General features: G+C 40.4%; 1 protein-coding gene across 3 annotated transcripts; it reads left to right on the forward strand.

Annotated features, from left to right (window-relative positions):
* The first annotated feature begins 488 nt into the window (after positions 1-488).
* Cytip (cytohesin 1 interacting protein) lies at positions 489-64,546 on the forward strand. 3 transcript variants are annotated; one of them, XM_075985173.1, is made up of 10 exons: positions 489-553; positions 2,035-2,136; positions 34,572-34,731; positions 42,889-42,938; positions 43,323-43,377; positions 46,844-46,946; positions 47,143-47,236; positions 49,872-49,941; positions 58,618-58,684; positions 63,065-64,546. In XM_075985173.1, exons 3-10 carry the CDS (start codon positions 34,663-34,665, stop codon positions 63,532-63,534), a joined length of 978 nt encoding a protein of 325 aa, XP_075841288.1. In that variant the 5' UTR covers positions 489-553; positions 2,035-2,136; positions 34,572-34,662; the 3' UTR covers positions 63,535-64,546. The 3 variants fall into 3 exon arrangements, with proteins under 3 accessions (XP_075841288.1, XP_075841290.1, XP_075841287.1); XM_075985175.1 differs by lacking the exon at positions 489-553 and adding an exon at positions 1,445-1,551; XM_075985172.1 differs by lacking the exons at positions 489-553; positions 2,035-2,136 and having other exon boundaries at positions 34,492-34,731.
* The last annotated feature ends 46,443 nt before the right edge of the window (positions 64,547-110,989 follow it).

The following is a 110,989-nucleotide window of genomic DNA, read 5'->3' on the forward strand; positions in this document are numbered from 1 at the left end:
CAGACAATTTAAATACTTTTCTCTTGCGCTTGCTCAGCACTCAGCACACTAAGAACATTCTAGAGAATGGAGCACATTTTATTAAATGACTTGACCAAAATAAAATGGAAGTAAGACTAATAAGTTGTCGTATCTTGATCCTTACGGACCCATGCAGACAAGCAAAACAACCAGGAACTATCTGAAAATCCCCAGGTGTCCATTTACCTTCAGTGCCCTGCACACAGTAGGGGCTCAGTAAATATTGTGAAATAAGGAAGCAACAGTGTGGCCCTTTTAACGAGTTGGCTTGTGGTTGCTATCTTAAGGGCGTATTCAAGTAACAGTTACTTCATGACTACTTAGCCTCACGGGTTAATGTTTACAAAGTGCTTTGAACTTCTTGGAAAAAAAAAAAAGAATGTTTTGGTTGGCACCGGACCATACTTGCCAAGGTACACAAATTCCTCCCGTTTCCATCTTCCAGCTGCCGGGACTGTGCCCTCCCTCTATGCAAGGCTAGGCTCTCCCATCAATCCAGTCCTTCCTGCCTCCGTAGACTGCTCCGGCACAGGTAGGTTCGACAGGGTGGGAATGGAGTAAACTTTTCACAGATTCTTTAAAGACTCGGGGGTGGGTGGGAGGAAGTCTGGAGAAGTGGAAATAAGGGTTTTTATTGACACTTCCTAGAGGGATTGGTGTCAAGAGGGGTGCAGGAGCCTGGTCATCCATGGGAGAAGCTACGGGATGCACACTCTTCCATGAGGCAGCATCAAGCTCAGTCCAGCTGGGCAAACAACAGAGGTGTAGAGACAGTATACGCCAAAGTTGCCTCTGTGGGTTGTAAGTGGATTACACACATGCCTTAACAAGTTTCCGCATCTTAGTTCTGTTATAAAGTATTCATAAGCTTGATCCCTTTTATATGGGCAAGACTTCTATCTATTATAATTTCTTTCCCTGCAGTTCTCACTTTTCCTGTTTCATGGCTGCAAACAGCAGTGTGTCAGTCCGCATATGGTCGGCTGAGGTGGCTGTGGCTTCTTACCTGTTTGCCACTGCCTGCAAACACAGTGTCTTAGGTTTAGGAAGGTGACGGTTACTAAGGTGACATGTCCTTTGGTGGGCAAAGCTATGGTTTCTATGGAGAATGCGTGTCCATCGGAGTAAATTCAAACAAAAGAGGTTTTGAGCCTGGAGGTTGCGACAGATTAAGTTGGAGCCAGCGACACACAGTAAAGCTTTCAAAGCGGTGAGCGCAGTTGCGGGCTGCAAATAAATAGAATGGCTCCCCGTGGAAGAGCTTGCTTTAAAGGCAGCAACAACGCCTATTTTCTGCATTGAAGAACTTGTTTTCTACCGCAGACCGTGAGGTTCTCTGTGTGGGTGGAAATTTTCCATAATACATATTTATACCATAACTGCTGTCCATGTGGCACATTTGCTCTCTCGAAACTGTTTCTAGGGACTGGAAATGAATGTCATGTGGGCAAAAACCAACATGGTATTTTGTTAAAGCGACAGACCACCAAAAAAAAAATGACGCTTGTTCTGCTTCAAAGAAAAACTCAGGTAAGTCTGTCTGGCTTTAACTGAATGCTACGAAGTTAACTAGAAGCAGGTCTTTAGGTTTTAAAAAAAATATATATATAGACAGAAACTTCCTTCTAACTGGAACACATTCATTCTATACCTGAAAAACAGAAACACATAGAGTGAAATTTGTACTTAGAGGATAATAAGCAGCTTTGGCATGCTAAAAGCTCCCAGTCCACATGAAAGAAAGCCGCAAGAAAAACATCTGCTTGGGAGGGACCCCAGATAAGAAAGGCTTTCTCTCCCCCATGACTCATCAGTGAGCAGATTCCCCATTTGGACAGGACTGGGGACTCGCATAAGCAGCATTGAATTTTTTATTATTTTCTGTCTATTTGTGATGTTAGTCCCCACTGTGAAAGAATAGATGGACTATCCTTGAAGGAAAATGAGGTGGGTAGAAGGAGCCAGGGCCAGACTCTTTCCTTTTCTCTCTCTAAGTGTCTTGTGGCATTGCAGGGGGCTGTGAATTCCCATGGATGGAGGAGGCCTAGACCTCATTGGTTCCGGCTTTGAGAGCAGAAGGTGATCTCACTGATGTTTGCCCACTACAGTCTTATGGTAAGTTTGAGTGGGAAAAGCGGGGACTGAGTCTCAGCACGCATTGCTCTAGTTGATTTGAGGGAGAGGAGAAATCGAACGTATTTTAATGAAGTATTGCGTATTAAGATAAATAAATTATTGCTGGGATTTTTTTTTCATTTGTGTGCTTAGTGAGCAAGGTGACTTGCTCCTTGGGGTTTCTTTTCTAAATATTTTGGATTTCCACGCTTTGCTTGAAGATCTGTTTATATATTTATGAACGTATATACACATATGTATATATAAAATAGCATATGGCCAGTGGATTTGCTGGTGGGTATATCTTGTGTCAGGGGAAATGCTGAGCTTATGACATATAGATAATATTTTTTTATCACAGTCAGAAAGGTTTAATGAATATGGGATTGTGTCATCACTGCCAGAAGGGCAGCAACGAGAGGCAGGTCTAAAGAGCTGATTAGAAGTCAAGCGGAAACTGACTGCACACTGGAACTCACACATGGTGTTCTGATGATTTAAACAGGCCACTGCAACTAGTGACAATGTACTCTGTGTGCATATGTGTACATGGACATATGGCTGTGTGTGTGCACATGCGTGTGTGTGTGTGTGTGTGTGTGTGTGTGTATCAGCTCTTTTGGTCCTTTCCACCCTTTATCAACTGCAGAGAACAGTCAATTAAACATTTTAATTGACAGGCTATCGCTTTTTTGTGGCCGCTACAAGTACAAGCCAGCAAATTCCTTGCTTTTAGATGCTCTCTGTGAGACGGGCCTGACTGAGGTGCTTAGAGCTCAGCCAGGAACAACTGACAGTTAAGTTACCAGCAAAAAAAGGTTTCCTTTAAGCCAGATACAGGGTTCCCTTAAGCCCTGTTGTGTCTGAGTTACATTTAGGGTTAGACCACCAGGGGTCAGGCCACTGTGTCCAGAGAGCCTTCGTTAAGGACTCTTTCCCGTCTTAGAAGGAAGACACAGCACAATGGATCTCAAACTGATGCATGTAGCCCTCTGGAAAAGTCATGAGGGTCAAAAGCCAATGTTTATGGGTAGATCCTATTCTGGACAGTGGATGCGGATAGCCCTGGGGATATAGCTCAGTGCTAGCATGCTGGCCTGCACACTTGAGGTCCTGGGTTAGATCTACACCATTGCAAGCCATGATCTAAATAAAAGACAGATTTCCTCACCAGCACATGTTTTTTTCCCCCTAAGAATGATAGTGAGCAACCAAGACAGCACCAGTAGCTGCAATTATAATTGATCTGGCAATGGTATTTCCGTCAATAGCTCAATTGATTTTCCTTGGGAAGATCATTGTGTGAGCCACTAAAAGAGAGTGAAGTGAAGAGCTTCCAATTCTGTGATTTGTTCATGTTTACCACTCACTATGTGTGGAGATTGTGTGTGAAGAGAAACATGGTAAGATAAAGGAAGAGTCCTGGGATCAAGTTAAAGAACCTTGCAATGCTGTGCCCAGTGTGTGCGGTCTACCAGCTGGCCAACTCCTATGAGGCTGATTCCACGTTACTCTTGGAATCGCAGCTCCTAGGGTAAAACAAACAGCGCTGATATCTCAAGTGCTTTTCTTAAAGACAAAGATGGAATTGGGGGGACTAGTACAATCGACCACTACCAACAAACTTACACATACAGAACTTGGAAGTCGGCTGGGTACAGTGCCACGTTGTCCCAGCTTCTCCTCATCCAGACTTCAGTTTCCATCTACTCTAGCATGGCAGTACTCAGCATCTTATTTTACATTTTTCCATTGACAGAATAGTTATTGAATACTAGCTAGCTATTTTGAGAAATTTTGTTTGAAATATTAATGGTTTTAGTTTTTTCCGCAAACAAAAATTTTAACTTAAGTATGTAGTTTCCTTCCTTCCTTCTTTTCTTCCTTCTTTCCTTCCTTCCTTCCTTTCTTCCTTTTTTTTCTTTCTTTTTTTTTTTTTTTGCAGTAGGGTTTCTCTGTGTAGCTTTGGAGCCTGTTCTGAAACTAGCTCTTGTAGATCAGGTTGATCTTGAATGCCCAGAGATCCAGAGATCCTCCTGTCTCTGTCTTCTGAGTGCAGGGATTGAAGGCATGTGCCACCACCTCCCGGCAAGTACTCAGTTCTTAGCACATTACCAGTGCTTTTCCATCTCTACGCGTTATTAGTACGTTCTCATTGTCACAATCACTGAAGGTATTTCAGACAAAAGGGCTGACAAAAGTGGCCACCGTTTTCAAACCCCTGTCATCTGCTGGGTTCCATTGTGTTAGAAACCCCACTAGAAGGTATTGCTGTGGTTGCTTCCACATGAATTTGAAGTGAAATACCAAACAGCTGGAAAACATTTCAGCATTTCTACATAAAAAATTTAATGCACCATTAATTTGTTTCAAATTATTTCTAGAGAACTTTCAAATATAATGAAGAGACAGTAAAATAGAAATCCTATCTAGATTTGTCTCTGTATAATTTACAGGGATACCATTTGTTCTCGCCTCAGTTACTTCTTTAGTAAGAACAAGGCTATGTCAATTATGTCATTCTATGTTCTTAGCTTATAATAATGTTCTCGCAGTAGCTTCAAGCTATCACATACGTCTACTCCCTGCATATCTAACCAGACCCCTTACCTAGTAGATACAAAGTTGTGAGGTTCCTAGCTAGCAAATTTCTTCTTGTCACATCCTGCCCAGCAAATTAGAAGCCTGCCACAGGGTTAGATATCATTACGGTTTGCTAGAATCTTTCTGTTATGGGAATCACATTATTGTAGTGATATGAATATACATATATGAATATATGTATGTATGTATAAATTATTCTACTCTACCTCAAATTAGAGTCAAAGTTTGAATCCACAGCTTTCCTTTTCCATAATCTGTTTCCAATTCTATAGTACATTGCAAATGTGCTATTCTGAGCCCCACTGGTAATCCTGCTCAGGTTATTCATTGATTCAAAATTTCTACTTCATCTTATTGCAAATGCAAACTTAATAGCTAAGGGACTGATTCAGTTTTTACTTGTGATCTTTTCAGTGGAAGAGATGGATATTTCATGTTGTTTCTACTTTTATTGAAGAGGTTACTGAATAGTCAACTTCTTAGGAGCTAAGGTGTTGGAACTAATGTTTTCTTTTTCAATTACTTAAATTTTTCCAGATTTCTCATTTCCTTTGGCAGATTCTTGAGGTTTTGTTTTTCTATAAAACACAAAAAACACAAACAATTCAGTATTATGAAAGTTTCAATCTCAGTTCAATTTAAAGATATTTCCTCCACTATTGCTAGTCAAACAGAGGCTTCTGGGCATCCACTCCTTCTGGGATGCAATTTCCCTTTTCATCTCGTGGGTTTCTATAGTGTGAGGTAACTGGACCAAGGATGACAGGGTAATTATTTGTCCCTCTTATCTAATAGTGTAGTTATAGTCTGTCCTTCAGAAAGTATGTCCTGGCGCCCGGGGCCCTCTGAGTAGAAAGAACCTACTTGAGAGTTCTCAGATGTTTCCTTTATATATGGATTGCAGATCGTGCTCCAGTAAGATCTCATTCTTGCTATCATCCCTTGTCATCCTCTTGTTGGGGTCCCTTATGAGCAATCAGCTCTCCTTGGTGAAATTTCCCAAGGTATCACAAGCTTAGCTATTTTCCCGAGTTGCTTGTCTCAAGGACACATGTACATGGGTAGCCCAGGACTGAGCCTTCTCTCTTTTCCAAATCTTTTTCTTTCCTCAGACATGGGGAGGAGGATTGTTCAGGATATTTTAGAGGCAGATGTGAAAGCTAGTGTTGACTCTTCTTTCCTACAGGTTTAAGAATGCTTCTCTTGTTGGCCCATGTACTTGGCTCAGTGCTGAAAGGCAAGACCTCCGGAGTAGATGGAAAAACTTTAGTACCTAAAATAGACCCCACTCAGTCTGCCTTGTTCTTTCCGCTCCCCAGTCTTCTCTTAGATTTGACTAGTAAAGGGGGAGGGGTTGTCACAATGTGGCGTGGAAGTTGAGAGCACATGAGCCTGTCCTTTGGTAAGCTTTGTAGAAGGTGCCTTACTCCAGGTGTTACCAGTTGTCCCTCGTTTTAATCCTGATACTGGGAGTCTATAATTGCCAACTCTGGCAATAGGAAAACTTATACTCAATCATCCATTACATTTATGAACTTTGGGGGATATTGACTGATGTAAAATTGAAGCTTTCGGATCTGTATATAGCCCGGTCGAGAGAACGACAGTGCAGAAAGACATGGCCCTGCTCGTCTGCTCAGTATGTAGAAACAGAGCCAGGAGGATTGAAATGTTGAGCCATACTTGGGCTTCATAGTGAGAACATGCTCCCCCCCAATAAAAACAAAAACAAAAAAGGAGGAAAAGATAAGTTACAAGTTTAAATCTATTCCAAGAACCCATAGGACTCAAAAGAAAGATTAAAACTTGGTGTCTAAGAGGATTGAAAACGTGTTCCCCAATGGGAGATGAGTGGGCAGTAATCAATACCACACAACTGCAGTTAAAACACAGAGATAACAGTGCACCCTGCCACAGTGGTAGACTCCTCTGTCGTTGGTCCATGCTCAGACAGTGAGCTAGAACAACAAAAGCCTTCACTGATTGCTGGTGGCATTGCAGAATGGCACCGTCACTTTGGAAGAGAGACTGGCAGCTTCTTGCAGAGCTAGATAGGGTCTTAGCATAAAATCCAGCAATTGTGTTGCTTGGTGTTTCTCAAATAAGTTGAAAACTATGCTCCGCCCCATGCATGCACACATGCATATATTTAGAGTAATTTTGCTCAGAATTCCCAAAACACAGAAGAAACCACAGCATCCTTCAGCAAGCGAATGGCTAAACAATCGGTGATAGACACAGGCTGGGAAATATTTGAGCTAAAAGCCACATCTCTTGTTTATTGGGGTGTGAAAAACATTGAGACTTAGAGGCACGTTGCTAGATGAAACCAGCCAATTTGAAAAGGTTTCTCTCTCTCTCTCTCTCTCTCTCTCTCTCTCTCTCTCTCTCTCTCACACACACACACACACACACACACACACAATCACAGCAATATGACATTGTGGTGGCAACAAGAGGAGGGCACAGTAAAAGGTCAGGAGTTTACAGGGAACAGAAATCAGTGGGTCTGAATACAGAGGAATTTAGGATAGTGAAACCACTTTGTACAGTGCTACAGTGTTGATTGCTCCTAACTATACATTTGTCAAATGCATAGAATATATATAAAGCAGCGGGCGTGAACGGTAAGGTGAACTATGTTTTGGGTGATGATGCTGTAACCTCTACACCACTGTGATACAGGATGCTGGTGATGGTCGAGGCCGTGAGCCTGTGGTGACTGGACACATGGGACTCTGAACTTCTCATTCAGTTTTGTTGTAATCTTAAGTCTGGCTTATAAAGTAAAATACACTAGAACTTATTTTATATTAATAATACCATGATAGTCACATTTAGTGAGACACGGTGGACTTCATCATTTATACGGGACAGGATGATGTCATATGACTCTACTCCCTGAGCAGAGGTTGTCTATAAAATCATAGGCATAGTTGATCCTCTACCTTCTGCCCCCATTTTATGTTTGTTAGAGACAGGGTCTCAGTGTGTAGACCACGCTGGTTCTGTTCTCACAGAGATCCATCTGCCTCTGCCCCCTGAGTGCTGAAGTAAAAGATGAACAGCACTACACCTGGCTCTGCCTGATTTCATCCTGAGGCAGCTGGGGAGCAGCGCCGTAGGTGCAAAGAGTCCATTCCTTCCCGGAAACCTGGACCTGGACAGTGAGCATATTATATTACGGAGAACCGTACATCGCACTTAACTGTTCTGGGTGACGCAATTCTGCAATGACTATTACTCAGAAAAATAGCAGTCCCTGGAATTCTGTTTTCTTAGAAAACTTCTGTCTTCATATCTTGAGTTGGCTTTTCAAGTAGGTTGGGAGAATCAGAAGAAGCCCAAAATTGAAGCTGGCAAGTTAGACAGAATGGGGGCGTGGCCTTGTGTACTCCGTAAATTGTTTCTAGTAATCGCAGAGATAACCTTGAGAGGCAGGGCTTATTTAAGATAAGGAGACGGAGAGGAAACAGACAGGAGATTCAGATAGAGAAGTGAGGTCAGCTTCACGGGCGGGGTGGGAGGTGCAGCAGCTGACCACACAGCTGAACCCAAGGCAGAGTGGGACTAGTGTTTAGAGTAAATAGGCACCTCAGAACAATTGATCCTATTGGCTAGCTGGTCCAATGCAGGGCAGCGCACAGCCCGACGGCAGCAATGGCCAGTGCTTCTGTGTTGCAGCATGTTGAGAAAAGACAGAGTGCTTCTCAAATGAGTCAGTTCTCAGAGACACTCTTTTTAAAATAGATTACTATTATATTTCCACTTTCTCTCTAAAACATTCTCGATTAGATATTTTCAAAGGGATGAGTCTTGGGGTACAGTCTAGCAAGTTCTCTCTGTTTTCACTTTTGACGGACTTTCTCATCGATGTGAAATTACAAATTAGGGGCAGAGGTAAGCATCTAAAGCTAATGTAATTTGTCCATTTGCTATTGCTTTGCCATCTATAATCTAGATGTTTGGAAGTTTTCAGCTTTATTTTCAGTTGGACTTTCGGAAACATCTTATAGGTATTTATGAATATGTTCTTATTAGAACATGTTCATGGTTAACATACTCAAGTTTCTACTTCATATTTCATCTGTCTTTTCAAATTACTCTGAGACTCTATCCCGCTCATTTATATGAACCTGATCGCAACTGCTCAAAGCACAAAGTCCAACACTAAGTGAATATTTGTGTTGGTCACATGGCAAAGAATGTTGTTTCATTTCTTTTTAGAAGATATCGATGCATTTTTTTAAAAAATTAAAAACATAAACAATTGTGCACACCTAATAATCTTGTACATTAACAGAGTGTTTAAGTACTATTTTCCATTGGGTCATGACTGAATTATTGTTTAGAGAACGTTTGCTTTCCACTCAGTCTCAGAGCCTGTATTGGGTTCCCCACCCAAGATGAGAAGTTGGTTCTTGGATCGTGCAAACAAGCTGTCGTTGATTTCCAGGATATTAATCATCATGGCACACACAAAACTGCTCTGCTTTGCCGCACTGAGCCAGAGAGAGATGATGCATGGGGATTCACACTCCTCCACTCTCGTCTTCTCTCTTCTTTCACCTCCACCTTCTCTCTGAAGGCAGTTTTGGCTGCCACCAAAAAAAAACAAGGCAAATGCCAGATTTTCAAATGCAAATGGTGTTCTTCTTATTTCTGGAAACATCACATCGCTCAGGATGGTCATCAGGGCATATTCCTACTGGTATCAGTGCTGGAATTTCAGTTGCAGTTTTGTAAATATCAGAGGTGCAATCAGAAATACAAAACGCTAATTAAAAGTGGAATATAATCAGGTAGACTCAGGTGTTTCTGGAGTCATTAAGTGTGTTTACAAGCCGGAAGCTGTTTCCACCGCATATATGCTTTTTACCATATTGCATAAGCCCTGTCTTTTCCCTTCTGGGAATCCATGCTGCTGTTAACTTCTGATGTATACACTTCCACCATTGCCTCTAGCTCTAAGCTCATATATTCATTTAGCTGAGAGCCAGAAAGTCAGAGGGTTGGGGAGAACAAGCAACCATTGCTGGGCACTCTGTTTAGGCATTAGAGGCTCAAGAGTAAAAACCAGGAAGGGGATTTTGGACCCTAATGGAATGTAAGACCAGAGGGCCAGCCTTGTATGGCAGGAGAACTTTGGGCTGTGACGGAATATAATATATAAAAAGGACACTGCAGGGGGGACCTTGGAAAGGGTGGTTAGAGGACATTCCTTGGAGCAGTGATGTAGAACCTGAAGGAGAAGGACCTAATGCTGAGAGGCATTCTGTTTCTAGGCCCTTCCCCATAGGAAGTACTGGGACTCCATAAATGCTAGAACCACAGAATTGGTATCCTCTAAAGCAACCAGGGCAGGTTTTGACAAGCAATAGAGAAATGAGCACCTCGATTTTTTTTATCTTGCTGATAATGTGCAGCAACTTCCATCCCCCTGCCTCAGAAAGCTTGCAGGATAAGATGCAGTTAGAGCAGGAATTCTCTCATCATGGGAGTGAAGAGGTATGTGGGAAGCCCTGGTGATCTGGGATACTAAGAACATAGGGGTGTTTAACCACAGTGTAGGCCATTGAGGGTTTATTTCTCGGTTTGCTGAAGTGATGCCACCCCCAGTGGCCTTCCTGCTGAAGCAACCCTTGTACTGATGACTTGTGATTAAAGGGTACTTCAAAGATATCGAAGAAGTTGGCTCTCTGTTGTCTGACATGGTTTCCTTTTCTAAAATGAGAAAAAAAAATGATCGGGAAGACCCGGGCTGACAGTGAATCATACAAATTCTATGAACAATTTATCTACTGGTGAAATTAACTGTATCAGAGAATACTTGTAGGTGATTTTCCCCCTTCAGTGACTTCATATAGGGCTAATTAAGGACTCTTCATGTCCCTATGCAATCATTCCTCTGTGTCATTGAGAGTGTCGAGTGTGTAATTTACAGGGTCCTCTCAGAGTTGATATAATTCCCATACACATTTATTTATATTCACCACACAGAGATGGACCAGGGAGATTTCGTTATTCGTCAGTCTTCATTGATTTCATATCCATTTCATACCAAAGGGAACTGCGTAAGTTAATGAAACACAGAGTACGAATCCTTGACCACACGCCACACAAATGCTCTACTTTTTAGAAAGCTTCCACATTGAAAACATTCATGGTGATGAGAGGGCTTTTTTCTTTTTTTTACAGCTGAGAAATTAGTATCAGCTAAGGAAAGAAGCACAGATGTATTTTTTTTTCCTGAAATGCTCAAAATTTACATGAGGTGAAACACTTGGTTTGCAACACACCAAGTCAAGCTGAGCCACTCTGAAAGGGCCAAAATATTTCGTGTGTTTCTAAGCTACGTGGGTAGGTTAACCAACAGGAAAGACCAGGAGAAGCCCGAGGTATAGAGGAACTGCCCTTTACTCATCTGCGTTTACAAGCAGTGCGATGATGCTCCTGTCCTGAAATAATGAAATTCAACTGGCCTAAAGTGATGCAGTTGCCATGGTTTCACTCTCGTAACGGGGGATGTCCTGAGCAACTCCACTGTTTTTCTCTCGCTTAAACTCCAATGTTTAATACTTCTATTCAGAATTTTTTTTTAAAACACACTTTTAAGAAACAGAAGACATTTTGGGGTAAGAAGATAAATGATTCCACTCACTCCATCTTTTAACTGGCGTTCCCTCCCCTATAGAATTTGACTGGGAAAGCAAAATGAGACAATGGGGGCTCTTTCGACATACTTAAGACGATACCGAGTTTCTTAAAACTTGGGGTAAGATATGTGTTAGGTGCAAAGCTCTCATAAGCAGGAACCTGGGCCTGTGGTTGATCAGTCATCTGTAATGCGCAGACAGCTTGTCACACCCAATGAAAACAACGAAGAAAGGGAAGCAAGCAGGGGAAGTGGGAAGGGGTGTATCACCGTACAGATCTTAGTGGTCTCGGGGCATTTGGAAAATGCAGAAGTTATCATATTGTTTTCAAAACCTTAATTTGCCTCTGGAAGAACCCCCCGCCCCCATTGACATTAGATATTTGAGAAAAAGGATGCCCTTATCCCTAAAGCAAGCCTGTTTCTGTCCACGTCATGCCATACTCAATACCTCTGGGTTCTTTGGGCATTTAAAACTAACATTTACTAAGTGCTACTGTGCCACCCATTTCTCTAATAATTGAATTAAAACAATACCTGGCAAGGTTATTATTTTTATATACCATGAGCATGCACACATATGGTAATAAGACAAAACTACTGCTAGTATCTCTGCTGCATGCTGTCCTTATAGGAAAATTATAGGGAGCTTGTAGCATTAATTAGTCTTTTTCCCTATCTCACCATACACTTTCTGTGTGTCCCAGTGTCCACTTAACACACACATTTACCTTCTGCTTGGAGTTATTTCTTACCATCCTGTGGTCATTTGCATACATATTTATCTCCTTGAATTGACCATCAACTGTTTGACATCTAAGAGATTTCTTTATGCTGTTCTGGTTAGGCACTAAGTAGTAAATGAGCTCAAGGCTTAATGGCTTAAATGATCAACAGCCTCATCTTGTTCACAGATCGGCAGTTTGGGTAGGGCTCAGTGTTGTCTTCCCTCCACTTAGGGTTAGTGAAGGTGGTTCCGAGGCTAAAGGCTGGGGTTGGATCACATATAGCATGTTTGATCCTGTTCTGAACTGGGACCTCAGGAGGGAGATAGCTGGAATATAAATGCTGTCTTTCTCTGAAGTAGCCTGGCTTCCTCAGAACCGAATGACTGGCTTCCCAAGATCCTAGAAGAACTGAGAGGAACCTTTTATTGCTAGCTTGTGAACGTCACAATTCTTCATTTACGTAGGCTTAGCCAGACATCAGTAGAGAGAATGTCTCAAAACCTATAATGTAATGATGCCATGCGGGATGGGATTTAAGAAGGATACCGTCTTTGAAATATGTGTTATAGTCAACTATACTTTCATTTCAGGCTCATCTCTCCGTGCTCTAGACTTTTATTTCTCAGTTTTATCAACAGTACATTTTCAATTAATGACCAGGAAATGTATCTGGTGAATCAAATTTAAGAGGAGCCAGCTTTCTTCACTGAGCTGACCTAACACAGATGCGAGGTGTGTAGCTCTTACAAAAAACCCTGGACAGTATATTGGGTCTCACTCAGGACAGTTGGTGGAGCTTGCTAGGACAGGCACATGTCTTTATCTCCAGGCTTCCTTTTGCTTGGATGGGGGAGGGTAAATTTAGTTTGAGCTTCTAAAGAATGTGCACCTAGTCTCTATGGGAGAAGGTCAGTAGTGGTAGCAGTTCTTCATACTCTACCCTGAGAGGCACCTACGATAAGCAAGACGAACTTTAATGTCAACACTAGCTACCATTCGCATTTGCTGGTCATCTTTTCTACTGAGTTTTCTGTTCCTCCTAATAGGATGTTTTTCAAACATGGAGCACTGTGCACTTTAAGAATACTTCTGTGCTGGGTGGTGGTGGCACATGCCTTTAATCCCAGCACTCGGGAGACAGAGGCAGGCAGATCTCTGTGAGTTCAAGGCCAGCCTGGTCTACAAGAGCTAGTTCCAAGACAGGCTCCAAAGCTACAGCAAAACACTGCCTAGAAAAACAAAAGCAAAAACAAAACAAACAAAAAGAATACTTCTGTAGAAAGGATTATGGATTCCCTCACTGACTGAGATTCCAAAGGTGCACGTTAGATCAGCTCAGTGAAGAAAGCTGCCTCCTGTTAAATTTGATTCAACAAATATATTTTCTGCACATTAATTGAAAATGTACTGTCGATACATACCAGTTGAGGCTTCATGTTAAAGAATACATCTCCTGGCCAACCCTTGCAGGGTCAGTTGAGAATGAGAGACATACACAGGTGCATGGAAGGCCACAGTCACAACCGTGATTCAGAACTCACCAGTCTTGTGACTTTGTCTTTCTTATCCTCCTGTCCTGTTGACTCTGCAAAGTCCTTCATCCTCTGTCCAGTTGGATCTCCCAGCTGATGGCAATTTCCTCTGCTTTCAGGAAATTGATACACTTGCTCATTCCTGGCATTTCTTTACTCCTGCAAGCCTCCCAACTTCACAGGGGTGTGTGTGTGTGTGTGTGTGTGTGTGTGTGTGTGTAAAAAAAATCCTGTCTGTTTTTCCTTTTAGGACATTTAATTTGAGCATGCAAGATCCATAGGCTGTTTTCATGTTTCTAGTCTGGTTTAAGTAGAGTTAAGGCTAACAATCAGTAAGTATCTGTAAAGAGGACTTGGAGTCAGATATAAAACTCAAAAGGGCTTAATGTGCTCATTTTTAACTACATCTGGAAAACATCTATCAGATCAACAAAGACAATACCATTTTCTTACATTCTCTGATTGTGTGTACACCACTCCAGCCAGGAGTCTGTGTCCTGGCTACTTATGGGAGTCGTCTGTCATGCAGTGTATATCAGTTCTTCAGACATATATTTATTCCGAGTATGAGCAGTTTCTTCCTTGAGCTTACGGCATTACCTTTGAACAGATCTTAAAGGCAACTTTCAGCTACCCACCCATCTTTGTTTGCACATTTTCCCCGACTGATAATATTCAGCAGTAGAGTATGACTTCATGGTAGTCACTAGAAGTTTCTACATCCAGGAAGAACAAGCAACTCAAAAGTGAGTTTCATAATATCATGGGAACCTTTGAATATCTGGGTCTGAGTCTCTGATGGAAACTTATCCAAAAGGATGGTTGAATTCTCAATTCTCTAGAGTTCAAGTTGAGTCTTTAAGAATGGTTATTTTTTTGAAAGCTTTGTAGATCATGGTGCTTTTTAATGTCTAATTGCCAATGGCTTTGGTAGAGTAAGAGAGAAAGAAGATTAAATTTCCCAATGTGACAAGGCTTTGTGGCTTCATTTCCAGCTCTTGAAGGTCGAGTACTGTTTTCTGGAGTTCTACTGCAATGCTGGTAATGAAATTAGGGTCAGACACCACTGTAAAATATTCCGACTCACTGCCATCACTGTCACGACAACATCATTCTCCTGGTCCCTCAGAATCCTTGAGTCTATCTCTTATTGCTTCTTAATCCCCAAAGTCACAGAGTCCTAAACTTTTATTGCTTGCTTTTTTGGAGGTGCTTCTTAGTTCTACTTCCTCCATTGCTTTGATTCAAGCACTTATCACTAATTTTCAATATTCTATAGGAAATATTGAACTGTCTTCAGTCCTCCTTCCCATTATAAATGAACCACCAAATCAGTTCCCCAAAAATGAGTTAACTTCTGCCAAAATTTAAAAAAAAAATTCTAATCATAATTTTTACTCTTATGGTAGAATCAAGTCCAAATTATCTACTGTGGTAGATATGGACCCACATCCACAATGCCCAGTGAGGCGCTCCGATGTTATCACGTACACACTTCGCTTGTCCACAAACACCAAGCTGCACTTGTTACTGACCCTTCCACTCTGTGTTCTCCTCTTGACAAGTCCCCTTATCTCACTGACCCTGGTCACTGTTTCTTGCTGTTAAAATTGCCTTTCTTTTTCCAAGGCAACTCTTATCCTCAAGTCAAGGAGCCAGTTACCTCTCTGTTTGGGCCCTTGAAAGAAGTTCTTTCCTTCTCTTGCTCTGCTGCGGGGCACAGTAGAAATGTTTCTCTAAACTGAGTCATGTAGGGCAGAGCTGGAGTTTTCCCATCCTCAGCATCACTTTCTCAGAGTCAGGGGCAAGGACCCGGCCTTGTCTTGATGGAGTTCTTCGGAATTGCAATTTTTCACAGATTTCTTTGAGAAGAGGTTAAGTCAAATACAAATCATCAACTTAATTTTTCTTTTGTATATAGGGTATGTAAAGCAAATGCAATACAAATGTGTGATTGTTTTGGTATCTAATTACTTCAATTAAGTTTTTAAATAAAAAACTCAAAATGTCATCTCATAAAGGATGTTTAAAACATAGTATACTAAGAACTTAGGTCATTGAGCTTCTACAGCAAGTAAGAGCACCTTCTGATGCTGGCCCATACTAATAATTTAAAAATCCAAACCCAGAGTATGTTAATAGCATCCATGACTGGTTATTCAATACATCAGCAATAGGAGTGTTTAAAACTTGTGGAATACCCAACCTTACCTTTATTTCCATAGTCATGTTTAGAACTGAGGTTGCTGTCATATGTTTATGAGAATAGGCACCTACAGTGTTTGTTTCACACTTTGGATACACAACGAAGATCTGTCAGATGAGTAAGATAGCTGAGGGTTAGTGTTATGAAAAAATATTAATTAAAATAATTATTTTTTGAAGGAAAGCTTTTTGTGTGTCTTCTTCTAAATCTTTCTTATTCCAAAGGGTACAGATCTCAGAGCCGGCTCTCCTTGTATCTTACCACAGATTTTCAGTTACCTGCTGTAGGTTCTAATGGTGTATAATTTTCCCATCAGAACCTTTGGGTATTTCATAATGTTTTGGGTAATGCTATTCATAATAGCCCTGCTATTTGGCCTCTACCACACACGCAGCTAATATTTTGGGCCCAGGCCTTCCTTTGAGCTTTGTGCACAGATGAAACATGAAGCAGGGAGGGGTATGTATCTACCCCACTGCTGGACTCTTGCATCACTATGGAAAAAAGTGTTTCACTCTTCTGTAGATAAAAATCTTTCTCTGTCTATTTCCCATATATAACATGAGACTAAATGCTACAGAATAACAGCTCTGCTCACCACATCAATGCAGATAAGTGAATCAAAGGGAGGATAGTGAGGCAGAAACCATGGCCCCAAAACTGATGGATTTTGATACTGTCTTCTAGCATGTTCTTGATGCCAAACACATGGAGACAGATTAAGGCAATTTCTATTATGTCCCCCCCATTTACAGAAGGATAATGGACACTATTGTGCTTTGTCCTCCTGGTCCTTTGCTTGTTAGGACTTGATAGACAGAGGCAGGGGCTCAGTCACATTGCTTAGTTCTTATGTTTGACCACTGGATCAGTTCCAGCCTCCCCCCACCCCCCACACCCCAGATGTCTTGCTTTTACTTTGAGGAATTTCTGATGTTCGTAAATACCCTTGGCAGTCCTTGCCAAAGTGGAACAGGCTTCTCTTTCAGCAAAGTGCCAACTCACCTGGTTGCTTAAGGTCCCTGCTATCTTGTCCTTGTCTAGATTCTGAGGGCTCACCTCCTCTTTCCTCAAGACATTAAAACAATGGGTAGCAGAGGACTTTGTGGTAACCTGACTACTCTGTACCCTGCCATTGAGGGATTGCTTTCTTCACAGTTTCCTTGTCTGAATTCAGATCTCTATGACTAAATTTAGTCAGGGTAAAGGCACTGAAGTTTCCATACTGAAGTTCTGCATGCTCTAAATTTAGTGTGTCAAGTTGGATTTTTCCCACCCAGGTCAGCGCCAGTTGTTCTGTTTAAGAAACGCAATTATCGTTATCTTGTAGGGCCAATTCTGTGACAGCTTTTACTGTTAAGCAGAAAGAACTCTTAGGTTGCCATCAGGCATGGTAGCATACATCAGGAATCTCATCATTCATAGAGCAGAGGCAGGAGACTCACCAGTTCCAGTACAGCCTGGACTCCAGAGCAGCTCTGCCTCAAAACACTAAAAACAAACAAAACAAACAAACAAACAAAATGAGCTCCAAAAATTTCACTTCATATACTCTGCCAAGGACTGATCACTGGGACGTAGACAGTATCATCATTATCATCATCATCATCATCATCATCATCATCATCATCATCACCATCACCATCATCATCATCACCATCATTTATGCCCTGGCAATGCTCAGGCAAGCATGTGCAGCCCATTTATGGTGGTTCTCCAGTTGTTCCTGTCCTAGGCAGTCCTAGATGCTTGTGATATTGTCATACCCAAGGTTCCACAGTCTTCCCTTATGTTGTCTACCCAGCGTTTTGGGGGCCTTCCTCTTCACCTTATCCAGTGCCCTTCTCCAAGCAGTGCTATCTTCTGGTATCTGCCGTCATTCATTCTCATGGCAAGGCTGAAACATAGATAGTAAATGGCTTCTAAATACTCAGTTGTGTTATAATAAGTATGTGATAAATCTGAAAGATTCTTCATAATCAGGAGATTTTTTTTATGGAATGTACTCACGTTTTTTAATTTAGTCACATTTATTTTCTGTGTATTCTTGGCCATATTTTCTTAAAAAGAAAAACAGCTTTTCTCGGCAACACAAATAGGAAGGTTTGTAAAGATTACACTCAGATTCTTCCTTTTCAAAAGGCCAATGTGGGACACAAAGACTGTGTCATTGCCTATTTGTGCTTTTAAAACTTACTACCATTATATCAAAATAACTTTACATTCTTCCACTATAAAAACCAAGAGTTCGGGATTCTTTAGTGTGAAAGAGATTTTTCTTAGCCATGTGGTTCTTTTTATGTAAAAAAAAAGTGTATGTTAGTTCATGTGGGCACATTGATTATGATCAATTTTTCTGCTTTGATGTGTTTGTTATTTTATGTTTAAATGAGAATCTGGCTATTATGATTAAATATATTTTGTGCCGTCCTTCTTAATCATTCCAAATAATTGAGGTAGGAAAAAAACGCTCTAGATTAATTTAATTCCAAAGGACATAAAAAGGGAAAACCTGCCTTCCATTTAGGGCTATTTTCTCTGGGTTCCTTCCATGTACCTGAAGAAGGAAACAGTGTTTCCCTTGATCTTCTATAATTAGAATTTTAACATTGAAGCTCTTTTTTTTTTTTGTCAGAAGAGATGTCAAGTAATTTGGTAGATGTTGTAAAATCAATCAGAGTCTTTAAAAATTTTGTCCTGCCAAGACTGTGAAATACATTTGTACATATTCATTTTTGAATTGATGGATGGGTGTCAGGCGGTAGGCAGCAAGATTGAGCACTAAACGATTCTTGTGTCAGGCTTCAACAATCTTAGCAATCTGATCTGTAGCACATGAAAAGGCATAGGAAAAGAGCAAAACCAGAAATATGTATGAGGATTTGGTCTTAAGTCAGGAAATAGCAGCTAAGAATTATTTTTACTGGGAGATACAGAAAAATAGTAAAGCTAGAAGGCTGGGACTTTTGATGAATAAATGAACCGATTATTTTATGTTTTATTGAAAAGTTACATTATCTTGTGCCGCGTTGAATTCGAGGAGATGAATTGAAAGAGAATAAGAATGAGTGAAGGCTGGGAAGGCTGATTTTATGAGGAAAAATGAAAAAATAGGCCAAGCTCCATCGATGATTATAGTAACATTCTTGGGTGAGGAGAGTAACAGCCTGAGAGACTGTGGGCTGGTCTCAGTCTACCGCTCCTTCCAGTGGCCCACCATATAGTAACACAAGTGGCTACTACTTTGTCGTAGTGGCCATTTCGTTGTACCATTGCACGAAACGAACTTCATGTCATCTCACCTCCTCAGGCAGTCAGAATACAAAACAAGAAGAGGTGTGGAATGCCTGGAGTTCATCTCGTTGGGGAAACATGCCCTTTGTAAAGCCGGGGTTGAGGTGCTCATGGACACTGGGGAGTGTTTCCGCTGCGTACTGCTGGCCTTTGTGTGATGCTCATCACTTCCTCCTTCTCACTGCAGAACCCCTTGCGCCTTTTGTATCCACAATCATGGCTGAACATGCTCTCTGAAAAAGGAAGAATGAAAACAGGAAAATGAATGCAAGCTCAGTTTCTTCTGTGGCATTGACTGGCTCTTTCTCAGTCTGCCCTACTTTTTCTCGAACCTGGCTTGCATAACAATGTGGGGTGTTTCTTTGCGAATCTTGTTAGAGTTGCTGCGAGGAATAACAGGTTGGTTTTTTAAGGGAAAAGATGTACAGCTATAAGCCTGTAGAAAACTCTGAGACTATAGTGCTTAGAGTAAACAACACTGGAGTATATTTCTCTCTACACCCAAGCCCTTCAGGAACCCAGGGAACGAGGAAATAATTAACTGGTTGCTTGGAAAATGGTGCAGAGTGCCTTAGGGTGTGTTGAGCCAGGACTAGATGATCTTCAATGTTCTCTGCCGTCCACAAGTTCCAAAGTATCGTTCCTGCCCTTAGGGAAATCACATTTCAAAACTGGAGGAAGGGGAAGCCTAGATTGAGTCAAGGTGAGGTGTTTCATTGGAAAACAACAGAAGCTGCCCCAACCCCACCCCGCCTGTATGCCCATAAACACTTAAAACATTCATTTCGGACAAAGGGCATTTTATTTTCCACCTGGAGAGATCACCAGTTTAGATGGCTTGGTTTTTCAGGTCTTTGGAACAGAGAGCCACCTTCCAATAGTGAAGCTAATAAGCAAGGTGTGGCAAGTGGCCAGCAAGGGACACGCTGGAGGTTGGAAGAAGTCCAGAATGCAACTCGTGAACTATTTATAGTTTAAAGGGGATGCTGACCTTTTGAAAAAGTCAAATCAGTTACAGAGACAGTGAAATAGAGAAAGAGGAAATTCTGGATATTAGCACAGGCAAGGCGATATCGGGGACAGACTCGTGGCCCTAAGTCCCTCTGGGGTTCAATTAGCTAGGGGAGTATGCTCAGAAAAACCCAGTGCTTCATGCAAATTTGGAAAGGGAACAGTGAGGACTATGTTAATGACCCACAAAAGCTTACTGGGGAATCTCACCTAGGTCTTCCATGCATTTTTTTTTTTAACCTTTTAGGAGCCAGGTTATAGGGGAGGCATGGCACACCCTCAGGCCCCTCTGTTTCTTCCCCGAAATAAACTCTCCAGTTTCCTATCTTTGTGTATCTACAGAAGTCTAAAGAGGCACAGGGGCATGGAACCTTCTGGATCTGTCTTCTGCACTCACATCTGACCCTGTGATAGGATCAGTCGTTACAAAATAAAGTTAAATACGTGACTGGTTGGGGCTACGCCTACATTTGAGAATAGATTCCTAACACAGCTATTCATAACACTAGTAGGCAGACTACCTATGAGAAAAGAGGCGATAGAGAGGCACCCCTGGCGCAAAGAGGAAAGGACACACCCCTCTGTGGTTAGGTGGTTAGGCATTTGGGAGCCTTCTATATATAGAAAGCTTTTTGTTATATGCTATGAGTGAGACAAAATATGGGGCCCGAACACACAGTTTTAAGACCATACAGACAGCCACCATTTAGGGAGACGTACAACGGCACAAGAAACACTGGAGAATATCAGCGAGCCTCTTCCCTGAAACCGAGTGTTGTCTTCCACACAGACTACGGAGTTGAATGCCATATCCCAGAGAGGAGCGACAGATCGATACAATCTGGCTGCTTCTTCATTCAGTTTCTTAGTTCGTGGCTAAGCGCCAGGGATATATTTTGCTGTCTTTGTTCTGCCCTGCACACGTGCTCTGGCAGGCAGCTGCTATGTCTTCCTTTCAGGGCTCAGCCACCATCAGGGTACTTCTGTGAGGTCCTAGCAAGAATTTACATCAGTCCTGGCCAGTAATTACTGTCTCTTTCCAGACACAACTCTTACACATTCTGCATGTTAAATGCTCCAGGGCTGTGGAGCAAGGAGGGTGAGGCTGACATGCTCCCTGTCATAAACCTTGGGGTGATACTGGCAGCAGGGAACAAACAGTACAGCCTCCCAGCCAGGTGCACAGAGCTATAATTCCAGCTTTAAGAGGCAGACGCAGCAGGATCAGGCGTTCAAGGTCAGCCAAGGATATAGAACACCTTGTCTCAAAACACGAAAAAGAAAAGGGTAAAGAGGGCGTCCTTTCTTCACGTAGAATGGTCAAGGGCATCTTTTCATCTTTTCAGATGCTGCTAACGTAAGATGCGCCATTTGGATGATGGTCCCTGTCCTAGTCTGCTATTTACTGATGCCCTAAGTATTTACTAATCACATCTACTTTCCACTTGGTCTGCTCTGTTTAAACACAAGCATTTCTTGGAGACAACGGAGACATTGTCTCCTCGTGTTTCGCTAAACATGCCTAGCATTCCTCTACCAAGGTGCTGAGTGTCCTACCAAAGGGATGTGTGATACAGTTTGAAATAAAATTCTTTGGTGCAGTCTCTTCTATCTGCTCCGTCTCCATCTCCATCTCCCCAGGAACCTCCTTGTGAACTTTAATTACATCAACAATCCCCTTTAAAATAATTTAATTTCTTCATTTGTCATCTCACTATCCAAATTTTACTACATCACTTAAGCCTGTGGAGAGGTGTTACACAAATGTATAACATGAGATTTCTAGCCCTGGATGGTGAGGAGAGTAAATAAGTGGGCATGTATCAGAGGCAGTTGAGTCAGGCAAAGGGTGAATGGACAGGAGTCCAGGAGTCGCAAAGACCCATTATCTGCTGCTGGTGGAGGACGATGCTGCAGAGGAAGGGGCATTTAAGGTGAGCCACTCAGAGACTATGGAATTTACCGATGAGGGAGAAAAGCAGGTGATTGGCAGGGAGCACAGCTAACAGATACTCAGGTATGATTATCCCAGGTGAACTGACAGAAGGAAGGCGATCACATTTTGGAGCAATGAGACGATTTGTCTAGATTAAAATTGATAACTGAAGAATTAGGTTAAAAACTACATGGTAGATGAGTTTGAAAGTAAAGATAGGAAATCACAACATGATTTGACAGATGCAGAGTCACAACATGTCCTGATGCTAACATTAGAAGATGGAAAACTGAGGGCACCAAACAAAGGGAGACAATTTTGTGGTTTTTTTTTTTGTGTGTGTGTGTGTTATGCTGAGGACCACGCCTTGACTTCAAGGGAAGGTGGAGATAGATGAAGCGGTAGGACATTCCAGAGGAGGAAGTGATGAGACATGAGGTCCTACCATATCAGATGAGAAATCAGAGAATGGTCTGGCAGATTGCATCTGCTACACAGCACTGGCCCAGACAGTCTGCTTCTATCTATAGCTTAGTGTATGAACGTTTGTGGCAGGAAGGAAGCTGTAAACTCTACTTCCTGAATTCCGAAGCATCTTTAGATTTGTCATATTAGGATATTTCCCATCACCTTTGAGCATATGCGGGGTGGCATTTTTTCCTTGAACAGGCGTTAGTGAATCAATGGTGCATGTTTTAATCGAGGGTGCCTTATTATCAAGCTGTAACATAAAATATACATAGTTACTATATTTCAGTTTTGCCTTAAAATAGCCATACTCATTGCAATTGAGTCAAACAATCCAGAGTATAAATTACATTTAGATATTGAGAACACCATGAATATCATTCAGCAAGCACGTTCATTGCCCAAAGTAAATAATCAGAGAAAATATATTCACCTCCAGAGCTTTAGGCACAAAATGAATGCATGGATCACTACTTACTGGAACACTCTGATAAATGTGTTTCTCTTTAGTGTTAGCAGGATACAAATAAATGAGACAAAAACAGTAGCTTGGACTGGGGATATATGGGTGGCATCCAGAAGAAGAAAAGGCAGACATTTGAATAAGACAGAATGTAACGAATCAAGGAAGAGAGTCCCATCAGGTGGCTTGGATTGTCTGAATTCCTTGGGGCCTCAGGTGAAGACTGGAGAAAGTTGAGAAATTTAAGGTGAACCTGAGATGATGGGTACTCACCATCATTGATGAAGTGGGTGGATTCAGGCGAACCGTGTGTTGTGAACAAAAGTGAGACATTAGAAAGAACCCATGTCTTCAGGAAAGGAAAGGCTTTGTTTTTGGAAGGAAGGCGTGGATAGCACTAACAACCCTGGGAGACTTGGATCAATTACTATTTATTTGTATGTGATTGTGTCTTCCACATGTTGACACGTCATATCACTCCTCCTATTGTAGAAGCTGAGCTGAGCACAAAGAAGTCCAGGTCAGTTGGGTAGCTTGGTCAAGAAGGTAAGGACCCATGTTTCACCAGCTGATCTGACTCCTTTCCTAAGAAGGCAAGTGAAAAGCTATACAAAACATGGGGACATGTGTCTGGGAAAGGATGCTGGCCAAAGGGCAGGGGACGATTTGCAGGAGATGTGAAGAAATCTAAACTGAATTCTGCCACTGAAGTAATGCACATTCGGGACCTGGGATAATATGTGAACAGTATTAGAGTTGGGATAGTAGAATGGCACCATATGATCTTAATGGTGACAGGGAAACTTAGGTTGTTTATTCTAGGCCAGTGATATCATCTTTTCATGATTACAACTACAAATGTCATATGTTTAAAGATCCATTTTTTACAGGTACTAAGGGTTAGGACTTCAACCTTAAAAAAATACTCTATATTTTCACTAGATTCTTATACTTTTGAGACCAAGGGTCATAGTTCCTGTTTTCTCAGGGTCAATTCCACTGTGGAGTAACAGACTTGCAGAATGGTCATCATTATTGGATTGTAACCTTGGCGGTGTCAGGTCCCTTGGGCAAGTGTGTTGGAGTCAGCATCCTCCATTGGGAAAGGAGCAATCTAGTACCATCCTTACGGTCAGTAAGAGTAAGCACACTCAGCAGTTTGCCTGGCCATAGCTATGCTATGGCTATTCACTTAGCAAATGCTTACAGAATTGTGTTGAAGGAGACCGTGTGACCATTGATCGTTCTACCATCAAACCACTGTCCCCTTGGGATTCAGTTTTCCACCTGAAAATAAAAGATGCTACGCAAGGTGATTCTGAGGTTTCTTCTTGTCTGCATTTTGTAGATTTAGCTCATGTAGGGGTGTCTTCTTGTAACTCTAAAAAGTGAGAACAAGAGAATGAGAGTGAACAAGTAAGGGACTACTGATTGTATATTTTGTTGGAGATACTAATAGATCTTATGGATTTAAGAAAGGACACATTGTTATTAGTTTATGTCTCATGGTTAATATTTTGTACTGTATCTATTTAGCTTATGTTAACCTGGTCAAGAGTAAGAACACTACCAGAGTTTAAAACCAAATTTGAAGCAAACTTTAATTAAATACTGGCCAGGTGGATAGGCTCTGGCCAGGTCCATATTTGGGTTCCCAGGAAATGGCGCCAAGTCATGTTTGCAGGGACATAAGAAGGCAAAACCCATAATTCACTGCATTTCCCAACATGTCCAATCAGGGGCAAGCATACATCTTGACATATTTCCTGCCCACATGAGATCAAGCACATCCAGTGTAGATGGATCAAGCAAACTTGTTTAGAGGAGGGAAAACATGTGGCTTGTTATCCCCCACAAAGAAGCCTCCCACATTTCAGGAACCATCTGTCCTTGGGCAAGAAGCTTGCAGATCAGAGGCCTTTTTGTTTCATGGATCTCTTCGGTACAGTAATTAAAACTTAAAATGTAACGTTGGCTCTCATACTTTACTTTTTTTAGTTAAATAAAATTTAAGAACTGTTTCTAGTTTCCTTAAGTGAGGCATTGTGTTAGGTCAGAAATGACTAGAAGCGATGAATATAATGTTTTCCATTGTATTGCATTTAAATCTTAAAGCAAGTGAGATTTTAAATCTATTTAAAATTGTAAATAGGCTGGGGTAGAAATAAAATAAAGGATTCCGGTTTTCTAAGAAGTTACCTTATTGCCCATCTGTAGCTCCTTCTGCTACACACACACACACACACACACACACACACACACACACACACACACTTCTAGATTATGGAAACAAAAATGGAGAAGGCGAGGCACATTCCATCAGTTTCTGCATGCTGACCCTCTTTGCTGATTCACTTACCATGTTCAAAGACCTCCTCCACAGGTGGCAGAGTGACTCCCAGCAGCAGATGGGGAACAGATTGGAGGGAGGACTCTTTGGAGAAGTCTAAGGGAAAGCTTCCTGGGAGCTGTTCCTTTTGTATGTGGTTGAACATCTTCCTCCATCTAATTGCTTTGAACTGGTGCCTCTAGTTTATTTTGAATGGAGAGAAAAGGCAAGTGAAGTAGAATTGGGGGAGCAGTGTTTTGAGACAAAGGAAGGCAAAAGCTGCCCAGAGGAGCTGCCTTCTGTGAAAGGGACAGAAATAAGGTCAGAATGACTAGGTGTGGTCTGATATGAGGTCAGGTCTCTAGCAGAACAAGCAGGGGCAGGAAGGGGAGACTAAGGGGAAACCACCCAGACTTCATGTAAGTGTTTTCTTATTCCAAGTATCTCATGCAATTCCCATTCTGAAGCTCAAGTTGCTTTCTAAGAAGTTGGTTTCTAAAGACTTTCCCAGTTCTGTGGGGATAACTGCTCATACACCGGAGCAAGGGTGAGGTTATGTAAAAGGTGAGCCTGAGAGGAAGAGGTGGAGGAAGAGGAAGAAGCCACCCTCACTTGTTTATCTTGAAATTCTGTGAAAGGTTCGGTTTTGAAATGTACCTCTGTGAGTGTGATGAGGAAGAAAACAGGTAAGAAATGACTTAAGAGACAGGTAGACAGACAGACAGGCAGGCAGACAGATATCTGTGTGTATGTGTGTGTGCATGTGTGTCTACCTTTTTGTCTGCTTCTCTCTCTCTCCCTCTCTCTCTGTCTCTCTCTGTCTCTCTGTCTCTGTCTCTGTCTCTGTCTCTGTCTCTCTCTCTCTGTCTCTCTCTCTCTCTCTCTCTCTCTCTCTCTCCCTCTCACACACACACACACACACACACACACACCACACACAATGGCCCTTACAGAAACAACCAGTAGGCTTTAATAGCCTCGATCAGTGTCCTTGGCCTGTAATTTCATTCCCTCCTTTGCGGTTGTTTTGTAGAGACCGAATTAGACCTTTTTAGAAGAAGAATTTTGCTTTAATTGGAAGAAGGTGATACAAGGATGAAAAAATCTGTTTTCCAACAAACACTGGGCATCTACTGAATACAACAATAATTATCCCTTGAAAGCATAGACTAAAGGACGAGGATATATCAGCAAAATGGCTCCTTAAAATTATCTGTGAATTATTGAAATTTTGAAACTGATTTAACAGTGTGTAGATGAAACATATATAAAAGGTTTAAAGACATCTCTCTCTTAAATAGAGCTCTGGCAATCATCGGTCTCTCTTTTTCTTTTCTAAGGCCATTACCAGTGATAACTGGGACTAGCAGGTCACCTTGTATTTTCTTGTTCTTTTTTCAATGTTTGTCTATGTTAGTGTTCATAGTATTTTCCTTAAAAAAAGAACAAAACAAAAACGAAAGCAGCTCAGTACCACACTTGTCGTTCTTCTGCCTTTGCCTTAAGGGTCTTGATCAGCTCACGAATGCATGCCTTACACTTTCCATCTAGTGCCATGTATTCCACAGGATTAAACCCCACAAATTATTTCAGCACATCCATATGATACACAATTAAAACCTGAAATGTTTTGTAGTTACAAACAACCCCATAAAAATCATTCTTGGATGTCTTTTCAGAAAGAAGGGTTTACCAAGACTCCTAAAGTTAGAATTACTAGCTGCATACTTAATTTGATACCGTCATATGACATCACTAATAAGACTTGATTGATATATATTCCTACCCAAGGTGTCTACCTGCCCATTTTTTGCACCTTTTCCAGTACTGTATGTCATTAAACTTTTTTCTGTCTGGTAGGCAACAGTTGATATTTACTATTTCAAAGTATTTCCTACTACTGTGTTTCACCAATAAAGTTAAACACTGACAAATCTATTGGTGATTTATATTTCTTCTCTAAATTATAAGTTCACTGCTTTGTTATGCCTTATATTGGAATCCCTAATGAAACCATGGAACTGGTTTTTTTTTTTGGTGTAAATGCAAGAGGGTCTTTGTTTGGCAAGCTTATGTTTAGACCACAAACCTCCAGCACACCAACATAGCAGATGAGAAGAGAGTGCAGCCCCTAGTTCAGAGAAAGACAAGCTTTTAAAGGGAAACACTGCAATTAAGGGAATACATGTCTTAGTGACTCAGGATTGGGTATAAGGAGTACAGAGTAAGAAGATTTCTGAAACCGTTGGTCAGTTTTGGGGCACGAAACTCTAAAAAGGACTACAAATAATTGACAAGGCATTCGCGAGGGCAGGATGTCTTCAGAGACATGAATCTTCTTAACTTTTACTGTCTCACACCTTAATTGGCTGTCCAGTTGACTGTCCATTTTAAGTTTCTCTATCACAACACGTTCCTGGACCTGAGGTCAGTCCCAAGTCTTCAGTTGTTTTAAGAGAAATCCCATCTTTAAGATACGGTCTGTGTACTCACATTTCAGTTAAATATTTTAAGGTCTCAGAGTTTTGCATTTTGAAAAATACTTTTCTAAGAATTATCACTTGAGACACTCTACTTACTGTTTCCATCATTATTATTACTATTCCAATTATATGGACTGAACCCATGGCCTTGCACTTTTCAGTGAGTGAGCCGAAGCCCCAGTGCAAGCTCTCTGTCTATTATAACCCCTAAGTAATTGTTTCTTCGGAGTAATGCCAGCCTGGAGCTTTGTGGGAACCCCAAAATGGACCAGGCCAAAGTCCTTCATCCTGGCCTGTATTTAATTAGAGATTGCTTCAAATTTGGGTCAAAATTATGTGGTCTTATTCTCATCAGGTGGGATTAACAAATAAGCATAGTTATAAGACTCTCTCGTGGGAATGTGACCTATGTTTCCCTCAGTCTAGATTTTGTAGCCACCCTCATAAAGTTTAAAAATGCTTGTTTATGATGTTGTAGTTGTTATTAATAATGGTTCTTTTATCCACAATTTCAAGTCCTTCATAAGATTGCAATATAACAATGAAATAATTTTAATAATTAAGTATGAGTATAGCAAAAAATATGAAGTATCGTATGTAAGAGTTGGTGTTGCATAAGTAACTTACTTGTTTTTGTATTTTACTTCTTCCTCTTATGTTTTGGAAAACTATTGCTAAGTTTGCTCTTCCCTTCTTTGAAATGAGTCCTACTACGTTGACCAGGCTGGCTTTAACTCCTGGGACCAATCAATTTTCCCAACTCAGTGACTGGAGTGGCTGGAATTACCAGACTGTACCATTGTGCCCAGATAACGGTTCTATAATCAGTTATGTGTCTTGGGGAGGATAGTCATGGAAGCTGAGAATCACTACATTATTTGTGCTTATGGAATACAAGAAGAGCAATTGCAGAAAACATTGACCTTTCAATATATAGCATGCATCTGTGGGTATCAATTTTAGATTTAGATTACTCATTTCTGTTGAAACCTAGCTTGTTTATGATTTCAAAAAGTAAAATTAATATTCATAGTGCCTCAACCTGTGCCCGAAGGGTGGCTGGACACCACAAGGCTCTCTCTCTTAGGGAAGCAAATGTGGTTCCCTTCAGCGCAGGTCAAACTTGGCAAATGAACAGAAAAAGATGGCTTTAGGAAAGTGGTAGACAAACTCAACTTGGTTTCCTTTAACTGATAGTGACACTGTTTACTTTGTCCCTTTATTGAAAGAGACTCCTTCCCCCTCCCCCAGCTCCAGCTTTATCCTTCCAAAAGAGATCTATGTCTGTGGAAACTCGGGGGCCCTTCCTGGCCTGAAGCTGTGTTATATGAAGGAGTGAATAGGCTATTGTTCTTCACGCACTAGGTGTAGGCTCCTTTCTGTCATCCTCAGGCCTGCAGTTTTTGCTTGGCTTTTATGTTTATCACTTAAGTAAATTATGCAGCATGGAAGGAATACATCACACAGAGCTACTGCACGTACAGCCAGGCTAGAATTCAGAACTTCATGTGCCCTCCTATCGCCCTGTTTCCCTCTTCAATGGGAAATTTAAGGAATTTCCTTTCGACTGAAAAGTTTAGACCTTCAAAATTACTGCACTGACTGCCTCTAAAGTTCCCAACAAGGCTTGGACACCGCCTGATAATTTCGGATAACACCTGGAGCTGTATGCAGGCAAAGAAGGTGACTTTCAAAACTTACACACATCCCCTGCTCCAAGGGACCCACATGCCACTTTACACGGACCCCAGGACTTCTTACAGACCTATTTTCGACACCCACCCTCTGCTGTGCGCATGCTCTCCAAGGCTGAAGTAGGGAGGAACGGAACTTTTACGAAGTCGCCGGCGATGTTGCTCTGTGATAAAGGAGTGAATGAATGTGGAAAAATATCTATTTTTGCACTTGAAGACAGAGTTAGCTCATCAGAGGACTTCAAGAAAAGCTATCTTGATAAGACTAGATGCCTCAGATGAATCTGGGGGCCTCTCTGGGGTGATAGGATGGTCCACCTATGGCTCCATGAGCAAGTGAACCGAACCCAAATAGGTTAGAAAAACGTTTCCTTGTTTGCACATTAGGAACATTCTGCTAATTATTACTTATGTTAGGGTTAATTTTTTTCTCTTTTTGGTTTAAATATGTGTTAGTATTTCTAATCCTGCCCTTGGTGCTTCTCCTCACTGCTGTTACAGAGACCTTTCATGAGCGGAGTCTGTTACTTTTTTCCCTTGAACCAGCTACTCTCTGGGGAGAGTCTTTGCAGGATAACCTTAGGTTGCCTATTTTGAAGATGAATACTTTTATTTTTCTTTTGAGAATGGTATCTAATATCCATTTATTCAGGGAAAAGGGAAAGGTCCGTCCGCCCAAGCCAGTCTTTAAAATAAGATGATGAGGACACTAGAGATTGGGCACGGTGATTAGGCACACTTGCTCCTTTTCCAGAGGACCGAAGCTCAGATCTCAGCACCCATGTTTGGTCATTCAAAACCTCCTGTAACTCCAGTTCTAGGAGCTCTGACATCCTCTTCATGTGGGCATATGTTACCATGCTCACATGTGTGCTTGTGTGCGTGTGCGTACACACACACACACACACACCCCAACAAAAAATTTAAAAATCTTAAAAGCCTTAAAATGACTTGTATATTTAAAAATAAAATAAGTAACTTTACAAAATTAAATTCACCTTTTGCAAATTCAAACCCAGAGTTGTCCGCATTCATATATGTGACGTTGGCTCATGTCTTGCTTATATCCGGGAGCCAAATAAAAGCTTCCTGTATAGTAAGGGCATAAAATAAAACAAAACACTATGATATTCTAGGAAGCCAAATAAAGTCTTGAACAAATAACGTCACAAAGCCGGAATGGAAATCTAACTAGACGGGGGCAGATATCTCCTCATTCAGAACCCGTTCACTTTTCTCCCATGTTCATGTGAATTAACAGATATTTTGAGCTGAAAGGAACTCAGGAGTTTAGGAAATGGATGTGGAAATGCTTTGCGAACACATCTTGATTTACCTCGGGGACTACACACGTATTCCAGCGCTATGCTCCGTAAGGGCGATGAGGCTCCTCTGCTGCACATGTGGGTACTGGGTAGTTGGCAGGCAAATTTATGTGGAGTTAAGGTTGTTTCATCTGAGCGTTCCCTTTTGAGCCTGACTACTTAGATCAAAATTGACCAGTAATAGTTTATTTTGTTCTGTGAGTTACACATGGGCTCTTGTGCCTGTTCCTCCTAAATGCTGTGTTGATACATGTGGAACTTGAGGTTTAGAGAGCACATGAATCAGCTCAGGCTGCTGGACAACATCCAGCATAGCAGGCCTGGTAATATAAGACCCTGGGTGGCTCTACACGACAGACATTTTGTTTTCAGGGCTCTGGGGGCTTCAAAGTCTAAGATCAAGATGTTGACTTGATACTGTGGATCTCTTCCTGCCTTAAGATGGCTGCCTTCTTGCTGTGCCCTCAATGGAAAGAGACCTCTCTGATGTGCGTTCTCTCAAGGACACGGTCTCTTAGATCAGGGTTTCTTCTCACTGACCTCAGCTGACCCGTATTACCTCTTTATCCAGTGGTCATCTACATTAGAGGTTAGGGTTTCAACATGTGCACACGTGGGATACACTTTAGTCTGTATTCTGAAACCATCAGACCAGGATTTGAAACTAGGGGTCTGGCGTTGGAGCAGTAGGGTCAATATTCTTGCTATTTTTGTGGATGGTTAGCAGGTTGGCCACAGTTTCTTGAAGAACTTCCTGCCTTTCTGTCTGCATTCTTGACTCAGTACATCTTTTTACCTGCCTCTACCAAATCTTCCATGTCCCTTAGGGTTCACTTCATTCATCCTAAATATGGATCTCTACAGAAAAACAAAATGTTCCAGGTAAGAGGATTACTTGCCTTCCAACAATGTAAAGTTAGTTTTTGAAGCCCATGGCAGGCAGTCTTTTAAAGAGATCTGTCATCTCACTCAAGTCATCCTTAAGAACATGAGAGCCCCTTTGGAATGGCTTCCTTCCTCCCCTTCCTTCCTTCCTTCCTTCCTTCCTTCCTTCCTTCCTTCCTTCCTTCCTTCCTTCCTTTCTTTATTAGGTTGTTTTTTCTTCCCCAATGCTTCAGAAAATTACTGTTTAATTAATTTTTAAAATATAACTAACTCCTTTTTTACTTTTATTGACAGACATTTCTTTTACAATTTTTGCATAGAAGACATAAAACACAAACTTAAAGTTAAAAGATGTCTTTTGATTTCCAGAAATGAGAGGAAACGGTGCATTAATATACAGTCTTAAATGTCTCTAACTATGACCCATGTGTAGTATTTAGGACTTAAAGGAATGATCTAAAAAAATATGACAGGCCCCTTCAGAGATAGAGTGAGAAAAGAACTTGGACTGTGTTCATTTTGTTCCATGGACAGTGCAGCATACCTGAGACCTGCGTGGTGGGCAGCTCGACCAGATCATCCTCAGCATCCCCTCCTCAGTGATGTAGAGGCTGAAGGGAGATGGCAAACAGGCACTTACCATTCTCTGAAAGTAAATCCAAGAGGGAAAAAAAAGAAAAAGCACAGGACTTCTGAAATCTACTCAGTAGAGAGAAGGCTACATTGCCTTTGAAAGATTAGTGCTTCAATACATTGTATCACAACTGACACTTCTGATCAGGATGTTAGTTAAAATATGTAATAAGTGACTTGAGACAGGCCTTAAGAATCAGAACAGAGAGCAGAGCTATAGAAATTGGCCAGTTCATAAATATGTAATTAGTGGGTGTGACCGGATTGGTGTGTCAGGGAGCAGATCTGCCTTTGACTGATATTTCATAGAGTATAAAATTAAGTGTACTTATTAAAAGATTCAGCTTGATAAATGCATTCCACAACTTATATAGTGAAAAATACTTTCAGATTTCTCCAGTTAATCATTAAGATCTATAGTCTACAATCTAATATTTTATAACACCGAATTCATACAATTTTAGTTTTCATCTATAAAACTTGGCTAGATTTGATGTTTTGAAATATTAACACATTTACTTAACTGTAAAGTTTCTAGGGGACAAGGATGAATGTTATCCATTAATTGTGTTACATGCTTCATAGCCTCTCTAATATCCCTTTCTAACATGCCCACACGTGGGCACACACACACACATGCACACACACAGGTGCACACGCATGTACACACACATGCACACACTCCGGCACACACATGGGCACACACAAACGCACACACACGTACTTGCACACACATTTATAATAACGCACTTTCAGAGCTGTGCATGCCTTACATGAATACTTCTATGATTCATTTGTGTTTAACTACAAAAGTCACTGCCTCTCCCTTTTGAATTACACTTCCCTGTCCCCTGAAAGGGTGTGTGTTTGTGTATTCTGACCTGGATTTTATATGTTTTGGTGGATACCATTTCGCTTCTATCTTAATCCAGTTCCAACAGAAAGGAGTCATACGACGGTCGAGCTTCCCCATTCTCTGATTTGGCTCCCTCTTTTGATTAATTCTGAAGACTTTAGAATTCACATTTGGCAAGTTTTGCATAAGCTGAATTCACCTCAACTTCCAGCGCACACATTCCCTTCTAGCGTCAATCCTGGTGGTGACCTTCTGAACGACTTTTAGATGCATGCTTGACCTCTGTGCTAGTTACAACTTCTTCTTTTTACTTTTGTTTTGATTCTACCTTCTGTCCTGCTCTGCCTCTCTATGAAACCTCTTCTCTTCAAATGACTTTAATAATAAAAAAATAAAAAAGAGCCACTGTTTTCAGGTACCCTGTGATGGCACACTAGAACAGCTAGGCCATCCTGTGCTGTCTTAGCCTGCCTATTTCCTTCTTACCTACCCCATTCTTTCCCCCTAACGCTTCAGCTATGTCCAGTCCTGGACATGACCAACATTCTAAGCTACACGTACTGCCCTTCCCTCCCCATTATGCCCTGTAAAGCCGATTGGTAATTTCTGGAAGGACAGAGCAGCATGGAGGTAAGAAGGCAGGCGCCAACGCCAAAGCTGAGGTGAACGGATGCCTTTTTGAGGAACTTTAGCCAGCTAGGATGCCCTTCAGGGGAGGAGCACTACACCGACTCTCCCGAGAGCAACATGACCAGCACCTGTGATGCTCAGCGCCCTCAGAGCCGAGGGTTGGTGCTGTCCTCGATGCTCACTGAGGCACTAATGTTAAATAAGGGCATGCTGGGAAACAGATGACAGAACTTGAGCAAGACTCTTTTTCCTTTTAAAAACTAGAAAATTCTGTTTGAATACAGGTAGCCATAGAGTATCAAATTCTAAGTGTTCTGGCTGTGTGAGGGAGGAAAAAAAAGCAAAGTGATTAAGTGATTCTTTCTTTTTTTTTCTTTCTTTCTTTCTTTCTTTCTTTCTTTCTTTCTTTCTTTCTTTCTTCTTCTTCTTCTTCTCTCTCTCTCTTTTCTTTTCTTTTCTTTTCTTTTCTTTTCTTTTTTTTTGTAGAAAAGGAGCAATAGGTTCTCCCAAGAGCCCTGGGGAGTGGGAGCGCTTCTAGATAGGGTTTGTGTAACTGTACCTCCAACCACAACAGTCACGTGGGTCCGTTCTGCTTGGCTGCTTTTTGACTGCCTGTCAGAGGGTGCATTTCACTTCCCCTCCAGCAAGGCCACTGCAGCATGTGCTGGCGGGATTAATCTTTGTCCACAATGTCTTTGCAAAGGCTTCTACAGCAGCAGAACAGCAATGGCAACTTGGAGTACCCTGCTGATCCCGCTTATAGCGCCTACGCCACACTCACGGGCCCGCTCACGATGGAGGACAGCAGAAGGATCCAGATGCTGGCAGACACTGTGGCTACTTTGCCTCGGGGACGAAAACAGGTAGGATTGCACTTCTGTCTAGAATGTTCATGTTTGTCTGATAACAGCCAGAAGTGGTACTTGCTCCTGCGTATCTCCATGAAATCCCTGACTCCCAGCCTCACTTCCCATCCTTAAGAGTGAGTTGGTTCATATTCAAAAGAGAATTCTTCCCCCTCCTAAGGTCAACCTCTCTACCAAGTCAATCCACTCAGGACTTGGGAGTTATTGACTGTATGTGCGGGGAAGAAGGTGACATGCGCAAAAGAGACAATGTAGCACTCCGGAGATGGGGAAACAGTCTTAAGTTTTTTAAAAGTAAGACTTAAATATTTCTTTTTAAGTATGTACTCAAGTAAAATGAAGTTGTTGAGCACAACAAGCTTGAAGATGGTTTACAGGGATGCAAGCAGCAGCATCGGAATCTTCCCCGTTGTGTCTCCATCAATTCTCTCACTCCTGTCTCACTTCCAGGCCTAGGTAGTCCTACTAGTTCCCAGTCAAGAGACGATGCATCCTGGAACACAAGGGTTGTGAACTAAATTAATTCTTCAGCTCCTGAGCACTGACACAACCCAGAGCTGTTGGGAAGAAAGGCTTTCGTGGGGAGGTAAACATTGACTAAACACCCAGTTTGGCTGCTTAGCGGCTGTGGCCTCTTGAGCAAGGTGCCCACCGCCCTCGCATTATGTCCCTTACAAAAAGAGGCTATTGCACTAAATTCCATTCATTTGATTAGGCAATGGCAGAAACACCATCCTTGAACTTTGTGCTCCTTAAGTAAGGAAATGTGTGGGGCACTCGGAGCTTGGTAGAGGCTGTTTGGAGATTTTTATTGCATAAACTTTCTTTAGACATGGGCACTCACTTGGGAAAATCTATGTCTACAAGAATTTGTTCTGAATTTTTGGCCTTTAATTAACTACATATTTCTTTGTATATTTTGATCATATTGATTGTTCCAAAGTATGTATTTGAATTTTCATACAGCCATTGTACACAAGATGTTTAGAATTGGCTGATAGCCTGAGGGTATAGCTTTGTGGTCTGCATTCTTGTATGCATCGTGTTCTTCTCTAGATGCTTTTAACTTCAGTACTGCAGAGTCTCAGCTTGAGGGAGAGGCAGCTTCTTCTTTCAGTGATATGGTGAACTGATTCCTTGGCATTTTCCACAGCGATGAAGATGATGGCATCATTTGCCAAGACTTGATTATCACTTTCAATCCAAAGTGCTTTCATGATTTAAAGTTTCATGAACATTTGTATCAATTTATAAATGGGCAACACAGCAAACACCAACATCTTTACTCAGGTTCTAGATAAAGTATGGTCCATTTCTGTTTCGATTTGCCATGAAGCTGTTAAACTAAATTCTGTTCATTTGTTTAATCTATGATTTGTTCTCTGGGTACATTACTTAGCAGGAAAGCAACCTGCTAGTTTTGCATCAAGAGATGGATCTTTCCACATCTCCTTTTTAGCTCAATCATTAAATCATGCTGGACCCCTGCAAGGCGAAAACCATCAAACTATCTAGATCAGCCACAAGGGCCTATTTCCTTCCTAGAGAAGGGTTACAGTTTAGGGACAGAACAAACAGGTGTTATACAACAGATATGTAACATGACTCTGAAAACCATCCTGCAGTCTGGTACCCCTAAACAAGGGACTCCCTAAGGTGGAGGCACAGACTCTTGTGCCTTGGGGTCAATTTTACACAGTCACACAGTGCTTAGTGTGTCAGGAAGATCTAGTGAGCCTGGAGAGGAGAGATAGACTTGTGGTAAATTTCCTTGAGAAAGCAGTCCAGTTGGCTGTTGCTGTCCACGATGGTTCTAAAATCCCCACCCATGCAAAGCAAAGACTGCAGATGCTGGAATCCCTGATGTAAAATGGCAGCCTATTTGCATGTAAGCTGCTAGGATCGGGTCTCATACCTAAGACATGATCACTGGCTATATGAATAGTTATCACATTGTATCATTTGGAGAATTACAGAAAAGAAACGTAAATGTTCAGTTCAGATGTCATGTTTGTTTCTATGGAATCTCGTTGCCTTCAGCTGGTTGAATGGATGGATACAGAAATCTAACTATAATCCGACCAGTCTCCAGAGCCACTGAGTAGGTTTGAGATGTGAAATTTAGGAACTTCATTCTAGACAAGTGTCAGGTTGGTGGGCGGGCTTTTACAGTAGTTGGAGAACGAGGAAATGAAGCAGTGAAGAAGTAAAGACTTGGTTGTGAATGGCACTGAAGGCCAATGAGGCACATCTGGCTTTTAAGCCTGAGTAAGGATTCCATGAACTGGAAAAGGACAACCCGTAGGATTCGGTGACTATTGGAGGGGATGGTAAGAGGGATGTAGACATATAAAATGTGTGAGCATGCAGACTTCTTAGACCATTAGCTTATTATGTGTTTTCTATTTCTTTGCTTTCTCTTATACTCTTTAACACACTGTGTGATATACTTCCCCTATTCTTAAGACTTTTTCTGGCCTAGTGGTGGTAGTGATCTCTGAGCCAAGGCCAATTTGATCAATAGAGTGAGTTCCAGTACATCCATGGCTACACAGAGAAACCCCATCTCAATGTAAAAGTGTCATTCTTTGGGAATACAGAGTTGGATACAAAGTACATAAAACTGTTTTTATTGTTGTACTTCTTATGACCCTAAACTTTCTCCTTTTTTCAAAATATGATCTAACTATGTAGCCCAGGCTAACCTCTAACTCATGGCCTACCAGCCTCAAACTCCTTAGCCACTGGGATTACAAGTGTACATTCCACAATTTGCTATGAAATTATTTCAAAATAAAATATTTAATTAATGAGAAAAAAAAAGAAACCCCATCTCGGATTTTTTTTTTTTAAAAAAATAACAAAACCCTTTTTCTAAACCAAACCTTTGGAGCCTGACACTCATGGTTCTATGTAATCACTGTCAGTGAAACTTCATGCAGGTGTATGTCAAGATTTTATAATTTTTCACAGGCACATTTGCTTCTTGTTAATTGTTTTCTTAGAAACGCAAACAACAGCAACGACAAAAGTCACCCCTCTGGCACTGTCTGCATGGTCTGCAGCAGGATTCCCATGAGGCAATAGCAGCCACAGCAGCCGCAGCAGGTGTTCCTCTGTCTGCTGTTATTTTCAACACTTTGAGGGCTGACGTCAACATTCGTACTTCTTGTTATTGTGGCTTTGGTTTCTGCAAAGCTATATCTGGCTAGCTTCTAGCTTCGCCTTAATCTTAACCCAGAATGCACTGGGTGTTTGCACTCCTAATTGTTTAAAAATAGATTTCTGTGTGTGTCTATTATTTCAGTACCTGCATTGGTCGGGAGTGCCAGACACAGCAGTAACACTTCTAATTTTGAACATAGGTTTTTGGGGCGAAGCCCCTGCAATAGAAAATCCTGATGGAGGTTGATGGAAGAGAAGGGAAATCTTGTAAGCATGCTATGTTCCAGGGGTAGAGACAGTGCCTGCCTGACACTCTCACAAGGCTGTGATGAAGGTGGCTCTCGCCTAGTGTGGCAGTGAGAAGCAGGAAGCTGGCACACAGGTATGCAGTTTAATTGTGGATTAGACCCTAACTGATTGCCATTGTCTAGTTTCCTTTGAGTGATGAAATTATTGCTAAATTGGAAGGTTCTAGAAAGTTGGTTTCACACACAATTTCAGGTTAGGGATGGTGCTAAATGCTTGTAATGGGTGTAGTTCTCAGTTGGGGTCTGCCCACAGGGATGTTCTTTGGACTTTTGCCAGTATCTCATTAGGCAAAATCAATTCTGCAGTGTTAGGCTGGGTCAAATACCCAACCATTCTTCTTTTGCAAAAGGTGTGGGGCTGTAATAAGACCTTCCTGGAAGCAGGAATGTGCTATTTATCTCCCATAGATGTATTATAAGTTAGGACATTGACTTCAGTTCCATTATTTTGGTGTGTCTTTAGATAGTTTGATCCTTTCTGTCTTAATTGTTTGATTTTCAAAAGATGGGGGAGAACTGTATTCATGGAACAGTTGGGAATAAAAGTAAGATAGGCAGAGAATTGGAAAGAATCATAATTTGAAACAAAGTATTAAAAAAAGAAGAAGAAGCTCACCTCTGAATCCAGATTTTCCCCTAACTACACCCACAACTCTCACAGGAAATGAGTTCATAGAGCCAGGACAAGAACACAGATCTGCCTCAGCAGCCAAAGTGCTTCTGTGTTGGTCTCTGAGCTGCTTTGAGGAGGCTTCACCATCAAGCCATGTTTCCGACTTCCTCTTTGCTTTGCCCGCCGACAGCTGCTGTGTTTGGTCTTGATTTTTCCACTAAAGAGAGACCTGTGAATCGCTATTTAGCAGGAGACACTCGGTGTGGAATATTAATGCCTTGCCTTTTAAGTCGTCTCCCCGAAAGCAGAGGAACGTCCCTGCGATCAGCCCCAGACATCACTAGACTCCTGGCTAGTAAGACGCTAAGGAGCCTGGTTTGCTGTAGTCAGAGCCGAATGTGCCGCTTTCAAGTCTGCCAAATTGCTAAACCTAGACTTCTCATATTAGATAATGTGTAATAAAAGACAGCTGTTGCCAGCATATGCTGTGAATTGCACACCAGTTCTCCATTCATGATTTCTTTCTTGTGTGTGTGCCATCACTACAACGCAGGAAGACTCTGGCTAGGAGGGCAGTCTGTCTGCGCAACACCTACTCCAAGGCCACATTTTCAGATAGGGCTGATGCGTGCCGGGGAGACGGACACAGAAAAAACTTGAATCAGAAGATCCTTGAGAAGGCCTGAAAACACACTCCAAGTAACAGGCAGTTTAGCAGGGGAGCAAGGCAGAAGCCTGCGAGTAGTTTCTTTTTATGTCACCCCTTTGCACAGCTCAGATCAAAACCAAGAAGACTGTGTGTGATTGGCCACCGTCAGAGAGTTTCACGGTAGCTAATGCATTTAAATTGCTTTGTATTTATATACTCAGTGTTTAAAATCTCCTCCAGTCCAGAATGGAAACTAATTTATAATCTGGTTTTGTCTGGACGTTTTGTGTCACTGGTAACCCAAACATATCAGCCACAGGAGTTTTACTCATTACTGTTTAGCCAGCAAGCTACACATAACTGTTACAAGGAGAGAGGTGAGCAACTCCTCTCCTGTATGTAGAAGTATGAGCTATTTTAGATTTTAGATTTGAGTCTATCCATAATAACCTGTCACTGAAAAGGCATATTGAGGAAATCCTGAGGCTCACACCAATTCTATGTCTATGGAGCTAAGAAAGGTGCATTGAACACTGTGTTAGTCAGATGTTTAATTAATTCTTGCCAACTGGTTAGTTCTTGAGGACTGATTAATTGTTAACATTAGTTTATTTAGCATTAGGTATTAAGGTACCGCTATTTTACTTTGTTTTCTCTTAGCCCTTTTTCTATACTACTTGATGGTTTTAAAATCCTTCTATATGTTTGAGACTTTCGGGGACCAGCCCTGACAAAAATATCTCTTGCCAGGGTAGGGGTGTAGGAATCAGAAAAAGAAGTAAAGAGTATGAAGATACAAGTAAATTAATAAAACAGGATAGTACTGGGAGGGAGTTTCAGTGAATACTGAAATCACCCGTGTTTAATTTTCCACATTTTTATCTCTTGAAAATCATCTTTAATTTTTTTCTCATGAAGCTTTAATTTAATGAAGGACAAAGTTAAAGAGGATCTTAGCGCATCTGACTGAACTTGAATATTTTACTTGGGATCTCTCACCATCCTTTAGTTGCAGATGGCGTCTGAGGTTTCGTTCTGTCTGTCTGTTTTACTATTTTTAAAGTCACAATCGACTCGAGGCCTCTGTGAAGCACTGAGGTGAGAAGTAAAGCCAGTTTATCTCCCCAGAGCCCCAAAGCACACAGATGATTAGCCGAAGAACTGAAGCCTTCAATCAGATACGCTCTTCGTCTAGATGGGTACATACGGTCTCATTACAAACCTCCGTGTGGACAGTAATGGGAGATGGCAAACCATAATAGTAAGAGCACCGTTTTAAAAACACAAAGCCCTCCATTGGGATTATAGTTAACAAAATTAAATACAACTGAACTGAGTATTTGACAATCTGAATGAAGGGTGAATCCAAGGAGATGGCGATATTGAAAATAGATCAAGAAAATATGAACACAACATAAGGGTGAGATGCTTGTGAATATCACCTTCTTTTTTTAGCTCCAATTCACAAGGATGCAGCTTTCTGATGTAACCGAAAAGTTCCTAACCCTGTTAATCTTTCCATGCCTCCCCCCACCAAGTGTGTGTGTGTGTGTGTGTGTGTGTGTGTGTGTGTGTGTACATTAAGTATTAAGGCAGAAAATCAGATTATGACAAACGATTCAAATTGCTGAAGGTATCCTATACCTAGTCCTTATAAATCAAGATTAGAAACTTATTACAAGCCTAGAGGGTAATTTGGGGCCTGAGTCTTCCTGTTTGAGATGCCAGGTACAACTGACAAAAGGGGACAATGCAGTTGTTACACAGAAAGCCAGTGTGGTGACATCATCTCTCCATTACATGCAGTGATTGGTGGCTGAATTTCGAACAGTGAGGCATTCCAGAAAATTTGTGAAATTGTTGGCACTTGGTACCTGACAATTTGAATTTCTGGTAATGTGGGCATCTATGGAATTTGTGCTGTGTGCATTAATTTCTCCTGTGTATTTTCTATGTATGGCTTTTATGCTCACATTATTTTTAGTTATCTCTATCACCCTCTTTGATCTCCCATTTTGTTTGTTTATGAATGACAGTTACCTACATTATGTTGGCAGTTAAATGTCATGGCCGATCAGCGGGAGTGATGACTCAGCATGAAGAGCACTTGCTGCTCTTGTAGGGGACCTGGATTGAATTTCTGGTGTTCTCATAGAGGTTCCTGGCAGGCAGTGTTCAATTCCAGCTCCAAGGATCTTGTGGCTTTTGACCTGTGCAGACACGGGTCATGCACACCATGTACATACATACGTTTAGCCAAAATATTCATATATATAAAATAAAAATAAAATATTTCTTAAAACATCATGGCTTAATTAGGGGAATAATGTTATGTTTTAAGCCCTTAGAACAATATTTTAAGAAAGGACTAATTAATAATTAACATCTACAAAATGTTTCTTCAACAGAGGAAACCAAAACTAAAACTTGCCACAGTCCCTTAAGACGAAGGTCTCTCCTGTTGCTGGCATTCTCTTTCTATAAGAGTTTGGGTCTGTCCCAGAGCTTTATTGTTTATACGATTTTTCCAAAAATGAGCAGAGGAGTGAATGTGTTGTTATTTATTGCATTATGAGGTTTCTTCACTTTTTTTTTTGGCAGAAAATCTCACTAAACTTCCTAAACTATTGTAAAAATAAATCATATCAGAATTGAGGTTTGGAGTCCCTGCTTCAGTTTTTTCCCTAAATCTATTTTTTACTTTCTAATTATTTGTGTGTGGGTGGTGGTGTTAGTGACTCTCTCTCTCTTTCTCTCTCTCCCTCCCCCTCTGTATGTGTGTGTGCGCGCGCGCATGCGTGTAATGCTATGCATGAGGAAGTCAGAAGATGAATGCAGGAGTTGGTCCTCCCTTCCCACTGATTAAACCTGTATGGCAAAGCTTGTGAGCATCTTTACCCACTGAGCCATCTTGCCAGTGTCTTGAATCATATTTCTGTATGTGAGCTCATTCTTTACAGATTATCTTAACTTGGTAAAAGAGTAACACGTTGAACTGTTATAGTAAATATAAGCATTTCACCTGCAGCTGTAGAAAATATGGACTATGGTTTTCATGCCATCCTCTGGGTAGGAGTTTCAGTATGGCTGTAAACTGCTTTAGCTCTTTTGAGAGGTTGACATAATCATGGGTCAGACATAAAGCAATCCTTGGAAGCTTGACATTCTGCTACAAGGAGCAAGCATTCTCCTCACCCAATATCTTACTGTCTGGGCTTCTCTTCATCTTCTGAAGAGAATGTCTGGGAGTCCCTCTTCTCCCAGACCCTCCTTTGCTGTTGTGAGAGCATGGGCATCACTAATCTTACCTAATAAAGTTTCCAGGATGATGATGAAGAACAAAGTCCTTTGTAACCCAGAACAGTTGCAGACACATCTTAAAGACCTTGAGATAACTCTGTGCTCTTTGTATTTTTCAGCTTGCTTTGGCCAGATCAAGTTCTCTAGGTGAAGTTTCCTGGTCTCAAAGGTAAAGATATTCCTTTTCCTTTCCCCTTCCTTCTTTCCTTCTTTCCTTCTTTCCTTCTTTCCTTCTTTCCTTCTTTCCTTCTTTCCTTCTTTCCTTCTTTCCTTCCTTCCTTCCTTCCTTCCTTCCTTCCTTCCTTCCTTCCTTTTTCTTTTTTATTAAGTCTCTGTCAGAGATGTTTATGGATGTAAGTACTCCAATATGTACATGTGCACACATGCACACATACACACCTGCGCACAAGCATGATAGTATTGCACCACTAACCCATACTAGAATTACAGAAATGAAAACTAGTTTTCATTGTAACAGTAATTGTTAATGCTAAATATATTCCAAATATGATGCTTTGTTATTTATGCGGTTTAAATTTTTTTTTTCCTACAGAAAGCTTGTCACTGTGGAAAAGCAGGACAATGGAGCGTTTGGATTTGAAATACAGGTGGGCAGTTTGTTAACAATCTAGATTTCCAAGGGAGAAGCGGACACTAATTACACCATAATATTTGGAAGGAGCAATGTGGTTAGGACAGGCTTAGCACGACAATGGGGATTGGATTTTATTTAGTGTGTGGCTGATTTTCAGTATGTTAAATACTACCAGGGGGAGAAGACACTGAAGCTTCTGTTTCCCTAGAGATGCACTTCCTCCTTGTGCTGAGCCACTGCAGTCTTAATGATAGGTCAGACACAGATGCTTGACACTTTAGGACCTTAAGAGGAAAGCAAAAGACGTTTTACAGAAGTTTATTTTCATATAATCATATTCTTGTACTGTATATCTATCAGATTCTAAATACTTGAGCTGGGCATGGTGGTTCATGGCTTTAATCCAAGCACTTGAAAGGCAGAGAGTGGAAGGGAGTTTCAGGCTAGCCAGGACTCCATTGTGAAACCCTGTGTCAAAAAAAAAAAAAAAAAAAAAAAAAAAAGCAAAGGACAAGTTAAGAGGAATATTTGTGAGATAGTATATTTGTATATATAAATCCAGATATGTCTTAACTGAGACCCAACATTTCTTATTGGGTACAATAAGAAATTTGTAACCCTTTCCCCACCATAATAAGATAATAACTCTATTACTTGAAAACCACGGGTAGAAATTTTTACCCTTCTTCATGGGTTTCAGTGTGGCTGTCCAAGATTTTTTTTTTATGTGTTGCCTGTCTTTTCTTGATTATGTTTGTGAAGATGGCGAACGGAGGCAGTCACGTGGGCTGTCATCTAATCGAGAGCAGTAGTAACAACTCAAGTCTCAAGTTTTCGCATCATTTCTGCATTTCTTTTCAATGTGCTTTGCATAATCATGTTCTTACGCTCCACGTCAGATTTTAGACCTTTGTTCCACTGACTGCTGCTTTTGGAAAACCTTGGTGTGATATCAACCCCATAAAGGAAGCCTAGTGTATATTTTAGGAGCCGGAGCAGGAAACTGCTGCCTTAAACATGCTCTCTGAGTAAAGAAACAACTTAGAATGATCAAGGAAGTCGTGGGAAAAAAAGGCTTCTGCTTTTGGAGATCCCTACTTTAAAGTTTACCATAAAATTATGGAGACATAATTTTCTACAAAAATGAGGAAAATCCATGAGATTTTAAAAGTATGGTCTCCTCACGGGAGCCATTTGCCTTTCTTTGAAGAGATGCTGCATGCCCATCAAGGGCCTCTTCAAGGTTGCCTCGTGGTAGCAACTGGAAGCAGCCTGCCTGTCTTGTTTTCCCACTGGTGGGTCACATCGCTGCATCCTTCCTTGTCTCTCTTACCACAAGAGTGTGTGTAGAATCACGTACATCATTACTAGACAACCGGCCGCAGAGACGTGAAAGTTAGTTTAGGAGCTCAAGGAGACCTGATGGTTCTAGCCCAAAGCTACAGCACATGTGTATTATCTCAGAAGTCAACAATTTGCAGCGGTGCTCTTGACAATTGCTTACCAAGCCAAAGACAGTGTGAGGATAGGAGATATGGGTGTGATATGGGGGGATACGTGACCAAGTAATAAAAACTCAGAGAAAGATATTGGGGTTCGCCATGAAGGTCAGAAAAACAAAGCAGCCATCCACTGGGTGTATTACCTCGACCTCAGTCCGAAAATGGTGATCCTGCCTCCAGGAAACCTCCGAATGAGACTGAGAATGAGAGCTATCTCTTCCTGTTTTATAATCCTCTCTAGTTCTGGAATTAAGGGTGTGCACTACTTCCTGGTTTCTATGGCAAGCTAGTGTGGCTACTGGGATTAAAGCTGTGTGTCTTTGTGGCCACTGGATTTAAAGATGTGTGTCATTGCTGACAGATCTGTAAGACTGACCAGTGTGGCTGTTTGACTTTTTTTATCTTCAGGCAAGCTTTACTTACTAAAAACACAGATGAAGTGCCACTATGAAGTGTTCTTTTCTGAGCCTACATGGATTTTGGGTTTGCCTTTCTATTGCTAATCCCCGAATTGACAAGTACACTCTGTTCACCTTGGCACCTGGGAATGGAGGGAGGATCTCCCTGTTGGTGGGGAGTATAAGAACAGTGACTTCCAAACGGTGTATCAGTTAGTTCACTCTTTGGCTCTTGCAATCTTTGGCTCTTGAAGCACATGAACTAGTTCGGCTCCTCTTTCTAAAAGGAGCTGATCTGTGGTGTGGTCTAGGGCAGGAAACTCTCAAAAGGTTTCTGATTCAGGCGGGACCTGTGTTGAAGCTGCTCTGCTTTTCAAATAGAGGATTCTAGTTTTTTTTTTTTTTTTTTTTTTTTTTTTTGAGACAGGGTTTCTCTGTGGTTTTGGAGCCTGTCCTGGAACTAGCTCTTGTAGACCAGGCTGGTCTCGAACTCACAGAGATCCGCCTGCCTCTGCCTCCTAAATTCTGGGATTAAAGGCGTGCGCCACCACTGCCCGGCTAAATAGAGGATTCTAAATACATTATAGTTGAGCAAACATCTTGTAGTGTTTAGCAGAACCAAGTGGCTCTCTCTTAAAGTGACATGATTGCAACTGATTATGGCATCTCAGCCATAGATTTCTCTAGAAGGAAACAACACTCTAATGTGGCTAAATATTTAGTAACCAGATCTTTAACAGACAACCCAAAACACTGATTTTGGGTCTAGATGGAACTCCATCCCATAACCCAAATTACTAAATAGGAAAGCATGCTTGTCTATATGTATCAAATGTCTCCTTAATGTTTTATACATTTTGACATGAAAACTAAAAACATCGACAATAAAACCCAGTACCACTGAACTTTTGGTGTCAAACAGAGACACTTGGGGAAGCATGTCTCTTTTTATTTAGTTGGATGACTGAAGAACTGGTAAGAATTCTGGGCAGGAGGGGTCTTGTCCGCTCAGAAACGAAATTGATCTAGTCAATTAGACCACTTAAAACAAACACAGGACAGATAGCCATTATTTGCAGAACTCCGATTTAATATAAGCACTGCTGGTTTTATTACGTCGGATATTTGAAATATCCACAGTCTCCCCGCTGGATATTTTGTATCTCATACTCTTCCCCAATGCCTGCTTTCGCCTGCAAGACCCACAAGGAGCTTTTCCTTTGCATATGGCTACCACTGTTTCATCCCATAGAGAATAAGAAGTTTAATTTCTTCCTTAGTAAATACACGGTGATAGCATCGGGTGGTCTCTGGGATTTGAAAACAGACCATTTATAGCCACTTGCATCCACTCTCTTTTTCACGCCAGATGTTCTTTATGAATGGAATTGGCTGCCAATTATCTGCTGGAATTACAAAATTGGTACCTTCCGTTCAGTGTACAGTGAGGAAAGCTTTCCCAAGTTGTCCTCTGCTCTTACCTATTGTGCCACTTAATGCTGTTGGCACGAGTTGATGTTTTGACAAATATTTGTTGACGTCTTTGAGAAGTTACTATGTACCCACTTCAATTTTATAGACCTACAGGCTCCAGAACCAGAACATCTGCTCCTCGGAAGTGTGCACCATGATCTACAAAGTACAGGAAGACAGCCCCGCTCACTGTGCTGGCCTGCAAGCTGGTAACTTAGCTCTGCCCATGCTTGAAACTATTTAGATAGCAAGAAACTCTTTGAGAATGAAGGTTGGGGATAAGTGGTTGCTTGGAATTTTCTTGAGCGACACTGGAGGTGGAACTTGCTTGTTTGTCTTCATTTCCACGTCAGGAGGCTTTGCTTAGTAACTAATAAAATACTCTTTTTCCTTGGTATCTCCCAGGTGACATCCTTGCAAATATCAATGGTGTGAGCACAGAAGGCTTTACCCACAAACAAGTGGTTGACCTGATCCGATCATCAGGAAATCTGCTAACGTAAATATCCACTTAGTTGCTGTGGGGTTTCAAAGACGTCTTGGTGTCTAAGAATATCTGGTGGGGGGGGTTGCTGTAAGTGAATAGACTATTTGTGGGTCACCGAAAACAAGGCAGCATACACAGCTTTGGGATGGGCACAGACATTTTTATGGGGTTCTTTTGTTTCTCAGGGTTTCACATGAGTCATGAACGTATTGTCAACATCTGAAGTCAGGAAATGCCACTAGACAAAGGTGTTTTGTAGAAGGGACATCATTTGCTTATGTATTTTTAATATCTGATTCAATAAAACTAGCACACATTTCTTTGGACCAAAAGAAGCTGGTCCTGCTTCCATGGTTCCTGTAATCTTTCAGCTATACCATTTTTCTCTCTCTCATATTCTTAAGCCTCTTGTTTTTCCTCTATTACTTTTCCATAAAGATTAGTGAAAAAAAATTCCTCAACGTTCCCCGCCTTGGAATACACATAGTAACATATACTCATGTTCAACTGATCAGAATGATATTGGTCTTCTCAGCTGCTCAATGGGTTTAATCTTTGAGGCTGATTTTAAAAACCTCAAGGAGATATATCTACAGGGATAGTCATTGCATCCACAACGTCACATAGACAACACTGGGCTTGCTTTTGTTTGTTCCAAAAACCCAGTAAGATATTAATAAGCAGTTATAACTGAATTTATTGTTGCATTAAAGTCATATATACTGAGAAAAATATTAAGTTTTTATCTCTGTGTATGTTCTAAAGATGCAAAAATAAAGACCATTGAACTCTAAAAATTATAGAAGATTTCTAATAAAAACTTGAGGTGTTTTAGTTGCAGTTATTGGTAACCAATATAAGGAAGGAGAATAGTGCAGCAGGGGAGTAAGAAAGTGGCCAGCTGAGATTTGACGTTCAAAGTGCTCCGCTCTGGCGATGTATGATTGGAGCTGAGACTAAATAGAGGGAAGAAATGGCCATCTGAACTCCTGGTAGGAACACTGGGGTAAAGAAAGATGTCTTTGAGCCCTGGAAAAGGATTTCGCATAGCCTTAGGACAAAGTGAATTTGGCGGCTAGTGGATTAGAAAGAAAGCATGAGCAATGAAGTCATAGTTGGCCACACATCAGATCTCGAGAAGCATTGCTGTGCCAGGGAGTTTACATTTTATTCTGAGTTAGGTGGTTTCAGCGTTACCTAATTCTTTTTGTTCCATAGCCTCGTTGTCAGCCTGGCTTTATTCCTTTATGCGCAGTGAGGGCCTGAGGTAAAGAGAGATTGGTTGAGTTCAGCTGACTAGTGAGTGACAATGGGATCTAACCTGCCATGGATGTCAGCATTTGCTCTTTCCAGTTACCGCTGTTCATGGTGAGCTGCCAGTAGAATGTACTAGATTCTTCATGGATACTTCGAAGAAAATTTTGGGTGGGGGTGTTGGGGCAGTTTCATGGGTGACTGATGAGGATAGAGTGGAGCCCCGCCCTCTGAACTCTCATTCTCAAGGGTAAAAGTTAGGAAAGCTCTGGCCTCAAAGAAACCTAGAACCAGATAGCTAAAATGCTATTGTTGGTTAGAGTCAGAAAAATATGTACCACATAGATGAAGCAAGAAAACACAGATAAATAAGGTTAGAGATGGTTCTCAGAAATAGATGATTGGTAAATTATGAGATCGTGTGAACAAATAGTGAAGAAAGGGCACATCTCTACAGCTGTGCGCATCCCTTACTTAGACAGGCTTGAGCAACACTGAGAGTCTTATGAAGCTTTTTAGTGATTCTGTTGCCCACCAGACAGAGACTGTCTCGATTAAAAATCAGACCGAATTTAGACTACCATCTTATCGTGTTGGGGGTGATGCCAGAAGAATAGGTGGTTCACATATAGTGCTCTTACCACATTTTACATTTTTCTCACACTTTTATGAACATAATTATAATGTACTAGTCAAAAGGAATTAGAACAAATACTTTCAAATTCTTAAGAGTGTGATTCAAAGGTGAAATTAGCTATCATACTCAGATGGGGAATTTGTAGTCAAAACAACAACTAAAACAAACCAGCTCCAGAGAGAACAAACCTCTTATTTTTAGAATATCTTTGATGTAGGAAGAGAAGAGCATTGTTAAACTGATAATTCTAACATGGTCTTTGTAAACTAAAGGGTTTGAGATGAAATAGAAATACGAGGTTGCAGACACAAAATTACCCTGCTTCAGTGTCCTGAATAACATTTTTTGTTGACATACTATCTGGCTCACAGTAGAATTCCAGCGAATATTCACTAAATGGCTGAGATTATTCAGTTTGTCCAGGCAAGAATCAATTCTAGTGGAGGGCAACCACCATTAGCAATTAGTGCCTTCTTGAAAATGAGCTAGGGTTTGCAAATTAACAACACCTTTCTCTCTACTTTTTGTCAGACAGTTTTTAATCTCGCTTTCTTTCTTTCAATGTTGTTGGGAAACTTGGCTTAGGTTCATATACTCAAGTGTCAACACTCTGTAGTTGAACGCCTTGGGAAAGGTGGCATTTATGTGGAATTTCTGGTATAGTCCGTTCTTCACATGTGGTGCTTCACAGGGACGGGACCTCTTTGAAGGCATAGCTCTGCGATTTACCCCCACCTCTGCCTTCTCTTCAAACAGGATAGAGACTCTTAACGGAAAAATGATTCACAGGAGAGCAGAGCTCGAAGCAAAGCTGCAGGCGTTAAAGGTAATTTGATTGAAGAGAGCACATCATTTTTCGTCCTTGAATGTGTGAGGAGTACAATAATGATCTGTCTGAGGAACTGAGATAGCCCTTGAAGGGGAAATGGCAGGACACATCTAAACTGCTGACTTGTCAAGGGCCACGCAATTTACTCTCTCAGGAATAGCTAAGACTGTGAATATGTGTAAATCACCCTCTTCCTTCCTCACTCAGAGTCTAGGAGGCTCAGGGAGCCAGCGGGAAGGCATCTTACCTGAAGAACTATTCACGTTTGCACCTGTGACACTCTTGATTTACATTTTGTTGAAGGGGGAGAAAGGAGTGGGGGTGTGCACCGAGTGCTGCAGAGTGTTGGCAGGCCCAGCACGTCGCTTTCCCAGGGTCCTTTGCCTCTTTTCCTTCTGCACCGGCCTAAAAATGGAGTATCTGCCACCAACCCGGTGGCTGTCCTTGAATTCGCCTCCATTGACGAACAGACTATTACCTTGAAGGGAAGGAAAAAGGTCATAGTGACGGTGTCTAATGCAGGATGTTCAATGCATGGCTCTTTGAAGGTTTTCAAAATCTCAGTTCTCTAGGCTGGTGATTGGTGAGTCTTCCAAGTCAGGAATTCCAGACTCTGAAAAAGTAAGTCAAAGATGCTCCTGACTCCTCCCAGGTCCCAGTTGATGACCTCATCTTAGTGCTACTCCTGTAGGACAATGGAGCAATCAGCCTATGCGGAGATAGCTTGGCTACAAGCAAGCTACTTATTTTACTTTGTAAAAACCTGCATTCATTAGTTTTTCACATGAAGTACACTCATTGACTATTGATTTCACTATATATATTTTATCTAGTCTCTTTTCCTTCTACCATGATTAATTATTAATTAATACTGGGTTTGGCACTCTTGTAATAGTGTCCATCCCCATGAATTTTAAAATCAATTAAAAAATCATTGATGAATCCTCTCTGCTCAGATATGGAAAGGAATTAAATTTTATTCATACAATATATTAAAACATTAGAAATCTTTGTGGCTTTAATTTTTCAAATTTTGAATGTTGTCCCATTTTTGCTTTATACTTCATATACTCCAGGATAATTACCTTCATGCATTTTTAAACGCATTCTAGCAAAAAAGATAACCCTTTGTCTTTTAAGTTCCATATCTTTAGTTCATTTATTTAATTAATTTACTTTTCTTCTCATATAGCATTGGCTAGGATCTTCAGTATACTATAAATTGTTGTCTATTCTTCACTTTAATGAACTGCTTCTAAAATTTTTATTGCATTTATATGAGAGGTAATAAGAACTTTATACTATCTTTAGGCTTATAAAAACTTCCAAAGTTTAATTTTTTTTTGTAAACAGCAAATAATCTTGGTGAATTTCTTCTTCCAGATGTCCTCAAACTTTTATCTTAAAAAAGGGTAATGAAAAATAGACTAGTTATTTTATGTTTTATTACATGAAATATTACATTTCTATACATGAAATGAAAGTACTTACTTAAAAACATTATTTCATAGTTTTCAGTGATTTCTACTTTTTGAACATGATTTTAACAAAATTTCTGGAATTTTAGTGTGCATAATTAGCTAGTTTTAACTATCAATGTGCAAGCCTTTCAAAACCTCTGTTCTTTTCTAGAATATAAGTAGGTCCTCAAATTTACTTTGAATATCTATTTAAGAATCCACCTTCCTCATATTTACTTTAGGGTATTTTATCAATTAAAGCATACATAATATGAAATTTTATTATGAATAGTTTGGAGTGAAAACACACACGAATATGTCTCATTGGTGTGCTCACATAGTTCATTTTACTCTTTTCCGTGGGTGTTTGTCATTCTCTCACATTACTTTATTAAATGATAACTACTAGATCTTTCTAGAAATGTTCTTATATTTCTCTGCTACTCTTAAAGAATTGATTTCCAGGTAATTAAGAGTGTCCTAAGTTAATGAGCTCTAAATTTTGTTTTCTTAGTTCTTTAAAAACCTTTGATATATTTGTTTATAAAGATGATCCTAAATATTAATCAGTTGTCAGTCATCTACATTAAATTTTTTTAAAAAAATTAGTTTTTTTGCTTTTTCATATTGAGTTCTTTAATTCATCCAGAAATAATCTTTGCATGTGCTATAAAGTATGGTATAATTGGACTTTTTCCCATATGCACAGGCAGTTCTCCCAATAAAATTTACTTTATATTCTGCTTTTCTCCTCAAGTGAAACTTATATTTTAAAATAATTTTTATGTAAGTCCCTACTTACTTAAATGTTTTCTATTGTGATATGCTGGTTAATTTGTTTGTTTGTTTATTTATTTATTTATTTATTTATTTATTTATTTATTTATTTTCGAGACAGGGTTTCCCCATAGCTTTTTTGGTTCCTGTCCTGGAACTAGCTCTTCTAGACCAGGCTGGCCTCAAACTCACAGAGGTCTGCCTGCCTCTGCCTCCCGAGTGCTGGGATTAAAGGCGTGCTCCACCACCACCCGGCTAATTTGTTTTTTATATCCAACTCAGTGTAGACAAATTTTTTCTGTCCCAACAATCAGCTTTGTCCTATCAGCTGGCTCCCCAAATAACTACACAGAGATGTACTATTAATTATAAATGCTTGGTCTATAGCTTAGTCTTGTTGCTAATGAGATCTTATAACTTGAATTAACCCATATTTCTTCTCTATAGTCTACTATGTGGCAGCACCTTTTTTTTTTTTTAGCATGGCATATTTATCTGTCTAACTGATGATCACCCCCCCCCCCCACACACACACACCAACTCTGTCCTTCTCAGTATCCTTTCATTTTGGGTCTCCCACCTACTTCTGACTTCTTTCTGCCTAGCTATTGCTTAGTCAGCTCTTTTATGAAAAACAAACAAACAAAACAATCAAAGGTACCTTGGCAAAGATATTTCTTCACAGTTTACAGCAAGTTTATTCCATAACAACTCAATTTGCAATCAGTTTTGATAGCTAATTGGGCAGTGTTCTTATTCTGTTGGTCATCTGTCAAATCAACAGGTTCCATGAATAAATGCCAGAGGTTTGATTAACATTTCATGTTATATAGATAAGTCAATGGCAAGAACATTAAATATTACAAGGTATTTCATAGTCTTATTTGTAGGTTATTGTTTTAGGTTTCTATTGCTGTGAAGGGATACCATGATCACAACTCTTATAAAGGAAAATAGTTAATTGGAGTGACTTACAGTTTTAGGGGTTTAGTCCATTCTCATTATGGTGGGTCATGGTGGCATGCAGGCAGACACGGCGCTGGAAAAGGAGCTGAGAGTTCTACATCTTGAGCCATAGGCTCAAAAAGTGCCTGTGTCCACAATGGGAGTGCTCTGAGCATAGGAACCCTCAAAGTCTGCTCTCACAGTGACACACTTGACCCAGCAAGGCCACACCTGCTCTAATAGCGTCAGTTCCTAAAGACTTCTATCTGTCTGTCTATCATCCCAGTCACGGTTTTCCCTCCCTCCTCTCCTCCCATTCCCACCCTACCCTCCATACCACAGTTGTCTTAGCAATTTAATATTTTTCTTTGCATCTTTTTTTTTTTCAAAGATTTATTTATTTATTATGTATACAACATTCTGCCTCCATGTATGCCCACACACCAGAGGAGGGCGCCAGATCTCACTACAGATGGTTGTGAACCACCATGTGGTTGCTGGGAATTGAACTCAGGACCTCTGGAAGAGCAGACAGCGCTCTTAACCACTGAGCCATCTCTCCAGCCCCTCTTTGCATCTTTCAAAAAATCTGATCATTGTATACATATAGGTCATACAGTCATTTGTTATATCATCTTTTGTACGTTGTGACTTTATTATGGTTATTTTTGTAAAGGCAAATTTTTATAGTTAGATATAGGTATACGTCAATCATTTTATGCTGTTGTTAATAACCAGACACTTTATTGAACCATATATACAGTCTCCCCTAAGTTGTTTGTGTGCTATCGTTGTGGGCTATAAGGGTAGTAGCTGTAAAAAATGGATCTGGTTCCTTCCCTTCTCTGCTGTGCTGTCTCAGCTAAGTTTGCTTCAGATGAGGAAAATAGTCAGGGGTATTGTTATTTTGTCCTTTAAGGTGATTCTTGAAGCTCTTTCACTTTAGGTATGAGTTCTTTTGATGAATACATTTCAGGTTAAAGAGGCACCCATCTAAACCCTATTTTTACTGGGTTTTATGATGGTTATGTATTAAATTTTATTCAGTACATTTCTATGCATCTGGTAAGAATGTTTTTTCAAAGATTTATTAAAAATATCTATCAATATGGTGAGTGGTACTAAGTATTTTTCAAGTGTAAAAGTACCCTTTAATTTTGAACATAAATCCAGCATGTTCACCTTGAGATTTGCAATCATTTTGCATTCTTTTAGACTTACGTTGCTATTATTGGTGAATTTTGAAAAGCACCCTGATTGACCTATATTTTTATTTCTCAGACTCCTTCTTAGGTTTCAGTGTTAAACTTACTAAGTTTATGACGTGAGCTGGTTGTTCCTCTTTTGTTCTCTGGTAGAATTTTTATAATGCCATCTGCATCATTAGGAATTGGGGTTCTTTCTGGGGGGAACACTTTCAAACCACAGTTTCAATTTCTTTATTAGTAGTAAAACTACTCAGATGTTCTTTTTGGAAAAGCTTTAGTCAGTTCTATTTTGGTCAATAAAGTTTTCTATTATGTGTTTTCTAATAAAGTTTTCAAACATATGGCAAAACCTGACATAACTTTTTTTCTTAACATGTAAACATCTCCTATAGATGCGATTTCTGTCCTAATTATTCATGCATTCAATTTTCATGCTTCCTTTTTTCCCTCTTAGTAATTTTTTCTAGAGTACTTTCTAGTTATATCATCCCCTTTCCTGCCCCCCCCCGTGCCTGTATATATGTGTGTGTGTGTGTGTGTCTGTGTGCATGTGTGTCTGTGTGTCTTTCTTTCCCTCACTCTCCTGGCTACTTTTTGCTCTAACGTAATTAGGTCCAGACTCATACATACCTCAATTCATACTGTTTAAAATTGGCACTGATATTTATGTCTACAAGACATGTGACACCAGCTCTGGCCAAACCATTTTATTGGATGCATTGTCTTTTTTGCTCCTCACATTACCTTGTGGGATTCTGTTAGAAATGCCTTAGGGTCTTTTGATTTGTCTGCCTTAATAATGACATCAGCAGCATCCTTGTTATCTGCTTTCCATACAGAATGTGTTCCTTCTAATTAGCTTTTAAATGTGATTCCTACTTCATTGACAAAAATATCCCCTTTTTATATCTATCTGTTTTTATTTCTCTCACCTTTTTATGCTTATGAACCCTGGTTTTATTTTTTCATTTTTTCTTTAATAAGAATTTATAAATTCTTACTTGGTGTCTGTTTTGAATCCCGCCTGTTTTTTCGTTACTTGGAGAAAATCCATGTCTTTAGTGTTTGGTCAAAAGCATCACCCCAGCTCCCTAACGTCCCTTTATATAAAGAGTCTGGAATATTATAGTCAGGGGCCTCATTCTGGCCCCTGGCATCCATCTTTGGAATATTAGGCTGAAAGTTCCATTTCGATCTCCCTCCCCTGGGAGTTGTTTTGGTCCGGACTCCACCTCTGGGAAAGCCTGCCAAGCAGTGAACCCTCCCTAGGGAGGGTCAAGAAAGCCTGCCAAGCGGTGATCCCTTTCCCAGAGAGGGTCAGGACCATTCCCACAGGCTACTGGAGAATGTACACGTGGTCTTCGGGTTTCATGTGGTCTCCCCTTTTCTCTCTCTCTTCCCCTTGCCATACTTTCCTGGTGCCACCCGGGAGGAATTATTTGCCTTGGCAGAGAGGCTAGTCTAAAAAAAATATTCCTAACACTGAGTAGCATGCCGTTCCTGTAATTGAACATCTGAAGATGCTTTGGAGTTGAGTGTCAGCTTCTTCATTTCCATGGGACAATTGTACAATATCCTCCACACTGAGCTTCAAAGCTTCTCTTGCAGGGCCAGGTCTGGCAGCTTGACTACCTCTCTCAGAAAGCGAATGCACTGTGTGGCTCCGATTATGAGACATTGCTGTGTCCCTGTCTCCTAAGACGCCTCCAGCTGCTAGCAGCTTTTATCAGCCTCCTTTTCTTAGTGCCTAATACTCTGCCAGGGTTCATTTGTCAGGAAGGAAATTTGGCTGAGCTCTTTGTGTTAAATAGACACGTTTAAACCACGAATTAGCACAGGATCTAAATTCCTAGCTAACTCTTGATGCTTCTGCTTGATGTATCTTGAAGTTCATTTCTGTTTTCCATCCTGCATTTATGTCTCACAACTAATCTTAAATGATGAGATGTGTCGCCCTCAAGGCAGAGATAACTGTCTGACCTATAACTAAAGTCAGGCTGACTTCTTCTCTACTCCATGACATTTATTTTGCATTCTATACACATGAACATTCAAGCTGCAAAGACTCTTTAGAGCCCCATTCTCTTCTCTCCTCTCGAAGAAGTTGTCCCTTCTGAATCATATTTTCAGGGCTTTTCTTTATCTTAACCTATGCTTCAGATGCTTAGCACAAATAGTTAAAAGAGCAAGCTTTGAATATATATCTCTGCTACTTATTACACCTGCTCTATACATAGAGAAATACTTTGCTTCGGTGAAATTTTATTTTCCATCCTACAGCAAAACTATGACAATTGATGGCACATTATTTGTAAGACTACGGTGAAAAGATAAGCGGCCAGGAGAAACGTTATTTGCCTTATGTAGAATGAAAAGACTTGGGACCATAACTGGAACCGACTCCGCATGTGATAGCTGAGGGTTGTTTTTAGGAAGCTGTTCTCTTCTATATCCATTAAGCAATATTCATCTATTCCTTCCCTGCCATGTATGGGTCCAGGGTCATCATGAGGTATCCTATGGCCAGATCCACATACGCTTTACCACTCATCTGATACAGAAAATCGAGATCGTTCTGAATGTATGATTGGGATGGCAGTAACACAGACAGAAATCACCCTGAGGATAGTAGAGAGCAGTTTCACATTGAAAACAGTCACTTTGGTATCTCTGCTCTACTTGTATTTTCTTGGTATAAGTCGTGGCACATTTAGATGGCTAGGTGAGACCAGCAAACCCGTGACCATAAAACCTTCTGCCACACATATAAACTATTTGGAAAGCTCTGACCATGTACTTTTGCAAAGTAAATTCAGAAATAACATTTTTGTCTTTGTGTTTTGAGTTTTGACCGTTCCTATTCCTCTCCTGTGCTCTATTCTCTTGTAGGAGATAAATACCTTTAGCAAAGAAGACATGGGTAGGTACACATGGTAGCTCTGGCTAGCCCTGTGCTCCATGAGCCTCTGGTTCTGGACTTCTCATGACTCTAGACTTGTGACATGACAAGAGCCCTGACGGATGCTGCCAGCCTCCATGACTACTATAGAATGTTATCACGATGCAAAAGGAAAACCAAATGAACTGTGCTAAGCATTTAGTTGCTTTTGTTATTTGACTGAATATTGGCAGCCATAGAATTGCTTCAGACGCTGCTGTGAGACAGACTGAGTGTTCTCCAGACCGAGGAGCAACCTCTGCTCTGCTTACTCATTTAATGATGTTCTTGAGATTTTATTTTCTTTTCTTTCTCCCATTTCCTTTCAAATGTACATTAAAAATAATCTTTCTATTTTAATTTTCATTTACTTCCTCCAGGTGATGGCGTACAACTAGGCCATCTTTCTTGTGGGCAAATGTCTTTAGCAAGTGCCCACATGCTGGCCTTGCTATGGGGACCTAAAATGCCAGAGGCAGGGGTAAAGCAGGGGGCAGGAAACAGGAAGCAGAGTGAGCATGTCACACCTGCCTGTCCATATGGCTTCTTCCCATTTGGCTTTAACTTCCATTGATTTGGCTGCTCTGTGACTGGACCAGGCCAGGCCTTGTGTGCTGGGTGCCTATTCTCATGGTCTCCTCAGTCTCATGAGGGTAATTTTTTTTCATTTGCCACAGCAGCCAAGAAAAGAGAGTCTGGGTATAGGCTGAGGAAACAGTTCAGTTGGTAGAATGCTTGCTTAACAAGCATCATGTCTTGGGATTGCTCCCCAGAACATCATAAATGGCGTGGTGGAGCATGTACTTGGGAATCGAAAGCAGTAGAATCCAAAGTCCAATATCATCTTCAGCTACATAGTAAGAGCAAGACTCAAGGTTAACCTAGGCTAAATGAAATGATATCGCAAAACAAACAATAAAGTCAGAATGCTTAAGTGTGTTCTAGGTAGATGTCTAATAAGAGAATTATTTCAGAGCCCAGACTATGATTGATGGTGGTATTTACTAAGCGTTTACTAATCTTTAGTTGTTGGTACGAACTTTTACATCTGTTCACTTCTTCATCCCTAAGACTCTGGGCTTTTTATTCCATGTTATCTGTATCATCCATGTGGAAAAACAATCTGGTTCTATATTTTAGAAATAAAGCTACATGAACTTCATTGGTTTCCTTTTCTTTAAGAGAATACTTGTTGAACCCTGAGCAATCAGAATTTCTAATATCCTATGTAATTCAACAGAAGTCTTTAAAGAAACAGAGTGGCTGGCCATGCTGTATGTCTCTACTGCCTTTACTCCTTGGGATTTCCCAAGACTCAGAATGTTTTCCCCTGTCTTTCTCACAGCAAACCTTGAAGAAAAAATGGGTGGAGCTCAGGTCTCTGCACTTACAGGAACAGCGCCTGCTGCATGGTAAGCTCAATTTCCTGTCAGGAAACCACATTCTCATCACACCCTCTCTGTATTTCTGCCTCCAAATATTTTAAGATGATCACTATTACAGTAAAAGTCTACTTAGCACAGATGAAGGACACTAGTCTGTGCTTTGCTGGGATGAACACTGGCGTGACCCATGTGTTTGGAAGATGGTGAGTCAAGCTACAGTCTTCCACGCATAGTGCATATGCACGTGAAACCATGTATGGACATAGGAATACACACACTTGCCATAGGTCACCAATAATTCCAGAAGAGCTGCAGATAGCATTACCTGGTGTTCTGGCTGAGGCTATTCAAAGCTGTCATAGCTACATCTTTTATAGATAGAATTATATGGGTTACATTTATACAGAGACTCTCAGGACCAAGTCAGACATATAAAAGACTATTATGCTGGTAACAGGCACTTGCTAGCTATACATGTTGAAGCAAGGAGTTGAATCTAGTCAGCTGCTTTTCTCTTTGCTGTGTTAACTTGAGGAAGCAAACTTCTTTTTTTGGTGGTCAGTTGGGACAGTGTCCTGCTTATAGCCCTGCATAGCCTGGTGATCATGATGCAGCCCCAGCAAGCATCCTCAAGCTTCAGCCTCACAAACACTGAAATCCCACGCATGAACCACCATAGATGGCAGGAAGGAAGTCTCTGTACAAGTAATGTCCTGAAGTCATTAGCTGTAAGGCTGGAATGTAGGCCAACTCTTCTTTAGAAACACTCTGCCCTAACCTCTATTTAGCTCCTGGAATATTTGTTCAAATTGTAATACTTTGCAGAAAAATCTGCCATCTAAAAATTGCTTAAAACCAAGTCATATAACCAAACAAACAAATTGTATCTGGTGATGGATATCATGTGATGTGCTGTGATGTGGATATTACATGACATTTAAGTCTAGATAAACTAACTCCTCAGACACCTACCTTCCTTCCTTCCTTCCTTCCTTCCTTCCTTCCTTCCTTCCTTCCTTCCTTCCTTCCTTCCCTCCCTCCCTCCCTCCCTCCCTCCCTCCCTCCCTCCCTCCCTTCCTTCCTCCCTTCCTTCCTTCTAGCTCCTGGAAGCTTATAGTAGGCTCCTTTTAGCTGTAGTTACCCCACCATGTAAAGTACACTGAAGTTCTCACCCTTATGTAGTTTTGACTAGTGACCATGGATCAGGGTTTCCAGTGACCTCTCCCCTCTCTATCCCTCTGCCCGCCTCTGGTAACCACCACTGTGTTCTCAACAGCTATTATACCAGCAAACATTTTCAGATAGTGCATGGAACTGTGATCATTTCATATTTCTGTTTTTGTATTTGGACTCCTTCATTTAACATAACAATCTCCATGCCCATACTATCACTTTTTTGATGAGTAAGTGGTATTCCACTCTGCACGGACTGTATTTTTTCCTTCCATTTGTCAGTCAACAGGTGTCTTGTAGAGCCCATCCCTTGGCTTCTGTGAATGGTAATAAAATGAACATATCAGTGCAGGTTTTGTTGATACACTGATTATGTTTCCTATGGATATACATACATGTACCAGTAGCATTACTGGGTTTTGTGATAGGGGTGTGTGTGTGATTGTACGTGTGTGTGTGGCCTACATACTATTTCACATGGTAGATCAACTGTGGGAGGGTTGTTTATTTTTCACATCTTCACCATTAATTTTGATCTTGTGTCCTTTTGGTATAAACATTCTTATAGGGGTGAGGCTAGTCATTGTGGTTTTATTTGTGTTTACCAGTTAATTAATGACACCAAACATTTTTTCATATATCTATTGGCCAATTTCATGTCTTCTTTTGACGAATATCTATCTAAGTATATTCTACTTTGTCTCTTACAGTCTTTTATTTATTGATTGTTTGTTTTTTGGAGCTCCTTATAAACCCGTAGTCATCATTTTAGTCATTGATAACAGTACAGAGATTTGATTTGCATTTTTAGTAGACAAATTTGAAACTTGTATGAGCTCCTTCTCTTTTATAAATTATTTACTTAAACTGCGTGTGTGTGTGTGTATGTGTGTGTGTGTGTGTGTGCTCACATGCAGGTTTTGTGCCTCAGTGTGTATACGTGAAGGTCAGGGGACAACTTGCAAGAGTCAGTTCTCTCCTTCTACTACATGGGTCCCCTTGATTGACCTCAGGTTATTAGGTTGGCCATTACCCATTGAGTCATCTCACTGGCCTACTTTTCCTTTTTATGAATTTCAGTTCATTTTTGTTACTGTTTTGTTATGTTGAAAGCCTCTTGTCTTGTCTTTTTGATGCTAGCTAACATTCAAGCAATGTACCACTATGCCCAGTTCTGTCATACTACATTTTGAGGAATCAAAAGGTTGTGGGTTTCTTGTTTGTTTGTTTTTTTTTTTGAAAGAGAGAGTGACAAAGTCTTCCTTGAAGCCTTGTTGTTCAACTTCCTGGTTTTCATAGTCATGGAATATTGCAGAAGCCTTTGCCTTCTGATGGTTTCCAAGCAGCCCTGTGTATACATTTCCCACATATACAGGAACTCATAAATAGATCTAATATTAGAAACAATGTTGTTGCTTATTTTTTGAGGATGTTCATTCATATGCCCTCTCTAGAACTAGAGGAAGCACCCAGAACATGAGGGTTTATAAAGCAGTTGCTCTCCCATCCAGATATATCAGCTCATTGGAAGATGAGACCAAGCAAGTTGTAGTAGCAGGAAGGAAAATACCATGCCGGTGGGCTGCATTTGACCTCATAGAGTAAATGAAATAAGAACAGTATCTCTTTGGGCTGCCAAGCAAAGGCACAGGAACTGAGTAAAAATGACTAACTCGGGACAGCCTGAGAAGTACCTGACATCTCTCTTTCTCAGTGATGCTTTTCCGAGCACACTAGCTGACCGAGTGATGAGAAGTTGGTGGGGCAGGACAGCCTGTGGCATACTTGACATCTCACGCTCTCAGTTATGCTTCTCAGAGCACACTAGCTGACCGAGTGATGAGAATCTGGTGGGGCAGGACAGGGTGTGACTCATCATTCAGTTTGGGGAACCCGTTTGTGGGTTATGAAGCATTGATGGAAACACTGGGCTTAGCAGATAGAACGCGGTTTTTTGGAGGCATATGCTTGAAGGAGGACAGAGATGCTTTCTAAGCTCAGCACCATTCTAGGACTCCCAGTCATTCCAGGAGGAAATTTGGAATATTAAGAGTGAACAGTGTAATTGACTTCATAAGCCTTTTATCTGCTTTGCAACTGTTCTGCCATATGCCTTTGTAGTAGGAAGGGCCGCTTGTTGGTTCCCGGCTGCTCATCCCCAAAATAATCACACAGAAACTGTATTATTTAAATCACTGCTTGGTCCATGATCTCTAGCTTGTTATTGGGTAACATTTATATTTTAATTTAACCCATTTTTAGTAATCTGTGTGCATCACCATGTAGCTGGGGCTTACTGGCTAAAGTTTTGGTGTCTGTCTCCAACAAATGGCTTCTCTCTGCCTCCTTCCTCCCAACATTCCATTTAGTTTTCCCTGCCTAACTCTGTCCCCCTATAGCTCTGCTATAGGCCCAAAGCAGTTCCTTTACTAACCAATGATATTTACAGCATACAGAGGGGAATCCCACATCATACCTTAAATGGCTTGATAAGAAACTTAACGATTCTTTTTAAAGACAGCTGATGAGAGTCAGAGAAGCATTTCTCTGAGCATTTATTTTGACCTTACTTCTATGAGTATTTTCATAGAAGTTTCCAGGGTTACACAGTTTAAGAAATTAACACTTGGAGGTTCACAGGGTCATGTTGTCATCATGTCAGTTGGGTGGAACTGATTTCATATCAAGTATGCTTGCTCGCTGCCACTAAGATAAATCAGTTTACAGAAATAGAAGCTTTACTTGGCTTAGCGTTTGGAGGTTTCAGTCCATAAGGCTTGGGCACATCATGTGCCATCATAAAAGAAGCACTTAGTAGAATAAAAAAAGCTTTGTTGGCAATTGGAGCATGAGAAAAAAAATCGGACCAGGACACAGAAGCTGTAATCAAGACCACGTCTCCAGTGACCTAAACCCTCTCAGGAGGCTGCATCTTTTAATGTTTTCATCATCTCCCAATATCATCACTACATGAATCTCTTGGAGTATATTCCACATCCAAGCTATGGACATGAAATATCTTGCTTTAATTTATTCTAGGTTCTAATGTCCTTGACCCTTTCCTTAGGAGCTAGGTCAGTGACGCTAGTTTGGAAAACTAACCATATTTGTGCAGTTGAAAACTCAGACCAAAGTGTTTCTCCTTCTTCTCTTGCTTCTTCAAAGTTGGGTGTGCTTTCTTGGGGGAACTGGTGGTCTTATCCATCCCACAATAGACTCTTCTCTGTATCGTAGGAGATGTGGCTGACTCCCAAAACTTGGGAAACATGGACCTGGATGAGTTGTCCTTGTTTGGAAACCTGCTGGGGCCAGGCCCAGCTCCCCTGGACCAAAACCGACTGCCCAGTGAGAGCAGCAGCTGTAAGAGCCGTTTGAGCTCCCTGACCATGGACAGTGAGGATGGCTACCGGACAAGTGTGTCTGAGGACTCCAGCCGCGGAGCCTTCAGCCGGCAAACCAGCACAGATGACGAGTGCTTTCTCTCTAAGGACGGAGATGACATTCTGAGGAATGCTTCTTCCAGGAGAAACCGAAGCATCAGTATCACCAGCAGTGGCTCCTTATCCCCGTTGTGGGAAGGCAATTACTCAAGCATGTTTGGGACCCTGCCCCGGAAAAGCAGACGGGGAAGTGTCCGGAAGCAAATTTTGAAATTCATTCCTGGCCTTCATCGTGCAGTGGAAGAGGAAGAGAGTCGCTTCTGATGGGTGTGGCGGAGACCCTTTGAATCGGCTGGGCTCACAGTTCTCTCTCTACTTGCCTAGATGAGCTCCACCTGGCTTGGTGGGGCAATACAGCCTGACTGCCAAGTTCACATCCCAATTCACAGCAGCATCGACCTTCATGTTCTTACATTATTATTTTTGGGTCTTATATCATTTTTATTTCATCCAGTACAGCTCAAGTTCTAAGCAGACATCAGGGGGGAAAAGCAATAGATTAGATAACATAATAAATAATATGCCTGTTCATTCTAATGCTGGCCACAAAAGTACAAAAGTATTTATTTTACTATGATTGTAAAAAAAAAAAACAGAGAACTCTTTGGAGTCAAGAGTGAACACGGAGAGACAGGGTATAATTATTGGGTTGCCTTCCACTGGTTAATTTGGTAGACTACAAAACTTTTTGTTTGCTTAATTTCCTCAGTAGCCTCTGGGGGCAGCCTTTGCAAGAGAGAATTGAAGTTTTTCAAACTATTAAATAAACAAAAATAACTATCAGCGTCGCCTTACTTTGACAGTAGCAGGAGGAAGGAGGTTAGCGTTGGAGGTGAAGAGCTGAGCTCCCGAAGAAGCATGGAATGGGGTACTGAGGTGGGGCGCTTGGGACTGTCACCCTGCTTTTTTTGTAATGATCTCTAAATAAGAGGAATGAAAATTTTTTTGGACATTTCAATTTTTTTTCTACCTAAACATGGATGCCAAATCTAGAAATCTCAGGATCCTGCAGCTCTGTGATTATATTTTGCTATAAATGTCTAAACTTCTAAAAAGGAGAATGGGAAAAGAACTTGTCTTTCTTGCTCCTCCTAAGTAGACATTCTGCGTAGGTGCTGCCTCAGTCCTTGCTTCCCTGTATTATATCCTCACCTTTCCATCATTTTATATTTTATTTCAACATCCATTAAAGGCTTTGTTCTTTGGTACAGTTGTTTATTACCTATATGTTAAAGTAAACAGTACGAACCATGTGCTAAACACACGTTTATTATAAGCCCTGTGTGTGTGTGTTTTCAATAGAACTGCTACATTTAAGTGATATTTCAAGTTAATCCACAGAAAGTGCTTTTGAGAAAAAGGTGAGATAGGGAAGTTTATAGCATAATAAGTAATAAATTAATAAAAGATATCTAGGTGGGATATTTTGTCTGTAAATTCTTTGAACTAAGGCACACCCGCTAGAGGCTCTCTGTGGCATATTTTCGGTCACACCAGCAGTTCTGCCTCCCAAAATGTAGTATCAGGTAGTCTAAAAACACCTTGTATGTGATCCTGGAACAATGGAGACAAGATACAAAAAGTAAATCAGGTGTGTAGCAGCTCTGGTCTATTGCCTTGTCAGCATCCTGGCTGAAACTGTTAACCATTTCTCCTTGGATCTAGCCAGTGCTCTTGGCATCTTTGGATTTCCTACACCTTTGCTGGTTCCGCTGTAGTTATGTTAAAACACCTAGGCCTTTCTTACCCTGGATGTGTATGATACAAGGAATTAGAGAATCAGAAACTCAACTCTCACCAAAAATTAACTGTGGCTCTTGGGCTGGCTCACATGAAGCTTAAAGACTCGAACAAACGTAAGAGTAAGCAAAGAGAATGAAGCTTTATTGAGGTAAGCTGGGGAAAATGGGAAATTAAAGGAGAAACTCTTGAAAGTGAGAGGGGGTAGAAAAGCCTTTTTCTAAGAGGGGAAAGGCCATGGAAATGCCTTGTGTAGAAGTTTTTACTTTTTTTATTTTTATTTGCAGAATTGACAGCAGAAACTTGACAAGCACTGAGATAATTTCTGTTGAGATTGGTCAGCTTTCTAGGTCATCGTGGGCCAAGCTAACGGAGGGATAGCACTGCACATGTCCTTCTTCCTAACCCTAAAATGATCAAGCCCTGCTTGTTTGCTGCTGCCTCCATCAGGGTAATAAATAGAAGCCCAGCTTTGTTCATCTCTGACTTTGTTAGCTACTGGACTTGATCTCTGTCTGCTAGTCGATAGTTCTCTAGGAGTTGATATTGTAGGTGTGTGGTCTCTTTGTTCTCACACTTCTATGACCCAGCTCACATTTTTTGTCATGGCTGAGGCCTAACTCAATCACAGCTACCAGGGTGTGGTTGTAGTTGTCCTTTTTTAGATTCCATTTTAGCTCTTTGGTTATGGGGTTGTCTCCTTTCTGAACTAGATGGAAGCTTCTTGTTAGAATATATCCTTACCCACAATTTAGTCTGTCACGGGTGAATTAGAAGCAAAACTATACAAAAGGGCAACTGTGCCTTGTGTGGGCTCCTCTAATGACGCAACCTGCATGGGATTGACCTGATTTGGGAACAGGAAATGAAGAAATGACTGACACATTTAGAGAAAAGCTGGGTGGAGTAGGCCATAAGCTAGGATGGAGATGCACCAGTATCCAGGAAGTTTAGCATATTTCTTACACAGCTGAATAAGGAGATGAGTTTATGATATATAGCCAAAGAAGGTCACAGGTTAGCTAACCTTGGTAAGATGTTTCTACAGGGGAGCAGTCTAGGGCTTGAGCTGTGACTGGAATGTTCACGCACAGTCAACATCTGTATTCAGACCAGGGGCAGGCCTTGACATTCTTGTGGGACTGAGACACTGGAGTCTTTTGACATGACTGCACTAATATCAACAATATAAAGTCACTCTAGACTTATCCACCCGCCAGGACACTGGCCATCTGGACTGCCAGTAGTGACATTGCTACCTTGAGCCTGCCCTTTTTTTCTTATCTAGTCATCATGGTTTACCCATACTCAGCTGCAAGCTCTCTTCTTCATCTTCCTTGGTACTTTTGACTTAATTGTTTTAACTCCAACCTTCATTTTTAACCCCAGTATCTGTCTGACCTTCACCTTTGTGATCACCAAGGAATCTTCTCCATGAGTTCCCTTTCTCGTACTACCCACAGTGAGATGGCTCCTGCCACAGTTCTATTCAGTTCTCATGATAATACTTTTAATTCATCTGGCAGAAAATATTAAAATATAAATTATAGACTCAGCACTGAAAAATCATCTTTGTCTCTGGCAAGTAAGAAACCAAACATGCAGAGTGATCCTTTCTTTAGCTTTCATTAGCAAGTTCTCAACTATAGGTACCTACCAACTATAGTACCTACATTCTTAGCACTATTACATTAATGTTTCCTTAAGAGCTTGTAAACCAGCTACCATCCAACTAGTACAGCATTTTTCTCATCTTCTAGGATTATCATTAAGCCCATATCATAAAGATCAGTTTACATGAACACAGCATCTTAATTTTACTTCATGAATTATGGGGACGAGACATGCATTTATATGGGTCAAGATGACTTAACATAATCTCTGTGTGAGAGCCCATGTCAGAGCTACTTCAGATCATCTCAGAGAGTAGATCATAGGTCATCTTTGTCTCTTGTGATTTCAATGCAGAAGTGCAACCCTCTGTTAGTAAATGTCAAATGCAAAGTGGGGACAGGGACGGGGCAGGGCAAGTATCAAGTTCATCTGTACTGAGATGAATTAGCATCAAGAGGTAGATCTGTGCTCTTGGGCTTTGTGGGGAGGAAGCAAAGCTGGCTAACCAAGACACAAGAAGGGAGGCTGTTGGTGTTCAAAAGTGGTTTCATTGAAATGGGGGGGGGTTAGTTTCACGCTATGTTTTAGTCTACATCTGGTCTGAGTAGGACATTAGAAGAAACTTCTGTGGCACTGTGACTCACTTGTGTGTAATTTATGTGGAAAATAATTTAAAATCTGTTTTCTCTTTTTTTAACTCCGAAGTTGTCAAGTATGTAATTTGGTGCATCACATTGACAATTTGTCACGAAAATACTGTTTTCTAGAATGGTGTCTGATAAACCAATTCTGAGTCAAGCAAATTCTGAACAGCATAATCATGTAGCTAAAAGAATATTGTATCAAGCAAGTAGGAAGTGATTTTTAAAAGATTTTGTTATTTTATGTGCATGAGTGTTGTACTTTCACCCATGTAGGTGTCTGGGGGGGATCAGAACGCTTCAGATTCCTTTGGAACTAGAATTGTGAGTGGTTGTTAGCATCCACGTAGTCGCGGGGAACTGAAGCTGGACCTCTGCAAGACCAGCTAGTCCTCTTAACTACTGAGCAATCTCTCCAGTCCCAGGAAATGCAATATTTTGAAATAATAAACTTGAACTCATAACACTCCACTTTCAACACCTTTAGATCTTAGGTGCAAGACATAAATGATAACTGAAATATCAGTTTGAGCCAAAGAAACAAAACTTGGATGTAATTTCTATGCACTCATTATGAAGCATATTTATGCATGCAAACAAAGAAGAGTAACTAATATATAACTAGGCCGAACCCCTCAGGTCACAAACACTGTTGCTTGTTGTCTACTTTCATACAGAATTATGGACTACAAACTGAAAGTGTTTATTTTTAGAAATAAAGAATGCTACTCTTGGATATGAGCATTTTTTTTCTCCCTCCCCTTCCTTTACTATTAGAAGTGAAAAGTGTGTTTTAAAGGAAGATTTCAAAATCTCTGAGTGACTACTTGAGATTTTAAGATGCCATTTGTAGTCCTCTGGATGAAATTGACCCCATAGGCTATTATATTTCAATGCTTGGTTCCCAGTTGGTGGAACTGTTCAGGAAGGACTAGGGAATGTGGCCTTGTTGAGGAGGTATGTCACGAGGAGTGGGATTTGAGGTTTCCAAAGATTCCATCTTATCCTGGTGTCTCTCTGTCCCATGGTTTTATGTCAAGATGTGAGTTATTAGCTACTGGTCCATAGCCAGGCCAACCTGTCTGCTGCCATACTCCTTGCCATGCTGGTCATAGTCTCTAACTCTTTGAAACCATAAGCTCCCAAATAAATGCTTTCTTTTATAAGTTACCTTGTCTGTGATGTTTTATCACAGCAATAGAAAAGTAACCAAGACAACAATACAAGGCACCACAGTGCTAGGTGTATAGATTGGGGGAAAGCTGTTTTCTAGCGTGTACAAGGCTCTGTGCTCTATACCATTACTACAAATAACCAAATCAGGCCAAATATTACCTACTTTTTTGTGAGAGTTTACAGCCATTACTTTTCCATCATGACTCAAAAAATTATTACACTTTTAGAGACCCATGTTTGGATCTGCTTAGAGATCAAAGACATACTTTAGTAATCTGCTTAGCATCTCAGAGACCTACTTTAGTAAAGAGAATGGGCAGGTTTGAGTTCTCACCTAGAGTCTAGACTGAGAATTCACTTTCAAGCTCCTGCTTATTGTCAGAGTGTTGTCCTTCTGGGCATATGATTCTAGTCATCTTATTTCTTTAAAGCCATCAATGGAAAGGAAGGGAGAGGCCACGAGCAAGGCAGAATCTTAAGTAATTCAGTTTAGTCATGGGTGATTGACCATAATCTGTGTTGTGTAATATAACTACTGAAATGTCTTCCAATGCTCTTTGCCATTTGATGTAACATTGGAGTGACATTCTGAGATTTGTGCTGGATGTCAGAATATAATCACGGAGTCCCATCCTACCAATGTGTGTGTGTGCATACTGCTAGAAGGAAGACATTGGCTTCATTTTGTAGAACAAGAATACTTTTATTGACATATTTTAAAGATTATTTTTACTTATGTATATATGAGTTTATGTCACTTGTGTAGGCATACACAGAAACCAGAATAAGGTGTCATATACCTTGGAACTGAAGTTATAAACATTTTGAACAACCTGATGTGGGTACTAGGAATTGAACTCCTAGAAAAGCAAGAAGTGCTCCTAACCATTGAGCCAACTCTTCAGGCACTAGAAGCATTTCAAAAATGTAAAACACAAGATTGACTGAACCTGACAATAGTCATAACAAAAAATAAGAGGAAATTACCTCAATGTAATTAAGGCCATACATCTGTGAACAATTCATAGCTGATATCATACTCAGTATAAAAATAATCAGACTCAGGTGACTAACTGCTGTGCCAACCAACAAGGTCAACTAACAAAACTGGAGTCAGAAACCATGCTAACTGGGTGGGCAACACACGAACCACACATGATCACCTTCTAGTTGGGCTAGTGGGACATGCATAGAACATGAGGATCCTTCCCTGGCTCAGACCATGACAACCAGAGAATGAGCCAATCTCAATAGATATTACCTCAGCATTTGTCACCTTTTTTTTTTTTTTTTTTGCCATGGCCCTGTAAAAATCCCTAGATAAAGGAGAGGAATCCCGTGGATTTTTTTACCTACTTGGAAGGCACTCTAGGAAGTTCCTTTCACGCAATTTCTCACTTTTCTGTAATTTTTCTTGATAATGTTTATTTCTGCTTTGCATACTACCTCAAGAGCCCTTGTCTTTAATTTTTATTGACTTGAGACAGTGAGTTGTCACAGACTGACCTTTGGTGACAACCTGATGAGTGTACAGCACCTTAGGACCGTGGTTCAGACACAATTAGGCAGAGTGAGCTCTTGCCATACACAGAAAAAAACCCATAGCCAGCCAACCAACCAAAAAAATCCTACCTCAGCACAAAATTAATATAAATTGGTTGTGTTTCTAATAACCAATAATATATTATGTGAAGAGGAAATTACTTTAAGAAACAAATCCTGCTTATAAGACCATAAAAAGAAAAACCTAAAAACAAAAATTAAAAATGCAAGATAGGTATTGACAATGCAAAATAGGCATGTATAAACCAAGAAAAAAAATTAAATAAGATCCAAAGAAAAAAATCATGTTGCATTTAATGGAAGGCAATTTAAAGATATTAAAATGTTCATAATTCCAAAGAAGTTTACAGAGTCTATGAAAAAGCCATTAATGTCTCAAAGATATTTTTCTTTCTTTTTTCCTTTTATTGAAACCAGATTCTTTTCTCATTCAATGTATCCCTATTACAGTTCCCTCTCTACTTCTCCCAGTTTTTCCCCACATCCACTCTGTATTCACTCCCTTTCTGTCCCTCACTAGAAAGAACGGGCTTCTAAAACATAGCAACCAAACATGACAAAATAAAATATAATAAGATAAAGCAAAAATGATCACATTGAGGCTGGACAAAGGCAACCCAACAGACGGAAAAGAGCCCTTCAAACAGGCACAAGAATCAGAGTACCACTTATTCACGTAAGTCACATATTTTTATGGAAGTCCCATAAAAATACTAGGCTGAAATTTTAATATATATGCAGAGGATCTGATCCGGATGAATGGAGGCCTGTGCTTGCTGCCTCGGTCTCTTCCAGTTCATATGACACTTGCTCAGTTGTATCAGAGGGTCTTTTTCTCCTGGTGTCCTCCATCTTCTCTGATTCTTACACTCTTTCCACCTCCTTCTCTGCTAGGTTCCCTGGGTTCTGAGGAGAGGTGCTGTGAGACAATGGCCTTTTATCCTGTCCCTTGTATTATTTTTAATAAAATGCTGATTGGCCAGTAGCTATGCAGGAAGTAGAGGCGGGACAATGAGAATTCTGGGAAGAGGGAAACACAGTCTACAATCGTGACCCAACCACAGAGGAAGCAAGACGTGATTGCCTTGCCGAGAAAGGTACCAAGTCACATGGCTAACAGTGACAAAAAATATGGGCTAATATAAGCTATAAGAATTAATTAATAAGAAGAGCCTGAAATATTGCACCAATCAGTTTATAATTAATGTAGACCTCTGAGTGATTTCCTTGGGACTTAATGGCTGCAGGAACCGGGCAGGACAGAAAACTCAGTCAACAGAGAAGAAATTGATGGAGATATCCAGTGTACAGCTCTGTGTTACAAGGACTCTCTCTTCATAATGTCTGACTGTCAGTCTCTGCATCTATTTCTGCCTTCTGCCAGAGGAAACCTCTCTGAAGATGAGTGAACAGGCACTGATCTCTGAGCATAAATGAATATCATTAAGAGTCATTTTATTGATAAATTTTTGAAATTATTTTTTAACCAGTAGTGTTTGGTCTCTGGACTATCTAGTCTTTGGTTCTTTATCACCCACTGAGTGCTGGGTATGGGTTCCATGTCCTGTAGTGGGCCTTAATCAGACATTGATTGGATACTCCCCCAAGTTCTGGGTCACCATTGTCCTGGCATATCTTGCAGGCAGGGCAGATTATTGGTGAAAGTTTGGTGGCTGGGTTGTTATTTATCTTTCTCTTTTGTTAACCTGCAGAGTACTTTTTCACACCAAGAACACTAGAAAGTAGGAGTGAAGGTTCCATGTAGGCAACCAGCTCCATGTTCAGTGAATTCTTGTTGGAATTGTCCTCAGCTATGACAATTCTGCTGTTAGTTTGTGGCGAGCAACTATTGCCTTAGCAACAGCCTGGGTTACTTGAGGGTTTCCATGGGACCCCCTACACCAATAATTTAATTGACTGTAACCCAGTCTTGGTACAGAATACCTTATTTGGTGACAAAAGATAGCCCATTGGGCTCCTTCTCCCCCATCATTAGCAGATCTCATTTGGGTCACCATCTATTTTAGGGGGTTTCTACTGCATGAGGTTTCCATATCTTCTCTCAAATGCCCCTCAATTCCAGCTGTCTCTCCCTGAATTACATCCCTCAACCTTATCTCCTCTTTCTGTCCCCACTCTATCCTCCAATACCAGTCCCTATCTGAACCCAGTCCATCCATATAATCTACTCTATATCCTCCTTCCAGGGAGGTCCATGTTTCTCCACTTGCCCCTTTCTCTATACCTAAGCTCTCTGGGTCTACTGATTATTAAGTTGGCTATCATTTATTTAATGGTCAATATCCACATATTAATACTACATACCATATTTATATTTATGAATTTGTATTATTTACTCAGAATGATTTTTTCTAATTCCATCCATTTGCCACAAATTTCATGATGTCTTCTTTTTTTTAAAGAGAGATAAGCAATATTCAGCTGTAAAAATATACCAGTTTTATAAATCTGCTCTTGTGTTGAGGGACATATAGGTTGTTTCCAGTTTCTGGCTATTGTGAATGAAGCCACTGTGACCATAATTGAGCAAGTGTCCTTGTGATAGGATGGAGCATACTTTGGGTATATGTCCTAGATTTTGAGATAGCTTAATTTCCTTTTTTTTTGAGGAACCCCCATACTGATTTCCATCATGTCTGCACAAGTTTGCATTTCCACCACTTGTGTTATTGATCTTAGCTAATCTAATAGGTGGAAAATAGAATCTTAAGTTTTGATTCATATTTCACTGATGGCTAAGGATGTTGAACATTCTTTAAGCATTCCTTAGCCATTTGGGTTACTTTCATAGAGAATTTGCTGCTTATATTTGTACCCCATTTTAAAATTGGATTCTTAAGTTTTGTGATATTCAGTTTGAGTTCCATTTGCATTTTGGATACTAGTTTTCTATCAGATGTGGAGTTGCTAAATACCTTTTCCCATTCTGTAGGCTTCTGCTTTGTCCAAATGATGATGTCCTTTGCCTTACAGTAGAATTCAGTTTCATGAAGTCACATTTATTAACTGTTTATCTTAGTGCCTATACTATTGATGTTTTGTTCAGGAAGTCTTCTCCTGTGCCAATGTATTCAAGGCTAATCTCCATTTCCTCTTCCATCAGGTTCAGTATATCTGCTTTTATATTTGAGGTCTTTGATCCTCTTAGACTGAGTTTTGTGCAAGGTTTTACAAATGGATTAATTTACATTCTTATACATGCAGACCTCCAGTTAGATCAGTACCATGTGTGGAAGATGTACCAGCTAAGCAGGCCAGGAGAACAGGCGACTGGATAGAAAATATGGGACTTTTATTTAGTGGATGTCAAGTGAAACAAGCCAGGCTCACAAGGACAAATGTCACATAGTTTCTCTCATATATGCAGCTTTATGGGGACATGAATGTAGAAGAGGAAGTATGAGTTTTGGAAAAGAGGTCTCGATGGAGGGGTAAGGCCGGATAACACAGAGCAAAGGGGGCAAAAACTTAATATATCACTTTTCTCTCAGATGGAGAATCTAGATTTAAGTATGTATATTTATACACACATATTTTCGTGTAACCGGAAAAAAATGGCTGCTTTTTAGGGAAGGAAAACTAGGAGATAAGGAAGTAAAGATATATAAGAGAAAGGAGAGTAGACACAGGAAAGGATAGTGAGGAAGGTGATTAAAAGGGAGATACAGTAGTGTGTGTATGCGTGTGTGTGTGTGCACACACACATATATCATATTGAAACTCAATATTTTAGATGATAACTGAAGCATAAATTTAACAAAGCTTCTGGGTGGACCACAACTTTACTCAGACCCCAAAGATGTCACTCAGATTTTGTGCAGCTGATGCCAAAAATATGGGCAATAAAAAAGTAGTTACCGAATAGGTTATGTCATGCTATAAAGCATTCACAGAGCAAGGGAATAAAGTAAAGAGAAAACATATTTGGTGAAATTTTTTCATGAATTATATATGAGGTAAGGGGGCTAAAAACCAGGATAGACCAGAAATGCAAACTACTTAATACTAAGTAACAGATCCTGTTTCCAAAATGGGGCAAGGATTCACATAGAGATGACACAAAAGAAATCATACAAACAGCCACAGATACATGGAACATCTTCTGATAATGAGAAATATGCAAATTAACCCACCACGAAGAGTTATCTTAGACCCATTAGTTCAGCTAGTCTGGAAAATGATAGAAGATAGCAAATGTTGGCAGGATGTGGAGAAAAGGAAACAGTTCTTCCTTACCTCCTGCTGATGATGTGGAAAGTTAGTCCAGCCGTTCTGGAAATAGCATCGGGCCTCCTTGACAAACTAAAAATGGAGCTGTCTTATGACTCAATGTTATATCTTATTCATTACCTAGAGCAAGTGATGTCAGCTTACCAACAAGATGTCGGCCTCTCCTCAGTAGCTCACTACTGTGTTACACTGTCTGTGGTATGGAGGCAGTTTCTGTGTCCCTCAACAGATGGATTGATTCTTTAAAATCTCCAGGGCAGGAGGGGAAAGAACTCTCCTTGAACTGTGACATTAAATCAATAGGGGCTAGCCAACTCTCAGGATACCAACACACAGTGGAAAAGGAAGAGATGCATGGTCTTTCCTCATCTGGAAGATGGCATTTTGTAATTATTTTCTTTTAAAATATCCAGAAAGTAATTAATTGGGTTGATAGGTCTCTCAACTTTTTTTTTAAGATTTATTTATTTATTATATATTCAGTGTTCTGCCTGCATGTATGCCTGCAGGCCAGAAGAGGGCACCAAATCTCATTACAGATGGTTGTGAGCCACCATGTGGTTGCTGGGAATTGAACTCAGGACCTCTGGAAGAGCAGGCAAAGCTCTTAACCACTGAGCCACCTCTCCAGCCCCAGGTCTCTCAACTTTATTCCTTTTCCAGAGAGAGAAAATAAGACATCAATTGACCAGAACATGCATTCTCTTATTACAGAAGCTGCTTTGCCACACTGTCACTAAAAACATTGAGGTTAGTGGAAACGTTGAAATTATTTTAAAATAAAATGTATGAAGAGCATAGATGATGACGGTGGCTGAGATTCTCATCTCAATGAGCTGTCCTTGAAGAGCTGCCTTTCCTTACCACAGTGCACTGCGCTCTTAATCTGTTTACAAGCTAGACAGATCCAGGGGTTCAAACAGGATGTGGGTAAAGAGTCACACATGAAACTGACTAGCCTAGACATGAGCTCAGCTGTCTAAACTCCAGTCTTCTAGCAACCGCAGTACTGCTGTATGCCAAATGCAGATTCCTGGGCATCAAGGGCCAGAAATGCTGCTCATTTGGCCTGGGTGGCAGAAGAACCCCCCCCCCAAATATTTTTTCCAGAAGATTTAAGATATGGTCAAGGAACCATATTTTGTGACATACTACTCAAAAAACTTCAATTTATGTGCTCTGACATGGATTAAGGGTGAGAGCTATGACTAAGAAAAGAGTAGAAGAAAAATGTCAACAATACTAAAGATCCCTTTGGAAGAAAATAAACTCCTGATCATATTTGCAGATTTCCCATGCTAGTTTTGTCGTTTTCAACCCCAACGTGTAAAACTTCCCAGGTTCCCTGAAGCAGACACCCTTTGAAAGAAGCTCATCCACTTATTTCAGCGGTATCTATCTCTCTTCCCTTTGTGCTATTCCCGAGAGAAAAGAACTAACTTTTTCCCCACTCCCACACCCCTACCTTTTCTAGTACACCCCTTTTCAAAGAAGTCTGAGGACCCATGAGCATATGAAGTCTCTTAATGTCGTCACCAATTCAGCTTTCCAGTATCCCATAGTTTTTCATTGTGGAGACCTTTCATATTCTGGTTTACAGGTACTTTTGAAGCTGTTGGGAATAGGGTTGTTCCCTGATTTCTTTCATAGCTGTATATGAAAACTATTTGTTTGATATGTTGATTTTGTGTCTGGCTACAAAGTGCGTTCTGGTAAAAATCTTTAGTCCTTTAAGTGCAAAGTTATGACTTCTGCAAATATAGTTTCACTTATACTTCTTTAAAAAACATTTATTTTATGTGTGTAGATGTATTGTCTGGATGTAAATATATGCCCCACATACATGCAGAAGTTTACGAGGCCAAAATAGGGTATTGGATCCCTTAGGACTTGGATTCTAGAGAGTTTTAGGTAGTGGGAATCAAACCCAGGACTTCTGGAAAGTTTTAACCCAGGTTCTTAAACACTGAGTCTTCATCTAGCCCCTCCTTATGCCTTTTCTTTTAGTCCTGTCTCTTTCCTTTCCTTTCCTTTCCTTTCCTTTCCTTTCCTTTCCTTTCCTTTCCTTTCCTTTCCTTTCCTTTCCTTTCCTTTTCTCTCCTTTCCTTTATTTTTCAGAAACTGTAATATATAAGCAGTAACAAAACAGCAACAACAACAACAACAAAAAAACACCAACAAAACAAAGCATTGATGTGGCACATGATACCCGTCTGCTCTCTGTGCGCCACCATACAGTTCGGGAACCTGGCAAGGGGCTGGAGATTGAAACACACAAAGACTCACAGTCAGAGAGAGACACAGATCATCCTTGATGCCAGAATGCTCCAAGAATGTCCCCTTTATAGTGTTCAGGGGCAGCTTATATAGAGATACCTATGCCCCAGCCAAACGCGCCAGAAACCACTCTCCTGCCATCAGAAACTCCTGAGGGTCTCATGCTCAGAACAGCTGTAGGCACTCAGATTGGGGGGGGGATGACAAGTTGTCTACAAGAAATTCAGGATCTGGGGGCTCACTGCTCCCAACACATTGAGACAATATTTCTCCAAAAATATAATTGAGTTAATTTGAGTTGGCAGTCTACTGTAAGGCATGGGGATTGCCAGGGTTTGTATGGTTTGTATGGCCACTGAGATTCCACTTGACAAAACTAATTTTTCTTTTGTGAGACATTGTTAATTGCAGATAGCTTCTGGGTTACATTTGGAAGACCGTGTCCAATTCTCCCTCTTAGTGCTAGGACCCCATTTGACTTATAAATGTTCATAACCCGTGCCTTCTGCCTTAGTCGCTGTGAGTTCATATGTGCACTGGCCCTGTTGTGTCTGAAAAACAAGACTTCCTTGGTATCCTCCATCTTCTCTGGCTTTTAAAATCTTTCTGCCTCATCTTTCTCAAAGTTCACTGAGCCCAGAGGGGATAGGTTTGATGGATATTTCCCATTTAGGGCTGGGTGTTCCAAGGTCTCTGTACATTATACAATTGTGGATATCTGTATTTGTTTCAATCTACTGCAGGCGGGAACTTCTCTGATGGTGGCTGAGGGAGACACTGATGTATGTGTATAGCTGACTGTCAGTCATTCTACTGATACATGTCTTCAGAAGAATAATAGTATTTAGTTTTCCCTAGGTTCATACCCTATTTGATTCTAGGTTCTTGGCCACCCAAGTATTGTCAGGCATGGGTTCCATCTCCTGGAGTGGACATTAAATCAAATAACATAGTAATTGGTTACTTCCACGACTTTTGTGCCACTCTTCACCAGGGTATCATGTAGGCAGGTCCCAATTGTAGATTGAAGGTCTTATAGCTGGCTTAATATAATGCTTTTCTCCTTTGGTAATGTGTAGAGTACTTTCTAGTACTGTGAACACTATCTTATAGAGGTGAAGAAGGCTCTATTTAGGCAGTAGTTTAGCTTTTCTATGTTCAATAATATACATAGGTGTTGTTTTAGGCAATAAGGGCTTACCATCAGTTTATGGAGAACAGCACAAAGTCTTGGCAATACCTTGAGTTGTATAGGGATTCCCGTGAAACTCCTTTGGCCCACTACTCAATGAGATATAACCCAGTCTTGATGCTAGAGCTTTCATTTGATGGTGAGAAATATCTAGTTCAAGCTTTGTCTCCCTTTGGCTTGGTGATTGCATTTAGATTTCTTTCATGTAGGTATAAACATGAAGAAACTTAAAGCCAGGTGTGGTGGCACGTGCCTTTAATCCTAGCACTTGGGAGGTAGAGACAGGGAGGTTCCTGAATTCAAGACCAGACTGGTCTATAGAGAAGTTCCAGGACAGTCAGAGCTACAGAGAAACACTGTCTCAAAATGTAAAACAAATAACAAAAAGAAGTTTCTATTAGTTTTGTTTGTCCTTCCTCCAAGTTTCCCTCCTTCTTCCTTCTGTTCTCATCTACACTCCCTTATGTATCCATAACTATATGTTATATTTCCTCTTATTTAGGAACCTTTGGGAATCTGGCTCCTTTGAATCCTTTACTCTATACCCAACCTCTCTGGTCATAGTGTTTTAACATGCTTAATGAAGACTTTAAAGATACCACCCACAAATGTTCAAATGGCACCAGGAAGCAAGCAAACATTGATATCCTATCATCTGACTAAGCTAAACTAAACTTTAAACTAAAGCAAATCAGAATAAATAAACAGGAACACTACATTCTAATAAAGGAATAATTAACTAAGAAGAAATTATTTTAAACATATATACACCAAACTCTGATACACACAATTTTAGAAAAAAAAATACTGATGCTACATTTAAAGATACAGATTAACATTAACATAAACAGTAACTGATTTCAATGCCCTGCTTTCTCCAATAGAGGAATCCTTTGGACAGAAATCAAACAGGAAAACATCAGAATTAACTGACACCATGCATCAAATGTACTATAGCAGATATCTGTAAAACATTTTGTCCAAACCCCAAGGAACACACATTCTACTCAGCATCACATAGAAGTCTCTCTAAAATAGACCACATCCTAGAAACAAAACAAATTTTTACAAATCATAAAAGAATAAAATAGCTGTGTCCCTGGCCATAATGCAGTAACACAAAATTTGCAACAGACAAATATCTACTAAATACACAAATTCATGTAGATTAAATAACTCATTACTGAATAATAAATAGGTCAAAGAAGAAATCAAAAAGAAATATGATTCTTTTTGGAACTAAATTAAAATGTACACCATAGAACCTCTGTGACACATTGAAAGCAGTCCTATGACGGAAAATTTTTCATTTTTATTGAAAATAGACTTTTTCATGCAATGTATTCTGATTACAGTTTCTCCTCCCCCAACTCTTCCCAGTCACTCCCATCTCCACTTCCCTTCGGATCCATACCATTTTTTTCCTCCCCTTAGAAAAAACAGGCTTCTAAGGAGTAAACAAAGCAAAACAAACCAGAGTAGGACTAAAAAAGCTAGCAGAAGAAAATGAACCAGAAAGCTCAAAAAATTCATATAAAGATGCAGAGACATGTATGCTTGTACACATAGGAATCTCATACAAACACAAAGTCAGGAGCCATAAAATACATGCAAAGGATCTGTAAGGTTAAAAAAATACTGAAATGACATTACGAGACAAAGAACCTCCAAAGATGCTGCTGAATTCTATTTGTTTCAGCCATTCACTTCTGTGCATAAAGCCTACCCTTAAGAGTTATTTGATTCTAATTGTCTGCTCTTTTGTGAAGAGAAATGGAGAAGTGGGTCTGAGGAAGGTAGGGGACTGAGAAGAGTGGATGGAGGGAAGGCTGTTGTTAGTATATACTGTATAAGTAATAATAAAGTTTTAAAATGTAGAAATAGAATAAATAAATAATTTAATGATGAAATGCAAAATTTCAAAAGACAAGAAAACGAAATCAAATTCAAACACAATTGAAGTAAGGAAATAATAAAAATGAGACCAGAAATTAATGATGTAAAAGCAATGAAACTGATAAAATGAATCAAGGATCCAAGAGCTACTTCTAGAAGATAAACAAGATTGATTGACAGGCCCTGATCCAACTAACCAAACAGGAAAAAAAAGAGAGGGCCAAATAAACAGAATAAGAAATGAACAGGGAAACATTACAACAGAAACTAAAGAAATTCAGAGTATTATAAGGGAATACTTGAAAACCTGCACTCCAACAAGTCAGAAAACCTAAAAGAATTGGACCAAATCGTACATTCAGTCAAACCATCAAAATAAATCTAGAAAAATAACCTAATACCTAAACCTAAACAGACTCATACTGAATGAGAAAATTGCAATAATAATTAAAAGCTTTACAGAAAAATCCTAACAGACTTTAAAGGAAAAGCAAAACCCAATTCTTCTTAAGCTATTCAAATATAAGAAACAGGAGCCCTCTCAAATTCCTATCATCCTAATACCCAAAGAGAGTAAAGACATAGCATCAACAAACAACAATAAAACTATAGGTCAATAACTTTGATGAGCATACACTCAAAATACTCAATAATATACTTATAAATAAAGTACAGACTTACATAAAAAAGATTAGCTACCATGCCCAAGAAGGATTTTTCTTTAAATGCAAGGATGTCCAACATAAGCAAAACAAAGAATGTGATAAACCACATAAGTGGACTTAAAGATGAACATTAGGTGATTATCTCAATAGATGCAAAAAAAAAAGCCTATGACAGAACACCGTCACGATAAAAGTCTTAGAGAATATAGTTCTAAATGGAACATACCTCAACATAATAAAAGCTATAAATGCTCCCTACAGCCAATATCATCTTAAATGGAGAAAACTTGAAACAATCCTACTGAATTCAGGAATAAGATAGGGATGTCCACTGATTCCACTCCTTTTCGATGCTGTGCTCAAAGTACTATCTGGAGCAATAGAGCGAGAGAAGGAAATTAAAGGGATACAGATAGTGAAAGAAGAAGTCAAACTGTTTCTATTTGCAAGTAATATGATGCTATACATTAGAAATCCCCTAAATTCTACCAGAAAACTTTTGGACATTGTTGGGGGGGGGGAGCACTTGTTCATCCTGGCCATTCAGAACCAAAATAATTACAGAGAAACTGTATTAATTAAATCACTGCTTGGCCCATTAGTTCTAGCTTCTTATTGGATAACTCCTACATTTTAATTTAACCCATTTCTATTAATCTGTGTATCACCACAAGGTCATGGCTTACCAGCAGAGTTTCAGCACATCTACCTCTGACCATGAATCCATGGCATCCCCAGACTCTGCCCTTCTTTCTCCCAGTATTCAGTTTAGTCTGCCCCACCTACCTAAGTTCTGCCCTATCCACAAGCCAAGGCAGTGTCTTTATTCATTAATGGTAATCACGGCACACAGAGGGACTCCCCCATCAAGACATGGCAAATTCAGCAATGTGGCAAGATACAGACTCAATACCACCAATAAATAGCTTTTCTATAAACCACCAACAAACATACAAAGAAAGAGATCATGGACACACCTTCATTAACAAAATTCTTAAATAAAATAAAACATCTAGGAATAGAACCAACCAAGGAAGTGAAGGATCTCTATAATAAAATCATTAAACAGCTGAAGAAAGAGACAAAAACATTACAAATCGGAAAGACATCATATAATCATGGATTAGTAGAAGTATTATTATAAAATGACCATTTTATCAAAAGCTATTTACAGATTCAATGTAAAAGCAGAAGTTCATGAGATCTGCAGGTATCACCAAAGGTTGCTATGTAGAAACTGAGAACTTGGGCTTGGAATCAGGTGTCAGAGTTCTCTAATAGTTGTCTGACCTGGGTTAATTTCTTCATTTTGAAAATGGAGTTAAGAATGTTGTTTAAGTCACAGGTTTGGAGGATCCATTAGGATCATTCCTGATGACTCTCAGCATGCTGCCTGTCCCCTAACAAAGATACATGCTGATCATGTTTGAAAAACTGTAGCACTTTGGCATTCCATTGTTGTTATTAGACATTCTAGGTTATAATTACATATGAAGGCATGATATGGTAAAGGACACTAAAAAGAAGGGACTATCAAAGTTTTTTCTAATTTTTTAAAAAATACAAATAAAAATTTAAATACTAGCAGATGCAATTTTGAATCCTATGCCCAAAGACCCTATAATGTGGGTATGAGTCTGTTCCAGGTATTTCAGAGAATAATTTTAGTTAGGTTTCTTTAGAGGAGCAAAACTGAGAAAATATGCATATACATACATATACACACAGACATATACACACACGCACACACACACACACACACACACACACACACACACACACACACACACACAGAGGATTTAGTAGAGTAGCTTACAGGTTGGGGTATTGCCAGCCTGATGGCTATCTCCCTACAGAAAGGTGCTTTTCAAGAACATGCTAATTGTTCATTCAGTCTACCAGGTTGGATGTCTCAGCCGGGTCTTTGGTCTGTGTTGGAAGAAGTAGGTTCTCATCCCAGTGAAGGAAAACTTCAGCAGCAGGATAGATGAACTTGTCATCCAGAGTGAGGGCAAGCCAGCCAAAAGCAAATGCTTCCTTCATCCTTGTTCTTTTATGCAGGCTGCTATCAGAAGGTGTGGCCAGATTTAAGGTGGGTCTTCTGATATCAAATAATTCAGATGTAGTCTCTCTTCCAACCTCAAAAGATCCAACAAAGAAAATCCTTCACAGGTGTGCCCATCTATGTGGGTTTAAGTTGATTCCAGACATTGTAAGATGACCGTCAAGATTAGCCACCACATAATCTGGCACTTTTAAGGGAATGTCTCATTTGCTTCTTCCAATAGCCCTATTCCAGTTAACATTGATTGTCAGCTTGATGGGATATAGGGAGTTTCTACAGAGTTGAGGTGAGAAGATCTAAGTATTGACACCGCCACAGAGACATTTTTAAATCTGAAAAGAAAATCTTTATTGCTCCTTACTGCTGCATAGGGAACTTGCCCAAAGCATGTAGCTGGGAGCCTCATTGCTTTTTGACAATTTTTTTATGGACAAAACACACCCTGGTTGTCCAGTTAGCAGGAACAGGTAACAAGAAGCAAAACTACAGAAGCCAAAAGGCAGTTTGTACATTTAGGGATTTTCCAAAATCCTGAAACTATTGACTAGGTCTTTGATGGGTTAGGTCTCTGTTCCCATTTTGGCAGCTGTTGGAGCTACTTGCTGGGTTTTAAGGTCAGAATGGTGCCTCCCACATGACGTCAATTGTGCTAAGGTCAGGGATCTCTTCCATCTAAACATGGGTGGTGTCATCCCATAGGCTGGATTCTGGAATTGCATAAACAGAAAGTGATCTGAGTACCAGGGTTTATCTCTCTCTGCCTCCTGACTGTGTGCACCTCAAGCTTTAGTTGTCAGGGCGTCCTTGCCAAGATGGACTGTACCTTCAAAATGTAAACTGCAAATAAACCCTTTATTCCTTACGTGGTTCTTGTCAAGTATTTTGTTCTGCAGTGACAAAAATAACTATTGCAAAGCCCATGAGATTGATATTTGAATATTCATTATACAGTGAAGAACTCAGAGACTTGTAGTGATTGGACTCAGATCACATGGTTGGTGACAGACAGATTAAGTATGTGAACAAGTCCTTTTTCCTCCTACATACTGCATTCCTTTCCAATACTACATCATTTTTCCAATCCAGTTGCCCATATCCATCTGTAGATACTAGCTCTTTTTCTTTCACTGAAAGCAGAAATTGGTTCTAGAGAGGAAGCTGCTGCTTGCTGACAGCTAATGGAGAAGAAAACTTATCTACGTTTATAGCACGAAGAGTCTCTACTCTTCCACCACTTCGTTATCCAATTAACCTTGGTCGTTGAACTGTGATTCTATATTAATACTTGTTTAGTGACATGATATCTAAATTTAACTCAAATGACATTTTCTTTTATTGAACATATTTATAATAAAATATCTGAAGCAATTGATTAAAACGGTTTAGAACTTGGAATCTTTAAATCATTTCAAGCTCTCTCTATACTGTGAAACGAGCTGACTCCTTCTGATTTGCATTACGTTTGTAACAATGCTTAGAGTTATATCCACTCATAAAAATAAAGATTTATGGAATTTTCTATAACCCATCTGCTTTCATGATATCTTTATTGAATTCCCTTTGTATTGTTTATCAAGACATATTAAGGGCTACAAATTCAAGGCAGGGGCTTTCTGTAGGAAACAATTCTACATGCATTGTGAGGACATAGCTTGGGATTGTATTCTGTTCCTCCATTAAGGACAAATATTCTTGGGCATTGTATCTGTGAAACAAATGCAGATTGAACATCTTTTGTGTGGTACTATTCACCTCCACAATGGCAATGCTTTGACACACAAATATGTGATCATTTCACAATCTTTCTACCAAAGATGCAAACCTTTGCATTACCTGCAGTCTGATAAACAGTCCACAACTAGCTAACAAAGAGAACTGGGAAAGCAGAGAGGAAAGGCCAAAGCTGTTATCATTCAGAGCTCTGATACACAGCTGAGTTTTTCAGCTTTTTGTAAAAGTCGGCTTACTAGACTCCTTTTCACCAAGAGAACCTTCTGAGTGAACCAAAAGATTAAGTTCAATTTTTCCCATTGAGAAGCTCATCAGAGGGCTTATAAATATGCCTTTCTTGAGCGACTTAAGTTTAAATTTAACTGTTAACGAAGGCACTTCATCTGTCGTGGCCACCTTTTGAACCCAATCAGCTCAAACTTCCTCGGTTCAAAAGTACAAAGAGTTGATGATTAGAAAGAATCTTTCTTTGTGTTTTCCAGGCGTGTTTAAAGTACTCTCCTTTTATATTTTAAGCCACCCTTTTGTGACTTTTTGATTTTCCAAGTTCTTTTTTTTTAAATTTTTCCATTGTCCACAAATATTGTGGAGCAGATTTTACTGAGGTTCAGTTATGTGGTAAGGGAGCTTAGCGAAAGTGGAAAAAGGAATTGTTTTGTGTAAAATGTAAACAGCAGCAAAATAACAGCTTATGACATTGATTTATGACTTGTGACGTTAGAAAGAAACGAAGAGTTCGACAAGCTTGGAATCCCTTGTTTTCTTAATAATGGTCATAAAACTAATATAATATTTTCTTGTGTGTCTGCAAGGGTCTCACAATTTATTGTTCTGTATTTTTCTTTTCTTTCTGTTTGTTCTTTTTTGAGACAGTTCTTTACTTTTCTAACATCTGGTCAGCTGTCCCCATTTTCACCCTGGTTTATGGTTATGTTTTGTGTTTAACTTAAACATTGAACTTCAACTATGCAGTGCAGGGAGTAGCCGCAAAAAGAGGAACTGTTGCCTTGATTGCTCTATTTTAAATGTCATGTAAATAAAGTTTTTCTGCTTTTCCTGCCAAAATAGATCCTAAATCTGACCAATCTGACCAGCTCACAAAACGAGTGTTTCTGCCTCCACTCTGCAAAAGCAGGGCAAGACAGCACTTTATCTAAATACCTAAATTATTTCTTTTTCTTTTGAATATTTATCTAGTTTACACCCCGACCACAGAAAATAGCAGGCCTCCCGATGTCAACAAAGCCTGACACTTCAAGTTGCAGTAACACTAAGAACCTTCCATTTGTATTAAGGCTGGGCAAGGCAACCAGTGGGAGGAGTAGGGTTCTAAGAACCAGCACAAGAGTAGCAACAGCCCCTCCCCCCACTGTTAGAAGTCCCACAAGAGGACCAAACTACACAACTGTCTCATATATGTAAAGAGTGTAGGCTGGTCCCATGCAGGCTCCCTAGTTTTCGATACATTCCGACATTCAGTTAGACCAGCACCATTTGTTGAACATACTTAATTTTTTCCATTATATAGTTTTGGCTTTTTGTCAAAAGTAAGTTATCAGTAGATGTGTATATTGACATCTGGGTCTTTGGCTCGATCCTATTGAATGACCTGTCTGTTTTCATGCCAATAACATGAAGTTTTATTATTGTGACTCCGTAGTACAACTTGAAATCAGTAATGGTTCTGCCTCCACTGTTTCTTCTATTCTACAAGATTGTGTCAGCTACCCTGGTTTTTTTGTTCTTACATATTAAATTAAATATTGCTAAGTATCGTTCTTTCAGGGTCTGTAAAGAATTATGTTGGGATTTTAATGAGGACTGCATTGAATCTGTAGATTGCTATTGATAAGATGGACATTTTTACTTTGTTAATTCTAATGATCCATGAGCGTGTGGGCTTTTTCCATCTTCTGATATCTTCTCCAATTTCCTTCTTCAAAGACTTGAAGTCCTTGCCACACAGTTCTTTCACTTGTTTGGTTAGAGTTACTCCAATATATTTCATATTATTTGAGACTACTATAAAGGGTGTTGTTTCTCTAATGTTTTTCTCAGCCCATATATCATTTATATATAGGAGGGCTACTGATTTAAGTTAATCTTGTATCCAGTCACTTCACTAAAGGTGTTTATCAGCTGTAGGAATTCCTTGGTAGTAGTTTTGGGGTTGCTTATGTATACTATCATATCATCTGTGAATAACGATACTTTGACTTTTTCTAATTTGTATTCCCTAGATCTCATTTAATTGTCTTATTATCACCAGCAGTGGCTCCATGACTTCTAACTCCGCCTTCCTCCTTCCCTTCTATAGGCCAAGCCAGTTTCTTTATTCATTAACCAATAAAAGCAACACATAGACAGAAAAAGCTCCCACATCACTCTTTTAGACCAGGCTGGCCTTGAACTCACAGAGATCCGCCTGCCTCTGCCTCCCGAGTGCTGGGATTAAAGGCTTGCACCACCACCACCTGGCCAATTTATTTTCTTTATAATTCTTATTTCTGTTTGGAATAATCTTCTGATTTACTTTATTGTTTAGTTACTATATAGATGCTGGGTAAATGCATATCAAATGAGCTTAAGAGTACTGTGCATTAAGAGAAAAGATAAATGTGGTTTCCTACTAAGAGCAAGAGTTCTCTATGTGTTAGCTGTAGCAGGAAGATTTGTTTTAAGCCAATATAATGTATAAATATGAAGATACATAAATAGTCCATTCCTTTGCCAGTTTCATAGCAAAACCTTTACTCTAGTTTCTCAGCTACTCAGAGAAATGATTCCCAGAGGCTAAATGTGTAGCACATTTAAATAAACATATTTAGGGAAAAAAAACCCTTAAGATAAAGGAAAGCCATGCAGAAAAGATATTTTTGGAGTGATGTGCCATCTGATTGTTAATTTTTATCTCTGCTTATGTCAGAGAACAGAAAGTGTGTCATGACATGCTTCTGAACACCTCCCCTAGGATTTGCCGCCTAAGTTATAACTCAGTTTGTCTTGTAGAACTTAAAAAGGTATAGAAAGCAATTGATTTCTCTGTATCTAAAAATTGTGAAAGAAAATTACCTGGCAGAAACTGGGGAGGGGGAAGATGTAAGAAGGACAACCCCATGGGAAATGAGTTATGAGGAACTGCCTGAATATTTCTATCCATTTGGAAATTTGAAAGGCCTTGTTTTTACTCTGTTCATCAAGCAGATTTCTAGTAACACACTTTTCTCACCATGCATGAAGGGAAAGAAGGCACTGTGATTTAAATCACTTGGAATTATTGGTAAAGAGTTTTATAGATATTTGCCAGTGAATAAAGAATTATATTTACAAAGTTTAATTCCTACCACCTGGAAATCAGTGGGCTGTTTATGTGTGTTTCTAATGGTTAAACCGAAACCTAGAGACATAGACAGATTTACCTAAACAAGAAAGGGCCAAGGTGAATGTTTGTGATAAATTCCTGCATCTCTGTATATCTGAATCTTACTTTGATTTTATTTTATTTTTTCTCTCTTGCCGGTAAGTGACCTGGATTAGAGGCTTCTGCTAAACAAAGTATGAGCTTGATTACGCATTGTATTACCATGGTACTGGTAATCTTACTATCACCATAAGACCTGAGATTCAGGTTATCAATATAGAGAAAAATAATAGATTTTATACTAATAAAACAGAACAACTGATAGCTTTTGCAGAAGTATAGGTTATATTATCTTACTTATACTTTTGTTCAAAACAGAATCAGTTTGTTAACTATTCCCACAAAATGGTGGTACCGGACAGCCAATTAAAGTGTCTTTCATTCTTGCCTCAATTTCAAAATGTTGTTAGGTCACAATATTTGCTACTCACTTGATCCAAGCTTGGGTTCTGCATCACAGGCAGACAAATGGGTAACGTGATCTCTAAGCAGACTTGGGAGGCAATCCAGCAGTGATGATGCTATATGTTGACAGGACAATCCAATAGTTATCGACTAGGAAGATTTAAAGTAAGTCACGGGGAGAAGTATTAGATAATAGAGATGTCAGAAGCCAGAGGGGAAGGGACCTGTAAAGCGAAGTCATGGAGCAGGAGAAGCCTTCATAATGAGGAAGCCACGTGCAGCAAAAGCCACGTGAACAAAGAAGTTAGCTGTATGGGGGAAGTGAGTCCAAACAGGAGTGAAAGGAGGCCATAGATAATGTCCATGCTACTAAATCAATTGTTCTAAGGTTGAAGATGTTTTGGATTACAGATATCATTAGATAAAATTAACTTTCTTTTAAAAAATATATCTATCAGAATTTTTTGAGGCTCTTTTTTGTTAAAATGTTTCGAAAATGAGCCATGGTAAGTGGATAACTGGAAATTATCTGTTCCTTGGAGGCGTTTAAGAAACTAACAAATCTTTGGGTGGGCCTTCCCTAATTTTTCACTAGCCCATTTTCCTCTGATAAAGCTTGTTCAACTATTTTGTAAATTGAAAACTAAAACTGGATTCCTTATAAAAGGAATTTCTTAGTCCCAGTTCAACACTCCAGAAAAACAACTAAGACTACGTCATTATCTTCTTGACAATCTACTAAATACAAGAATATAACCATAAACCTTAAACCTCTAGCATACGTTTATACCAATAAAATGGTCACAAATTCTTTAGTAACACCATATGACATAGTACCCAGAGTAACTCACCTGTTTGCCTCTGGATGAATGTGTCTTTTTAGATTTGGGGGAATCATTCTGTCCTGTAACTGTTCTCCTAATGAGTACAGGAGAAGTCATTAGCTTTCACTCCATTCAGTTTTTTCATTGTTAAATGAGGGAAGTGACAACTTCCATCTTCATGGTGTCATATGTTCTTTGTTTACTGTTTTCAACCGTCATGGGTGAATGTGTAAAGAATATGCCTGACAGTCTGAGTGGAATTACATCAAGAGATACAATGACAATGTAAGGGAGCATATCCACCCTATTGCTACCTGAAACAATAATATAATTTAAGTAATGGTCTCATAGCAAGGTTAAGGTTCAACTCCTGCCCTTGGGCCTACAACACATTTTACAAGGATGGGAAATGGAGGTGATTCTTAGTATTACATCTTGTTCAGTAAAAAAGTGGGGTCCCGAGTCATTATTTTGGTTACTACGAGTTAGTGTTGAGGATCAAATTCCCAAATATGTAATGTATCATTTTAACTTAGTGCTTAATAGGTTTTAAACAGGAAGTTCAAAATTCTTAACACACCGAGTTGAAGTAGTTTCTTTCTCAAAGAGCCTAGAAACACTAGTTTGCTCGAGTCCATTGTGATTTCCCAAAAGACCAAAGCCTGCAGCATTTTCCAAGCTTCTTTGACCTTCAATGTGTTCTTGTTTTCTGGAGTTTGCATTTAAAAATTGAGAAGTGGTGAATAAGAAACATAATCTCCAAGGATCCAAGCTGCTTGGGCATTGACTGTAAATGATGATTTCTCTAAAGTCTTTCTCCAGAAACTAAATGAGAACAATGTTTAAAACATTTGTTATCATGGTGGGCACAGAAGGTGCACTGAGTCAATGTTGAAGATTTTCAGTTACTATTTTTTTTCTTTCTTTGGGGGACATTGCCTTTTAAAATGATCATGAGAAATAAGTCCTGCTTGAGATATGTAACAACTGTTATGACTCAGGCAATGACTAATTAGAAACGAACAACTGTTATTATTCATTGTGATATGAAGGTGGTCCCAGGAAATGGGTAAAGGTGGACAATTAAGACAAGTATCAGAACCAGGGATTTATGTCAATAACAGTGAAACAAGTTTAATATTTTAATGCTCCGGTACCTAAACTAGTACATAGCATACATATATATCTATACTAGTACATCTGCCCACTGCCAACTTTCACATAATTTCACATGAATTCAGACAAAGAAAATATACAGAGCAAAGACACAATGCGGTACTATAAAAGAAACAACTCAAAGAGTCAGAGATACTTTTCCCAGCAAGGTGGAGACATGAGGGAAAGAGGTGGGCAGGAAACCTGTCTTAAATATTTACAGGTTTGTGAGGTGGAAGACAGCTAGACTTATGGTTTGTTTTCACAGGGTTCAAGCAAAAACAGTTAATACAAGAAAACATTAGGGGATGAAAGTCCAGCTTTAGACAATGAAGTTTTCCAAATTCAGAAAAGTTTAGAGGATGCTCCCATGAAGTACCACATTCTCCATTATGTAATTTTAATAGCAAGACAGGCTTCTGGTATGTTATAGAATAACTTGAGAACTTGTTCACATTTAAAAGACTATGAACCCCGGGAGGGATAAGTAAAAGAAGTCCCTATCTTGAACCTGTGAAGAATTTTGAAACATTCACTTTTGTCTTAATTCAACACCTAAATGTATTTAATTGCATAATAATGCCAGCTACGTTAGTGAAGCAGGGGCCAACAGGGTGTTAAGGAGCAGGGCACACAAAGGAAGAATGAGGAAGGTAGGGAACAGAAGGGCATCAAGTGGAAGTGTGGTGTATTTTATTTTCCTGTGCCCTTGACTTTTTCTTGCCTTCACTTTTGCCTCACAGAGTCCCACCTCTATGATCACTGGGTTTTTCATCTGTGAAGGAGGCAGTTGGTTGAAACTCTGTGTCTTCATCCAGCCAACATTTAAAAAGTGCCCACTCAGTAACAGGCACTGTGCGATGTGACCATTCAGGTCGCCACTCATTCTCTGATTTTCCAAATCAGTGACCAGAAGCTTAAGATGCTGGGCAGCCAGGTGTTGCGTTTGCAAAGCTCACAATAGGATTCCCCTCATACAATTTGATTCAGCCATATCAAATGACTCTCCAGTGAAAGGGCTGTAAACATTAGAACCTATCCCCTGTATGCATATTATCAATATACTCATATCAGTTTACAAAGAGCACAGGGATTAGAGGTGAATAAAGAAACAAATTCTTGTGAAGCTGCCACTGATCTTGTCTTTAGAATGACTGAATTTTGACTTATTCTCTGATTCATTTTCCTCTTCTCCCTCGGGGTTTTGGAAATAAGTAATAAGTGGCTCCCTAAATTCTATTCCCAAATCTTCAGTAGGCATGAATTTTGTTTTCAGTTATAAAAACCTCAAAACACTGTTGCCTGGGGAGTGCTATGCCATGCAGTGAATGGGAAGAGTAGATGTAAGCCTTGGGCTTTCTGGCACATATTAGCCACTTTCATAAAAACCAGCCTCTTGTAGAGAGGCTGCCTAGGATTTCTTCATCTTTTTGGCCCCAAAAGAATGGGCTTGTTTGATAATGCATTTTTTTTGTTAGAAATACAAACAACTGTAAGGATCATTTGCAAATGTCCATGAACACTGGACCAAAGAATTATTAACGTTGAGAACTCAGTATTGGGATGTTGCAATATAAAGGAAGAAAAACAGAGGAAATCTCAATTAAGATAAGTTGGCATGCGCGTGCATTTGCGTGCGTGCACACACACACACACACACACACACACACACACACACACTTTTAGAATGTATTAGCATAATGGGAAAATGGCCAGCCACTGTCATGGGTTTTATCTCTTCACCTGGATCCACCATTAAACAGAAAGCAATCTGATCCCCTATTTTGAAGAGTTACATATGATGTGCGTGTGTGTGTCTGTGTGTTTGTGCATGAGACAGAATTTCATGCATCTCACGCTGACCTCAAGTGCCACATAGCCACACATGGGATCAAACTCCTCACAGGTGATTCTGCAGTGCTGGGGTCAAACCTGGTGCTGTATGCATGTTAGCCCAATATTCTACTCACTGAACCACATGCCCAGCTCAGTTTTGCTATGTTCACATTTATGCTTCACATTTCGGTCTTCACCATACAGATAACCTTGACAAGTTGCCTACACTTCTTGCACCCTAGTGGTTTCATTTATAAAATTATAGAAGAGAACAGCTGCCCCACAAGGCTATTGGGAGGATTAAAGACTTTTGGAAAGCACTCGACTAACCATTGATTCACAGTAAATGTTTATTTATGATTCTTATCAATATTATCATTATTCTGAGACATTTACTTGCCCCAAGGCTCTAAGTTCTTAAGAAAGATAAATGCAAAATAAACGGCAATAGCTTTCTGCTCCAAAGATCTTTTTCCTTTTATTTCTCCATTCGGGTATGGACTGGAAATCAGGAAGTACATCATTGCTTGTTAGAATGTGCACATCAGAATCAGGCGGAACAGGTACTCAGGGATAATGCACATTCTGGGATGCAACACTATCAGAATACCAGAGAATGTAGTCTAGAAATGCATTGTTTTAAATGAGGTATCCAGAGAATTATCAGGCCAACTGGAGACTTATGATAACAGAGCAGAGCAAGCCTGGCCTGCTTTTGCTTACTTAAAGCAATAATTCTGTCTGCAAGTGTATGTTATACAGAGCCACTCATCTCTCAGGATAGGATCATATTTAATAGATGCAGGCAGTCTCCATTCTCACAGGGCAGATTTTGGCACGTGCTCAACTTTTCAAATCAGATACTGTGGCCCAAGCAATTCCTATGTTAAATTATTGGTCAGTGTGTAATGGGGATGGAAGCAGGTTTTTCTGGCCAGGTTTCCATGTTCCTAATCATGCCAGAGAGTTTTCTTTCTGCCTGAACATAAGTTGTTTCTCTTTTGATGCTTTTTTCCCAATAAATCGAATAGTTATCAACGCATGAGTCAGAGACAACATTGACTGCTCCAAGCAAGATTGTATATCCCAATAAGAGAGTCTGTCCATAGAAGTTAGCTCGATTTGGGAAATAACCAGGCTAGCTAAAAGATAAAACAATTATATTTTTATTTATTATAAGGGGAAAACTCACGAACTAGGAATGAGAAGTCTAAGCTCAGCTGTGCTGTGAGGGAACCACACAGAGAGAGGGTACCTGGGCTGTGTGCCGTTTTTCTCGGGGTCTCAGAAGGTCACACCCTAACTTGGTACCACCTCTTAAAGATAATTGGTTAGCAAAGATTCCCTATCACCTCACCCTTTTGTCTAAATAAGAACATTCCAAACCCAACACAAAACTATATACAATAGGAGCAGATATCAAGTACAAAATTATAACCAACATAAACAGTATTAAGCAAGGAACACATGATAAATGTTTAATAGACATTCTATTCCAAAGAGTCTAAGTCTTGCATCAGAAATAGGGTTGGCTAAACTGTAAGAGGATGATAACTATGACTATCCAATCTTCATCCTCATTGAAGGCCTGAGAAGGGAGATAATATTACTTGAGTAGGCAGGAAGTGCAATCAAGCAGCTTCCAAAGTGAGGAGTATATGATGGAGACAATTGGCTACCTGAGCAATCACCAAAAGTCTCATTTTCAATGTTGAAGCAACCAACTTCGACTAAGGCCTAGCATAACTGACAAACCATTTTTAGAGGCAGAAAAATTTTCAGAACTGTCTTACCCTGTCTTGGCAAGGTTTGGCAGTCCTTTACCTTGTATCCTGCTTATTCAGCCAGATACCATGTACTTTGTCAGTGGTTGAGGCATGGGCAGTTCCTTGCCCAAAGGTCAATTGTGCCAAGAAGAAAACAAACTCCAAGTGGAGTGTCTTTGGTGCTCAACATTCTCTCTGGTGTAGATTGGTGCTGGTAGGATCAATCATGTTTCATGTCAACAGTTATTTAAATGCCATGTTCTACAGATCCTTGAAGTGGTTGAAGATTACCCATCTAGGCAGAATACAAGCTCTATGTATCAACAGAACCTAATTAATCTACTATATGTATAACAAACATGTCCCAAGGATCTTTTTGCATTCTAAGTTGGCATTCTAAAAGCAAAATACTCGATTAGTACACATCTAACTTCTGAGTCTTTTACTCCTATTTGTACAGCCTTAGTTAATCTTTGCAAAAAGTCACTAAAGGGTTCTCTCTGACCCTGTTTAACCCTAATATATGATTCAATTCTCCTTCCTAGTTCCTGAACCCTGTTTCAAGCATTTAAAGCTGCTGTGCTACATAGGTACAAGGTGTGTTCATCGTAAAAAGCCTGGTCCTGAGGATCAGAGTAATGTCCCTTGCCCAGAATTTGATCTTGGGAAATATCAAGCCCTTTTGCTTTTCCCTGTTGCTCTAAAAGTTTTGCTTCTTCTCTTCAATAACACTTCCAAATTAGCTGAGGTCCATTTTCAAGGACCACTGAGATTAATTGAATCCAATCTTGTGGTGTTGCCTTGTTACTTGAAGCCCACATTTTGACCATTTCCCTAACAAGAGGTGAAGGTATTCCATGAGATACAATTGCTCATTTAATTTCCTTTAGATCACTCATACGCATGGGCTCCCATGTATATTCTTTGACTACCTTAGGGTATTTGGTGCCAGATTCTCTTTCTGATGATATCACTGGAAAAGTAGGTAGAACTCTGGGTAAGTTATCCCAAAGTTTGGTATGTACTGATGAGGCTACATTTTGTCTTTGTTCCTTTTGTCCCTGGTCATCAAATTTGATAAATTTCTCAATCTTTTCAAATATCTTTACCCCTGCCTTTTGTAAAGTCTGGATCTCCTATCTAGTGTTCTGTTCTAATGTCCTCACTGAGGATTCCAAAATGTGAAGTCTGTCTAGTAAAGATAATGTCTCATCTTTGGATATTATTTTTATAGCATGCATATTACCTTCCTAAAGAGACATTCCATCAGCTAATCTATCATAAGCATTTGACAGAGTCCAATTAGTATATTCAACAGTATGAATACTCTCATTGTGTTTGTCAAATTGGTTTTATTCTTCTCCAGAGTGCTAGATTTCCCTTTTAGTTGTTCATTATCAGTCTGTAAAGGTTGTATCAGTCTAAAAGTGACTCATTCTTGGCCCTATTTTCAAACCATGTTTTTAAGGAGAAAATACGAATGACAAAGCTAATCCCCAGAATCAAATAGAGGGATGTAGGAGGGAAATCATATAAACCTTGCATAAAATCATACATGGTATAAGTAACAAAACTATTGAAATCTTGGATTGTTAAATTGTCCACAATCTTGCCCTTTTAAATTATAAATTTAATTTATAATTATTTACCTGTGGTTGAGTTTGAGCTGGAGAAGGTGCAATAACAGTTACCTACCAGTAGGTGTCCCAGCACACTTGTAGCCGCATGGCTGGCTTGAATATGATTTTAGCATTGAATACTGAAAGATATGCTAAAATTAAAAACAATTATTCAGTGTAAACCAGAGACTGTGCACTCCACAGAAGTCCATGACTGGTCAGCAGCCCCACGAGCTTAAAGAGAGCAAGAAAGCAATGCTGAACAGAGACAACCAGAGAAGCCTATGTCCTGACTGACAGTCCAAGAGCACCAGAAAAACTGGACCCAGAAGCCAGCCACTCAGTCGCAGGTAGCCAAGGTGTCTGCGGACTTGGAGTGGCTATGAGGCGTTTAATGAGAAAATATGAAGGACTGCAGCTAGCGGCTACTCAGGGCTGCTGCATGGGAATTCTGTACCCAAATGAATGGGGTGGAGCCTCACAGCAGCTGGCTAGAGCCACTGGAGACTCAAGCCCCACAATTCAGCCCCAAATGCAGACTTTCACTTGACTTGGGAAATAACCAGACTAGCTAAAAAAATAAAACAATTATATTTTTATTTATTACAAAGGGAAAACTCACAAAACAGGAACGAGAAGTCCAAGCTCAGCTGTGCTGCGAGGGAACCACACAGAGAGAGGGCACCTGGGCTGCATCCCGTTTTTCTCCAGGTCCCAGAGAGTCACACCCTAACTTGATCCCACTTCTTAAAGATAATTGCTTGGCAAGGATTCCCCATCATCTGTCCACTAGCCATTTATGAGTGTTGAGTGGATACCAGTATGTGGATTTGAAGTGTATGGATCCAGCTACCGACTAACTCTATTCATCAGGGTGTAACCTCATCTAATTCCACATCACAGCCTTTTTCTATGAGAAAAATCAGCACTTAGATACTGAATCTCTATAATTTAAGCAGACAGAAACAAATTTATAAAGAAAGAATGGAAATTGAGAGTGGGTTTATTTCCAATGAATTCGCTGTTATATTTTAATCTCTGAACAAGCTAGTTATTACCAACTCAAAGCATATTTATATAAAAGGCCCTGAGACAGGTGCTGTGCTTGCCCATGCAGAAATGCAAAACATCCTCACAATGTCAGCAATGATGTGACCAATATATCCATAAATAGCATTGTGAGTCATGGAATCACATATGTTTTGCCATGGTATGCAACATTTTCAAAAATCTGTGGATAATACATGAATCAGATGGAAACATTTAAAGAATTTGTCTAAGATAGTATACCTCTTCCATGGCAAACTGGGACTTAGGTTAATATCTTTCCATTTAAACAAAAGGGAAGACAACTGAGTAACCACTAAAGCAAGGCAGAATGGTGCCTTGCTGATGTGGGAGTGTCATATATCAATCTGTTGATTTCATTAGCTAAGCAATAAAGAAACTGCTAGGCCCATTGGATAGGCCCACCCTTAGGTGGGTGGAGTAAACAGAACAGAATGCCGGGAGGAAGAGGAAGTGAGGTCAGACTCGACAGCTCTCCTCTCCGGAGCAGAAGCTTCAGAGAGACGCCATGCTACCTGCTCCAGGGAAGACGCACGCTGTGAGACTCCGACCCAGGATGGACTTGGGCTGGAGTCTTCCCAGTGAGACCGGTGCTACACAGATGATGGGAAATGGGCTAGTCCAGGGGCGAGAGTTGGCCTAGAGGAGGCTAGGTAGAAATGGGCCAGAGCAGTGTTTAAATGAATACAGTGTCTGTGTAATTATTTCGGGGCATAAGCTAGCCGGGCAGAGCCAGGCGGCTGGGGTTTTGGGGACCCAGCCCCGCCGCCGCCCCATATTACTACTAGCCGGGCAGGGCAGGCGGCTGGGGTGTTTGGGGACGCAGCCCCGCCGCCGCCCCATATTACTACACCTTGCCATTAAACAATGTCGAAATAAATTGCCAAGAGGGACTGGAGACAAGTACAAGGGTAGTCTTTGGGTAAAGGTTTCATAATGGTCTGTGGCAAACATGCAGTGTTTGAGAATGGTGGTTATCAGTGGAACTGACTTACCTAGAGACAATAGAAAGGATGGTAGGCTATGTAAGGAGGCAGACATTCCAGACAGGAAAGAGTAAGGCAAGATACTGGAGCAGGGGACCAGGTTTGGTAATACATGGAGTTGTGTGATGAGGGTAAGGAAAAAAAAAACAGCATCTGCTGTTGAAAATGGGTGGAACTGTGTGATCAGAAGACTGTGATTAACACGAAGAGGGAATCTGGGGATGAATCTCTGTCTCTGTCTGTCTCTCTGCTTCTCTCTACCTTCTCACCCTGTAGAAATTGGGCAAATGGAGCGTCTTACAAGTACATACCTTTGTTGGATACATCCCATGAATTGGACAGTGTTCAACAAGATTTCCAACCTCATCTGAACTGTTTTGCTGTCGCATGTAATTTAGAAGCTTATGCTGGTGGAGTGACAGATGGAGTAGGGAGATCAGTTAGTTGGCTATCATCATGGTCCAGATGAACAATTATTTAATTTATACTTATATTTAATTTATGCTGGACCTCTGTCTTAGTGAGTTAGGGTTTCGATTGCTGTGAAGAGAAACCATGACCATGGCAACTGTTTTAAAGGAAAACATTTAATTGGAAATAGCTTACAGTTTCAGAGGTTGAGTCCATTATCATCATGATGGGACAGGGTGGTGGGCTGGCAGACGGGGTTCTGGAGAAGGAGCTCAGAGTTCTACACTTCATTTGCAGGCAGAGGAATGAATGTCACACTAGACATTCATTCCTTGAGCATTTGAGACCTTAAAGCTTTCCCCTGAGTGACACACTCTCTCCAGCAATGCCACACCTACTTTAACAAGGCCATACCTCTGCTGAGAGCCACCATGAGAGTATAGAGCACGTGAAAACTAGTATCTAACATGTCTACCCACCAGTCATAGAACTCCGTGTTGGGAAGTCACACTTGACAAAGCCATGACTGCAGTTACTGACTGCAAATGACTACTTGCTTCTGTCTGTAATTTCGTTCATGTGCCATTTCATTTCTTCCCCGAGAACTGCATTCCTTCTGTAATAACAACTATGGGTGTTTTCCTGCTGTTTGTGTGTTTATCTCATGTATTTATTCCATCTACTGGGTACACATAGAGCTGTAGATGGTCAGGAACATGATTCCTGCTTAGTCTATATAATTCTCTCTCTCTCTCTCTCTCTTTCTCTCTCTCTCTCTCTCTCTCTCTCTCTCTCTCTCTCTCTCTCTCTCACACACACACACACACACACACACACACACACACTTTGCTTTTTTGAGACAGGGTTTCTCTTTAGCTTTGGAGCCTGTTCAGGAACTAACTCTCTTAGACCAAACTGGCCTCGAACTCACAGATCCGCTTGCCTCTGCCTCCTGAATGCTGGGATTAAAGGTGTGCACCACCATCACCTGGCATAATCTGTATAATTCTGATGAATATAAATAATACTAAGATATTTTTCATTACTCAGACTGACAGAGGAAATTACCAATTCTCTCAGTCACAAAGAGAGCTAATTTTAGACTTCAGAACATATTCAAAACAACCTGGTTGCTCCTGGAGATGGAAACACAAGGACGAATTCCCAGGTGCTGTTTATTGCTGAATCAGGGTCGGAAATGACGGAACTTTGGTAGACACAACTCCTTGTCTAGAAACTGAGACTTTCTGTGCATACTCCCCACCACTCAGACTTCAGCTCTGTTTGGGGAAGAGCTACATGTGTGGCCAAGTATTACTCAATGGCCGGCCATTGTGACATCCCTAGTCTGAGAGAAAGTATGTGACTTACCTTGTGTTATGAAAATGGGTCGGGCCCTGAAAATGTAATATATAGTTGTCCAGAGTTTGGCTGTGGGAGGAGAAAGACCGCACAGGATAGGAAGCTGTGTTGAGCTATGCAGGGAGCTGCTGGGAAAAAGAGCAGGGCTGAATGAGCAGGGTGTGTATACTGAAAGAAATGCAAGGAGACATGTGAAGGTATGTAACTATGTGGAGAACGTGTGGATAATATGAAAAATGTAACTGTGTGGAGGCAAGGAAGAGGAAGCTGTAGAGAAAAGAGATGCAGAAGAGAAATGTATTTATAAGAAAGGCATGTAGCTATGTGAAGATAGATGCCATTATGTATAGAGATGTATGACTGTGTAGGAGAGAGATGTATGTATGTAAAGAGAGATTTGTACTTGCGTGTAGAGAATGTAGCAGTGTGGAGACAGAGCTTCTCAGAGAACATTTTTAAGATGAAGCCAAAGAGAAAGTTGCCATCAGAAAGCATGTGTGTTTTCTTATGTTTCGCCTCAGATAGAAGGAAGTCTAGCCCTCAGATAGATAAGAATTTTTTCCTAGGCCATTGTTACGTTTGTGGATTTTTTTTTCATACCCTGGGTGCTGAAGGCTGGCCCCCAGTCAGCCATACACCTCCTAAGAGTGTCATTTACTATGGGCCTATGGGGGTCATTGTTATTCAAACCACCACAACCTTACTCTGCAAAGTTCTTTTCTCTCCACATTCTCCCCACAGTCCATCTCCTAAAATGCATTTGGGGCATTTACTATCTTCCTTTCTTTCTTTCTTTCTTTCTTTCTTTCTTTCTTTCTTTCTTTCTTTCTTTCTTTCCTTCCTTCCTTCCTTCCTTCCTTCCTTCCTTCCCTCCCTCCCTCTCTCCCTCCCTCCCTCCCTTCCTTCTTTCCTTTCTTTGTGTGTATGCAAATGATAATTGTGTGTGGTCATGTGCCTGCTATCATAAATTTGTGAGTTTCAGAGACTAGCTTTGTGGATTTGGTTTTCATCTTTTACTTTGGTATGGGTTCTGGTGATTGAACTTGGGGCATCTGGCTTTTGTGGCAAGTGTTGTTACCCATCAATTCCTGATAGTCCTGTCTCTCCTCTTTTTTTTTTTTTTGTAAGAATTCATTTCATTTTAAAGTGTGAGTATATTGGTGGGGTGAAGCTTATAACACACGTCACCATTTCAGGTGCCCAAGGATGCCAGAGGCAACTGACCCCTTAGAGCTGAAATTGCATTGGAGAACCTGACAAGCATCCTGAGGATAGAACTCGGGTGCTTTAGAAGAATGCCATGTGTCCTTAGCCACTGAGCCATCACTCCAGTCTCCTTACTCCACTTCTGGAAAGGTGAGGAAGTTAGAATTAATGCCATTGTTTACATCATGCATAAGTCAGTAGAATCTGCACATTTTCCCAATATTCCTCAACACAGAGGCTTGACAGGAGGTCCGAATATGTCTGCCTTTGTTTTTTTGCTCGCTGACAGTATGGAAAACTTTACTAGTTAACTGAAACAAAACTGACTCAGCTAAGTAGACAGGTGCAGCCTAAGAAAATCTGTTATGCTCACACCATTACACATTCCTACAGGTGCTGACTCACAGTAGATTCGCGTTCCTTCCCTTCTTAGAGAAAAATATGTTTAATATTTTCGTGTCTTTCTTTTTTAAAAAAAGCAACATGTCGCCTTAACTCTTACTGACATCCAAAATAGTTTGAGATGGGTAACGCTGACGGCGACATTACACTCGTACACTTCTGCTTCCCCAGGAGGATTATGTAATGCTTTCACACCGCTAAAGAGTCTCTATGCACAAATGCTTTCTGTGGTTTGATTAATACCCATACAAATTCCATTTATATTTTAAAAAAAACACTTGCAGAATCTCTGTGAGTAAACAAATGATTCCATTAAAAATTCTACAAGGGAACTGAGAGGATGGCTCAGTAGGTAAGAACGCTTGCTGTGCAAGCTTGGAGACCTAAGTCGGATTTCCAGAATTTGCATGAAAAGTCAGGTATGACCCAGGGATCTTGCAATACCAGCATTGTGCAATCATTGTCATGACAGGGCCAGTGAGGTCTGGTCGCTGCCCGCCAAGCTCTATTGTCAGTGAGAGACCCCGTCTCAAGTAAATACAGAGTGATTGATCAGGATACCCAAGATCTTTCTTTGGCTTCTGTATCACACAGGAGTGAATGATGTATTATCCCACATGCGTATCATACTCATGAAAATGCAACAAGAGAAATATCATCACAACAAAGACAAGACTATCACCGTCTAGACAAAAACTCTGGAGAGTCTTGCTCATTGGGTACCCTCTTTGTATATTTAGGTCTTCAGTCACCTTGTTAGACTACACTCACAAGACAGGCTTTTCTCAAGTCATTTCTTTATACTGTCTATAGTGGTTATTTGTAGCAATGGGCATGGTGGTCATATACAACTCTTTGTCTTTTTTCAAGATAGAGTTTCTGCGTATAGTCCTGGCTGTCCTGGAACTCACTCTGTAGACCAGGCTGGCCTCAAACTCATGAGATTCACCTGACTCTGCCTCCTGAGTGCTGGGATTAAAGGTGTGTAGTGCCACAGCTCAGCCATATGCAACTCTTAAAGACAGAAAAGGTGAAGCCACGATACCCATCTGAATAAGTGCTGTTGAATGAAACAAATGACATTATTGTTTGCAATTATCCCCTAAAATGAGTCTTTCAAAAGGATGCTATCATGACTTTAATAAAGAACAGAACTAAAGTCATATGCTTCATAAAGATTTCATCCCTTCCAACTAATTTTGGCAGCTGGCATATCTTAGTACCTATCTTCCTCAGTTCCACCTCCTACTGTGCAGAAAGAGCTCCCAGGACTTTGACTCCAGTCCACTTCAGAAGTGAAATATCAGAATTTGCTGTGTAAGCATTTTTAAGCATATGTGGATGAGATATGCCTTCGTGACACTTTACTCTCCAACAACAAAAATAGTATCTGCTCTCCATGGGTCTTTACCATGTGCCACCCCTGGTTAAGTATTTTATCCCCGATTGCTTTAACTGTCACAATACGCTAAGTGCCATGATCCCCCTCCCCCCCTTTTTTTTGGTTTTTCGAGACAGGGTTTCTCTGTGGCATTGGAGCCTGTCCTGGAACTAGCTCTGCAGACCATGCTGGTCTCGAACTCACAGAGATCCACCTGCCTCTGCCTCCCGAGTGCTGGGATTAAAGGCGTGCGCCACCATCGCCCAGCTGCCATGATCCCTTTTAACATATTATTCATGGAGCTCAGGAAGTTTAAGGGACCTTTTGAAAGGCACATTTCTTTTAGTATAAATACTGGTTATGCAACTATTAGTAAAACAACAACAAATCAAATATGTAATTAATACCTATTATGTCACACTGTTCTATACCTTCTCCCTATGTTGGTTTATTTGAGTTTTACAAGCTTTTTATTTTATTTTTTAAAAAGAAATACAAACTATCTTTTTTCATTTTTACATACCAATCCCAGTTCTCACTCCCCTCTCCTCCCATTGCCTCCATATCTCCCCCTCATCCCACCCCCATTCACTCCTCAGAGAGGGTAAGGCACATTGCCCCCCCTACTATATCTAGACTGAGGAACGTATCCATTCAAACAGAATGGGTTCTAAAAAGCCAGTAGAAGCAGTGGGGATAAATCCTGGTCCCACTGCCAGTGGCCTGCAGTCTGCCCCCGCCAAACACTGTGACTCACATTCAGTGGATCTAATTTGGTTCTATCCTTGTTCCTTCCCTGTCCTGCTGGAGTTGGTGAGCTCCCATGAGCTCAAATAAACTGTTTCTGTGGGTGTCCCCATCGTGGTCTTGACCTCTTTGGGAGCTCAACCCAGTGTTCTACTGTGGGTCTCTGCCTCTGTTTCCATCAGTTGCTGGATGAAGGTTCTATGGTGACATTTAAGATAGTCATCAATCTGACTACAGGGCAAGGCCAGTTTGGGCAACCTCTCCACTATTGTTTAGGGTCTTAGCTGGGATCTGCCATACTGTAGATTCCTGAGAATTTCTCTAGTACCAGGTTTCTTGCTAGCCCCATAATGACTTCCTCAATCAAAATATTTCTGTCCTTGCTCTCATCTCTGTCTTTCCTCCATCTCAACTATCCTGTTCCTTCAAGTTCCCTTCTCCCCCCCCCCCTTCTCCCCTCCTCCTCTCCTTCCACACTACATTCTCCTCCTATCCCTATGGTCTCAACTTTGTCAGGAGATCTTGTCTATTTCCCCTTCCCAGGGGATATATATATATATATATATATATATATATATATATATATATTCTTAGGGTTCACCTTGTTAGTTAACTTCTCGAGGACTGTGGACTGTGCGCTCATTATCCTTCATCCTTTGCTTTATAGCTAGTATCCCCTTATGAATGAATACATACCATGTTCATCTTTCTCTGGGTCTGGTTTACCTCACTCAGGATGATTTTTCTAGTTCCATTCATTTGTATGCAAATTTCAAGATGTCATTTTTTTTTTACTGCTGAGTAGTACTCCATTGTGTAAATTACCAAATTTCTTTATCCATTCCATGGTGAGAGGCAACTAAGTTGTTTCCAGGTATTGGCTATTACAAATAATGCTGCTATAAATATAGTTGAACAGATGCCCTTGTCGTATGATTGAGCATCCTTTGTGTATATGCCCAAGAGTATCATTGCTAGGTCATGAGGTAGGTTGATTCCCAATTCACCATACTGTGGGCAGAGTGGGACTTGTAGCTTGCAGGGCCTAATTGATGGGGTGGGGGTGTTGGAGCTGCCAACTCGCAGGCTTGCTAGAGAAGCTGAGGTAGATGGGAACTTGGGCCTGGGGTTTTATACCAGTATGGAGGGCCTAGAGAGTGGGGCATCCTGTTGGGTGTGTAGTAACTCACCTCTTGGCCCTCTCTGTGTAGTAGCAGGCTGTGTTTCAGAGTTCCTCTAAGGTCATGAGGGGATAGGAAGATTTGGGGGAGTGGAGTGGAACTTGTAGCTTACCTGGTCCGATCTATGGGATGGGGGTGTTGAAGCAGCCTCGAGTTTTACAAGTTTTAAGGAACATTTAATATAGTATCTATTTTGAACATGAGAAGGATCTAGTGTGTTGTGTTTGTACATGCATTATGTTGTGTGTGTCTGGTACATGACCATACATCCATGTGCACTTATGCATGAGTATGCAAACACAGTGAAAAGAAAAGGAAGATATTGGGTGTCTTCTATCCTTCTTCACCTTATTCTTTGGGACAAGTCCATGCACTAACCTGGAAGCTCACCATTAGGCTAGACTGGCTCCATGACCCGCTAGTCTCAGGGTTGCCATGCCCAGCATTTCTATGTGGCTACTGAGAACTGACTCGAGTCCTCACGCTTGCACAGAAGTTCTCTTATACACGGAGCCATTTTCTCAGCCTTAGAATCTCGTCTTTTAATAAGGAAAGTGTCTACTAATTGCTTGCCATTTTCATTGTCTGTGGTCATTGTCCCGTTCTTGGGTGTATTCTTCCCTGAACTGGACAATTGGAACATCTCTCTTATCAAAGTTGGTTAAGAAATTAGTCAATATCTAAGACTAGCTCAGTAAGGACCATCACTAGGACTTTATTAATGGAAATAAAATTAATGGGGAACAAATTCTTTCTTAACTGTAATAACTTTATGTGATATAGTTACCAGATGATTATTTACCAAGATATGTGCTATGTCTTCTTGAGAAAAATCCAATATAAAGGAAGTAGAACAATAAGAGTCATGAACTTCCCAGAAACCACAATAAATCCGGCTTTGGGCCAAATCACTTCTCATTCTCAACTAATGAGACATTGCAAAGAAAGAGTATGGGCTTTAGATTATAGATCTTAAATTGTGAGATTGCCTCTGTAGATGAGCAATGAGAAATTGAATTTGTCCATTCCTAGTTGTCAAGATGACCTTCACTATTACAAATTACCCCTTCAAATCTTGAGTCAGATTTTCAGTTCAAGACTGAGTTGTTAGAAATTTTTCAGGATATCAGACAGTCTGTGAGTTTCTTAGAGCTTTTAGTAAACTAAGAAATTTTAGACAAACTTAGATTGTCAACAAGATGATGGGGCACACACTACCTTCTTAAAGAGATTATTCTGGTGAACAAGAAATAATCTAAAATAGTCAAGATTAAAAAAAAATACACATCTGGAAACTGCTCACATTAGCCTAATTTTCTGCCTTTAGCCAGTTAGTGAGATTGAAGACAGAAAATCAGGCTCATATTGCCCCATTACCTCTCTAACAAATTACCAGATATTTAAGGGCTAATAAGCAGGACAAATTTGTTCCCTTTCAGCTCTGCAAACTACAAATATAAAATCAAGGTGTTGAAGGGTCTGTATTTCATTTAGAGCATCAAGAGACCCCATGTTTTCATCTTTTCTGACTTTTCTAGGTTTACTATGATTGCTGGTTCATGGTCTCTTTTGCATATTACTGTAAGATTTTTCTTCCAAGTCACATGTCTTCCTACTTCCTTTGACCTTCTTGCCTCCTTCTGTTCAGGATCTTTGTGATGGTAGGCAATCCCTAAATCTAGGAAAATCTCCCCAACTTAGGTTCTTAATTTGATCTGCAAAGTACCCTTTACCATGTAAGGTGGCAACTCAGAGTTTCCACAGATGAAAATCTGGGTATCACGGGCATCATTTAACCTTCTACAACAAACTGGAGACAGTAGAAAATCCAGAAAAAGTGTGGACCCAAAGGTTCACCCAACCAGCGATCATGGTGTGCCTGAGACACACATGAAGGAGGAAGGATTTACTTCGGCTTAATGTTTCAGGAGTTTTGTGTTAGGTTGCTCAGTCTTGTGTGTTTGGGCAGAATGTGACAGCACAGGGAGTGTGTGCCCTGTGAGAAACATTTTTTGTTTGGTTTGGATTTTTGTTTTTTCTATTGCGGATAGTTGGCCTTAGGTTCCCCTCTTCTCTTTGTGCTGATTGGTTTATCATGGCAGAGCATGAAGTACATTCCCACCAGTGGTGTCAGACTCAGTTATTGCATATGTCAGTTATAAAAGACAGCAACGAGTTTGGCGAGAGTTGCTGCTTCCTTGCCCAGTTTAGGATCTGGTGCATCCCCTTTTCAAAAAGAAGTTGTTGCTCTCGTTGTTCATGGGCTTCTTGTTCTTTTTCAACAGGCAGGAGGGTGTCTTTTCTCTCTGGTGGACAGGAAGCACTGCACTGAGAATGTGTCCATTAGAGCCTTCAAAGGCCCATCTCCAAAGACCCACTGCTCCAGCAAGGCCCCACTTCCCAGTGTTAACAGCTGGATCCCCACACCATGACGAGCTGTGAGTAACACTTTGTATTCAAGACCTAATAGATGGGGTCAATTATTTGATCTCTTTATGGTTCTAATTTACTCCTGCAATTTTGATTAAAACAGTAACCCTGTCTCAACTATACAAACTGCCATGTGCATGAATATTGGCTCCATGCTTCCAGGATCAAAAACTATTATTTGAATTGTTTTCTAAAATTTAGTGTTCACTGGCCATTTCTAACATAATTAATGGCTTGGGTTTTCACATATTCTGTGATTTTATGTTATCTCTCAACTCCCTGTTTCTGTTTTCTGATCTCAGTCATTTTGTATCTGACTAGCACATATGGATATTTATTTCAAGGCTCCTTTTATTTTGTTTAGCTGAAGACTTGATAAGGGTGAAATTTTTATCACAACCTTTGTCGTTAATAACAATAGAGAGCACTTATTGCTCTTGCAGAGGCCTTAAGTTGGATCCCCAGCACCCACACTGTGTCTAACAACTGCCTGCAACTCCAGGTCCAGAGGACCTGACACCTGCTTCTTGCATTCAAGGGCACACAAACATAGTACACAGACACATATGCAGATGAAACCCTGCAAAACCCTAAAAGAAAAATAAAACTTAAAGATAAAAAGAAAAAGTAAAACACTCCAAGATATTATGTAAAGTAAAATCATGTTTCTTTCAATGAGTATTAGGCAATAGAATTTGAATTAAAAATCATTAGCCCAGATTCCAACAGATTTTCTAAGCCACAGATTGCTATAAACAATGGGTGACAACTCACCTCTGTAAGGACAAAAATCACATTTTATTGGATAGTTAGACTCATCTTGGTGCCAAAGGTATCTAAAGTTTCATGCTATGTGCAGGAAAAGTTAGCACTCACTATTCCTTATTCACCTGGTACAAACACTTCCTAAAGAGGCAAACAAAAATTCTGGCTTAATTTTTCTCTCTCCAAAACTGAAATAATCCTAACTCCACAAAAAGTCAGAGCATGCATTAGACAGAAAACAATCATAAGCGAATAAATTTCTGTTTAAAACTAACGCACAGGCATATGCTATACTTACTAGGGGTAATAGCACGCAGAAGTGGGAAAGAAAATGGATTTAGACTCTGTGAACTTTGTGGTGATTCTGAACTGAGGTCCTTGGCAACCCCCATTGGGAGTGATTGGGAATAGACCTTATAAAACTGTGAGCATTTCTACTACTGAGTTGAATGATGGTCACTTCTTGCCCTTAAGGATCTTAGAGCTTAATACGGCCCCATTTGTACCCAAACTTTAGTTTTATTTTCTACACACCCTCATAGATCCCCTTCAATATTTCCTCATCTATAAGCTTCACAACTATTTCTGGCGAGGACAGACCCTTCTTTGTCTCCAGCAGCTCCTGTGCCTCCTGGGAAGGACTGGCACTGCCTGGGTCCCTCTGCTGCCCTCTCATGGCTACAGTTCTCCCATCAACATCTCTGTAAAAGCTAGAAATGGCAGGTGGCTTCATTTATGGTGTGTGCCATTATAGATGATAGGAGTGGAAAAGAAAAACTTGTCAAACAGTTTTAGGGGCAGAGACCCTGGAAGTGAACAGTTTTAATTCTCTTTCTTGACTAAAAGTTGGAAATATCTTTGATCCTGTCTGGAGTTCTGTTCTTATCAGGGGCCAGGAATGCCAGGGAGAGGCTTGCTTCCTGACTGCTTATTTCTCTTCCTAAGTGAGCACAGGTGCCTGGAAGTTGAGTATAAAGTCTGTCTATAGCTGAGAGGAGACCATTATGGGTGGGCCAACTGGTCTGAAGGACTCACCCAGGTTTCCACCATTAGCCCTCTACAAAGCCCCAAGATCAGCACCTCAATGGTACTCCATTTCCTGGGTTCAGCTCCAGATACACAGGATTTCTACCTCCTTTCTTTCTCTGTTGTTCTCCAGAAGTCAACTTATTTCCAAAACTGACCCTCTGTAATCCATTAATTTCATTCTTCAGATGCTCTAGATCAAAGATGAAGCTACTGACTCTGAAATTTTTCTGTGCCCATGAGCTAGCTCCCTACGTTCTGAGTGAAGCCCTTCCCGAGTTGAGAAAGCCTCCACTGAACTCAAAGTCTCCCAGCCTCACCCGTGTCATCGGTGGGCTTCCCAGCTATGCAACATCCCACCCATCTAACAAGCAGTCAGTGCACTAGAGACAGAAGAGCTGGCGATGATATGCGATGGAGTCTTGGTCTCTGTTAGAGCTGTCTCCCTGGCACAGAATGAGCAGATGATGTCACAGTGACCTGTGTTAGTAGTTACTGATGGAGAATCAAGTGGACTCATCCTTAGACACAATGATGAATTTTTAAATCTTTTAAATTTTAGTTTATGTGTATCTGTGTTTTGCCTGCTTGCATGTCTGTGCAGCACTTGTATGGCTGGTTCCGGCAAAGGCCAGAAGAGGTCATTGGGTCATCTGATATTGGAATGACAGATGTTTGAGAATGGATGTTTAGTGCTAGGAATTGAACTCAGGTCCTCTGTCAGGGAGGCCAGTGTTTTTATCACTGAGCTCCCTATCCAGCCCTCTTAGACACAATTTTAAAGGACATAAATTTACAAGGGCACCTTAATCTCTGTTGCTGATTTACTATAAAAATGTTCTCAAGTGTATTCTCTTGGAGGTATAGATTTATTCATTTCTTTAAATGCACACATATTTAAAGTTTTAAAAGAGATTGCCTGCTGCCAGAGTTGTTAAGGGGTAATGACTGAGTAGCTTTGAAAGTCTATCAAGAGAAAGCCGGTATCACCATAGGCTGAAAAACAGAATCTTCAGCCATTGCCTCCTCCATAAATTAATCCAGTTGCGCCAGCAAACTAAGTAGGCATGGTACCAGCCCCGCCCCCTGCCCCCGGGAAGGTGGGCTCCCACTAAACCACTCAACAGAGGTGGGAAGAATAATTATGCCTTTAATGAGATAATGCACGTTTCCTTCCCAGATACCCTCATGAAGGGCAGTACCTTCATGGAGTCAAGAAGTTGTTGGTCTGCCTCTCTTTCTGAGTCCTAGCTCAGAAACGTGTAACTTTTTCCTCTTTCCTTTCTCACTCTTTTGGGTGTTGGCCCCAATCTGAGTCTGCCTTTTCAGGCAATCTGGACTCCTTTACCCTTTCTCGAAAGCTTTTTTCCGTGCTGTATGGCTGCTTGTCCATCCTACGGCTGACTTCCAAGCAGGCTTAGTGCCCTCTTAGTCTTCCGCATCTTCCTCTTCCAGGCAGGTGCAGAGATTTAAAGCGTGTTTGCTTTCGGGGTTTTCTTTTAAACTAGCAAGATTGACTTTGAGCTTCCTTTCGAGTTCATTCTTGAATCGTTTGTATACGAGACCAAGAGTCCCAAGAGCTCTGATATCCTCAGTAGCACATGGTGGCGTGATCATGAAGGAACAGCCACAATGACCAAGAGCTCTAACTAATTGGGCTTGGCTACCCATTATTAATGAACCACCTGAAGAGTCAGATGCAAGGAAGTACAGGAAAAGAGTTCAATGTGGACGATCTGGTCCACAGTTCATCTCGGGGTGCTCACATGAGGTTTGGTTTAAATGGACGGCAGGAGCTATGCCGAACTGCTAAGTAGTCTTGGCTAAGGTGAGGTGTTGCCCATCTTGGTCTTGGCTCCACCCCTTGCTGCAATGTGTTCTGACAACGTTTCAGAAGAAAATGAAAGCACTTCCTGGGAGGCAAGGGCCTTCTCTGGCTGCCACCAGGCCTCATCTTTTTTCTTCTGGCAGCATGACAAGCCTGAGGAAGTTCCAGTCCCTGGGAACTACTGTCAATAGTCTGATAGCTGAAGGAGAGGTGCAAATGCTTCTCTTCAGAATGTCTTCTTTTCTTCCAGGACAATTTCCAACCTCCAAAAATCAAGGCAGCAGGTGCACACTGAGAACAGAACTAAGCCAGCTCCCTTTCTCCTTGGGAAAGAGTCATCACTGTGCAATTATTTAGTCAATTATAACCAATTAAACTCTGAAGAGAAAAATGTGGGTCAGCAAAAGAGTCACTAAAGGATGATACATTAGCCCAGAATCGGGGACTCAGAGGAGTTGTTCAGGCCAAGGGTTTGGCCTTGAAGAAGGATTGGGCAATCCAGGAAAGAGAAAGAATGGATTCCTTTAAAAGGGAAAGGGAAGTGAGCAGCTGCCTAGTTTCAACCAATCCCTGGAGAGCAGACTGCATCGCAAATACCAGTATAGACTGCAAAAGGTAATTCTGATTGGAGCAAGAGAAAGCGTCATGGGAAACTCATATTAGTGTATTACTGCGGAAGGTGGACTTTCATAGACATAAAGAAGCTGGGAAATCAGACGCCCTAGACAAGATGAATTACACGAAGACTGTAAAATCCTTGCTGTTAGCACATCAGGAGAATTTGTTTGTCTTCTTAGTTCCCCTTTCAGCTTCCTGAAGGAATACCATGAAATCTGTTGCCAATGTTGTTTACAATCAAGTTGTCATGTTTACACATCCTTGAAAAGTTGGTTTTATTCTTTAATAACTGAAAAACGATGCCATTGTCCCCTCCAAAATAGCTGAGGTTTTACTTGAAGCAAATCTGTTTGGAAATGTTAAGCTGGTTACACAGAACGAATGCGCCTCAAGGTGGTCATTCTCTCTGGATTAAAGCCTGGGAACAATTGTGGCTCCTGTTACAAGGAAAATTACAATGGGCCATTATGG

The sequence above is a fragment of the Microtus pennsylvanicus genome, chromosome 9 (assembly GCF_037038515.1).
Source record: "Microtus pennsylvanicus isolate mMicPen1 chromosome 9, mMicPen1.hap1, whole genome shotgun sequence".
NCBI lineage: Eukaryota > Metazoa > Chordata > Mammalia > Rodentia > Cricetidae > Microtus > Microtus pennsylvanicus.

Coding starts and splice junctions, on each gene's coding strand:
- Cytip (XM_075985172.1), top strand. CDS start 34,558: ATGTCTTTGCAAAGGCTTCTACAGCAGCAGAACAGCAATGGCAACTTG. Junction 46,947..47,142: donor CTGTGCTGGCCTGCAAGCTG/GTAACTTAGCTC, acceptor GGTATCTCCCAG/GTGACATCCTTGCAAATATC. Junction 49,942..58,617: donor CAAAGCTGCAGGCGTTAAAG/GTAATTTGATTG, acceptor TCTTTCTCACAG/CAAACCTTGAAGAAAAAATG.